The sequence below is a fragment of the Vulpes vulpes genome, unplaced genomic scaffold (genome assembly GCF_048418805.1).
Source record: "Vulpes vulpes isolate BD-2025 unplaced genomic scaffold, VulVul3 Bu000000637, whole genome shotgun sequence".
NCBI lineage: Eukaryota > Metazoa > Chordata > Mammalia > Carnivora > Canidae > Vulpes > Vulpes vulpes.
In genome coordinates, this window is record NW_027325739.1 from 153,573 (window position 1) to 297,751 (window position 144,179).

The 144,179-nt window shown below is 42.3% G+C and overlaps 2 protein-coding genes across 8 annotated transcripts; one reads left to right on the top strand and one right to left on the bottom strand.

Annotated features, from left to right (window-relative positions):
• Window positions 1-16,553: 16,553 nt before the first annotated feature.
• Window positions 16,554-24,823, bottom strand: LOC140596725 (uncharacterized). The gene is made up of 5 exons (XM_072745202.1): window positions 24,724-24,823; window positions 24,265-24,563; window positions 19,610-19,758; window positions 17,941-18,088; window positions 16,554-17,480 (listed from the first exon to the last, which is right to left on the bottom strand). The coding sequence occupies exons 1-5, from the start codon at window positions 24,821-24,823 to the stop codon at window positions 17,457-17,459; spliced, it is 720 nt and encodes a 239-aa protein (XP_072601303.1). The 3' UTR covers window positions 16,554-17,456.
• On the top strand, window positions 24,493-98,484 carry LOC140596726 (mast/stem cell growth factor receptor Kit-like). Of its 7 annotated transcripts, none has more exons than XM_072745206.1 (22): window positions 24,493-24,611; window positions 25,197-25,365; window positions 51,818-52,087; window positions 54,887-55,168; window positions 56,250-56,386; window positions 60,779-60,950; window positions 64,866-65,055; window positions 67,968-68,083; window positions 82,300-82,414; window positions 84,212-84,393; window positions 85,604-85,710; window positions 85,804-85,930; window positions 86,217-86,321; window positions 86,409-86,519; window positions 87,711-87,861; window positions 89,752-89,843; window positions 90,547-90,674; window positions 91,768-91,890; window positions 95,422-95,533; window positions 95,646-95,745; window positions 96,111-96,216; window positions 97,275-98,484. In XM_072745206.1, exons 2-22 carry the CDS (start codon window positions 25,245-25,247, stop codon window positions 97,401-97,403), a joined length of 2,976 nt encoding a protein of 991 aa, XP_072601307.1. In that variant the 5' UTR covers window positions 24,493-24,611; window positions 25,197-25,244; the 3' UTR covers window positions 97,404-98,484. The 7 variants fall into 7 exon arrangements, with proteins under 7 accessions (XP_072601307.1, XP_072601304.1, XP_072601308.1 ...); XM_072745203.1 differs by having other exon boundaries at window positions 24,538-24,611; window positions 84,212-84,405; XM_072745207.1 differs by having other exon boundaries at window positions 24,554-24,611; window positions 25,194-25,365.
• The last annotated feature ends 45,695 nt before the right edge of the window (window positions 98,485-144,179 follow it).

A 144,179-nucleotide genomic window follows, 5' to 3' on the forward strand; every position in this document is an offset into this window, starting at 1 on the left:
TGATTACTTAAGCTTTGGGCAGGGAGCTTCATTTGTTCATTTCTTCTTTTAAAGCAAAAGTGGAGCACTTGGGTGACTCAGACCGTTAAGTGTCTGCCTTTAGCTCAGGTCAGGTCATGATCCCAGGCCCCTGGGATGGAGCTTCCCAGGGCTCCCTGCTCAGTGGTGAGTCTGCTTCTCCCTCTGCCCTTCCCTCTGCTCATGCTCCCTCTCCCTTTCCTCCCTCTCAAAAAAATACAATTAAAAAAAACAAAACAGAAAAACAAAGAAGTGTTATAAAGTAAAATGGTCCAAAAGCTTCTTTCATCTTTCAGACAGATAGGATGTTAAATTAGTTGTATATGTCTATCTGTGTAATTTTGCATATGTGTATATTTCAAATGTCGGTCACTTGATAGCAAATAAATATCTATATCAGCATTTTATTTTTAATTGAATAAATTAAATTATTTTAAAATAAATAATTTTGACACCTGGGTGGCTCAGTGGTTGAGCATCTGCCTTCAGCATAGGTCGTGATCCTTGGGGTCCAGGATTGAGTTACGCATCAGGCTCCTTGCGAGAAGCCTGCTTCTCCCTCTGCCTATGTCTCTGCCTCTCTCTGTGTGTCTCTCATGAATAAATAAATAAAATCTTAAAAAAATTAAATTAAAAATAAAATAATTTATTTTAAATGAATAATTACGTTGCATTTTATGAATATATTATTTAAAGAAGAATTTATTTCTAATTTTTTATTAGAACAATAATTTTAAATAATGCTTAATTAATTCCAAGCTCCTGAATTAATAGATCAAAAGAAATTTTGATATTGATTGCCTAATTTCTTGTCAAAAATAACATCTCAATTTATCTCCCTACTGACTGGGTTTAAGAAGATTTTCTCAGCAATGTGGAATAGCATCCTGGTTTTTACCTTACCAAGAAGAAGGTGAAGAAAATGGTACCTCATTGTCGTAATGTTTACTGCTTTGATAGAAAATTATAGCACTTTTTACATGTTTATTAGCAATGGACCTTTTCTTTCTTCCTTTGAGATTTTTCTGTTAACAACCTTGGTCTGTTTTTAAAAATCTGTGTATGTGTGCCTATCTTAAAATTTTGTATACATTTGTTATTTATTATTGTTATTGAATTATATGGCATATATTTTTAAATAGTTTATAAATCTGTAGTTGTCTTTTTAAAACTTTTTAATGGTGTTTTTCAATATACAGGAAGTTTATCATCTAATTAAGTCTTTTATGTTTTATGGGTCCTGGATTTCAATCATTCAAAGCTACACCTCCTCAGTTTGCAAAGAATGTATTTATGTGTGTGTATACTTCATATTGTGTGTGCTTTATATCTTTACATTTCACTTCATATCTCATCTATATTTCATTCTGGTGTTAAGTTGTAAGTTAAAAATAGCTTTTTCCCTCAAATGTGTGATGAAAGAGCACAATACGCCAATGCCAAAATATGCCTCTTTGGCAAAAGGATTATCTTGAGCTAATTATTTTAGAGAAACAGCAGATATAGAAAAAGCTCTGAAACTAGAGGAGTAGAAGTCATTCTTTTGTTAAAGAAAAAATTATAAGAGAAATCTCCATTTGTAAGGGTGTCTCCTGCTCTGTATCAGAAAGAGGATTATGACTAATTTCTAGAAACTCTATTGGTGGAGAAGACTAACACTTAAATCTGCATGACAACTTCACCCTTGTTTACCGTCTTTTTCATGATAAACTTCAATTAATAGCCCCTTCCCCCATTCCCTAACATTTTTCTTTTGTCTTTAGCTGAAGTTGGCATTAAGGTAGTGGCCATTTCAAGTCAGTCAATGTTCCCAGGAATCTCCCTTGTATATAGGAGGTATACATGCTCTTAAATTTCTGTTTTTCTCCTATTAATCTATCTTGTATTAAGGGGAGGGGGATGTTGTTCAGCCAAGAATCTAGAAAGGCAAAGGGAAAATTAGTTTTCCTCCCTTACAATTAGCCATATTTTTTTTACATCATATCATGTATGTATCTGCACATGCAGATTATTATCTTCCATGTTTTAGGCTGTGCTCTAGGAATGGAAAAATAGCAGTGGAAACCACACAAGGGATCAACTCTAATGATGATTAGACACCAAGGAGGAATTACAGAAAATAAATAAACTATTACATTTAAAAAAAAGTAATAGAATAGCTATTTTAATTTTTCAAAAAAGACTTTAAGGGACACCTGGGTGGCTCAGAAGTTGAATGTCTGCTTTTGGCTCAGGGCATGATCCCGGGATCCTGGGATCAAGTCCTGCATCAGGATCCCTGCAGGGACCCTGCTTCCACCTCTGCCTATGTCTCTACTTCTCTCTCTCTGTCTCTCAAGAATAAATAAACACATAAATCTTAAAAAAAAAAAAAAAAGGAGAGAGAGACTTTAAAAAGAATACTGTGGAAAACAGAATTCTAGCATGACCTCAAGATTCTCACTGACACAAGAAAGGTTATGGAGATATGGAGAAAGGAGAAAGGGGGACCCTCTTGCACTGTTGGTGAGAATCCAAACTGATGCAGCCACTCTGGAAAACAGTATGGAGGCTTCTCAAAAAATTAAAAATAGAACTACCTTAGTATCTAGCAATGGCACTACTAGATATTTACCCAAGGAATACAATACAAAAATACGAATTCAAAGGGATACATTCACTATATGTTTATAGCAGCATTATCTACAATAGCCAAATTATGGAAACAGCCCAAGGGTCCATCAACAGATGAATGAATAAAGAATATGTGGTGTGTACACGCACACACACACACACACACACACACGAATATTACTCAGCCATAAAAAAGAATGAAATCCTGCCATTTGCAACAACATGGATAAAGCCATAGAGTATTATGCTGAGTGAAATAATTCAGAGAAAGAGAAATACCATATGATTCCACTTACATATGGAATGTAAGAAACAAAACAAAACAAAAAAAACCAAAGGGAAAATAAAAACAGAGGAAGGCAAACCAAGAAACAGACTCTTAACTATAGAAAATAAACTGATGGTTACCAGAAGGAAGGTAGTAGGGAGGGATGGGTAAAATAAATGTTGGGTATTAAGAAGTGCACTTGCTGTGATCAACACTGGGTGTTGTATGGAAATGCTGAATCACTTGTATGTATTGCACACTGAAACTAATATCACACTGTATGTTAACTAACTGGAATGTAAATAAAAACTAAAAAAAAAAAAAAAAGATTTCCACTCCACTGTCTGGTACACATATCCTATATATTATTCCCTTTGTTCTGAGTGTAGGTGGGACCTGTGAATATGATGGGTGCTCCCCAGATTGAATTACATTACATAGCAAAAATATGGCATAGTCACTACTTTTATTCCATTATGTTATATTAGCATCCATCTTCACCAGTTGGAGAGAGTATCCTACTGCCTTTGAGGAAATACACCAAGTTGCGAGTCACATAGGGAAGACTGGAGAGCTGGCTTTAGATACTAGGAGAATTCTAATCAACAGGCAGCAAGAAAATGTGGCCTCAGTCCTATATCTACAAGAAAACTATTGCCAACCACATGAATAATCTTGGAAGAGGACCTTGAGCTCTAGATAAGAACATATTCCAGCCAGCTAATTTACTGATTACTGTGTTGTGAGTATGAGGAGAGAACCCACACAGAAAACTAGAATAGAAGAGAATAATTTTAGAAAGCCAGTCCTGAAATCACAGAGCAGACCCTTCTCAGCAGTTTTCACATGAAGCAATGTGATCCAATGTATGCTTTTAAAGATCATGATGGCTACTCCAGGAAGAATGGATCTAAGGAAGGCAAGAAGGCAGCAGGAAACCATTGCTGTTGAAATATCACAGGCAAGAGAACAGAGTAACCTGGACCATAGTGGTTGCAGAGAAGATGTAGAAAGTTGGACAGATACAGGATGAGGTAGAGGTTTCTGATGAACTGAATGTAAGAGCTGAAAGAACAGGCATTTCTCCAAAGAAGATATACAAATGGCCAAGGGGCACATGAAAAGATGCTCCACATCACTCAGCATCAGGGAAATACAAATCAAAACCACAATGAGATATCACCTCACACCAGTCAGAACGGCTAAAATTAAGAACACAGGTATCAACAAATGTTGGTGAGGATGCAGAGAAAGGGGAACCCTCTTACACTGTTGGTGGGAATGCAAACTGGTATAGCCACTCTGGAAAATGGTATGGAGGTTCCTTAAGAAGTTAAAAATAGAGCTACCCAGGATGCCTGGGTGTCTCAGCTGTTGGGCGTCTGCCTTCTGCTCAGGGCATGATCCCAGGGTCCTGGGATCAAGCCCCTCATCAGGCTCCGCTGGGAGCCTGCTTCTTCCTCTGTGTCTTTGTTTCTCTCTTTGTATCTCTCATGAATAAGCAAATAAAATCTTAAAAAAAATGTATAAGAAAATTAAAATAGAGCTCCCCTATGACCCAGCAATTGCACTACTAGGTATTTACCCCAAAGGAAAAAATGTATTGATCCGTAGGGATACCTGCACCCCAATGTTCATAATGGCAATATCCACAATAGCCAAACTGTGGGAAGAGCCAAGATGTCCATCAACAGATGAATGGAAAAGCAGAGGTGGTATGTATATGTATTAAATACACACACACACACAATGGAATATTATTCAGCCATCAGAAAGGATAAATATTTACCATTTACATGGATGGGACTAGAGGGTATTATGCTGAGTGAAATAAGTCAATCAGAGAAAGACAATAATCACATGGTTTCATGCATATGTGGAATATAAGAAACAGCGCAGAGGATCATAGAATAACGGAGGGAAAACTGAATATGAAGTCACCGGAGAGGGAGAAAAACCATGACAGACTCTTGACTATAGGAAACGAACGGAGGATTGCTGGAGGGGAGGTGGGTGGGGGAGTGGAATAATTGGGTGCTGGGCATTAAGGGGGGCATGTGATATAATGAGCACTGGGTGTTAAATGCAACTGATAATTTACTGAACACTACTTCTGAAATTAAGTATGTACTATATGTTGGCTAATTGAATTTAAATTTTAAAAAAGCTGAGAAAAGTAGAGGAAATAGGATAATTATTTTTTTGAGAGAGAAAGAGATTGGTGAGGAGAAGTGGGGGACAAAGGGAAAGAATCTTAAGCTGGGTCCATGCCCAACATGGAGCCGAGTACAGGACTGGATCTTAGGACCCTGCGATCATGACCCGAGCCAAAATCAAGAGTCAGATGCTTAACTGACTGAGCTACCCAGGAACCCTGGAAATAAGGCAATTCTTTTGTTTTTGGCTTGAGCAACAGGTACCATTAATATTTAGTATTTTTTCCCCTAGAATTATCATTTTAAGCTACTAATTGCTTTACTTATACCACCTGAAATTTGATATGCAATATTTTCATTATCACTAATTCCTAAATAAAATTTGATATCCATTATGAGTTTTTCTTTTTTATTACATGAATTACATAAAGTTGTGTTCTGGGCAGCCCTGGTGGCACAGCGGTTTAGCGCCGTCTGCAGCCCGGGGTGTGATCCTGGAAACCCAGGATCGAGTCCCACATCAGGCTCCCTGCATGGAGCCTGCTTCTCTTTCTGCCTGTATCTCTGCCTCTCTCTATGTCTCTCATGAATAAATAAATAAAATATTAAAAAAAAAAGTTGTGTTCAACACTTATAAATATTTTGGATGTTTCTAGTGATCATTTTGCTCTTTCTAAAAGTTGCAGGTAGTCAGAGAATGTGATTTCCATGACAGAAATCCTTTGGAATTTGTTGGAACTGGCTTTGTAGCTTAGTTATCTGACAGTTGGGTGAATGCTCCATACTATTCTTTTATTGAATACACTATTATGTAAATATCCATTAAATTAAACTTGCTAATTGTCTTATTGAAATTGTGCAGATGCTTACAGATTTTTTTGCCTGTCAGACCTCTCAATTACTAAGATAGATGTGTTTCAAATCTCTTACCATGATAATGAATTTATTAATTTCTGCTTTAATTCTGTCAATATTTGCTTTATGTATTTTAAGTCTGCTTCTGGGATCATACAAATTTAGGAATATTTTATGCCAAACCAAACCTTTCTTTTTCTTATTTCTTATAAGACTTTTTACATGTAGTCTCTTATTTGATTTAGTAATATCAGCTTTCTATTAGTATTTGCCTGGTGTACATTATCATACAATTTTATTACAACCTTTTTGCCGTGTGTGTCCTTAGGTTGTAGGCATGATTCTTGTAAATTGTACATAGCTTGAATTTTGGTTTTATCATTCTGATGATCATTGTTTCCTGACTTGGAGAGCTTACTCCATTTACATTAATTGTGATTATTGATAGATTTTTTTATTATAAAAAATTTCAAAATGTACAATGGTAGATTAGTAAAACAAACCCATCTACTGGAGTTAATTCTCCATAGATCTCTTGTGTTTCTTCCTGTTTTATGAGCAGAGGAGCTGACTGCAATCGTTCTGGACTATCTTTTAAAAATTGTTTCTATAGTGAACAGCCTTGGAAGCTGGAGATAATATCTACCTCTAGACTGAAGGACAGGTTTATTTTCTGTTCAGTATAATAAAGATAATGTCTCCCTCTGGGACAAGGTTAAGGTAAGCTGATAGCCCATTATAAAAGATTCTGTTCCCCAAGCGCAAGATATCTTCTCCTATAACATGATATATTTCATCCATAAGTGTTACTTGGCCCTTTTCATATTGCCTTATGGGAACTGGGACACAGGCCACCTCTGATACTCTGGCTATTGCTATTACTGTGAGTGATAAAGTGCTTTGTCTTCGACCATGAAATTTTATATATTTTGCCAGCATTCATGATACTGTGGCAAGCTAACTTGTTAGCTTGTGAGTAGAGTGAAATCTCAGAATCTTATATTTCTTAATATCCCTTACCCCCAGTATCAGTTAATCACTGGCTGAGGGGTGGTTCCCGAGGGGCATAACCTCCTAGGCAACACAGTATTCATTTGATGATGGCCAATCTTTGGAGGAGGAAACAACTGTGAATTACTAGCAGCCAAAATTATAGCATGTGTGTGCACCCGCCATATAAATGGGATCTGGTGCACCACGAAGAGCATCCACTGCAGAAAATATATATATATATAAATAAAAAATCGACAGTTCCATTGTAGCTTTAAGTGTGGATGTTTTATAGTCAACCCATGCAGGATAGGGAGGACTCCTCACAATGGTATTGTTCAGACATCAAACTGATGACACCATGAATACTGAGAGCACATGCCAAGGTTTATTAGTCACCTCATGAAATTTTTCTGCAGAAAGCAAGGCAAGTGCAAGTTGGTCCTGATGACTTGAGTGAAGTGAGACTGAAAGAATCTGGTTTAGAGGTGGGACCCGAGTAAGGGTTCCCATTGGAGGGCTTGGGTTTGCATGGTTTTAACTTCCTACTGGCAACAATGGAAGTGACATGTTGTTGTTGTTGTTGTTTTTTTTTTTTTTTTTTAATTTTTTTTTTTTAATTTATTTATGATAGTCACACAGAGAGAGAGAGAGAGAGAGGCAGAGACACAGGCAGAGGGAGAAGCAGGCTCCATACACCGGGAGCCCGACGTGGGATTCGATCCCGGGTCTCCAGGATCGCGCCCTGGGTCAAAGGCAGGCGCCAAACCGCTACGCCACCCAGGGATCCCTTTTTTTTTTTTTTTAATCAGCTTGCCCAAATGTGGGGCAAAAGTGGAAAAGGGGGTTGTGAGGTTTGAAAGCTCTCATTAGTCAAACATCAAAACTGAAATCTTCTTTATTATGAAGAATATTACTCAACTCAGGTGACTTAAACTTAGTTTATAAACCTATTTGAAGTCTGACTTATGGTTACAAATTCTCAGGATAGAAGTTTTGGCTCTCCAAAAAAAAAAAAAAAAAAAAAAAAGGAGAAGTTTTGGCTCTTCATTCAGTATCAGAATTGAAGCAGGTAAGTTTTCTTGGCATCTCATTCTGTATGATGTTGTTTCTCATTCTGCCTTACTAGGATGGTATGACTCTTTGGGACCCTAGCTTTTTGCATAAATCTCTTACACCACTTTTTACCTTACATAAGCCAAAAACTTAACCCCTATACCTCATAATACTTTGGGAAGCAAACAAAATATAAACCGTGAGTCTATAGATGATGCAATTTATATCTGAGGACTCCTACCTTCATTTTTTTTTTTTTGTAGATTCCATGCTTCCTGTCAGCTCAGTTACAAGTTGTGTGTGTGTGTGTGTGTGTGTGTGTGTATGTATGTGTATTATATCTCTATATCTATAAATATAGAGAGAGAGGGAGAGGGAAAGGTATAGTTAGAATTTCAACACTTATAGCTGTCTTTAGCAAAAGGGATATTAAGAATGTTTAGATTGTCCTTCTCTTGGAAACAAAGTTTTTGTTATTTTTTTGTACATTATGAAGTGATTTATATGAAATGAAAATACATGTCACTAATAAAACTAGAAATTATCAGTTAAACTGATGAGGAACAGAAACAGAAAAATATTCACTTTTAGCCAGAAGGCTGGCCTATTGCCTGCATAGTTCTGATAAGGATCAAATACACGTTGGTTGCTACATTCTTAAATCTCATGACCTGATAGTTAATAACAAAGTGAATGATAAGTACTACAGAAATCTTGCAAAAGTAGTTTTATGAGTAGAAATTTGAAGAAGACATTTATAATCTAATACTTCCTGCACATCCCCTCCCCCCTGAGCACTAAAAATAAAACCACTAGTTTCATAGAGAAAAGGTGCCGCCCTTTCTGCCTATGGGTCCTGTCCCTGTGCCACTTAAATAAAATTACTAAGACACACCTTACAACATCTCAAGAATTCTTTCTTGGTCTTTGCACTCCATAATCCTATAATATTTTTGCCTCTGCACAGGGATTACAGAGTGAAGCCAAGAGTGCTGGTGCAATTTGGTGTCTCTTTATTCCCTCAGACTCTACTTCTTACTTCTTTTCAGGAGATGTCTTGAATGGTATGACACTTCTGAATGTGCCTTGATTGAGTGCTCTTGTCTGTGGTTACGCTATGGGGAGGGACAAAATCCTGCCTCCCATAGGTACATTAATACCTTGGTCATAAGAGCACTGGGCTCCAAAAATCAGGTTCTCCATGTTTTACCTATTCTTTCAATACTTGTATTCTTCTCGGGCATGAGACAGCCATACATGTCTTAGGATGGCCATGGATCTCAAGACTCCCAAGTAAGGTTTCCCCTTAAATAAGCTGCTGTGAACCTTAGATGAACATAAAAGAGAAAATATGTCTAACTGCCTGCTTCCTGAAAGGGACCAGTTGGAGTTGTTACCCAGTTGGGGCACTCACTCAACAGGAGACCACTCCCTCAGGACTGGATCATGGATAAAGCTTATACGAAAGTTGCTTGGATTAGACAGGAGTTCCAGACTGTCATTTTTTCATGTCTCTCATTTGTTCTTATCCATGGGCTGTTTGGTGTTCTAGGTTCTACTCCCATATTAAAAGTACTTCTAGCTTAGATATAGGATGCTTAATATGATATAAAATAGCTGCCCCTTGTTAACAAAGGCCAAGACCTGTACCCTAGCTATTAATGTTAGAACTAGAGGCTCACAAAGGATATTATTGGTTGCCAAATATATGGACTCCCCCAAGATGGCAAGAGGCAGCCCAATCTCTGTGGCATTTCAATCTATTCACCAGCATCCGATGTAATCTAGAACGCAATAGGGAAGTGAAGGGAGTTCGACATCCTTTCTCAGAGCAGTCAAGAAAGAGGAATGCCTCGTGCCACCCTGAATCCCAGGAACCTTCTGCAATAATCCTGATGAGACACCACTGGAAATTGAGGTTTGGTAATGGTCTCCTAGTTAGTTTAAGTACTCTCTTCATTTTGTAGCATTTGACCAAAATCCCATATGGTCAGGCTTTTATGGCCCTATGCCCAAACCCTAACTTGTCTATACTCCTCACTCTCTACCCTGCAGTCCACCATCAGGTCAGCTACCTCAAGCTCTTCTGTTTCTATTGATCTGCCACCTTCTCGTGTTCTATCATATTCTCTACGTGCCCCCTTCCATCTCTGCTGTAAACAGGTTGCTGCCAAGATCCTATACATGCTTCCCTCTGTTCTTCCCGAGTCACTCATCTTCCTTTTGTTATTCTTTTGTGTCATATCTAAAATATATCTTGAGAAGACTAGATGAATATTGCCTGACTCTATTTTTTTATTTTTTAAAAAGATTTTACTTATTTATTTGACACCAGAGAGAATGAGAGAGAGAACATGAGCAAAAGCAGGGGGAGTGGTAGGCAGAGGGAAAGGGAAAGAAGCAGGCTTCCCATTGAGCAGAGGGCCCCATGTGGGGCTCAATCCCAGACCCTGGGATCATGATCTAACCCCAAAGCATAATTGCAATTGACTGGGCCACCCAGGGGCTCTGCCTGACTCTTTTGTGAGTTTTCTGCCCCATTCATTCCTGGGTTTATGGCATGAAAACTGGAGCCACTGGTCTGTGGTTGGTCTATCTTGGGACTGGGACTTTAAGGAATATTCCCAAGAAGCTGCTGAAACTCCTTTTGTTTTGGGGAGACTCCCTATCTTCTCTGGCCTAACCTGGATTGCCTATCTTTACTTTTTTGTTGGTGGAAAGAAAAGCACATGTCTGCTCATCTGTCTGAGCTCACAAGTTTTAGGACTGAGAATCTGTTTTATCTGCCCTTTGGGCTTTATTCCATCTCCAGTTTAGCCAGGAGTACCCACATTATTTGCCACCACCCTCTCCTTCATCTATTTCTGTACCACCATGGGTGCAGCATGCATAACCCACTCATAACTATCCTCTGTACCTTCAGCACCATTGGCTCCCGCTCCTCCTACCCTCTCTATCAAGGAGCAAAGAGCACCCCTCCCTGGACTTAAAATCACCCACTTCAGATTTCTCCACAGGTGACCCAGGTAAAAGTTGACAATGAGGAAAAAATTGATTGACTTTCAGTAGACCCAGGTGCAACATAATTGGTATTTAAGCTTATTAAAATATGTTAGTTTAATTAAGATAGACGTTCCCTCCAATTTATCAGCATTAAATATAATACTTTTATCCTAATAAGGTTCACTAAAGGTCAAATAAGCTCATGTTATCTCTGTTGCAATTTGTCAGCAAAAAAATGACTTAAAATAATGGTTAATTTTGTCTGTCTCAAAGTTTTCACGGTAATTTTTAAGAAGAAGGTTTGATAAATGAAAAGGTTTATATATAAAACTTTTAAATAGCTTTCAAAATCTTTGGTAACCTGAAACTTTGAAGTTTTGCTAAATGATAAACTGAATTCATTGGATCTCTAAGTCTTTTCTAAGTAAGTATTAAAGCACTGTTTACTGAACATAGGTTTATCCACTTTGGCTTCTTGTTGCAGAGAAAGTGAGGATACTTGGGCTTGTTGGTAACCATGATTGCTTTATTAAAAGATTGTTCTATGTAAAAAATATGGTTTTTAGAAATTACGAAATGTATTTATGAACTTGCCTATCTAAAGAATTCTGGTGTAACAAACCGTTCACAATCGATTACTACTTAATTTTCACTGGTGACTAAGGTTTCTAAGAGTTAAAATTTGCCTAAGTGTATGTAATTAAGACTGCTGGAAATAAGAAAAGCCACTCTGCAAGAAAGATGTGTCTTTAGTAAGAAAGATGGAAGGATGGGAACACATTTCATTGAGGGAAAAAGCAAGTAGTTTTATCCTACAATGAGATTGGTTATTTAGAGAGAAAAGGCTTAGGACAAAATCTGAATGAAGAAGAAAGTTATAGAAGGTTTGTGAAGGGAGATTTTTGGACAAAAAAATTATCTATGGTCAGGAATAAAATTGAAATCAATGGATTTTTAAAAGTGCAGTGGTATAAAATTGAAATTTTGCTTTTTTTCTTTGTTAAAAAACAAAGTTTTCTTGAATTGTTGATCTGCTCTTGATAAGAAAATGTAAACAAAGTGTTTTCTCTTTATTTGCCCAGAAAACCAAAGCTTCTAAATTTTATCTTTATCAGGTCTCTGATTACCTAAGAGTGAAAATTTCTCAATGTTGGGGAAGCTGTTTTACTAACAACCATGTAACTTCCTGTAAAATCCCTTATCTCCACCTCAGTTAAATATGAATATTAAATTTGTAATGATCTGTAATCCTATTTAGGGATGTGCTTTAAAACTTCCTAAGGTTTTTATAATAAACTTCCCCAAGATTTAAATGGTAAAGGAAGTCTAATTAGCCTTATTGGGTATGTTAAGTCACATGGGAAACATTGTCAAACATATGATGATAAATCTTATTAGGTTATGTTCTATGGGTAAATGCTATAACTAGCCTAGAAAATATATGAAACCATTCTAAAGTTTTAATATGCTCTGTTAGGAGGTCATCATTTGACACTCTAATTATTAAAATGCTATGATTCACAACAATAAGTAGATTTCCTTGTCAGATACATTATATTGAACTCTGTGATCTAGAACCATGTCCATTTCTGAGGTCTAATTTTGTTATTTATAGTTATTGTGATGATACTTTTGCAAAGTATGGTTCATCTTCAAGGTGATTCAAAGAAAGGACTTTTGATAAATATAGTTATTTTCTATCTTTAAAAATCACAAAACTAGGGATGCCTAGGTGGCTCAGCACTTGGGCATCTGCCTTTGGCTCAGGGCATAATCCTGGAGTCCTGGGATCGAGTCCCACGTCAGACTCCCTGCATGGAGCCTGCTTATCCCTCTGCCTATAGCTCTGCCTTTCTCTATGTCTCTCATGAATAAACACATAAAATCTTTAAAAAATCATTAAACTAAACTAATGGGAAAGCTGCAAATAGAACAAAAAATTAATAACACAGGACTGAATGAATTGAGGAAGATGATAAAATATTCCTTTGTGAACAAATTGAATCATTTAACTTTTCTCCCTACCTGAACCCTCCAGATTTAAGAAAGGCTTCTCTTTCATGGCAATTTTAGTTATTTGCATAATGGATTCAAAATGAATCCATTCTCTTTGTAACAGGACACCACTAGAAACACAGGTTATATTACCAAGGCTTTGACTGGAGTATCATTTGAGAGACACGCATACAGTCAGGTATGACCAGACAGCTTTAAGGAGTTGAGGTTGACTTTATGCAGCCATTGATGCCCCCTTGGAAATGTTGGCAAGATACTTTGCTTACAAAGTTGCCAGTAGCCTGGCAGTTAAGGAGCCTCAGGATATTTTGGGGACCTTGAGAAGAGGACTTTGCCCAAGCCTACAGCTATTGTAGTCAAGTCTGATGACAACTATTTGGCTTTCTTCTGGCCTCAAAAGGATATTAAAAGTTTAATCTAGAGTTTCCTTATAAAAAGTTCCAGCAAAGCAGATTCTAAAGGATCAATATGATCAATCACTATTCTTGCTAAGTTTATGTAAATAATTAGGCCAGGTTTGTTAAAACTGAATTTGTTTTAAAAATGAATTAATCTTGATTTAGTTACCTCTGGAAATGAAAGTGAATTTAAAGAGAAAAACTATGTCTCATTTTTAAAAAAGATTTTATTTACTTATTTGAGAGACAGAGAGTACACATGAGAGAGAGTACAAACTTGGCAGGGGGGCAGGAGGCAGAAGGAGACGGAGAAGCAGACACCCCAATGAGCAGGGAGCCCTAAGTGGGGTTTGATCCCAGACCCTGGGACCATTACCTGAGACAAAGGCAGATACTCAGCCGACTGAGCCACCCAGGTGCCCCAAGGAAAATTATATTTCAGTAAGACACCTTTGTTGATGTTAGATTCTAGCTTTTTTTGATTGTTTGTTTGTTTTAGTTTATTTATTTGACAGAGAGAGCACAAGCAGGGGGAGTGTCAGGCAGAGGGAAAAGAAGCCCCACGTAGGGGCCCTATTGCAGGCCTGGGATCATGACCTGAGTTGAAGGCAGATGCTTAACTGACTGAGCCACTCAGGTGCCTGTTAGATTCTAATTCTAATTGCCTTTGAATATTGTTTACCTGAGATAGACAACTTGAGGTAAACTTCCAAGAAATTGCGATTAATTTTACATTTTACTAATAGAAAACCAGTTTGAGTTAAAATATTACCCAAGTTTCACAGGTTCTTGTCATTTAATACATTTATTTAGAGGAGATATATTTGTAGATTAAGTGATGATAGTTACCCGTCTTTCATTTAAAAATTTTCCCCACCATTCAATTTCATTTTAAAGTTATTTTCATACCACTAACTTAGAGGGTCATCATCCAATCACTACATACATGTCTGTATTGGAAAATCATTTATTTTCTTTTTGTTTCATTTTTCTCCTGAGAATTGTACAAAAGCCAAACTAAAAGAAACAATCAGTAAGAAGTGAATTGAAAGGCCTGAGACCAAACTGAATGTAAAATCTCCTTTTTATAGTTCTTGCCAAGAGAATTTTTATATGCTGCTACTGAAACTTGAGGTTGAGGTGCAGACTTTTGTTTTCAGAGAATATTGTATCCAAGCCAGGCTATGCTGGTGTTTAAAGGTTATTATACACCGCATGCCACCTTTGTCAGAGGAAATTCAGTCTGCTGGAATCAAATGACATAAGGAACCAAGATGATTAATTCCCATTGCCTCCTACTTCCCATTGGTAGAAGAATTGAAGAACTCAATTTTTACCCTCTTTACACTATCTGATTAAATGATCTGACATTTAAAAGAATCCTCTGATAACACCAGCTAACTATCACAGACACCATCATCAGGCAGTTTTCCAATCTTCTTTTGTTCACCAGCTAGAGCACATACAGATTTATTTATCTATTATGAAGAAAAAGAATTTCACCTGAAAAAAATTCATTTTTAAGTATTCAGTGGTTCGTGAAGAGGCCTGAACTACATTCTTCTAAGTTTAAGGTATTACTTGAGAAGTGAAATAACAGATTTGATTGTTCCAAGCATAACTTGATGTATGAAGAAGGAGGCAGAGGAGGGGGAGGAGAAAGGGGAAGGAAGAGGAAAAGGAGGAGGAGGATTAAAAGATCTCGGGAAAGGGAGTTCTGAGCTTACTAGATTTCTCTAGCCATCATCATAGCTGTAACAGATTGACCTGGGAAGTTTTCAGCTTATCAAATGATCTCTCTCTGAAAATGCAGCAAGGTTAAAATAAAGATCTGCCTAACAGATTCTGTGGCTTAGTTCCAGCATGTGCAATGATGCAGTTCTGAAGTGTGGAGTACTTAATCATTATGCCCTCTGGGAACAAACACAGTTCACATGATTCCCCACAGCATCCCATGATGTCCATTTAACCCTTTAAAAGCAAGGCTTCCCAAGCTAAAGGGAAATGCCTCTTCTACATTGTACTCACTGACTGGATGCTGCCATTTGTAATGGTGCTATTTGTATATTAAACTGCTTTGAGGAGTTTTGATACAGTGCTAAGCACCTACCACATTTACTAAAGAATGTACAGATGAGTAAGAGATCCCAAACATCAAGGAGGAATGGGAGAAGATTAAAATCACATTTAAAAAAAATGCACGAACAATGTCATGTGAACTATACAAAGAAAAAATAATGAAAATTTGATGGAACAATTATGTCATTCAAAATGCACCAGGAATTCCTTTATAGAGAATATGAAGTCTAAGATAATAATAGGAAATGTGTATACTTAAGACACAAAAGGTAAAAAGCCGAGTATGTTCCTTGCAGAGAACAGACTGAGCAAAAATCAGGCAGGTGGAAAGCTTCAGAGCACATCTGACAAACTGCAAGTAGTCCAATATGGTTAGATCACAGAAGAGTTGTGGGATTAAATTAAAAAATGGTTATAGGTGATTCACAGGTGGCCTTGATGTCAGAGTTGTGGTCGATATATGAAAGCTGCTGAAGAAGTTTGAAAAAAGGAGTGATGCAGCCAGAATTGTATTTAAAGATTTATGAGCAATGTATTTGGGATAGACCAAGTCGAGGAGAATAAAAAGCCAGGAGATTTATTGTGAGGTTTAGCAACAGTATTCACCCAATTAGTCTAATAGAAATGAACCAGAGTTTTTGTCTCCTGTGACAATGCAGAGACTGTTGTTGTACAAATATGGAAAAGGACAAGCAACAAAGAAATTCTACACGGGAAGGTGATAAGATTCTTGAACTTGCTGAATCTGACATGAAAGCAGGTAAGGATTTCCAGGAAGTAGGAGAGAGGAAATAATAATAGAAGAGTCGAGAGAGAAGTCAGAAGTAATGACAATTTGGGAGTCATTGACTGAGGAGTGAAAATTGAAACCAACCAAGTAAATAGAAACTGTAAGGACAATAGTACAAATAAAAGCAATTGTTCATAATGTATCCAGGCCCACCCACAACCCAAAATAAATCTATAGACTTATGAGATTATTTAGGTATTTTTTCCTTTTTCACCTGAGAACTGTATGATTATATTTATTTTTGTGTCTGTTTGTTTAACATCTGTCTCTACAATGAGCCTATGTACCAGTCAGAAAAACAGAAACCACACTTGGTGTTTCAAACAGAAGAGATTTAATACATGAAATTGTGTTTTGGGATGGAAAGAATAAAAACGAAGTGGTTGATCTAATCTCTGTATGTCTTGTTCCCTTGCACAACACAAGAGACAGGACACTGCTGCCTAGGCTTTCTTTTCTTGGGGCCATCCATGAATACTCCCTCAACTTTGTGAAAGTGTCTCACAAAAATGTACCTGCTTTTTCTTATTTCCTCAACTCTCCTTTTCACCTTTTAACTTCCTGCTGCCCTTAAACTAACCTTGCCTTTCCAGAGTCCTCAACACAAACTCTTTGTCAAGGTCAATTGCTCCTCCCTACTGAAATAATTCTCTTAGTCTCTGCCCTCTCTTTCTGACAAATTTCAAATTCAGTGTATAGGGCAGATGAAGGCATGTGTGTTGGCAACTGGAACATACTAGGCTGCTAGAGGACAATGATTAGGTAATGGACTTGGATTAAAACATTTTTTGAGCTTGGGAAACAAGTCCCATTAATTACAGTTCAGTTTTTCAAGAGAAGTGCTCCCAGGCTGGTGGGAGCAAGAAGCAAGATTGTTCTTCCTTGCACAGCCATGTCTGCTGTTCTTATATGAGACAGATGGGCTCTGGCTCCCTTTCTGCTGTCTCTGACATGGGTGGCCTCTGCCTGCCAATGGGTATGTTCTCTCTGAAGTCTAATTTATTTATGGAAAGTTCTCCCTTTGGAACTAAATGAGAAATTCCTATTTCTCCTCAAAATCATACTTGCCCACTTTCATATATATACTAATCTTTTGCCTTTATACATTAAGAATGCACTTCCCCCTACCCACCTGAATTTATGTCACAGGCCATTTTATTCCTGCAATCCAAGTTGTTGCTGCAGTCAAGAGTAGTGAAGAAATCTCAATGTCTTTATGCTTTTGTTTTTTGTTTTTCCTACAAGAGAAAATTGAACAATCTACTGAAACATCTGACATTTGGTAACCCTGAACTTCATGTTATATGCATGACTCTGTATTTCTAACCAATAATTATTTTATACAAAAACATATAATTCAGCACTCCCCGCATACTTCTGAAATTAATGCGTTATAAAGTGATATAAACTTTGGTCATTTGATGCAATAATGGAAGATGTTGTAGGTTTGGGGATGAAGGCAAAAAACCCCACAGGAAACAAATAAGACAGGTGGAGAGAAGGAAGTGTGAACTGAAGAAATACGTAAGAAAGATAAAAAAGAGAGATGATAGGAGGTATCAAAGAGAAGATAACTGAAGAAAAAAGTCCAGAGAGAAAAGGGAGAAAAAATTTGAGTAAAAGGAATTTCACCCAAAACCTACTTGGGCTCAGGTTTTTGGGCCTCATTTTTAAACCCTAACGATAGCCAAAGCTTACCTGATCATCAAACCCCTTGACACTCTGAATGTCATTTCTCAAGACTGCATCATTCATCAAAACTAAGTGGAGCAGGTAAGAAGGTAAAAATAACAAGGTGGCACCTGCCATGTCCACTGGGAGGAACAAGGTAGAGTGGGGGGCCTGGCTGAAAAGAAAATTAACAACACATGTGGAAAACAAATAAAAAGAAAATCAAAAATTACCTAGGATCCTAACACATCATCAATTTAAAAGTTTTGGTGTCTGTGTCCATCTAAGTTTATACCTCTATGTGTATTTTTGATATAAATCATATTATGCCTACTATTTGTCATTAACCTGTGTCCTTAAAAATCTATTTTAAGCAAGTTTTCTATATATGTAGGTGTAGGAGCATAATATTTCAATACATTAGCATACTGCCCAATTTAGGAGAATTTCATTAAATATTTGTTGAATGGTTTAATTTTATAGCCATTTAAAATTCCTTAAACAGCATTATTTAACAAGTTAGATACTTCAGTTTAGTTTTTGTTACCCACTCAATTCTTCCATTGTTCTATATTCTCAGGAGAAAGACTGGGGTATTGTATTCTCTGGACCATCAATGGCTCTGTGGAGGTTAGGTTGTAAATGTCTGAGAATATCGATTTGCACTATTATGCTTTTTTTTTTTTTTTTTTTGGTGTGTATACATAGTAACAGGGTCACTATTTTTTTTTTGTTGTTGTTGTTGAGATTCTTTATAATTATCCCTTTGAATGATTTTTTTTTTCACACAGCCCAAATTGGCTGGAAATATTCTCTGTCTGCAGGTTTTTATTTTTTACATTTGTATGGCTAGTTTTTATAGCTCACATATGATATATAATATCTTCTAAGACAGAATATTCCAAACTGAAGGAAATAATTACTTAGATTGCTTATTAAATATAAATACTAGCCTCCCTTTCTTCTAAAAATTATGATACTGTAACTCTGGTTGTTGTCCAAGAATGAGCATATTTAAGAAACTCTCTAGGCAGGTTTAGGTTTGTTACATGTCTTTATCATTACCCTCGCCCATGTGGTAATTGCGGATTTTGGAGGCAGCAGTTTGGTAGAGGGAGTAACATGATGTTTTGAACTTCTCAGAGCAAAGTTTAGTGTTGGCCATTTTTTTCTGACATTTTCAGGCTGAGAGTTACAATCACACTCTGTAGTTGCTTTTAAATATCAGTTTTAAGAATGAGCATAAACACAAGATGTCATAAAGGGCAACATTTGCTATTGGATGCCTTAGGAATTCTTTATTTATGAAGCAAAATTTTTAAAAATGGAAATTTTCTTTTGATTCTTCGACGGATCAATGTTTTTTGTTTTTTGTTTTTTGTTTTTTTTTTTGTCTCAGGGAAAGATAGAGATAGAAGAACATAATTAAATATATGACTTTTATATTTCTTAAGCTTAACATCCAAGGTTACACAATTGATTGGAAACTATATATATTCTATCAGATACAAGGCATCCTCATCCTTGACCCTAGACTAGATAAAAATTACATGGTCTGGAGAAAGAGAGAGAAAGTAATAACAGAACACAGTTGATTAAATACTTGTAGATGAACCTGAGAATAAACTGTGGTCTCTTCATTAATATCCTGCTGGGAAGTGGTGGGAAATAGAAAACCCAGATAAATGTAGGATACCTCAAAATTAGAGGGACTAGTTGCTCATCTTCTCTGTGGAGTTCCTGGTAGCCACTGTATGGAAAAGACGGCAATGTTGGCAGGGAGGCTTGGTATAGCTTCAAAGTTCTAGTGTTTTTCTCCTGTGGTTCAAGAGTGGCAAGAAGTAGCTAAAAAAGAGTGAGAAACATGGTGATGACTTGTCAGAGCATGCAGTGTGCTGTAATTACCTGCATAGAACAATGATGATAAGGCAGCTGAAAGTGAGGCTGTTTCAGTGTATACATCTTAGATGAATAATGACCATAAATGAAGCTAGGGACTTCCTCCCTTAACAACCCACCAAACCAATGCTGCAACCCTCTATAAGCCCCTACAATGTAGTCATATCCTTGAACAGAAGGAAGAAAGGCCTTTAAATAAATGAAATTTTCCTGAATTATCTGTAGTAAATTTTTCCCAATGGGAAGAATGGGAGATTTAAATATAAAAAATGTTCCAATATGGAGACATCAGGGAAAGTTATATTTCTCCAAACTGCCAAAACTATAGTTAGTTATCATATTAAGTTCTCCTGGGTAGATAACAGGTGTTCCTACATACTAAAGAAAATTGAAAGGAGAGTGAAGGAGAGAATTGCAGATTAGAATAAAGACTTTAATGTTTTGAACTGGCCAATTCTTTCTGTGGAGCTTGCCACCTTTTAAACTTGGAAAAGGAAGAGTTTATGTGGAATGAGACACCCAGGTAATTCTGAGTTTCTAGGATATACTCTCTCAAGCTACCATACTGCTATTTCCTAAGACTGAAGTGATATTTAAAAGTAAATAAATGGTAATGAACAAACAAGTGTGGGATATTGTGTGCATTACATTTTGCTGGATGCAAATCGGAGTTTTATTTACTCATTTACATATTTTGATTTAAGAACGTACCAAATACATTGCAGTAAACCAATACAGAATCCAACAGAAGTGTGCAGAAGGTGAGGTTACCCTCCTCTAACGCGGTCTTAGTCCTTGGCCCTGGGTGAGGGGTTAAGAATAGAAGGGATCTGCTAATATGCAAATATGGTCTGAGAAAAGTAATCCATTGTGCCATTGTTAGCTCAGTTTAACTGCCCAATTTGTTAGGTAATTCTCTTCTAAGAAATGACTTACATGCATATTTGTTTACATCAGAAAAAGGGAACATTTTAACGCACTCAGTATTTTCAGGTAGAGCAAGTCAAGGACACGTGCTATGGCCAAAAAAAAAAAAAAAAATCTGTCACATTGTTAAAGGACTCTGGGGTTTCTGGGATTTGAGGATGGGGAAAGGATGAGCACGTTTGGTGTAATGGTCCAGGTAAAAAAATGGCATAAAATGGGCAAAGACGGGGCAGTCCTCATGGCCCAGCGGTTTAGCACCGCCTTCAGCCCGGGGTGTGATCCTGGAGACCTGGGGTCGAGTCCTACGTCAGGCTTCCTGCATGGAGCCCATTTCTCCCTCTGCCTGTGTCTCTGCCCCTCTCTGTGTGTCTCTCATGAATAAATAAATAAAATCTTTTTAAAAAATGGGCAAAGACAAAGAACTAAAGGCAAGTTACTCAAGATATTCAATCTGGCTAAAAGTGCATGTAGGTGCTGTATATGTCTATCAAGAAAATAGCTGAGTGTGAGAATGTCTAAAATAGAATGCTTTAGGTCTGATGTGCTCCCTCCTGTTATCTATCTATCTATCTATCTATCTATCTATCTATCTATCATGTATCTATCTGCCATCTTCTTACTTCCCTCCTTCCCTCCCTGTCATGGTCATCTCTTCTTCTCCCCCTGCCCCTTCTTCGCCTCCTTTTCTCCCTCCCTCTCCTTTTCTCTCTCTCTCTTTCCTATATCTCTTTCCCCGACAGTTTTGGTTTGTTGGCAGTTGCTATTTTTATAGTTATTCTGTTTTCTTAAGCTTACATCTTGAATGCCTTTCTCTTTCTCTGTCTTAATTTATGGGTGCTTATTTTCATTTTATATGTTTTGACTCTCTTTTCTATGTCGGAGGATCTTTATGCAGCAAGCCATTTTGAGCTAGACTAGAAGCCTTGTACATACAACTTTGCGTACATGTGAGAGTTTGTGTACATGTGAGAGTATTCATGTAGGTTAACTTCTTAGCGGGGAGAAGGTTTCCAAGGACAGGGACAGTTTAGATTTTTACACACATAGCTGACTGCGTCCATAAACAATTTATTCTCCTACTGAAACTTTATGCCCTCGTGGAGGGACATACTTATGTGGGATTTCAGAACCCAAGCAGAATGAAAATGGTATCATATAATTTAGAACCTAGAACAGAGTGTCAGAGCTTTGATATGCAACTACATAGAAAAAGGGATTGCAGTTCAAACAGACATAGGCTACATATAGAGGATTAATCACATGTATAAATATATTAAATAAAATTGTAGATACGTTTCTCACTGCCAGCAATGGTAGTTATAAATATGGAAGGGAAGAAAATCTCAGAATAAACTCTGTGGTGTTGGATTCAGATTAGAGATGAACTCATGGTTTTTCAATAGAGGGGTCATGGATGGATGGATAGATAGATGATAAATGAATGAATATGTAAATCAAAAATAGATTCCCAAATGCAAGTCACTGTGGTCTTGAGAAACAACCGCTAACCTAAAGCAATGAATCCAGCTAGTACACAGATACTTGTTTCCGTGTATCGTTTTCTATAAAGAAAAGAAAAGGTACATTGCAGAAGCAGCTGCTATCAGAGCTGGAGAAGGGAAAATATGAGCCTAGAATATCTATAGAACTTGCAAAAAATGGTTTAAAAATGATGAAATATCTCAAAAGAATAGAAAAAAATAGGTTAGATGAGCTTCTGCTGACCAAATCTGCATCATTTGAGTATCAAATAAATAATGACAGTATAGATTATAATCCAACAAATAAATTAGAGAACCACAAAATGACAATAAATGAATGAGTTGAAATTTTTTTTGAGGAATGGGATATTCATGTAGTTTCCAAAACACCTTCTCAAAATGCCCATAATCACAAAGGGGGAAGGAGTTACCTTATAGTTGACAAGACTGGAAGACACCATGTTAAATTATTAAACACTATAAATAATGGGACAAATGGAAATACTCTGCTATTTGCTCGCATGCTATGAGAAGCACACAGCATCCCTTCCGTGATATTCCTGCCAAAGATGCAGCTCTGAATCTAGTCATAAGGCAGTGTCAGACACACCAAACTTGAGAAATATTCTAAAAAAGAAGGTCTGCAATCTATAAAAATACCAATTTTATCAAATTTAAGGAACTATTCCAGACTAAAAGGGATGAGAGAGATATTACAACTAAGTGTAACATGTAATTCTCATCAGATACTTTTGCTGTAAGAGATATTTTTGGGGACAACTGCAAAGACCTGAATGTCTGACAATTAGGTAACAGCAACATACCAGGATAAATCAGGTTCTGATGATTTTCTTGTGGTTGTAAAAAGAATGCCCACTACAGCACCTCAGGATGGTAGACCAGAAAGTACAAAAAAAAAAAAAAAATTTATACTGTGCTTCCAATTTTTCCATTAACTCATGATTCTTTTAGAGAAAAAGAGACTATTGAAAACCATACTTATTTAAAAACAAATACCAATCAAAGGAGCAGGAAAAAGGGGGCCAATATTTCATGACTTTAATAGTTGTAGGTCACTTCTATGAGTTCTTGCTATATTCAGTACACACTGCAAACCCCTCCTCGGGTCTCACCTTCATCCACAACAGGGTTAAAATCCCATGGAGCTTTCATTTTCTTATTTCCCAGGATTTGTATATTAGAGAATGTCTTCGTGTTCCAAAAAAAGCAGAATCTGAACACGAAGGCATTCTCTAACAGGAGAGGAAAAAGTCTTTGTGATCACTTCTGCAAGTTTTACGTTCATTGCCATCCCATAGCTTTCCCCAAATGCCCATAAGCCAGAGATTTCGTGTGTTATTTCTGTAATTTGGTAGTTTTCATTCAAATTACGCATTAAAAATGAATATCCTTCTTAAAACAATTGGCATGATTAATTACCTACTAAATTTTTCATTTTACAAAAGGCAGTGCTTTGTGCCGTACACTTACACGGTTAAGGGACTTTTGAGTCAGAAAGACACATTTCCGTTAAGTTGGGAATCAAGCTAAAAATTCCCTTAATATCCCCCTCGCACTTCAGATTCACTGTTCCCCCCACCGCCCAAGATTTTATGTTAAAATCTGCATTTCCACCACTACATTTTCAAGAAATCAAATCTAGAAAATGAATCAATACCACTCACAACGAAGAAATGTGTCGATAAGAATAACACAAAATAAGACATAGGACATGCTAATTCATTCTGCGGGCAGATCTTAACACACAAAGCCACCGTTTCCACAAATGTTTAAATAAACGTTGATTCTGAGGAACCGTCTAAGATGAATATATTTTGCATTTTAGTCTGTAAACTGATCCAAAATATCTGATAAAAAAAAAAAAAAACAACGCACTACATGAATACAAATACTGAAGCAGGTGTTTCTGTTGCCAAACGTGGAAATGGTGTTTTTATCTTCACAGGTCCTCGTTCAAACGTGCCTACGTGTCGATACGGTAAATAACTCGGAAAAAAACCCACGAAAATCTGCACGTTCTCACCAGAAGGCGACCTCGTCCAAAGGGCCCCCGGAACCACCGGGATGGCGGCCTGTTGGTTCCAGCGGCCTGTTGGTGCCGGCGGCCTCCGTCGCCCGCTGGGCCTCCCTCCAAGACGGCGCCTCTCAGTAGGACGGGCACGTGGAGGCGGCAGGTTGTGCAGCGACCCGCCAGGGCCCAGGGGAGGTTAGGCGGCCCACTTCCGGCACCGCCCTTCCTCCTTCCGGGGGACCCCCTCCGCACGCCGCCCCTGCTGGTGGAGACCAGGTCACAGCAGGTGGAGAGCGGGATGGGGGCGGAGCCTAAGTTCCCAGGATGCCTTGCGGCCCCTCAGCGGGATCCCGAGGGAGGTGATGGCGTCCGCCTCAGGACCGTGCTGCTGGCCTTGGGGCCGCCCCAGGGCTCCAGGGCCTGACAGCCCTGCGTGGGGGGGGGGGGGGGGGGTCGGGGCTGGCTGCTCACCCCGACTCTGGGCTGGGGTCTCCCGGTCCTGACGGAGCCCCAGGGCACAGCCCGCGGGATGGGCTCCTCCCCCCGGGGCGGCCACGCCTGGGAGCATCATGGCGGCCTCCCCGGTGCGCTCTTGCCACCGCCTGTTGGGACTGCGCTCCAGGGCTGCTGACTCGGGCGGCAGTGGCTGCCCCGCGGGTTTCCGCGGATTCGGTAGTAAGCTCGCAGTGCAAGTGCTTCCCTACTTTCCTGTCCCTGAAGTTATTTGCTTTGCTTTTCTTTCTTTTTTTTTTCGATTTTATTGATTTATTCATGAGAGACCCGGAGAGAAGCAGGCTCCCCGGCCCGAGCCTGATGCAGGACTTGATCCCAGGACCCCAGGGTCCCCACCACCTGAGCCCAAGGCCGATGCTCAACCACCGAGCCACTCCGGCGGCCTCGTCATCCCTTCTTACCTCAGGATTTCATTTTGTTTCCTAAAGGAGACGATTTGTTCGTTGCTGCTTACTGCCTCGTCCAACACCGGCGAACGAATGTGTGGGGCCAAGATGAGAAAGTACGAGGAAAGGAAGGCCAAGTCTTCCCGGTATCCCGCCTTCCTGACCAAAGAGCCTCTTTCCCTCCTTGGGTTGACTTTGATTTGCTGTGTAGTAAGTGAGTAAACTGGGTTTTTTTGTTGTTTTTTTTTTGGTGTTTGTTTAAAGCATTTTACCTTTGTAAATTATTTTTCTTAAAGAAGATATTACTGTTTTTTTTTATTTACTCTTTTTTTTTTTTGTTTTAAAGATTTTATTTATTCATGAGAGAGACAGAGAGAGAGAGAGGCAGAGACACAGGCAGAGGGAGAAGCAGGCCCCATGCAGGGAGCCCAAAACCGGTCTCGACCCCGGGACTCCAGGATCACACCCTGGGCCGAAGGCAGGTGCTAAACCACTGAGCCACCCGGGCTGCCTATCATTTACTCTTTTGGCATAGGAAGTTGATATTTCACATGAGTCAAACACGTTCGCTAAATGTTTAAGGTCACACCAACTCCTGTGGATGTAACTCAATGGCACTTACATGTTAATTTTATGGGCTAAATGGTGGAGGAGTCATTCTTGGGCATTTTTCCCCTTTTAATAGGATAATTTGATTACAAGGAGGACAAAGCCAAACAAAACAAAGTACTGCAAACTAGATGGCTTAAACAACAGAAATGTGTTGTCTCACAGTTCTGAGCCCAGAAGCCTGAAATCCAGGTGCTGGCAGGACATGCTCCCTCTGAAGGCTCCGGGGGAGGATCCTGCCTGGCCTCTTTCTACCTTCCAGAAGTTACTAGCAACCTCTGTTGTCTCTTGTCGTTTAGATTCATCACCTCCATCTGTGCCTCTACTGTCACATGATGTTCTCCTATGTGTGTGTTTTCTCTCTGTGCATGTCTCTGTTCAAATTTTCCTCCTCTTATATATGGATACCAATCAATGGATTTGGGCCCACCCTAAGTTAGTGGGACCTCTTTTTAACTGGATTACATGTTTCCACATAAGATCCAATTTCCAAATCAAGGTGACACTCTAAGGTTCCAGGTTGACATACATTTGGGGGGGGGGGTGGTTAGGGGCACCATTCAACCCAATAAAGATGGTAAATATTTTTTCCATATATCAGTTGTAATTATTATGTAATAAAAGTATATGAGCAAAGATATATAGAGACATATATATATAATGGAAATAATAAATAATGTATAATGAAAGTAAAGCATTCTCCTTAAAATTTATAGTAAAAGCCTTTCTTAAGCTATATTTATAGTTTCTGAGGATGTCTCATGAATGTATGTGGTATAATGGAATAAGCCCAGATGTGATCAGGGACAAAGTTGCAAAATTACTTTGTGAGGTTAGGAAAGTTACTAAACATCTCCCATACTGTTTCACCATCTGTTTGTACTGTTACAAAAATCACTGGACAACTTCAAGCAAAAATATAAGTAGATCATCATCTACTTTTAAATTCTTAGGTTAGCTTTCTTTTGTATCCAATTTTATGAATTAGATACACAATACATACCTCTAATGTATTTATTACTCTCCTTAAAGTAGGAATTTGTTTTTTCAGATGATTAATTTATGGCTAATTATAAAAATCTAATTTCTGTATTATGATTCTATTAATGCTGCTCCAGTAAGAGCAGCTAATTCAGGCCTTATTTAAAAACAAATTTAATACAGAGTTCAGGTATGACGTGTTCAGAAGAGTGTTAGAACTACACTATGATTTGCTAACCACATGATCTTAGACAACGTGAGGCCTCCATGTGAGCTCCATTTTCTTCTATGTAAAATGGTGGTAATAATAATAATAACCATTCTATTGGGTTGTGAGGTGGTACGGATTAGAATGCTCACGGGAAGGTAGATAGCACATATCACAGAGGATTGTTACTTGGGGACATTATGACTCCTTCAAGGGTGTCCTCAATTAGAGAACAGGTTAGAATAATAAGATCATTATATACAATATAATACATAAAACATTATCCAGACCCCCCTGCAGCTTGGGTTCCACATAGGATTTAAATTCAACCAACCAGGGGCATTTATCTGAAATCTGAAAGATAGATTTGAGGTGATATCACACTCTTATGTTTTCTCCTAGTAAACAGGGTCTTAAGTGTGTATGTGTGCATTGTTAGGATCACTAGCTTATTGAGTGACTACTTAAACTATTTGCCAGGTTCTGGTAGCTTGTAAGAGGGTGTTGGTACATCTCTCTTACGTGGTGACAAGACTGTTCAGATATCGGGTAACAAATGACAGAGAAACACAGAGTTCTTTGGGAGCACAGAGAAGAAATAGGGAATTTTTAAAATTGCTATTTAAAAAATTCAATAAGCCATGTCCTCAAAATTAAATAAACTCATTTTGGGACACCAACAAAAACAAAGTAACACATATGTGTTCAAAACTATAAAATTAACTCCAAAATCTAATGCCATTTATTAAAAAGAAGAAAAATGTTTTAGAAATAGTCAATAAGCTAATTTTGTTATTAACATTAATGATTTTCAGATTATACAAATAAGATCTCTAAATCTGGCAATAGCAGTCATTTTGAGGTAGCTATAGTTCATTTGCAAGTGGATTAATTAATGAAAATGAATTTTAACATATTATTAAACTGCCTTATACCCATTTTAAAATCTTCAGCCCAAATGATTAGCTATAGTCCACTTATACAATTACTGTATTTTTTCATTTTATAAGTGAAAAAATATATAAGCAAAAAAAAGTACATTTTTAATGGGCAAAGTGAACAGATAATGATGGAAAGACACAGTTTGAATATTTCTACTGTAATCTTATTTTCCAGATGTTTGTAGATATATAAAATAGGCCATGTTAGTATACTAGGAATAACTAGTTAATTCCCGAGAAAGAGTTCAATTTTCTCAAATGTAATACTAGATCTTCTTATGGAGATCTTTTGGGAAAAAAAAAAAAAAAAAAAAAAAGACTTGTTATCTGAGCTCACACCATGGGTAACTGATGGATGATTTGAAGACTGCCAGTACAGAGTTTGAGTTCTAAGTCAATCATTAAAACGCCAAGGTAACACAGTGTAACACAGTGATACTGATTGAAAATATTTAAGCAAACTAGACATATATTGAGTTGAAAACCATCTATTGGCAATCAGCATCCATTGCCACCTACTTTTGTAGTCTCTGTAGGTCTCACAGTTCTAAAAGCTAAAAATCTGTATTTTCCAGACTCCCTGGTCATGACAGTGGTAAATCAGATTTAGTTTCTGCCAGTAAGATGCACTCACATTAGCTTTGGAAAGCAGAGGAAGTACAGAGGACCTTCCTCTGGCAGCAGTGGAGATTTGCATACTCCAATAGATAGGAGTTTTTGTAGGGAAGGATCATAGGTACCACTACCTGGTTACATCCAGGCCTTGAGACAGCCAAAACAGTAATTTCTTGTTTCTTCCTGAGAGGGGAGGGCGGCGGTGGGGGGGGGGGGGGTGCAGCAGCCACTTCCTGGCCTCTGGACTGGATGTACCATGATATAATTTATTATCTGCATACTTCTACTTTCCCAGCCCTTCTGATGATCATCAACCCTAATTTTGTATATCTCTTACTGTTCAAAATACTTGGAGTATCTTTTTAATTTCTGTATTGAACCCTTAATGGTACATATACATTTTGACAAATATTTAAATAATTGTTAGATCTGACTAAATATTTTAGCATCATGTACTCCTATCATCATGACTCTCCCCTCTGATATATTTGTGCATATTTAAATCTTATTCAATATCAGAATTTTACTATTCAATTTATAGTCCCCCAAGTATAAGAAAAATATAGTAAAATTATAACTATGTGAGATTCAAATTGACTGTAAAAATTAATGCTCATAGCATGATTCACAAATAATACCTGTTGACAGTCATAACTTCCAAGGGTAATTCTCAGCAACCCCCAAATAATTCAAAAAGGCAGTTTTCTCTTCTCAGTTCTCAAGGGTGAATGACCTACAACATTTAATATATGATTACATATTAAGTTCTGGTAATATACTAAGTGAGTTTTAGGGTTACTAAAAATAGGTATGAAAATAGGCACACACACCAATTTGTACACATTTGATACAGAATCCAAATGATATTTCCATATTGCAGTTGGTTCATGTGGTCTTTAAGTCATTTCTTATTTATTTATTTATTTATTTATTTATTTATTTATTTATTTATAATATTTTATTTATTCAGTGTAGACATAGAGAGAGAGAAAGGTAGAGACACAGGCAGAGGGAGAAGCAGGCTCCATGCCGGGAGCCTGACACAGGATTCGATCCCGGGACTCCAGGATCGCGCCCTGGGCCAAAGGCAGGCGCTAAACTGCTGGGCCACCCATAGGTCCTATTCCCCCATTTCCGTTGAAGGAACTGAGTGCTGGTCCTGTGCAGGATTCTGCTGATTCTTCTGGTTGCATCCCCATGGTGCTGGTGAACAGGCTCTTTGTTCCCTATATTTCTTATGCATTTGTGATTTAGAGATTTGGTGATATTCAGGTTTGATTTTTTTTTTTTCCCTAACAAGATTACTTAATAATTGGAGTGTTCTTCTGTTAGTCTACTTTCTTTCTGCTCTTTTGGTATTCCTTGGGGTGCTGGCAGAGATTGGTATTTTTTCATTCTGCTGGTTGCTTTTATGCTGATACTTTTCTATATCCTTGTTTCGCTCTTTGGTGGTGGTGGTGGGGTGCTATTTTCTATTGGTTTCCTACTGTGAGTAACATTTAAATTAGCTAGAAGCCTGTTCTTTCTTCTCCCTCCCTCTTCACCCCCAGCTTGGCATTTGAAGTCATGTCCTTTCATTCCAGTTACTATCTATACAATCGGTTGATAATATACTACTTTTCAAATGCCCCTCCTTCCCTCCCCTAATTTTAATGATAGCTGTACTAAAATTGCTTTATCAGAATATATGATAATTACATGTTCTCCTCTCTTCTTTGTTACTGCTCTGTTCTCCTGGTAAATATCTATTTGATGCTGGCCCCTGGTCCTTATGTCCTGTCTTTCCTGGCTGTTTGTTTTTCTGAAGCTCATCTTCTCTGCTAGATGCTTCAGGAAGCACTCATGGGAAGTATTTCCTGAATTACATGTTCACAACAGCTTGTCTGTCACCTTTCTACTTCAAAGTCAGGTTGGCTGATGTAAAATCCTTGGCTCATCTTTTCTTTGCTCAAGTATCTTTAATATTTTACGGTACTGTCTTTTGCCATAAAGTGTTGTCCAAGTCTGCTGATACTCTGAGTTTCTTTTCCTCACATTTAACTTGGTAGGTTTGCCTAGATACCCAAAGGAATGTGTTTTGCTTTTATTCTTTGAAGTCCAGTAGTATTTTATGGTGTCGGCCACTCTGTGTTGAGTTTTCTAGTCACATAATAATGCTACTTAAATGTGTAATTACTCCGGAAAGTTTTCTTGTAGCATAGCTTTAGCTGTTTGTCCTATTCTTTTTTCTTTGGCTTCAGGAACTCCCATTATATGTGTGTTAGATCTTCTTTGCCTGTCTTCTATGATGATCACTTTTGCCCAAAACCTTTCAGTGTCTTCATCATTTATGTGAATTAAAAAATTTTGTTCCTCTCTATCTTCCAGTTCTTTTAAGGCACAATTCATTTTATGTGCTGTGTGTGTGTGTGTGTGTGTGTGTGTGTGTGTGTGTGTTTAAAAAAATTTACCCTTCATTTCTTTTACTTCTTTTCTTAGTTCTTTTCTTGGTTTCCTCACTACCTCCACTTTTCCATTCTCTCCTGTCAACTAATTTCTGGGTTTTAAAACTTCTTATGTGGTTCTTTATAGCTTCTTTGATATCATTTCTTTTAGCTTATTTTGAAATACCGGGTTGTAGTTTACATCTGTTTTCCTTCTTTCTGGCATGATTTTATTGTCTGTACTGGGGATGTCATTCTGCTCCTTATTTTTTCTTTAAATAACTTTGGAATTCAGCTGCGGTTCCTTTCTGTTGCTCACTATGGGTTTTCCTGTGCTTTTAGTGGGGCCAGTATAGCTTTCCTAGTTTCACAATTCTGGACCACTTACGTTGTTTTCACAGAGTGGTATGTGGACTCTACTTTTCAAAAGTCTAAGATCTTACATTTTTGGTTCCCATTCCCACCTGCCCACCCAACCTTTGCCCCTGTTTTGCTCATCTTAGATTCATCCTCAGCAGTTTCTCCTCCATATGGGGGCTTTCTCCTCTCTTGTTTTTTTATAAGAATCAGTCCTCCCCCCACCCAGGACATTGCAGCACTGAGACATCTGTGGGTCACAATTCCCTCTGCACTTAACTAGGGAAATTAAAAACTGTAATGTCATCTGCCAGTTTGTAGGGGGTGTTCTCAGAATGGCTCTCTGAAATTTCTTGAAGCTGTTGGTTGATATTCCTCATCTTGTCATATATAGGATGGGTGGGAATACTCTATCACCTTGGGTTTGTTGTAGATGTTGTTCTTGGGGTTTTGGTTCTGCTCTATTTGTCTTTTTTTTTCTTAGCGTTAGGGTGGGTGCAGGTAGGGGAGATTCAATAATTAGGCTACTACCACTGCTGCCACCTTGCCAGAATCTACATAGACTTTTTTTTTCTTTTTTGGGGGTGGGGAAAGTGGGAGAAGCAGGTTCCTCGCTGAGTGGGGAGCCAGATGAGGGGCTCAATCCCAGGACCCTGGGCTCGTGCCCTGAGCTAAAGGCAGACACTTAACCAACTGAGTCACCTAGGTGCCTCTACATAGACTTTTTAACATAAGATTTGGTAACTTTTTGGTCTACCAAATTGGGACCAAAGTAGAAAAGTCTTGAAACATCACTGGTAGCTGACTTTAAAAATATTTTTCTTACAAAATAAGTTATTAAAAATGTGGTGTAGAGAGAAAAGTTAGTAGTTGTAGCTATCTGAAAACCAGAACTGAACACTTTATGGTCTACCTAGCATTAACTTTCTAAGCTTATTTATGACAAAATGTAATGGTTGAAATCATCAGAGTACCAGGAAACTCATATCTGAGCTATTGTTTCTGAGAAAAACATACAGAAAGTGACACGCTTTTGCCATTGTTTGGTGTAATACTCCTTGAATTGTGAAAGAGAGAATGCTATTTTATGGTTTTAAAAGCATTAAACCACATAATATTTTTAATACCATCTAATAAAGATAAAATCATTACTTAATTAGGTGCATTTTTCACTTTCAGCTTTTTTTTTCTCCTGTGAAAAATTCACATATCTTTAATTATAGTCCTTTGAAAAAAATATGCTCTCAGGGCTTGACGTAATATTAATTTAGATTTCCAAAAATACTAAATTTCTTTCCTCCAGCTTGAGTTTCTTTCAACTGGCCATTGATTTAAATTACCTACTAGAAGGTTACAATTTTAGAATTGGCCTCTTTATCCCCCCTGCTTTTAAGGATAGCCATCATTCTAAAGTCATATAAGGAAGGAGTAAAACTTTCTCAATGGACATATTGGAAACTTTTTTTAAAAAGTTCTGGAAAACAGAATAAGATCATTTTCAGACATTTTCTCTTATTTTCTACAAAGAGATGAGAAGAAATCATTTTGAAAACAGAGCTGGTCATTAAGAATTCTTTGCAGAAGGGTAGCCAGCTTAATGTGTTGTTCTAAGTGAATGTCACCCAAGAAAAATTAAGGGAAAAGTGAGCACTCATTAAGCAAATTGACCAGCAAGTGTTCTGATGAATGTCGCAACAAATTTGAATAAGCTAATTTTGTCCATTAGTGTGCTTTTAGGACCATTGTGATTGTTTTGGTCTAATTATTTTTTATTTTGTTTATTCAAATGTAGAATGCAGAATTAACTATTGCAGCAATTTTCTGATTAGCAATTTAGAAAATTGGTGGATGGTATCTGACTCCTCACCAAGAAATGTCTGGTATTTGATAGGGCCATGTGCAAGAACACGTACGGTCTCGGGAGAAGCCTGTGCTGTTTGCTCTGTTTCTCACCCGCTGCAAATGGGAGCTCAGAGGCCCGCACTGGATTAGCAGGGGCTGTGGGCTTGGGCTCGGGGCCCTCAGATGGAGTGCACCAGATTGAGGTCTGATGTGCTGCAGAAGTTGTATTTGCCACCCAGTGTCACTATTTGGAGTCCTGTAGCTGTGACTGGTGAATTCTGCAACATTTCCCACTTCTAAAGCTTGGGGATTCGAGAAATCTGGTGCCCAAGTGGCTGCCAAAGCTTGTCAGGGGGACCCAGTGCGAGGCCGATTTCTAGGTGTAAAAGCCAGGCAGATTTGCTCACTCAAGAAAATCTGTTTTTGTAGGTTTGCTCTGACTTCCAAGATACAGATACTGGTAAAATTTTTCTTTTCTTTTCCTTTCGTTTCATTTTTTTTCCTTTTCTTTTCTTTCCTTCTCTGTCTCTCTGTCTCTCTCTCTCTCTTATTCGGCACTAATGCCATGCATGGGTTTCTTTTGGTAGCTGATGGTCTTGTGGGGTTGAGTAACTGCTTCTCCAAGTGTGGTCCTGGACCGCAGCAGGGGCATCACGTGGGACTTCTCAGAAGTGCAGACTCTTCCCTCCCCTGCACTCCCCCTCCCCTGCCCCAGACCCACTGAAATGGGAAGCTCGGGGAAGTGCCCCCCAGTCCATTTCAACAACTTTCCAGGTGATTCTGGTACAGGCTGAAGTTTGCAAACCAGGAGTCTATAGTTACTGGGCCTTGTCACAGCGTCAGGCAGTGCTAATTGAAAAGCTAAAGCGCGTGTGGCCTTGTGAGTGCCAGACCAGGGTGCAATTCTCAGTTCTCTTTCTGTTGCACTAAAAAGATAGATATGAATTTCGGTTAGTGCAGACAGGAAAACAGACAATCGCAGTGCTGGCGGACGGTGCCTGAGTAGAGGCTGCAGGGGGCCTTCAGAACAGTGCATGTGCCAGAGGGAGAGGGGACAGGAAGGCCCCTCTAAGGCCCCTCTAGAGGTGGTATTGTATTGTATTGTATTGTATTGTAATTTTTAAAGGTTTTATTTATTTATTTTAGAGTGAGCACATGTAAGTGGGGAGGGGCAGAGGGGGGAGGGAGAGAGAGGGAAAAAGAATCTGAAGCAGACTCCCCACTGAGTGTGGAGCCTCCCTGGGCTCAATCCTAGGATCCTGAGATCATGATCTGAGCCGACCCCCCAGGACTGAGGTCATGACCTGACCTGACCCATGACCTGACCGACTGTGCCATCCAGGTGCCTTGAGGTGGTATTTTGAAAGGACAAATATGACCATGCCCTTCTCTGATTAAATCCAGGTAGATCCCACTGGAGGCCTCCAGGGTCTCCTTCAGACCTCTGTTTTGCACACAACACTTGCCTCATCCCTTCCAGGTATCCTGCTCCTTGGAGCTGTGGCTTCTGCAGGAGCCTCCCCTCTGCCAGCTGCCAGGGAACCCTGTTGCCTCCCTGGTCTCTAGTACACTTCAGATTGCAACTGGCTTGTTGCCTTTGCAATCCTTTCTGACCCCCCAGTGTGGGTCAGGTCAGTTCTCACTGTACAGTGCACTTCATCATACTCATCACATTGTAATTATACAATTATATAATGATTGGTTTATTCCTCATGCTCATCCCTGGAGCTCAATATAAATTCCAAGAGGGGGAGAGACCTTGCATATTCCCTGCTGCCCAAGGGCCCAGCAAGGAGCAAGCTTTTAGTAAACATTATCAGATGGATGAATGAAGGAATGAATGGGAGGGCACAGTCCTCTTTTTATCCCTGGGTCATAGGACTGGATAATGTATGCATTTGGAGAGATGTGTCCCCTAATAAATTTTATTTATGGGATCATTGTCACCACCATCGAATCCTACCACTGGACTGGCGAGCCCCTTGCACAGTGGCAGCGGAGTCTCACAACCTGATTCTAATTTGGGGTCTGATTTTTGGGACATCCAAGAATAGAAGTTCTTGAGTATTACTATCCCAGGAGTATGGGAAAGGAGAGAGATCATATGATCTTGGAGACATTCACAGTACATGTGCTAGAAGCCAGCAGCTCTAGTGGAGGAAGTGGCACCTGAGAAGTTCTCAGGGAAGCGACTATTGTCCCCACTCCCCTCAAGAGCCTCCAAGAAGGAGGCTGCCTGCTTTGCTAATAGAGTTTGATGCTGGGGCGCTATGTGTCTTCCCACCCACTTCCAAGTCCATTTAATAGAACAGAGATGTCATCCTTTGCCTTATTTTAGTCTGTTGGTCTTGACCTGGATAAAGTAAGACTTTTTATTTCTGTTCCAGAAGGAGAGAGCATGGCATTTGCTTCCCAGAGGCAGTAGCTTCAAGGTGGGGGCATCTGTCTCGTATAAGACACCAAGTAAGCTGTGCTGATATTTAATAGGATTGCCAAGAGCCTGCACGTGTGTAGTTTATAAAAATACATACATGGAGAACAGGGGCTCAATTTTTCTTTTTTCTTTTTTTTTTAAGATAGGGTTTTCAAGACCTAGAGGGTAAAGATGCTGACATGCTTATGGGAATCTTGCTATTAATAGAACTGATCCGTTGCCTATTTGTCAAGCGTAGTTGGTTGTTATGCTGTGTATTTTTTTTATTTTTGTTTTTTTACATCTGAGGCTTAAAATACTCTTAGACCTATTGTAAACTCCTTTTAGATTAAGCGAATGTAATAAATGCAATGTGTTTTGCAACAAAAATCATAAACACAATTTCTCACTCAAACAGCTATCATCAGAATAGCTATAATCTGCTGAGCTGGCCAGGAGCGGGGATGGCACACATGGCTGTAATTTTATGTTTTGGTGCCTGTGTCCTTTGTTTATCAGATGCCATCTTCCCTCCTCAACTGTGGTTCATTCCCCATCCCTGCTGCCTCCCCCTGCTCTCAGGCCCATTCTGGTTCCAGCCTGGCTCTGCTGCTTTCTCTGGGTCTCCCTCGCCCTCCTTTGTTGCAGCCAAGTCATCTTAGCAAGTGATTTGTAACAGGACCATTTGCAACTGCCAGGTACATGCAGGATTTGGAGACGAGGTCAGAATCTTGAAATATTTTACCTCCAGTGAGAGACGTGAGAACTGAGGCTTGGAAAAGGTCAAGGAGCTTCCCCGAAGTCTCCCAGAGCTTGGATTGGAAGCCATGCTTGTCTGCCTCCAAACACCTTTTTCTCATTCCATCCCTGTTGCACCTGCTCCCAGAGGCTCAGGGGAGCACCATCACCTCCAGCCTCTGAGCTGGCTTCAAGCCTTGAAAATGGTGCTGAATCCAGTCAAAGAAGTTGCAAGATGAGGCCCAAGAACTCCGGGATACCCTTCACCTAGACTCTCTAATGGTCAACATTTCGACACATTGCCTTTGTGTATATACATACTATATCATTTGAGAATAAGTTGCTAATATGCCTCCCACCCTGAAGAGCCCTCTGAAGGCAACTCTCTCTCTGCTTTGTATTTTATGAGAGCATTGAGGGCCACCCAGAACGACCGACTGCCTTCTTCTGTCCTCAACACCAGGGCGGTTCCCTCTTTCTTTTAGCATGGGACCATGACTCCAAGGAGGGACACCTCTGAGCTTTCTTGACTTTGCCCTCAACTAGACCCTAAAACTCATGCTCCTTCCCGGACACTGGCCCTCTCTAGCACCTGAAACCCAGAACCTGTTCTTGACAGGGCACTACAAGGCCAGATAGAGAGGGGTTTTTTGCATGTTTCTACCTATTTTGTGGCAAGGGGGAGAGGGGGAGATTCCGAATCCCTCAGCTTGTTATCCAGACCTGCAGCTAAACTGTGGTCTCCGCTAGTTCAAGTCTGTTTGCAAAGACAGTTATCAATGCTGCTAACCCTTTTCTCTGGCCACTGGCTCAGATAAAATTCCCTTAAAAAAAAAAATGATTACTTTTGTTTTTACTTCCTTTGGTGTAAACCAGCCCTGTGGCTAGAAAACGACATTTTGAAAGTGGAAAAAGAAGGAAAACACGTTCTGTCCGGTTTGGGTATGGGATGGAGGGGAAGGTGCAATTTCCTTCATCCGACAGGTCCATTAAAAGCAGGATTTGGAATTTATTATCAGTAAAACTTACTGATTTACCCATTATGGGGGAAATTAGCTTAAATATCTATTTGAGCCAAGCATAATTCCTAGCACTTTTTAGAACTTAATCAGGGAGGCCTTTCAGAAACGTAGATCCACATTTGAAGACAAGGTTTAAAAGATGCCGTAGGAAAACAGCCCAGATGTCAGGATGAATGGATGAAGATCAACGGGGTAGGTACTGGGATGGAATGTTAGTTACTTCGCTTTAAAAAGGAGATTTTGCTACATGCTACAACACCGAAGTACTTTGGAGACATGATGCCGATTTAAATAAGCAGGGCACAAAAGGACAACCATTTTATGGTTCCACTTATATGAGGTTTCTAGAATAGTCCATTCGTAGAGACACAGAGTAGAATGGTGGTTGCCAGGGCCTGCAGGGAGGTGGTGGTGGACTGGGGAGTTTCTGTTCCGCGGGTACAAAGTTTCAATGATAAGAAAGCTCCCGAGGTGGATAACAGTGTTGGTGGTACAACATTGTAAGTGTATTTAATGCCACTCAGCTGCATCATTAAAAATGGTAAAAATGGTAGATTTTAGGTTCGATCTAAAGCAAAATTTTCAATGCCCCACTGGGGTTATCTTTCTGCTTGTGAGCCGAACCCCCTACTCATTGGCATTTTATTTGACATCATTAGAATTAGATGCTGTGGAATCAGAAGAGAGCTTATGGTTGGCAGGTATGTATTATGTCTTCGCATTTTCAGTGGCTGCGAGCTCAGCCTCATTCCCCCTCCTGAACCTGGGAGTTGCATTTTGAGGAGTTCTTGGCTCCTGCTGGGAGGAAATGGTATGGCCACACCTGCTCACACTGCTCCCCATTCCCAGGGCAATGCTAAGGTGAAGGCAGTTGATGTCCAACAGGTCCTCCTGCAAATTCTTACGAGGATCTGGGCCGTGCAGCCTGAAGGATCGGCCTTGAGATGAGACACCCACATGTGGGGCTTCTCCTTGGAGCTTGGTGAGTCTTGGGGTAGAGCTGGCCACTGACTTGTCTGGTCGATGACCTTCCCCATACTCTTTTTGCCCTGTTCCTTTTCATGTCGTTCCTCAGTCCTTTAAGTTAAGGAAGTTCAAGTTGAAAGAAGTCAAGAGCTCCCCTGCCCCCACCCCCACCCCAAACCCCACAGATGGCGAGGGTCTTGTGGTGGTTATTGTATTCAAACCCTTAATGCTTCTTATCTGGTTCCGATTTCAGTGAGTGCTTTCCAGAACTCAGAAACACGGAAGTCTGCGTATTTACAACAGGAGCTGTACTGGGCTATTGGGAAAACCCCCCTTGGAAATGAGAAAGTTCCTCTTTTCTGTTGCAGGGATGGATCCTAATATATCGTGCTTGTCAAATCCAGACCTTATCTGATTCCCCAAAGACCGACTTCATAATGGCTGAGAAAGGTTTCCTCTCCCTGTGTGTCTTTGAGATCAAAAGAGGAAGTCCTGCTTCCTCCAACACTCGGTTGTATTTTTCTTACAGTGAGTGAGTAGGAAATACATTAAGTCGTCCTATGAAAGCCTCTGCTGCTGGCGACGTATGCATAGCAAGAAGAAATTTTGCAAAATAATCAGCTGAGAAGGGCCTTTCTTCCAGGGTTGAATGATCTGTACCTTTCCACACTTCCTGTCTGCCTCCCCCTTTTGAAAGATTTTATTTATTCATTCATGAGAGACAGAGAGAGAGAGAGAGAGAGGCAGAGACACAGGCAGAGGGAGTAGCAGGCTCCTCGCAGGGAGCCCGATGTGGGACTCGATCCTGGGACCCTGGGATCACGCCCTGAGCTGAAGGCAGGAGCTAAACCACTGAGCCACCCAGGTGCCCCCTTCCTGTTCCTTTTATAAGAGGTGAGGGCCAGGGATCAGATTCCACGTCTAGGCCCTTATTCTGTTGTTCCCACAGTAGTTTTAAAACAAAGTAAGTGATGAGTTACATTATTTATGTCACAAGAGAATCACTGCTCTTCATTCTTGCTGCAGTGAACTGAGTACCTGGTCTGTCCAGCCACTGTCCGGGATCTTGACACTTGCCTGGCCTACGTATTTGATAACAGATCCTAGAATTCTAGAGCTTCTGATGACCTCTTCATAATTTTTTAGAAGAGGACATGGAGGCCTAGAGAAACCTCAGTGACTTGCCCAAGATTTAGAATCCAGAGCTGCATTTCTCCACCATGACATTTTTTTTTTCCTTCACACCCTTCCCTGAACTGCTTAAGAGCAAAAACAGGCTGTTACACATTTTATCTAAAGCCTACAAATATTGCATATCGTAGCAGAAACCAAACAATTAATAATTTTGCTAGTCTCCTTCAACCTGAGCAAAGCTTTCATAGATGTTGTATCTTGAAAAGGCATTTACCGGAAGTTTGAACCTTGGCCCCTAGGTCCTCTTAGTGTAAGTGTCCTAAGAGGCAGGCAGAATGTTTAACATCTCCTTGATCTTGGGGGGGTCCTTTTCAAACATCAGAGTCAGCTCAAGGGGTGGGGGTGGGGGTCTTCTCTTGCCATCAGATGGCATGCTTGTGAATCAGGACCTAGTGACAGGGAGGGATCCAGGCTCTGGCTACAGTGAAGCTCCACGCTGTGCAGTGTTGTGGGGACCTTAGTGGCAGGTGCTTTAAGGCAGAGGACCGGGTGTGCAGACTTTGACCAGGGATCCCGGTAACGGCCGGAAAAGCAGTGAATGCAAATAGTGCAACGGGAAAGGTGTGCTCCACGCAGGTGATTGAGCAGGCCTGGGGTTCTCCAGGCACGCACCCTACCGGTTCCGTGGTTAAGGCAGAAAGGAGAGGAGCCGGCCCGGCCCCCGGGAGGAAACCGCTCTCAGTTGCAGAGGCAGGAAGGGTCCAAACCACCGGTGAATCCACCCCCCGGCTGAAAAGCCCACAGAAAAGCGAGTGGGTGAGAAGGTAGGATGGGTGATGCGGCCTGGCCCTGCCCCCCCCCCCCGGAGAAGAGCACCCACCCCTGGTGATGGGGGGACATCCCTTTCTTAGCACTGGGGAGCCTGGTGAACCACTGTTTCCTTGGACATCCGTGAGAATGCAGGACCCACGTGCGGTACCCCTGGCCCCTTTGGGCCACAGGTATTTTTCTGAAATGAGTAGGCCCAGAGCAAAAGGGACCTGAAATTAGTGTTTTCACCTTGGCTTTGGTGCCTTTAAACCCCAAGTGGGCTAATGCCCCTTATAGCCACATGCCTCAGCCCCCAAGGTCAGGCAAGAACAGCGCACCAGCTTGTGGCCGGGATACTTTCTGGCCTTCTCTGCTGGTCGGTCCTCTCTGCCTGCCTTCCAATCCTCTTTGCTCTTTGTGATCCTCCCCCCCGCCCCTGAGGATGCTCATCACCCCTCCCCCCCAGGAGCCCTTGGCTCCCCTGCTCTCCAGCTCCGAGAGTCCTCCCCCTGCTCCTCCCTCTGCCCCTGGCTGGCCCCGACGTTGCCCTCCCCCAGTAGCCCGAGCCAGCCAGAGCTCCTTCTCCCACCTGCCAGGACTGTGGCACCGTGGGAGATCCTGGTGCTATGGGCGTGGGGCAATGCCAGGAGTGAACGTGGGGTGAACGACTAGGGTTGTCAGGAGGCATGCAGGACGCGCCATGGCCTGTCCCTCCTCACGTCGGTCAGGGACCAGTCCTGTGCGTGGAGGGTGGTGGGCCTGGTTCTCTGTTCACTTCTGCTCCCCGTCTCTACCCAACTCCAGTCACCTTGCACCTGTCATTCCGTTTTGGGCCATCTCTTTGTACTCCCCATGCCCACCCTCGAAGATCTTATGAACATGGCTGGTTACTACCCCTCGCCCCCTGCATCGCCTACGGTGTGCTGCGGAGGACGTTGGTGGCCCTGACACCAGCCACCACCCCTGGCTTGATCTCCAGGACGTTTCAGTGCCTCCCACTGGTCCACATATGCATTTAAACGTGTTCTTCCTCTTCTCTTCTGTTGGCACCCCGTCTCCCCATCACCTAAGCCAAAAACAGGTGTTCTCTCTTCTTCCTCTCACTCCTTCGCTGCCCAGATCCAGCCCAGACCCTTACCCATCAGTCCTAACCCTCACTGCTCCCTGAGGGGTTCCCCCCAAGCGCACATCAGTAGCTCCCCATCAGGGTGGGCTCACCCCCTTAACTGTGACACAGGGGGCCCTGAGGTGATGGTGCCCCCCAGGACCCGTGGCCTCACACCCCGATGCTGCAGCGATTCTGAACGATCCTGTGATACTAAGCACACACTTACTAGGTCTGGGATAGTTGCTCTTGCGGTTCCCACACCTAATAGACCTCTCTCCTCCTCCACCCCTGGGCTTCACCAGGTCACACACATTCTTTAATTTGAGCTTTGGGAATCCTTTTCTGACCCTCCCGCCGCCCCAGTTTCCCCTGTTGGCTGTGCTGGCTCGCTTCTACGGTGATTATCTCTGAGTCCATCTCCCCCACTGGGCCCCAAGCCCCTGCTCTGTATTCCTGGTTCCCAGCCTCTCCCAGGACCACTGGTAGGAGCTCAGTTACCAGTTCATCAATGAAGACAGTTTGAGAAGTGCCTGCTTTGTTACTGATCCGTCTCTCTGCCAGTAATGACTAATGCTCCAGCTTTTATTTCCCTGTCCTTTGGTTCCCTTCTGTCAATTAGTTCATCATCATTAGGCCAACGCTGGAATACACTTAAGGAGCTGCCTTTTTTTTTTTTTTAACTGTGTTTCAGTGAAGTCTTTCTTATTTTGGGATTTTAAACTGACTTCCAAATGGCTGATCATTGTACAAGGCTTGAAAACTGTGAACTGTCTCCAATACTGAAACACGTTTTGTATGATTTTGTAGTACCGAGCCCTGGCCCGCAAATAGCAAAGTTATTTTGTTTTTAAGGACTAAGTACAAATTTGCACCGTGCCAAGGAATTGGTTTTTGAGTCCACGGACACAGGACTAGGACAGTGAAAGACTTAAGACAGTGAGGAGATCGTGTCAATTATTATAGTATTTACCTCCTGTCTGACCCGAGTAGATTTTCACAATGAGCTCTTTCTGGGTAAGTGCTTTAATCTCTGTATTACAAGGTTAGAGATACATCTGAACTCCCCCTTACCCAGAAAATCCTTTGGAAACAGCAGAGTTGTGAATCTGGAATTCTGTGATGCAGTAGGGGACTGTTTAATCTTGTCCATGGAGGTGCTGTTAAAAGTTAGGGATTGGGGTGTTGTGTTTGGGAGGATGTGGCTGGAAGGTAGTTAAGTTTCTCGGAAAGCTCATGTTTTTCCACCAGAATTTTTCTTTTACTTTCCATGTTATGATAGATAATATAAAAGCGTTTAAAAAATGATTTGTCCCTGCAAGAAATGGACCTCCCAGAAGACGGGGTGGGGTGAAAGCACCCGAGATCCCGAGAAGCACTCCTCTGTAGGATGGTGTTCCAAATTACCTTCCCCTGTCCTGCACCTCCCCAGTTAATATATGCAGTAACTCTGTCACCATGCATTTATTGTCCCCTTCCGTATTTCTGGTGCTCTGTGAGGCTTTGGGGACACAGACTTTGCTTTGGATTCTGAGAGCTTACCGTTTGAGGGTGAGGTAGGAGCAGGAAGCAGGGGTGCTTGTAGGGAGGAGCTTTTCCTGACTACCACACACCTCTGCACTCAGAGAGCTTTGCCTTTGCCTTTCCCCTCCTTGATTACACATAAACATGGACACATGCAAATGGACCAAGTCTTACTGGCCCAGCTCTCAGGGCCCCCATCCCTCTGGACATTTTCATGGTGCTCTAGGCCGAAGAGTAGCCGCTCCCTTTGAGTCCTGGAACGTGTTCATCCCCTTTCCATGTTTTTATTTCATTTGTATTGCATTTGTCTCTGAGCTCCTCCATCAGCATCTGGTTCACTACCGTTTTAATGATTATGCAACAGATGCATGGTGAAGCCAAAGATTTCAGTGCTTATGGTAGCATGAACTCACCACAGTAGAGTGGGGGCCATTCTGGGATCCTCCATCGCATGGCTTCCTTCACTCTGTAAGGGTGATCCAGAGTGGATTTACAGTGCCGCCCCCCCACCCCCTCTCTGGGCAAGAGCATTTTTTTTTTCTCCAGATTTGTTTGGTTTTCACTGAGCTCATACTCTCTCTCCTCCCACCCCAGCTTTATTCTATTTCCAGTATCATCTACTTGTTTTTAAAGCCTCATGGGTGTTGTGGGCAATTACTAGGATCCTTCCATCTTGGTTTTTATCCAGTTTATTCCTGTGGGGATCTAAAAGTATGTCAGAAACAGTAGGATATACAAATCATGAGCTTTTTTTTTTTTCCCCTTTTCCTGAATCACAAATTGTGGTTAAATAGTGCATCAGAAAGGATGAATTCCTACCATTTACTTCGACGTGGATGGAACTGGAGGGTATTATGCTGAGTGAAGTAAGTTGGTCGGAGAAGGACAAACATGATTTCACTCATACGTGGAATATAAGAAATAGTGAAAAGGACTATAAGGGAAAGTGAGCGGGGGGGGGGGGGGGGGATTAGAGAGGGAGACAGACCATGAGAGACTTTGAACTCTGGGAAACAAACAAAGGGTTGGGGAAGGGGAGGTGGGTGGAGGGATGCGGTAACTGAGTGACGGACACTGAGGAGGGCACTTGATGGGATGAGCACTGGGCATTATATATTGGCAAACTGAATTTAAATAGAATATTTAAATAAATAGTACATGAACTAAAGAGTAGTTGGACTACAATGGAGCTTGGAGCTTTGTCTTTGCTATAGGTCCTTTTCTACTTCCTCAAAACCAGAATAGGCCTCTCTACGTGGGTTTTCCTCCCTGCCGTTATTTTACCTGGTTCCTTATATTTGTGTCCAAAGGAGAAAAGGTTTTGAAATGACTTCCTTACTTTTAACTCCGGCTATAAATCCAGTCTTTGCAGCTTAGACATTTGTGAAGTGCATAGACCCCTTAGGGCGGAGGGATCTTTGGGACAACATTTGCAATAATGGGTGGTCCAGCCACCGCGGAGCTGACCAGGGAGCGCCTTGCACTCAAGCAGGTGGCTCTTACACTGGCCATCGAGAACATTCTATAGGACCAGTGCAGCCTGGACTCTCAATTAGTCTTTTAATCGACAGATGGCAAAGATGACAGGTGTATCTTGAATAGTTTATTTTCCCTTAAGAAAGATGGACAGCTGTGTTCATTTTGATGGAGAAGCAGAACCTTTTCTTTGAGTTTTGGTTGACTTTGAGTTTGGGATGAGGGGCGGGAGTTCTCACCACACACCACACCCAGAATGCAAGCCAGGTATGCAGTTTCTAACTTCAGTTTCCTTTAGTGTAGTGCTTATGAAATAGCACTTGGGATAAAGAGCCCCCCTGCCCTTGGTGGTCACCCCCCCCCAGGTTCTCATGTTTCAATCCCATTTAATTGGACACTCCTTTTAGTTGAGTCACCCTTTGAGGGTTTCTTTGTTACCAGAGAATCAACAGCTCTTTTTCAGCGTGCACACACACACACACACACACACACTCCTATTTCATCAATTTTCATAACATGCACTTAATCTGTATATATAATACGCCACAAGTCTAGCTTCTGTAGACAGTTTGAGAATAAGACCACGTGACTCTGATGGTGCAAGCAGGAGAGCAGAGGTGCCAGAGAGAAGAACCTCACAGTCTTGAGCACTCAAAGTCCCCGGTTTAAAACTTAGAGCTTATTCAGCCCAGAAAGTTGAAAGCACTTTTATGAATGCCTGCTTTGTGTCAGGTAGCGGAGAGATGGGAACCAAGATGGTATGCTTGCCCGCAAGCACAACTGTGTGGGACAAATACAAATAATGACAACAATTAATTTTTTTAGATGGTGTGATTTAAAACAAAGGCAGGGGGCTCACTGAGGCCAATACCAGAGGTCAGAGAAGTCAGCTAAGAAAGAGCCAGGAGAGCAGAGCAGCTTTGAGGCTCACCAGCCAGGGCTTTGAAGAATTGTTTTTTGTTTAATGTTAGGGTTTTTAAATTTATTTTAAATTTTTAAGATTTTTCTTAAAGATTTTATTTATTTATTCATGGGAGACACAGAGAGACAGAGACACAGGCAGAGGGAGAAGCTGGCTCCTCGCAGGGAACCCGATGTGGGACTCGATCTCAGACCCTGGGATCACGATCTGAGCCAAAGGCAGACGCTCAACCACTGAGTCACCCAGGTGCCCCTAGGGTTTTTTTTATTGTGGTAAAATACACACAGTACAAAAAGTACCATTTCTAAATGTCCAGTTCAGTGCCATTAGGTGTATTCACAATGTTGTGAATGGAAATTCTGTACCCGTTAGCCCCATTAATTTTCCATTCTTCCCTCCCCCTGTCTCTTGGTGTCTACATTCTACTTTCTGTTTCTACAGATTTGTGTACTCGAGGTGCCTCATGTAAGTAGAATCATATGACATTTGTCCTTTTGTTTCTGGCTAATTTCACGCTGCAGGATGTTTTTGAAGTTCGTGGATGTGGTAGTCTGTGTCAGAATTTCCTTCCTTTTCATGGCCAAATAATATTCCATTGCACGATCTTGCCACTTGTCCATCCATTGACCTGTGGATGGGTACTTGGGTTGTTTCCACCTTTTGGCTATCGTAGATAATGCTGCTGTGTACATGGGCGTGCAAATATCTGTTTGCATCCCTACTTTCTCGGTTCTCTTGGATATGGTTGGATTTTACATGAGCGAAAGGGGTTATAGAGGGTATGTTGGCATTTATCGTGATATTGTTAAACTCTTGCAACCTTATTGACTGTTCATAAATGCTCCTTTTCTCCCTCATTCTTGTTCTTTGAGAGCACGGACTGCCTTCTAGGTTCAGCCCTTAGCCAGGTACCTGGGATAAATATATCAATATTTGATTAGTTCCTGGAATTCTTAGTCCAGAACCATCATATGCTCTAGTAGTTGGCCCCCAGAATGGTAGGTTTTGCCATCTATCTTGTTTTCTTTTTTTTCTGGCTCATTAATTAACATGTGTTCAGGGAATAGAAAACAACTCTTAAATTAGCCTTAGCCAAACATGATTAGGGACGTACATTTTCTAATGCAGAGACTCCTAATGTAGATAAAACCCAATTCAACAAACATTTGTTGAGAACTTGCTATGTACCAGACACCTTTTTAAAATGTGTAATTTCAGGGCAATTTCTAAGCTCAGTTGGAATACCTTATTGGTATTGAATTTTAAATATAATAAGGGTAGGTACATACTTTTTAACATGAATCTCTAGTCTTTATTGTAAGAGCTTCATAACAACATTCAAGATAGTTTGGGAAAAAGAGAATAAATAATACCTAGGGTCCCATTCTAATATAAGCTCTATTTTCATTTTGTAGGATGAGTTTGAGGGTTGAACTTATAAGTAATTTACTTTGAAAATAAAACCCTTAATCTTTTGGTGCCAATTATCTTAAAATTTATTCTCTAAAGCTCTAGAGGTAAAGCAGAAACCAATGACCTCAAGTTCGGAGGACTCTTTTTTAGAAGCATCCATAGCAGTTTAATGGATGCATAGAACCCCACTCCCTTTTCTTAGTGGAACACCAGAAATGACATCTGTCCTCTTTTGGGGATAGGTCAGTGGACTGTTGACACCCGTTACAGGGGCTAGGTACTTAGGAAACTGTCCTTCCTCCGATCTTTTCTATGTTCAGGGATTGAAATGTATGTTTTTATGGCTTTGCCAGGGGGAAAATACAATTTAAGATCCTTGGAGTAGGTGGAGGAGGTAGGACTTAGATTTAGAACATGGTGAGCGTCAGAACAAACGGATGGGTGATGGGGCTGGACATGTTGGATGGAGTTAGTGAGGGCAGGTGATCGTGGTTAGGGACCAATGCCTATGGAAAACAGGGCTTTCCACATGGCAAGAAGGTGAATTGGTGGAGTAGATGTGTTCCGGGGTTGGGAATGGGGGCGGGAAGATGGGCCCACGAAGGGATGGAGTTGTTTATAGGCTCCTTAGCCCGCCAGCCTAAGACTCTGTCTTACTGGAGAGGGAGGTAAAAGTCCAGAGGAAGCAGCTAGAAACTAAGTCCCATGCAGGTGCTTTGTGAGCTATCCATGAGGTCAGTCTTAGCTGCTGCTGCTGCCTCTGACAGAGGTTTCTGAAGCTGGGACTGGGGTTGTTGAAGGACAGTGGTTTTCTTTTTTTTTTTTTTTTTTGGCCTGATGGATCTCAGGGCTATGAGGTTTGATGAGTTGGGAGTTTGATGAGCTGGAAGCACAGAGATCTCCTAGGAGAAGATGTCATCTGTCTGGGTGGTAGTAGGTGGCTAGTCGGGGGTGGGGCAGCAGGAGAGGAACGGCAGGCAAGGATGAGAGGCAGAGGCTCCAAAGGAGAGATGGCTGGGATTTGCTGCCAAGGAGGCAGAAGTCAGGCAGGAACCCATTTGGGAAATGATGGAACCGTTTACATTCATGGGAAGTGAGTGAGTCAGGACTGACTGGAGGGGTGATAAGAGGTTCTGTTTTTAGAATAATTGTGTCTAACATTTATTATGTATTTTCTACGTAATAGAAACAGTTCTGAGTGCTTTGTATGACAGCCTTATGAAATAGGTTCTGTTGCTGTCCCTCCTTTGCAAATGAGGAAACCGAGACAGAATTGATTAGTAACTCGCCTCAGGATCACACACTTAACTCCTTGGCAGAGCCAGGATGCAAATCTAGAGTCTTAACTCCAGAGCCAGGCTCTTACTGAGTATGCTCGACCATCTCAGTGTGAAAGCCAACATCTTCAAAGTGCCCTGTCCTGTCTTAAGCTCTTTGCATGGATTTGTCACATTTGATTCCCATAAGGACTCTAGGAGATGAGGGTATTTTTATCATTTTCCAGATCTGGAAACTTGGTCACAGAGAAGTAGAGTGGCCTGCCATTGAGGTCACGCAGCGAGGCTTAGCTTCCATTGGTTACGGTACTTCTCCAGAAGTTGGCGATGGTTATTCAGCTGGATTGCCATGCACCTATGGCCCTTAAGATCCCCTCCCGAGAAAGCTAAATTGATTGAAGTGTATTGCAGTATAAATTCTTTAAGGATTTTTGGATTAAATTTTCTTTCAACGTCACTGCTATTCCCTTGCAACAACTCCCTTTTTAAAAGGGGATAAATAATTGACATAATAGCGTCTCCATTTATTGCTGTGCCCATTTTCATTATTTAACACCGCATATGACTCTGAAAACAATCCCAAGCACTTCGTTTCCTATTCTGGCCCCCTGCATTTAGATGCTGAGCCCAGCAAGGGACAGATGATCTTGCCTATAGCCCTTCATGTGTTATTGGTGCTTAATAATGTTTGATGATTGTAATCGACCTTGTTGTTACCTTCTGCGAATCGAGGTTTGCTGAGTATCTTCAATCTGGGGTGTACTTGGCATGACCTCACGCAGCTGCAATTGAAGCCATGGTTGAAAGGTGCCCAGATGAAATATTGGGTAACAAATTGGAATTGAGACCAGTCATCATCTATATGCACCTGCAGGGGATGGTTTCACTGCTGCTCTAGAGCATCTTTGGTCTGTCCCTCTCCTCTTCTGTCCTCACATGTCAACAAGTCTCGTCTGGGACTGACTTTCTTTCTTTCTTTCTTTCTTTTTTTTAATTTTTATTTTTATTTTATTTATCCATGAGGGACACACAGAGAGAGGCAGAGACACAGGCAGAAGGAGAAGCAGGCTCCATGCAGGGAGCCCGATGTGGGACTCAATCCCGGGTCTCCAGGATCACGCCCTGGGCCAAAGGCAGACCTCGACCACTGAGCCACCCAGGCGCCCCTCTTCTGGAACTTTTCACCTCATTTGACTATAAATTTTTTTTATTATTATTTATTTATGATAGTCATACAGAGAGAGAGAGAGGCAGAGACACAGGCAGAGGGAGAAGCAGGCTCCATGCACCGGGAGCCTGACGTGGGATTCGATCCCGGGTCTCCAGGATCGCGCCCTGGGCCAAAGGCAGGCGCCAAACCGCTGCGCCACCCAGGGATCCCTCATTTGACTATAGATCTGTTTCTGTGCCTTCCGGTGCCATAGCTTCTCACAGAGGTCTACACGTAGAGCCTCTGACCTTGGGAGCACATGGAAATTCCCACTCACCTGAAATTGTACTCTTGCATTTCCTGCAGTCTCTTTCTCACCAAATAGATTTGGTTTGTTCCCTTGGTCACTTTTGTTCATCCTCTTGATCTCGCTCAGCATCTGCCCTAGTCCCTACCACCTCTTTGAAACCTTCTGATGTGTTGCCTTCCCCTCCCACCCTCTTCCTTTCTGGTGGTGGTTTTGTTGTTGTAGCTTGTTCATTTTTGTTTGACTTTTAAATCTCAAATCTATACCCTCTTAGCTGGAAGAGCTCTTCAAGATTGGTATTTTGTGTGTGCCTCTTTTTTCCACAAGCCCTCACCCTTGACTATCCTGCCTTTTTTTTTTTTTAAAGATTTATTTATTTGTTTATTCCTGAGAGACACAGAGAGAGAGGCAAGACATAGGCAGAGGGAGAAGCAGGCTCTCTGCGGGGGAGCCTGATGCGGGACTAGATCCCAGGATCCCAAGATCATGACCTGAACCAAAGGAGATGCTCAACCCCTGAGCCACCCAGGCATCCCCTGATCCTGTCTTTAACTTCACACGTTATTTGCTCTTCCTCCACCATGTGAAATGCAGGTCATAAGGTGAGAAGTCCCATCCACTGGCCCGGGAGCCCCTGAGAGCAGGGCTCTTGGCCTTCCTGGCCCCACACGTTTCTGATCATGTCTCCCCACCCCCAGTCATGCCAGACTTGGGGAGAGCTTCCTGGCGTGGCTTACCTGCTGCCTTTGCCTCCCACCTGCTCCTTTCTCCACCTGGATTGGAGGATTTTTACTCCAACATCAGAACTCAGGTCGCTTCTTGTCTCCGACCTTGTATGTGTGTGGAGGGGATAGATATGCCATTTTGCCTATGACCCTGCAGAAGTGATTGAAAGCTCCCTCCCCCTCCACCCCCCGGCGGGGAGTGCTGTTACCCTGTTGCTCTAGCCTACCTCACCCGGGGACCCTTTCTTCCCACTCACTCACCCAGGTCGAATGTGAGTCAGTCTTTGTAGTTTTAATTACACTAGAACCATTAATGTGTTTTTCCTCTGATGGTATAATAATGCTCCTTTAGTCTCAGATCCTTACTGTAGGTCTTATTCCTTCTGCCAACCTTTGAGGACTGGAGCTCTTCACTGAGTTCCTTGAATCCAGAAGATCTCGGTATCTTACTGTGCATGTCACTTTTCTGCTGGAAAATATCGAGTGTCTCTGTATGGTCTGTGTGGTCTCTATGGTATACATCTACGGCCCATGTCTGTCTTCTCTTTCACCTCTTCTGATATGGTCAAGGTCCAGCCCACCTCTTCCTTCTTCTTCAGCTTGAAGCCAGAACAGCTGTGTTTCACTTATTGTGACATGTGAGTAGTGTATTCTCTAAACTCTGGTGTGCGTGTAAGAACCAGGTGTTGCACTTATGTGGATGTTTCCCGAGCACCCAGCTCGAAGCTTTTGCAGACCGTGAATAAGGAACAGGTACATTTGCATTCATGCAACAGATGGATGAATGAATGAATGAATGAATGAATGAATGAATGGACTGCCGTGAATTTTCTAAGCTTCAAGTTTCATACTCCGAGTCTAAAGTTTGCATCTTTATATTAAGAAGCCTATCTAGGCATTAGTTTGATTAGGCTGCAGCCCAACATATGTCATGAGTTATGTCATGGTCTGATTTTTTTTTTTTTAAGATTTTATTTATTCATGAGAGATACAGAGAGAGAGAGAGAGAGAGAGAGAGAGAGGCAGAGACACAGGCAGAGGGAGAAGCAGGCTCCATGCAGGGGCCTGATGTGGGATTCAATCCTGGGTCTCCAGGATCACGTCCTGGGCTGAAGGTGTGAGCCACCCGGGCTGCCCTCATGGTGTGATCTTTAAAATGGGATTTTCATGTGCTGCCTTATTATTTGAGACTCTTAAATAGTTCTCCTTTTGGGGAACATAACCATATAAGGAGAATTTCACACAAATAACTGAATTCACAGCCAACCCATGTCATGGTCATGTACATTTTGCCAGAAGAGTAACAGGCCAGTAGGTTTTTTTGTTTGTTTGTAATAGTGTGGGGTTTTGTTTTTGTTGTTTCTAAGCAGGGCGTCAGCATGTCAGTACCATTTCGATGGCCCATATTCAGAGTGGAAACTTGACCCAGCTGTGTGTTTCACCCGGAGAAGGGCCATGCGTGGCATCCCGCGAGGATGGCTTGCATACCAAGTGTGACCCTCAGGATTAATGGAGAGTTGCAGAAAATAATTTTCTCGATGAACTTAAGAAACTTTAAAACAGAACTCTTTCTAACTATAAATAGTGGGGCAGCTTTGTCCTATTTTTATTGTAGAGCGCACAGAAGATGGAAATCAATATTGGAAGAGTTGCTTTATTTCGCCAAGGAAAAGATCATACTCAACACGATTCTTATTTTTCTTGGCAGGCTCTTCTCAACCATCTGTGAGTCCAGGGGAACCGTCTCTCCCATCCATCCATCCAGCAAAATCAGAGTTAATAGTCAGTGTCGGCGACGAGCTTAGGCTGTCCTGCACCGATCCAGGATTTGTCAAGTGGACTTTTGAGACCCTGGGCCAACTGAATGAGAACACACACAACGAATGGATCACAGAGAAGGCAGAGGCTGGCCACACGGGCAATTACACGTGCACCAACAGAGATGGCTTGAGCAGGTCCATTTATGTGTTTGTCAGAGGTAAATGTGTGGCTTTCTTTCATGCTATGCTTTAGAGAACTTAATATCCTGTTCTTAATTATGGATGACATAGAGATGGCTGAGCCATAGAGAAAATATGGCTAGGTCTAGAAAGCCTAAAACAAATTTTTCTTTGTTGGTCCCCCCCCCCCCGCCCCCCCACCATCTCTTGATACATCGTGGCTGTGGGTATGACTTCAGCTGAAGGTCTGTGAGCCTGTGCTGCTCTTCCTAATGAGATTACAATATGGTTAGCCCATTTGTCCTGGCACTCTGAGTAAACCCTGAGAATAAATTAGGCCCTTTGGGAAAGCTGCATTTTAATGCCTTGAGATCCTAGATACTCCCACTTAGTAAAAACACTTCAGGGAACGAAAGGCCTCGGAAGGCCCAAACAGACCAACACTTCAAAAAGAATTGACCCACTTTTAGGGAGCAAATTCCAGAAAAATAACCCAGTCAGCTAAATCACCCCATGTCCCTCTTAGGTTCTTTAATAGTTGTCAGTTGATTCGTTTAAAAAAAAAAAAAGAAAAGAAAAAGAAACAAAGAACCAAAACAAAATAGTGACCTTTTTAGAAACAGAAGAAAAATATGAATGTTGGATTTCCGTACCTCATTTCCTATGATAAACTCGGTGATTCGCCTCTGTTTGCTTAACATCCTTGTCAAGAGGAGGTTTGCTAATGTGTGGGAGGCAGGAGGCTCTTTCTGTTGCTGTAAAAACAAGTACTTTGGGCTTTAGGAGACGCATCCTCAGGTCATAGGAGGAAGAATAGAGTCCCGGTCCTGGCTCTGAGTTTCTGTCCAGTGAAAACGGGACTACGTAGGAGGCCTCATCCACAGTATTGTGGGGGAATAATGAATACATCTGTCCTAGATTGCAGGTCTGAGGGACCTCAAGAGTTTCGGTTTCTTACCAGAACACTGAGAGTTTCCTGCCCTGTCTTCCTGGTGTAATTGTTGTCGTTCAGGAGACCAGAATCGTGCAAATTCTAGCTTTCTCAAGGGTTCATAAAGTTGACTCCCCTCGTGTTCGCTGTAGAGAAGGTTGCCTCTCCTCAGTGTATCTGTTATTCTCCTACGTGGGTAAACTGAGACCTACCCGTTGATAAGGCACAGCTTAGCCTCTGGGTATGTTTCTGTAATTGTGGAGGTATCCTGTGTGCTGGTCATTGGCATTCGAGAAGATACTCTAATTTCCAGGTGGTAATGAAATCTCATTCTGCATATGCATACAGTGGGTAGATGACTGAATAAATGGGGGGAGACTGCTCAAGTAGCCAAGTCAGTCTCGCAGAGTTCATGGATTTTTTTTTTTTTTTTAGAAGGGAAGTCTTCCTCAATAAATCAGAGCTACACTAAACTACTACTGATTTGAGATGTTTTGGATACTTGAGTGGTTTATGTTACAGCAGTGAAGGAGATTGGGGCATTGTAGGAGCTGGCTTCCAGCAACTGAGAAAGAGGAGATGGAATGATAACCAGCGATGGTTTCGGACCTCAGTTCTATCCTCATGACGTGCTTTATTCATAGAACAAAGGAGTGAGGCTGGGACATGCGTAATTATTCATTCTAGAAGTTGTTTTTTTTTTTTTTCCTAAAATCAGATGGTAAATCTATTTCACCACTGTCAAATTGATTTTTTGTGGGACACCGAATTCCAAGTGGAATGGACAATGAATAAAGAAATTTTTTAAAATTTATTTTATTTTTACTTATTTTTGTATATTTTTTATTGGAGTTCGATTTGCCAACCTATAGTATAAAACCCAGTGCTCATCCCATCCAGTGCCCCCCTCAGTGCCCTTAAAAAAAAAAAACATTTTAAACATGATCTGTTGGCCCAACCATCTATCTGTATTATCTTTACACGGTAGGGGTGGCCGCATATTGTGTGTACAGAATGAGGTTTGTCGTTGCTTATAGGAGGTCCCAGTCTGCCCGAGGCTTTTCCAGTCCACACCTGGTGTCCTGGCATAATTATTAATAGCACTCCCCTTCACTCACAAGTGTCCTGGTTCGGATGATGAAGTATTTGCCATAGCATTCCCGAAACTCATAAGACCCCCCTTGGGAATATGGCTTCATTTGATTTCCAGAAGTTTATGTTTATACATATCTTTCAAGAAATAGGAAGAGGGGGGCCCATGATGACATTTGTACAGGGTGGCCGGCTGATGGTCTCCCAGGCTCTATGCAGAAGCTGAAAGGTCCTGGCCACTGGGAGTTCTGGAAAGGCCCCGCCCCACCACCAGAAGGGGAGAGAAAGAACACCTTTCCCTGACCCTAATGGGTATCATCACACAGCCTTAGTCTTAGCCCATGCTGCTTGAGTATTCCCTGTTGTAGAAGAATAGTAACTATTGTAGTAAAATACCCTCCGAGTTTTAGGGGCTCAAATCATGGTATCAGTTGGACAGGGATTTGAGTTCCGCTCAGCCATTTCTGGGCCATGTCACTTTTTTAGGAGAGTCACTTTTGAGACTTCAGTTTCTTCACCTCTAAAGGGGCGGGGGGTAAGCATAGTGCCCATCACATCAGGGGGGTAAGCATGTACCCATCATGTCGGGGTGCTTCGAGGATGAGATGAGCTAAAGTGTAATGGTCCGAGCTTAGTGTCCGACACAGGGGAAGTGTATAACAAATGTTAACTGTTACTCAATTCGTAGTATTTGGATAAATTCTACTTATGCTTGCAAAGAACGAACAAAATGCGGAGTCATCCGTGATCTTTTAAAAATGTTCTCGGTGCCTGTGGCCTGCCATTCAGACGACTGATTTTTGATATGCTTTAGATCCTGCAAAGCTTTTCCTCGTTGACCTTCCCTTGTATGGGAAAGAAGGCAATGATACGCTGGTCCGCTGTCCTCTGACAGACCCAGAAGTGACCAATTACTCCCTCAGGGGGTGCGAGGGGAAGCCTCTTCCCAAGGACTTGACTTTCGTCGCTGATCCCAAGGCTGGCATCACCATCAGAAACGTGAAGCGCGAGTATCATCGGCTCTGCTTGCACTGCTCTGCGGACCAGAAGGGGAGGACGGTGCTGTCCAAGAAATTCACCCTGAAAGTGAGGGCAGGTAGGGGCCCTTTCTCTCTTTCTCGTGGGGAGGCAGAGCATCTGTTGATGGAGGGGTGACTTGTCTCCTCTCCCTGGTCTGTCTTACTCTCAGCGGTCAGGTGGCTGGCTCTTCATCACTTTCCCCAGCTCCCAACTACTGTCAGTGGCCGGTGAATTCTTTGTTTCGTAGCCCCAAGCCCCACACCACCAGTGCACGGCCACCATTGGCAGGTGCATCTGCCAGAAACCGGTGTGTAGACTCTCCCGGGGACAGTGTGAAACCTCACAACATCAGGACCCCCAGAGTTTCATAACCGCATGAGGTGTGCTTCCAAGGGAACCTCACTGGGGAGCTTTGATTCCACTGTTGGGAAAGATTAGCATATACATTATTCACCTCTTGATTTACTGTTGATAGAGGAATTGAGTTTCTCCTCAGCGATTTGATTTTAATGCATTCCCAGACTTATTCCCAGTCTGAGGAGGAAAGCACCAACAGAGTATGGCCCTTGTTATCATCGTGGCATTATGTTGATTAAATTCGTAGCTGGAAGATGTCTAGATTTTTGTGTCTCCGAGCTCATCAAATTCAACAGCGGGTGACATTCTGCTACGGAGGGGTTTTTATGAAGGCTTTTGAAAAAGGGCGCTCATTGGGATTAAGGAAACTTTGACTATTTAAAATGGAGATTTTTCAGAAATGAGCAAGATATTATTACTACGGCACATGGGAAAGATGCCTGTTTGGTTGAAAGAATATAATTAGTCGTAGGTCACGTCCTCATGAAACCATCAGGGTTAAAGCCACTTTCCCTGTGCCAGGGCTTCTGCCTGTTTCAAAATAGCTTTGGCCAGGAGCATTATCATCTCAAAGCAGACATTCCTATTTTTTTCACTCAATATTAATGAATTTGCTTGAAGGATGCAAGATTTAATTGCTGATGTCTTCAGATAGGCAAGTGATACAGATTGATTAGTACTTGAGATTTTATTTAAAAGACGCCCAAATAAGTTGGGTGCATTTGAGGAAAAGCAGTAGGTGACAGTGGCATATGATCATGGAACAAATAATTTGAGGGCCACGTTTCTTCTTATTCTAGCCATCAGAGCTGTACCAGTTGTGTCAGTATCCAAAACAAGCTCTCTCCTGAAGGAAGGGGAAGCCTTCTCTGTGATGTGCTTTATAAAAGATGTGTCTAGTTTCGTGGACTCGATGTGGATAAAGGAAAACAGCCAGGTAAGTGGCTTGTTTCCTTTGTTTTTCTCAATACATTGTTCTCTCTGTGGGGGACATTTTAAGGTTTTCCCCTTAAAACAGTCTATTAATTATCCTGGGGATGGCTCAGCTGGTGTGTCTGTCTGAGGTGGGGCTGTCTGGGCGTGTGTCGAGATGCACATTTCCCCCTTTCGTAACACCATATGTGGATGTGTATATTCATTATTAGCGACAAATACGTGTCATTTTGTAAATTTATTTTGAGAAGACCGAAGAGAGAACTTCAGACTCCTGTTCTATACCGTGTGCTGTTTCTTTGACTTTTGTAGGGAAAATTTTAAGAACACTTCTTGTTAGCCACGTACGTTAACCTTGATTTTTAAGACTCTTAAAATTATCCAGGCCAGATGATTTAAAATATTGGGAAAAGTTGTCAATTTTTTTCCCCCTTCCATATTTAAAAACAGTCAGTGATCTCAGATACTAACCGGAGCGCTCCCTCCTTTCCCACAAAGTGGCCTATCCATTTGAGAGCTGTGTTTCCTTTTTTATTGATCTGACTTCTCCCCTCTGAGGCTGGTTACCTGAGATCAAGTTGCTAATGGTTTTCTATTTGTTTTAGTCACTATTAATAAAATGGTTATCTTTAATTTGAAACATTTGGACATGTTTAAGTTCTCATTCATTTAACAAATGCATATTGAATGTCTCCTATATGTCAGATACTGTGAAAGGCATATCTTAAGTAAAATTTGGCCAGTTATATGAAGTTTTTTTCCCCCCCTATCTCTCTAAATAATCATTAATAGCAAGGTCTTTCAAATTCTAATTTCCCAAATATTTTGCTTTAAAATTCCCATCGACCGAATTTTCAGTAATTTTTATTTGCATAATCTTGGCCATCTAAGGTAATTTGCTATCACAGTGGTTTTTCTTCAGAACACACATATGCATTACATGGGAGAAAAGAAATGATATATTTTCCTCCTCCTCTTACTCCTCTTCTCCTTCCTTCTCATGCTCTGTATTCAACATGGGCAATTTCATGCCTCTTTAAAGAATTCTTTGCTCCATAAGTAACCATGGTGATTAGCATAATGCAAAGTACTATGATGGTATTCACATAGACTTGTGATGGATGATACCTTGCTAATGAAGCCTGCCATTGACTAGAGAATGGATTGTACTAGAGTCTTGTTCTTTCAGACCAGTGGCTCAAAGAAACAAGTTTTAGTTTCTATATCATATAATTTAATAAAAACAATAGCTTATGTATGGATTTTTGACTAACCCTACGGAATGCAATCCTATATTAATTGGCTTTCCATAATCCTTGATTTCAGATGAGAGAACGGTTTAGACCATGTGTGTATTTGAGCTTCTGTATAACTTGAAAATTAGCCTTTTTTCATGAGAAATTCAATTGCCCCAGGCAGTTTTGTTCTGAACCACTTTTCCCAGGAGTCCTGCATGCCATTCCCAATTAATCCACTGGCGCTGCTAGATAAGCCTTCAGTGTTGGGAGCTCTTTGGGGAAATCCCAGTGTGCACCTCAAGGGTTAAGGAAAACCAAATCACATGCAAACAATATGTAATGTGTGACTTGCAGATGGGGCTCGTGGCTCCATGCCAAGGTTCATCCATGAATCTTTTGTTGATATCCTTTGGCTTCATTCGGAATACTTAGCACTGTGAGCGCTATCAAATTATCTTAAAAATTCCTGGTATTTGATTCTGACCGTTTAGAATAAGTTTAAAACTCACAGAGAAATTTAGGATAAAATGACTATTCTAGAGTTTTTGCAGTTGTTTGTTTTAAACCCTAAGAGAGTCTTGGAGTTTATTCAACACTTGTGAATCTTGGTTAGCTTTCCTAGTGCCTCTAAACCCTTGTATTTTTACTTTTAATTATGTTATTTGACATCATCCTGAATTAAGGTCTTTGGGTTTAGGTGTTGATATTGTGTCACATAGGACCAAGCTATTCCTTCCTGCGCTGACATGTGTTCATTGTTCCTGTTTAGCTCCTTGTTATAGACCCTTGGGCTACATATATCTATAGGACAAATCTAGAATGTGGTATGTTAGCTGTCTGTTGTCACTCTGTCTTTGCAGAGAAGTCTGTAACCTGGTGGACTGGGAGAGGACAAAACAGTGTCCCCTCACCTTGCTACTGCATCTTCTTGATTGCTCTTCTGCAGTGAAATGGCAGATTTCTGCCAATTATTAGAAGAATCTCTTGGAAGAGAGTGTCTTCATATCTGCATTGTGCTTCAAAATGAAAAGGCCTTTAAAGACCTCTGCTTTCTTATTTCCTTTTATTTATTTGAGAGAGAGAGAGAACAAGCAAGGGAGGGAGAAACAGAGAAAGAGAGAGACAGAGGGAAGAGCAGACTCCTGCTGAGCAGGGAGCCCAACGCAGGGCTCCATCTCAAGACCCCGAGTTCATGACTTGAGCCAAAGGCAGATGCTTAACCTACTGAGCCACCCAGGCACCCCCCCCTCTCATTTCCTTATAGAAACAAAAGCTGAGACTAGTAGTATCCTTCACTTGCTCAAGATCTCACAGTTAGTTAAGAAAGCAGGTTTCTCTTCTTTTTATTTCAAAACATTCCGCTTTGGCAGTCTGCTCTTATGTATGCTCATTTTAATGTAAAAAAAATTTCCAAAAATATAATAACATGAGGAAAAGAGAAACAGATATAATTCCACCATTGCATGTTGTAGTACTATGCAATGGGAAATAAAATGTGAGCCTCCTATGTAATTTAACATTTTCTAGTAGGCACATGACAGATCAGAGTAAAATCGATACATTTTATTTAACCTAGTATAGCCAGAATATTATCTTATCAATGTAATTAACATAAAAAATATCAATGGGTTATTTTGCACTACTATTTTTCATAACAAGGCTTCAAAATCTGGGGCATACTTTATATTTATAACACAAGTTGGACCTCAAGCATTCCAAGAGCTCAGTATTCTTTGTGTGTCTGGTCTTTATAAATACTATATTGCCCACTTTTTTTTTTCATATTTCTTTTCCCTCTGCTCCCATGCATATGTATCACCACATGTTTGCAGTTTTAAGGTACACTCGGTTTATGCTTATTAAGTAATATGAACCTTTTTCTTATTTTCACATTTATAATTTTGATACTTGGTATACATTTAGGTCATCTCTGAGATTTCACTGTAGTAAATATTTTGCAGCTTTTTTAAAAAATTGAGTTATTTCCTTGAGATAAGTTTGCTGGAATTGATCAGGGGTATGAACAAACAGCCAAATTGCTTTCCACAGGGATTGTTCTGATTTACAGTAGTGTCAGAATGGTCTCATGCTAATAGGTTGACCATAGCCTGGCCAGCGCATTACCCTTGGTCTCCTTTTATGTCAACATCAGCTCCTGTTTCCTTTTTTTTTTTTTCCAGTTGTTATTTTTTTCTGTAGGAATGTGTTCATTTTACTGAAAATTTGGAAGATGCAGAAAGTTCTATAGTACTCCCTCTAATATTTTCAGAGTGACTATAGTTTATGTTATGTTTTATTCCCGTGATGTTTTCCATACAAGAAATCTCTCTGTGTCTTGTCTGCAGACAAATAATATGAGTAGAATGGTGATATCACAAGAGTAAATTTGCAACTTTTTCTCTTCCACTCATGCTTAAATAATTTGGGGTTTGGTCTTAGACGTCTCACATACTTTGGAACTCTTTTTAATAGTTGCCAAAATTCTACTGGATAAGAACTGTAGGATGAGTTTCCAAGTTAGTTTTAGACATTGTGGTTCAATTTTTATTCGTGAAAATAATATAAATGTTAATAAAATAGAATATTATTATTAGTGATGTGTTTTCTTTCAATCACTGGGATATAGAGATAATGATATGACCTAACTATGAACAATTGGTGTCGCTTTTTTCCCCTACTCTGGAAATCTCACTATTTATTTTCTAAGATCTGCTTAATGAGAGCAGAATGTAGTGAATGTACTGGATGTTTTTGATTAACTGGAAGATTTGAGTTCTTGATACGACCTAACTATGCTGACTAAATGTAAAGTATCAGTATTCAGTAATATTTCTTATATAGTAACTTCTAAAATTTGGCACTGTTAAAATATTTAGTGCTGCAGAGAATTTGGAATTATGTATGCCATGGTTATTATGAAATGAATTTTCATGTTTTTTCCAATCATTAATAATGACTATCTTTCAATATAATCCTGTAATATGAAGTGTTCCAATGACAGACTTGTCATGATGCTTTATTATTCTTACTTAAGTAGTGTATAATGAATGTTAATATGGAGAAGTTAATTGCTGCTATTTTTAATTTATCTAGGAAAGATCCTGAATATAAATTTTATGGTAATCTTTGATTTTTTTTTTCTCTCTTTCCAAAACCAGCAGACTAATGCACAGACACAGAGTAATAGCTGGCATCACGGTGACTTCAATTTTGAACGTCAGGAAAAGTTGATTATCAGCTCAGCAAGAGTTAATGATTCTGGAGTGTTCATGTGTTACGCCAATAATACTTTTGGATCAGCAAATGTCACAACAACCTTGGAAGTAGTAGGTAAATATCTCTATCAGAATGTATAAATTACTGGCAGTAGTGAAAGAAGAAATTGCTAGATAGCTTCCCTTTTATGTTAATAGAATGTTGAAGAGATTACTAGAAATTTAATTGTCACCACATGAATGAATGAATGAATGAATGAATGAATGAAAATGATCACTGTCGCCTTTTCCAACCAGAGCACAAAAGCAAATTCCACCAGTTTAATAAAGAGGAAGTAGAAACTTGTAACTGAAGTTGTTTAAATGGGTCATTTTCTCCCATCCCTCCCTCCCCTCCCTACTAAACAAATAAGATGTTAAGTAGAACTTTTTCAAAAATTCTAGTCTTTACTGAATGACTTGAGTTTAGAAATGGGTGTGGACTTTCTCAGTGGAGGAGTGCAGATGCTGAGAACCTGAAGTAGTTCTCTGAACCTTTTAGGGGGGCACCTGAGCCTTTGGTTTATCTTTTTACCACTCATGGGTCTAGTTCATTTGTCACAGGAAGGGCTGAGTTGGGTTGCTTCTTCCTAGGACACTGCTCACTTTACCCCATCCTCCAGCCTTGTAGGCCATAGTGTGAACCTTCAGGAAGGAGGTCCCCTGGGGCCTGAATCATTGGTTCTGCGCAGCATAAACTGGGTCATGGTACCCTATAATCCTAACCCCATCATAGCTGGTATGCACAAGTGGTTTAGTTTCCTTCCCTACTCTGGAAATCTCACTAAATATTTATTTTCCAAGATTTACTTAATGGGAGCAGAAGATAGTGAATGTCCTGGATGTTTTTTTGATTTACTGGAAATAATAGTAATTTTTAAATCGCTTTATTTACACATTTCTTTGTTTTGTTTTGTATTGTTTGAATTTAATCTCTTGTGCTTTTTTTTTTTTTTAATGCAAGTACAGTCTCTGTGCTTGACTTTGATTAAGTACTGGTAGGGTGGCAGATTTCTTCATCATGAGCAATAATAAAATGATGTGATATTTGTTTTCATTTCTCCTCTTTCCCCCATGTTTCCTCAATAATTTATGAAGCAGTGTTAGAGGTCTGTGATTTATCCCACAATAATCTCATATAATTTTGGCATTTCTGCCCATGTTGTAATGGAAAGCATCTCACCAGACTAAACGTGGGAAACACGCTTTACTTGCAATGATAGAACCAGCATGCAGAAAGAGTATTACTTTTTCCCTAAACGTGATTGTGAACCATTTATTAATTTGAATGGAAAGCTATGCTTTTAAAATATTAAACTCCATAAGTGCTAATTTGCTAAGTTGATTAGGGAGCATGTTGATATATCAGCTTCAGCTCCAGAAAGCAATTAGTAAGGATGTTTTGAACATATTATTGTATGTAATCAGATTTTTAAAATCCATTCATCAATTTCCAAGAATATAACTGTGTAACTGGAAAGGCTTGTGGCTCTGAAACCTGAATCTGGTTTTTTATTGTTTTGGGATGGGTTGGGATGGGACATGGAACAGGAGGAGACAAAGAGAAAAGTAATTTCTTTCGGGGCTGGGGGTAGGAGGATTTGGATACCATGTGGAGTGGCTTTGGGATGGTCCCCACCTGGTTTTAAGTTGGGGCCGTGCCACCCAACTTTCGAATGCACCCTACTTTAACTCTGCCTGCATTTTCTCTTCTGAGTAACTCTACCTCTAACTCCAGAGGTTATAGAGAGGAGAAAAGGCAATAGATTTCATAGAAGTACCTCGCATAGCGTTTGTACTGATTAAATATTAATGCATCACCAATTTCTTAATGCAGAAGTACCTGAAAAAAATCATACTTTATGTTAAAACAACCCTGATGGAATTCTTTGAATTGAATAATTCTGATACTTCATGAATTTGAAGGACATAAAGGTATATTGAGCCAAAGGGCTCTGGAAAACTCAGGAGGAACTTAAGTATTTTATGTATGGTGATGATGAGGGAACTCATTTCAGTGCAAATATTGTGGTCCGTAATATTTGAGTATTTTGCATTGTGTGGGATCAATTTATGACCTTAAGAACCTGAAACTGTAACATAGCGCTCTGATGAAAGATTTATTCCTTCAAAATTAACTGAAGATCTAAATTTGCTTTAAAAATGGCAGAGGGAGCTTCATTTATGATTCAGGCATTAGAATAGAACAGGGTGGTGGTTTCCATCTCCAGCTTTCACCTGGGTGATTTTTTATTCTCATCTGTGACACATCCTTTTCATTGGTGCAGTTGGACTCTTTTTCTTATTCTGAATCTCTAGAAAACTAAAGGGCAGTAAATACTAGAATGACAACTCATGTAGGACCTTAACATATTCAACCGAGTAGTGCCAAAAATAATGAGTAATTTTAAATTTTACAATTCTTAAATTTGGGGAAAGAAATGGAAGAATAAAATGTGAAAACCCTTCTACTAATGTGATATAACTGTTTTTAAGATTTGGTGAATTGCTTATATTTTTAAACGCGGCAGGGTTTCAGTTACACATAGGATGTCACTCTCTCTCTCTAACTGAAATTAGAGAATCTAGGGAATTTGCTACTGTAAGAAGAGGCCAGCCTTGGCTTCTCATGAACCTGTACTCCCATCTGGGCTCTGCCTTTGGGTAGCTAACCATTTAGTTTTCCAGGACTGGATATTTTTCATGTATAAATTAGGAGTTCTAAGTGTTCTCTTTCAGTATTGTTATACAATTATATATTTGCCATAATTATTAATTAGAGTGTATGCTAAACTGCATAGGGCAGTTCTTGGCACATAGTAAACATTCCATAAATGGTGGCCATAAAACTAATATGGGCAATAATTTTTTCCAAACTCTTTCTTATATTATTATCATTTAACCATTTCTAAGGGCTGCTTGAGAAACCAGTTCTCTGATTTTGAAAATTATTATGTCCAGGGTAGATAGCTGTTCCTTTGGTCTGTAGTTATCCACTAAAAAGGGATCTCAAATGGGAATTACAGGGTTAAATGGGAGAATAGATAATTATAGAAAATCTATATTGCTAAATGCTTTCTGAAAGAGTTGTGCCAATTTACAGCGTGTAATTCGGCGTGCTACTTTTACCACACTTGCAAAATTATTGAGTTTCTTTCAAATTAGTTTTCCTATTTTTCCACAGGATGGATATACTTTATTTTTTAGCAGCTTTATTGAAGTTTTGCTATTTTTAATAAGTGAAGAGTGACGCCTTATTTTAAGTACTAGTTTAAATATTTTCCATCTATATTTTCATGTTCTTTTTCTTATTACCTTACTTTTACTATATAGACATTTAAAAAAGCTTATATATTCAGATTCTTGGGATTTTTATGATTTTATGATTCTTTTTCTTCCGTGGTTCCTAAAAAGCCTAGAAAACTGCCCTTCCCCCTCTCCACCTAGAAGTTTGATAGGAGTTAATTCTGTTTAGTTAAAAATACGGTAGGGTTATTAAGGTGCTGTCCTTCATTTCATCTGTGATACATGATGTGATGAGAAGATGGATGTTTATTTTTCTTCAAATACTAAACGGTGTTCTTTCAACATCTTCATTGACCATTAGGATCTCTTCTTCATCTTGATTTTGGACACCTTCATATCATCACATTTATATTGAGTCTGGGTATGACTATTTAGTCCAAAGGTTTTTTGACCTAAGAAGCATCAGGACCAGTCATTCTAGAAGACTTTTAACAAGATGGTGCTAGATCTTTAAGAGAGTTGCTTGAGAGACAGGTGGGAGAATGAACATTTCAGGGCTGTCCTTTCTCACTTTATGATGGTGATTCTACAAGAGCAAAAAGACCCAAAAAAGGTACAATGGCAAGTCAAAATATTCTTAATACCTGACCCCAGTCCGCTGTCCTTATAACCAAAGGTGAAGCTGTGTTTTCTGTTGTGTGGTTGTGGATCATAGTTTCTCCCTGTTTTATTCTGTTATAACTAGATAAAGGATTCATTAATATCTTCCCCATGATGAGTACTACAATATTTGTAAATGATGGAGAGAATGTGGATCTGATTGTTGAATATGAGGCATATCCCAAACCGGAGCACCAGCAGTGGATCTATATGAACAGAACCTTCACTGATAAATGGGAAGATTATCCCAAGTCTGACAATGAAAGTAATATCAGGTAAGAGAAGAGCCTTGCACTGGGGATTAGACATTTCCCCCCACTTCCCTTGGCGTACCAGATCCTATTTTTGTGGCCCATAAGTGTGTGAGAGGACACCTGGCATAGGAGGAAGTGTGGGGCTCCTTCCTGAATCCTCAGGCCAGTGTTTCCTTTTGTGTCGTGTTTAAAACCCGTGCAAAAAGTCTGTGCATCAGTTTTCACATTTCTGATATGGAGGATGATTGAAAGCAGGGAATGGCACGTTCTCGGGACACATTAAATTATTTTTCAGAGGAAAAGAGGAAAGTGAGTGCTTTGAAACCTTTTTAAAAATACTGTCAGGGGCACCTGGGTGGCTCAGTGGGTTAAGCATCTGCCTTTGGCTCAGGTCGTGAGATCCAGCCTTGCGTTGGGCTCCCTGCTCAATGGGGAATCTGCTTCTCCCTCTCCTTCTCCTCCTCCCCCGGCTTGTGCACGCGCGCTCTCTCTCTCTCTCAAATGAATAAATAAAAATCTTTAAATAAATACAATCTTTAAAAATAAAAAATGAGAACTGTCAGAAAAAGAGAGGTGCCTGTGTCATTAAGCCTCTGACTCTTGATTTCTGCACAGCTCATTATCTCAGGGTCGTGGGATCAAGCCTGGAGTTGGGCTCCCGGCTCAGTGAGGAGTCTGCTTCTCTCCTCCTCTTTCCCTCTGCTCCTTCCCACTCTGGTCCCACAGCTTGCATGTCCTCTCTCTGTCTCAAATAAATAAATAGATATGTCCTCTCTCTCTGTCTCAAATAAATACATAAATACATAAATAAGTAAATAAATAAAACAACCAACTAAATGAAAACTAAGCCTCATTCATTCAGTAGCTTTGGTCCAGGCAGTGAACTCCACTCCAAGTTCTATGACATCACACCTCTCTCTCTCTCTCTTTTTTTTTTAAGGATTTAATTTATTTGAGAGAGAAAGAGCAAGCGCACACAGCGAGGAGCCTAGGGAAACTTTAGCAGTCTCCTCCCTGAGCTCAGAGCCCATGCGGGGTTCAGTTCCACGACCCTGAGATCATGACCTGAGCCAAAACTAAGAGTTGGATGCTTAACTGACTGAGCCACCCACGTGCCCCCACATCTCTTATTTGATCCTCAAGACATTTCTAACAAAAAACAGTAGCAATCATAAAATAGTAAAAAATAAAATGAAAATAGTAAGTAAAAATAAAATTAATAAAAATAATAAAAATTACAAAGCAAAAGCATAAAAGTAGCTTACTTTATGTAGGCTGCAGGTGCTCTTGCCTGCGCTGCACTGTTCTCAGTACCTTCCATATATTAAGTCAATAATTTCAGTCCTCACAAACCCCATGGACAGGCACTTTTATTCTTGTCATTTCTGAGAAGAGGAAACTGAGACACAAATGAGTCTTGATGTAACTTGACCAAGGTCAAATGGCTAACAGAAGTGGATGCCTTCATAGACTTTTTTTTTTTTTTTTTTTTCCCCCAGTGAAGAGCTATGGGCTGTTGTAGGAATATGGGTGAGAGATGAGGCTGTCCTGGGTCAAGGTGCAGGGGCTGGAGGGAGGAGGATGGATTCGGGAGATATCCAGGCTACCTCTTTAGTAAGACTCAGCGATTGAGGGGATAGGAGAGAGAGGTAGGAGCTGAAGATACCCCTTCAGATTCTGTATTTATCAGCTACGTTGGATGGTGAGAGGTGATGTCTTTCAAGGAGGAGTGGGAAGGGTTGGGAGGGCAAAGACCATGAGTTTTTGGGGTTGGTTGAATTTGAGAATGTCCATGGGCTCTTGAGTGTGGACATTCAGGTAGGAAGTATCAAGGGCAGGTTCCCTAGAAGCAGAGCCTGAGACAGGGATTCTGGGTCAAGAGCTTCATTAAGGGAGAGGGAGAGCAGGACAGGAAGGGTAAAGGAGGAAAGAAAGGATGGATGGGTGATTGGCAGGCTGATCTCAGGGGCACTCTCCAGAGCTTTTGTCCCTCTCCACGGGCAGTCACTCATCAGCCCTAGACCTAGAGAGGCAGTCAGTGTCCAAAAGGGGCCAACTGTCCAAGGGCAAGACTTGGGAGGATGTCGCAGGTGTGAATCATTATAAGCTTGTACCCACGAGGCAGGGAGATGCAGGCATGCAAATAGCTCTGTAGAGGAGGCGAAGGACCAAGAACTCTGAACCAGAGGTAAAGATTTGAAAGCTGTGAGCAAACAGCAAGGAGTTGATTGTGAGAGTGGATCGCTCGGGGGCGTGTGCATTGTGAGAGGAGATGAAAGTCTGAAGAGGCCACTGTGTATGTCTGGGCGGTTGTGTATGTTGCTCACACGGGTCAAGGGCTGCCCAGGGCGCTCCACCCACACCAGTGCCCATGTGGGGAACTCCCTTGGCAGGCCTGTGGGCTCAGTCTACACAGCGGTATCTAGTATCATCCCGGTAGGAAAACAGAAGCTTGAATAGCACATACTGGAAAGGATGCCAGGAAGAAGTAGCGGGGGTGAAAGGAGAAATGGGAGATTACGATTTTTGCAAGAAGGAAGGTGAGGGTCCTCCATGTGGGCACCTGCTCGTCTGGGGGCCCTGCCAGGGGCACAGCGTTATAGGGCAGCAGGGCGGGTGAGTTCAGGACACCGGGGAAGGATTATGGGCAGATGGGGACCTGGGCATGAGGACAGCCAGGAGGCCAAAGAGGCTGCGGCCTCCACGAGGCCATGAAAGCCTCTCCCCACTCAGCCATTGGGCCCAAATTCAATACATGCCTATAGGTTTGTATCTGTTAACATGGATCCTGTTAATACTGAGTGAAGTGCTTAGTCTGGTTCTTCCTCCCACAGGCGTGTGTTTCCAGAGAGAAACTGTGGACAAGATGCTCACCCGAGGCAGGCCATTCACGAGTGCTTGATTTCTTTTCTTTTCTATTTTATCTTTTGTAGATATGTGAGTGAACTTCATCTAACCAGATTAAAAGGGAACGAAGGAGGCACTTACACATTTCAAGTGTCCAATTCCGATGTCAATTCTTCGGTGACATTTAATGTTTATGTGAACAGTGAGTAAAACGAACGGTCCCTTATCTTTTTATTTTTTATTATTTTAAGTTGTGGCTCGTGCTTGGAACAGCTGCAGCACTGAGCTCGTTGTGTACTATGTAAATAATGTTTCATGATAATTTTGACCTTAACAAAGACCCTGTGGTTTGGTGGTTGGAAGAATGTGTACGAAAACCAATTCCTTGCCCTACATTTCACTGACCACGTGACCTTGCAGAGGTCACTCGGATTCCGGGTGCTGCCGTTGAAGCAAACAGAGGAGCCAGAGAAGTTAAAAATAACCGTCATGTGAGGGGGGGAAAATGTATTATTATTGATTGTTGAAATGGGGAGCCAGAGGTTGAATAGGACCTGGATTATGGTGTTAGTTGGGCAAGAGATGCTATCAGGCTCCGTCATGATTTCTCTGTTAGAGCGCTTTCTCTTTCAGGGTTGTGTTATTATTTGTGTTGAGATTGTTCTCTCACTAAGACGAATGCAATATCGATCCAGCTCAACGAGACCCTCCTGCAAAGCACGTGGGGACTGTGGGAGAGGGAGCAGGTGGTTTGGGCGGGAGGATGGCTTTGGGCGTGGGAACCTGAACACCTGAGTCCTGCCCTGCTGTGGCCCCTGCAGCATCTCAGAGAAATGGCTTTGGACAGAGGTTGAGGCCAAGGGAGCATGCTCGCCAGCTGGGGGGCTTCTGCTCCGTGCAGGGCACCCTCCTGGCTCTCCTCTAGGGCCCATCTGCACATCCAGGGAAGGACAGCAGGTGTCTGATGCACCACACCAGCCAGGGGACCAGGGGACCAGGGGACCAGGGGATGGGAGGCCTCCACAGACACAGAATTCCAGGGGAGTGGTCAACAACAGGACCACCATTGGGATTAGCCATCCGGGGTGTGTGTTGGGAGGTGGGGGATTAGGAGACAATCTGGAACATTCCCTAGGGGATAGCTTAGTAACTGTGCTGAGTGCTTCGTGTGTGTGTTTGTGTGTGTGTTGGGGTGCAGGAGGGGCTGTGGGAACAAAGGAGGGGTGCCAGTTTCTTGTCCTCAAAGAGCTGACCTTCTGTGAAGTCATTTTACAAGTTACTTCGTTGGTGCTGCAGCTCAGCCGTACGGGGTAGGGGTAGCATGATCCAGCTGCAAATGAAGACAGAAAAGTGATACTCAAGGCTTTGGATTCCTAATCTGGAGTCTTTTAACTCGGTCCTCATTTCCAAGAACAAGAGGCTCTTATCTGTGGAGCTAAATAAATTTCTTAACTATAGACCTTGTCAGGATCCTTAAAATCACATCTGTGGAGCTAGACAAATTCCTTTTTTTTTTTTAAGATTTATTTATTTATTTATTTATTTATTTATTTATTTATTTATTTATGATAGACATAGAGAGAGAGGGGCAGAGATACAGGCAGAGGGAGAAGCAGGTTCCATGCAGGGAGCCCAACGTGGGACTCGATCCTGGGATTCCAGGATCGCACCCTAGGCCTAAGGCAGGTGCTAAACCGCTGAGCCACCCAGGGATCCCCCGCCAGACGAATTTCTTAACTACAGACTTTGTCAGGATTCTTAATGTGCCAGGAGGAGGCTGTGGGATGGGGTATACAGCTCAAACTTGTTTGACCACAGAATTTACCTTTTTTTTTTTTTTTTTTTTTTGAGGGAATCATACTCATTAACGTCTCCCTTCCTCAGAACAGTGTTGATTATATGGTATCTCATTGGCCTGCATTTCAAATAGCTCTAGATTAATTCAGATGTTAATCAGAGAGCTTAGCATATCGCACATGGGCAAAATTACCTGCTTCTGAAAAATCTCAATATTCAAGTAACTTAAGAGACGATTACAGGTAAATCAGTATTCTTATGAGTCGAATATGCATATTATCCACCCAAAACTGGATTTTTGGGTGCTCTAGTGCAGTGCTTCTCAAACTGTCTATGGGAAAGGACCTTTTTTTTTTTTTAATTTTCCAAATTATTCGGGATCAATCCTTGCTACAAAATATGGTAAGAACCTATCACTAGGAAAGTGAATTGAATAAGAATAGAGATGTATGCAAAACCCAAGTTTAAATTTTTTTTTTTTTAAGGAGATTCCATAGATAGAAAACCGACTGTCAGGATGCTCCTGCTAAGTGCTTCTTGTCAGCTGCACCTCACCTCTTTGCGGACCAGTAACAGCAGATCATGGCCATGGCCTACTCCACAGGCCTCACTTCAGCCCTACTTGGGAGTGGGGAATTTTATAAAACTCTGTGCCATTTGCATCTGTCTTTCCCTGGCTTCAAGGTCAAGGAGGCTGTGGGTCACTGACCTTACAAAGATGTCTCTGAAGTCCCATTTTTCTGGTGACAAAATTGCTGCCATTTTACTTACCAGGCTCATTTGCCATCCGCACAATTGGTGTTAGTCACCTCTGCTGGTGAACTCCTGCCTCTTTGAAACTAGATAGGGAACCACATTAAGCTTCCCAAATGATTTTTTTTTTTGGAGGGGGCGGATTCCCTGTTGGGGCAGGACTTTGTTTATTCGGGGGCCCAGGTCTCAGATGCCCACCCAGCATCAACTGATGAACAGCTGCTCCATGGCACTGGGCACACAGATAAGGGTGGTTTAGTGTCTCCCCACTTAGGTGAAGTTTTTCAGGAAGTCTTTCGTTGCTGTCAGTTTGTTCTAAACCCTTAACCGACAAAAGGCATTTCTTTCATTTACCTAACACATTGGATTTCTTGAGCTCCACATGCTTTGACAGAGGTGGTATTTTTGTGTGAAACTTAAAAAACATCTACCTCTTGTGAAGTGTGTCCAATCGCTCTTTACAGATAATGTTAGCTAATCACTTTGTCGATTTTTTTTAATTGGATAAGGTTTCTAATGTTACACTTTAAAATCAAAAGCTAAAAATAGTTTTGAAATTTAAAATCGGAGCGGTTGTGTCCGTTTTGACATAACATTTCAGCTGAGCCAAGTAGATCCACTGTGTGATTTGTTCTGTAAATAAGCTTAGCCCCAAGGAGGGAAGGAATTCTGCTGTGCAAAAATTAGAATTGATAAAAATCAGAATAATAAATGCATAATATTAGTGCAGAAATTCAGTGACTTTTCCTCAGTGACATTGCTGCATAATTGCTTAATAGATTCAACTGGGAGAAATGCTTATGAAAATCCCCGATTTTGAATGGTTAAATGTTTGATCGTTGAAAAATTCATTTGTTTTAAAAACTCCACATGTAGATTTGAGTACATTGAGCATGTGCGTGTACGTGTGTATGCGTGTGTGTGTGTGTGTGTGTGTGTGTTTTAATTGCTTATGTGGGAGGCTTTAAAAAATACCATGTTCTATCAGTTTGTGTTAGAGAAAAATGTGTAGCATATTAAACTTGATAATGTTTTAGGTCTGTTTTTAACTCCTCTAACCAAGCTATGATTTACATGGGTCTGTTAGTTGGCTCCATGGCATTAAAGGTGGTGTATAAAGGGCAAGAGCTATATGACATGTTTGCTATTTTTGAGCAGAACTCCCAGTGGAAACTGATGGGAGTTTTTTGGTTTTTTGTTTTGTTTTGGTTTAGTTTGGTTTGGTTTAGAGAGAATGAGAGAGAGAGAGTGTGTGGGGTTGAGGTCGGGACCAGAGAGGGAGAAAGAGAACCTTAAGCAGACTCCACACCCAGCACAGAGCCTGAAGGGGGGCTCCAATCTCATGACCCTGGGACCGTGATCTGAGCCAAAATCAAGAGTAGGACTCTTAGCCACTGAGCCACCCAGGTGTCCCCCCACCCCATTTTTTTTTGGCTGGGGGGGAAGGTGGGGCGGAGTTTTTATTAAAAAAGCAAACAACAAAAACATTGAATTTGCATTACTATAATCACCCTTGCCCTACTTATTGAAGATGTATATAGAAATCAGGTTCTGGGACTCCTGGGTGGCTCAGTGGTTGAGCGTCTGCCTTTGGCTCAGGGTGTGATCCCGGAGTCCTGGGATCGAGTCCTACATTGGGCTCCCCACAGGGAGCCTGCTTCTCCCTCTGCTTGTGTCTCTACCTCTCTCTCTGTGTGTCTCTCATGAATAAATAAAATCTTTTAAGAAATTGAATTAAAAAAAAAAAGAACTCAGGTTCTTAGTTCCAAAAAGAAGTGTGAGGGGCACCTGGATGGCTCAGTTGGTTAAGCATCTGCTTTTGGCTCAGATCATCATCTTGGGGCCCTGGGATCCAGCTCCGCGTCGGGCTCTCCGCTCAGTGACCAATCTGCTCCTCCCTCTCCCTCTTCATCTCCCTCTGTGGTCTCTCTCGCTCTCTCTCAAATAAATACATAAAATCTTTTTTTATTTTTAAGTTTGAGATCTTTGGTAAAATTGGCCATTTGTTTCCTTTGCAGATCAAAATTGGGAGGAAACAGTTCTAAAATCTATAGAGCTACCCGAACATGCTTTCTTGTTTTAAAAAATATATTTAGCAGGATCCCTGGGTGGCGCAGTGGTTTAGCGCCTGCCTTTGGCCTAGGGCGTGATCCTGGAGACCTGGGATTGAGTCCCACGTCAGGCTCCCGGTGCATGGAGCCTGCTTCTCCCTCTGCCTGTGTCTCTGTCTCTCTCTCTCTCACTGTGTGCCTATCATAAATAAATAAAAATTAAAAAAATAAATATATTTAGCTACAATGACATAATATACATAATAAAAGTGCTTTCCTAATAGGACCTACTCTTTCTAAAATTCTTAGAGGTATTAGAAAAACCGACACCACCAAGGTTCTATATGTAGCCTATGATACTTGGTTAGAAACTTATGGTCTCTTTGTTTGCAATAAATGTCACACAATTGAGGTTTTTACCAGATCTAGGACAAATAAAAAGCCAAATGCACATTTAACTCTAAGTGATCCACTGTCTCTTTTCCCTCCCCACCCAATATTTCTTGATTAAATCTCAAACGTTGCAGTGGACTTAAATGTTAGTAATGTACATATTCAATGAGTTTATTTTGACATATAATTTCAAATGCCCCATGTGAATCCTGAAGTAACCTACATGATGGTGGAAAGTATGATTAATATGATAAAACAATTGTTTTTTCACAACTGTGGAATGATTTTTTTTCCCCTGTGGAATGATTTTAAGAAGATCTAATAAACTTATAATTTTATCAATTGTACCCCAATAAAGCTGGGAAAAATAAGATTTTAAAGTGTATACATGATTTTGATATATGTAAACATTTTGAAAAAAACTGCCCCCCCCCCCCCCACACACATCAAGTGAATTAACACATCAGCTTACGTGTTAATGTTTACCCTTCTTGTTTTTGATTTTCTGGGGTTTTGGGGGGGCAGGGTGCTTGTTTTGTTTTTTGGTGAGAACATTTAAGTTCTACTTTCTTACCAAATTTCGATTATGTAATACAGAGTTATCAACTATAGTCACCATGTAATTCATTAGATGCCTAGACCTTACTTGTCTTACACCTGTTTGTATTCCTTTAATGCCTCTCCCCATTCCTCCCATCCCTTAGGCCTTGACAACCACTTTTCTACTCTTTTTCAATGAACTTGATTTTTTTTTAAAGACTCCATCTAAGTGATACCATGCAGTATTTGTCTTTCTCTACATGGAACATAATACCCTCTAGGTTTATCCAACCTAATTTGTTGTCGCAAATGGTAGGATTTCCTTCTTTTTCAGGCTGAACAATAATCCAGTGTCTGTGTGTATCACATTTTCTTATATCCGCTCATCCATCGAAGGAAATTTAGGTTGTTTCCATACCTTGGCTGGTGTAAGTAATACCGCAGTGACCATGGGAGTACAGATCTCTCTTCAAGGTAGTAGTTTTGTTTCATTAGGATATGTATGAAGAAGTGGGACTTGCTGGATCCTTTGGTAGTTGTGTTTTTAATTTCTCGGGGGGAACCTCCATGCTCTTTTCTGCAGTGGCACCAGTCTGCATTCCCACCAACAGTGCACGAGGGTTCCCTTTTCTCTGTGCCCTTGTCAACGTTTGTTATTTCTTATCTTTTTGGTAATACACGTGCTAACGGTGTGGGTGATCACCTCATTTTGGTTTTTTTGATTCACCCATAGTCTTAAAATGCCTCTTGAACACATTATCGGGTAACCTTTCCAAGATCAGCTTTGTGAATCTAAAATTTGGGGTAAATGGTATTGAGGGGCCATAAGTAGATCTCTGGCCAGTCTTAAAGGTCTGCCCTTTAATCACAAACCTCGCCAGGTGAGTCAGAGTATTGTGGTACTGGGGGGGTGGCTCAGGGGGTGGTCACAGAAAGGGAGGGAGGACAAGCATATAGAGAGAACTCAGGGGCTTGCCCTTCACCATCGGGCTTATGTGGAACACATGTCCTGTTAAGCTAGATCGGCTATCCAAAATGACTGCAGAAGTACACCAAATTAACTTTCAAAGTCACCGACTCTACTTCATTTACGGCAGTGTTAACAGTGGGTTGAAACGATTTAAGGAAATGCTAAATAATGCATTATTTCTAAATCACCGTATCATGTAATTAACATCCTGTCTGGTATGAGCAATTATTTATAGATCATACAGCGTGCCCGTATCAGTGAAAGTAATAAATCATCCAGAGTGAGGTCTCTTGATGAGAAAGTTTCTCTTTGACCACGTTTGCAAAATCTGGGCTGCCTTTTATGTAGTTTTGGTCATAGTTCAATCTGTCCTCCTAGGGAGAAGCCACTCTGAAGGGGAGCACCCCGCAGACAAAGTGGCACATTTGCCAAAGGTGAGGGCAGGTGTGTCAAGTCAGCCACGTAAGTAGATGGCTTAGACCCCCTGGCCAGCCAGCCCTCTGAGTCACCCACCTGGCTGGAAGTCCTCAGGGACCTTCACCCAGGGTTAAATGGTAATGTGGGCTGGCCTTCAAGGATTGCTCAGTTTAGGGGCTTTGGGTCTGTGTCTTTCATGATCCCTGTGAGATGAGAACAGAGTTACTAGAACTTTCCCTCTTTGGGAGGAAGAAATGTTTTCTACCATCTGTCTCCCTTTTTTTCAGGGCTGATAGGACCTTTCAAACATTTGGGTGTCCAAACCATTCTTGCATTAGAGGCTAAGCATTTTAATAAGGCCTATGACTAACACACTTGACCATTGAGTTTTGCTTAAGAGGTTTTGCTTTTTAGTGTTTTTTCCCCCTAGGGAAATCCCCCTAGGTGGATTCTATTAAATCTACTCTAATATTAAATTATTGGAATTCTTTTTTTTTTTTTTTTTTTTTTTGAGAGAGAGAGAGAGAGCACATGAGCAGTGGGGAGAGGCAGAGGGAGAGAGAGAGAGAGAGAAAGAGAATGCCCCAAACAGGCTCCACACCCAGCCCAGTGTGGAGCCCCACCCGGGGCCTGATCCCACGACCCCAAGATCATGACCAGAGACGAAATCAAGAGTCAGACACTCAACCGACTGAGCCGCCCAAGTGCCCCCAAATGACTGGAATTCTTAAACATTAAATAAAACCAGTGCTGAATAGAACTCCTTTCTGATTGATTTACTTGCTTTTGAAAATTTGCTGTAAGGCTATCACAGTAACCAGAAATGTAGCTTGGTTAGTGCAAACATATGTATACATAAAACAGTTTTAAATTAAAACAGTTTTTTCTTATTGTAAAAATGTCACACAAAGGATAGGAAAAGCTGGAAAATCAAATAAGCAAAAACAAGAAGCACATTTTAATTGTGCCTCTTAAAGTTGGTTTACATTTTATATTGTTGCTTAATATATCCCTTATTGTATATGTTCTTTGTGAACATTTTTTGTTAACTTTTTTTTTTTTTTTTTTTTTTACAAAACTGAGGTCCTAATGCTTCATGAGCTTGTGTTTTGGTACTGAATAATGAATGCATTGCGTACACCTTTCCATGACATGAGATACCTGTCTGCAACCTCATTTTGGTATCCTGTTGCATGGATAGTGCATCATTTTTTTTTAAACCCACATCTGGTGCAGTTTTGAGACATTGTATAGTATGGGATGGGTCACAAATGATTGACTGGGGTTTTAAAGAAACCCATCAAATGCTTATTTAAGGTTTATAATTATCTTGTTTAATCTCAAATGAGTGACCTAGCTTAAGTGCCTGGCAGTAAATAAGGTTATCATCTGTCATTATCTTTCATGCTTGCCCATGTCTTAAACATATGTCACAGAAGATTTCACTCTCCTGGCTTTTGGGGCAGTTCTAAATTAAGGAATAATTTTCAGGTCTTCTTAGTATGGTTGCTAGTCTATGTAAAAGTAGTCTCTTGTCTTTTTATATTAATCTTTTTATAGGTAGCGCATGTTCATTTGTGATACCTGACAGCGTCTGAGCTCTGTTTTTCAGATTCTGTTACTGAATTTGAAATGAGTTTTTGTTGTTAAATGCTTTGGAGTTATGAGTGTTGTTTTGATGTGACACTTTAATATCTCCTTCTCATAATGAAGATCTCTCTGTCTTCAAGAATTGCTGTAGACATTTGAGTTGAAAGAAAAAAGGGATATCACTGCAACCTACTTTTAAAGTCTACTTTGATTCTCTTATGTGCTGAAAAAATTTAGGAAATGTATTAGTATTCTTTTTCCTTTGTGTATCATGAGAAGGTTGGTCGGGTGAGGTGTATTGCTAATTTGGAGGATCTAGTTAAAGGCCGAAACTGAGAACAGGAAACCCGTCTAGATCGTTGGGCCCTTTGTTGGTGTGGTCTGGCCATCATTTCGTGCTTATGGTAGAAAAGCAGGAGAAACAGGTTTAAGTTATATGACTGTGTCAGCGTCTGCTAGGAATGGACCCTGAATTGGGGCATAATTTTCTAAAGACGGTGTGAGTACTCTTCCCTCGTGTTAGTGGAACTTCGACTCTGTGGAAGTTCCCTTGCTATCTGAGCCCATATGTTTTTACATCAGATTAGCTCCCTTCATTTATACGTGGATCCAGGCTCACCTATAATTTAGTGTAAATTTAAATTAACCCGAGAATAGGTGCATGATTTTTCCATGGGTTTTATGGCAATAACCCTTGCCTTCCACTTTTGAATTATGTTGGAAATGAATTCACTGCTTTTACTGAATAGAGAAATAGCACTTATATCACATGCCAGTCCTCCACGTGTGTGTCTACACATGCCCTCTGCGTGTCTGGGTCACATGGCGGTGGTGCCCTGTAAATCTAGCATCGTGATTCTGGCTGGGCAAGGCTTTGTGCAGTTAGTTGTATCACTTTTTAAATTTTTTTTAACTTAATCTCAGGACTAGGAGATCTTTACTGGCTGTTTAGAACAGATGTTGGCAAACTGTAGTCCTAGGGCCGGAGTCAGCCTGCAGCCTCTTTTCAAAGGGCCCATAAACTAAGATTTTTGGTCAAATGGTTGAAAAAAATCAGAAGATTTTGTGAGACGTGAAGATAAAATTCAAATGTCAGTGTCCATAAGTAAAGTTTATTGGAACACAGCTGTGCACATGGCTTTGCATGTCTGGCTACATTTGTGGTACAGTGGCACAGTTGAGTATTTGCAAGAGAGACCCTAAGGCCCACACAGCCGAAATTGTTTACCACCTCAGTCTTTACCATAAAAGTTAGCTTACTCCTAGTTTAGAATGTCATTGCGTTAGGAGGGTGATTTTTTTTTTTTTTAATAGTAAAAACTCTGTTAAAGACAGCTGGATACAGGCAACTACAATTGAAGTTTTGTTTCATTTGTTAAACAAACTTCTATCAAAGTGCCCATATGCCAGTTTCTAACAATCTTTTTTTTTTTAATTTTTATTTTTTAAGAGAAAGGGGAGAGAGGGATGGGGAAGGGCAGAGGGAGGGAGAGAGAGAGAGAGAGAATCTTAAGTAGGCTCTTTGCCGAGCATGGAGCCTGAATCCATTCAGCGGGGCTAAATCTCAGGATATCTATTCCAGTTTTATTTTGTTTTTGTTTTTTAAGTATAGCCTTATATAAGTGAAAGTTAATCTGAAATTTTTTGTAGTCCTGTTTTAGCTGATTTAAGTTCCTTTTTCATAGCAGTGTTATGGCAGGAATGTAGATTTGACCCAGGCCCAAATAGGGCCAAATTGCTGGAAAGCATTGCTGTGTGGCCATTAAAACTACAGCAGACCCACAATCGTAAAAACAAAATGCATCCTTATGATCCCTCTTCATTTAGTCTTTTATTGCTTGTGGAGGCTTCAGTCTATGTTCTTTGCTGGTTATAGAGTGTGGGCAAATGTGGTTTATTAGCAGGAACTGGTCGAGGTGCTCAGGGGCAAGAGGGGAGCTCAACTCAGAAATGCTTCCCCATCAATGACTCGTGCATCTCCTCCCACCCCACCCCAGCTCTTATTATCTGTGCTGTGTCTTAAAAATTTGTTTTGTTCTTGCCTCCCGTCTGGACCTGATGGTGGTGAGAAGGAGTATTTTTTCAAGATCACATATCTTTGGGGTAAATCAGCAAATGGTTAGGGTTTTTAATTGCACGAGCCATAAATTCTCAGTAGAGTCGTAAGCACTCTGAAATCAGCCTACAAGTTGATCAGTGTTGTTGCAGACGCTGGAATGACCCAGGCCCACAACGCTTTGAAAGGAGAAAAGGCTATTTTCTTAATCTCCGCAGGAAATACATAACTCATGCACCTCTTAGGCTTATCCAAACCTCCAACCTGGGAGGAATTAGGGAATGTGTCATTTGGTATACTGCTGATTGCCGAATATCTCAGAAACCACAGCTCAGATTTAACCTGGAGAATTGCAGTTATGTGTCTTTAAAAGCAAAATGCATATTTAATGCCTTACACAGTGCATTGAGGCACTTACAAAATGCAGATGAGCCCAGATTTTCATTTTTAGGAATCAGATTTATACCTAGCTCATTCTTTATGCATTAAACATTTTCGTAGTGCAACTTGCCATGTAGATCTGAAACTGTACTCGTGTAATTTAGCCTTTTCAAAATGAGGTCTGTCATCACCAATGTTAGGGACACGACTAGGATTAGGGCGAGGCGCCTGGGGTGTAGAATTTAAGGAAGAGCTCACTCGAGGTGCCAGCCCTGTATTTGCAAGACCTTGAGGAGGGTGAGTGCCTTCTTAAATTCCACACCTGATGTGCTTCTCTTGCCTCACCCTCATCCTACCCCCAGTCAGGATCTTTTTTGTAGGTCCACTAAAAAGGTGCATTGCTAGGTCAGATCCTTGGCTTACTGAATCTCTGGGATGGGGGTAGGGGTAGGGGGCAGAAATGTTTATTTTTTTAGTTTTTATTTTCCTAATACTTCGAACACACATTAATGTTTAGAGACCTTCTGGGCTTGGTTGGCCAGGCTAAAGACCAACAGGACAAAGCTGCTCTGCTAGCCTCGGGTTACAACCGGCCTGAGACGGTAGCTTAAAAGTCTGCCCAATTAACCAGCACACGGGAACAAGTAGGCCAACCGGACTACACCACTTGCCAGCCTTGGCCGTTGTGTAACTGCCACCAGGTGTCACGCTGGAAGGCTTGGATCTTGAGCACTTGTAGCCAGAGCTGAATGTAATTGATTATGTAATTTTGAGCTGTTCCAATTTTTTTAATTAAAAAATGTTTTATTGGTTCATTATTAGCTACATGTTCACCGTAAAAAAAAAAAAAAAAAAGAGAGAGAAAATAAGTCAAAAGAATAAAGTAGAAACTATCCATAATCCTTTTACCCAGAGGTAACCATCGTTAACATCTTAAGGTACCCTTTCAGCCTTTTTTTTCCCTATTGAATTAATATTTAATTCCACTCTAAGAAATCTAATCATTTGGATTAGGAAGGATGGGTGACAAAAGGAATGTCGATGGGAGGGAATCCATCTTAGGACCTCGATTCCAGTCTAAGTCCTATCCTGTTACCTTTGCCATCTCTGTGTAGACCTCCCCTCTCACCTACAATCTCTGTGTTAAAGAAGAATTCACCTGGCCAGGTAGATGTGTGGATAGCTTCTTGTAAGAGTGGGAAGAGAGCCCCTAACACAGCAAAGTCAACATCAGGCTCTTGTCCCAGGTCCCTTCTTATGATTCTAATCGAATTCCTTGGACTCCGAGGAACTTGGTTTTTTAGAGGGGACTTAGTGGTTCAAACAGCTCTTCCTTTGTGTGTCTGCAACAGGTCAGACTCTGCTCCGAGTCAGAGGTACAATCAGGGAGATGTGGTTCTGCCCTTGAGAGCATAGAGTCTGATGGAGGAGGCAGCCCAGAAGGTTGTGTAAGAGTGTCAGGTGCTCTCGCATGCTGCGGGAAGAGGGAGGAGAGACCAACCAACTTGGCTTTGGAGAGTTGAGGATGGCTTGGAACAGGAGATGACACTTGAATGGAGTCCAGAGAGACCTGCCTTATGGCGCCTGCCGTCTTCAGCAAATAGCATTCTCCTAAAGTTCCACTGTTTTTTTGTGTTCTGTCCTACTTTTCAGCGCAATCACACAGTTGCCCATGATAATTAAATGAGACTTGCCAGATGGATACTTTCGCAAGACGATGGCTCGTCTTCTTGCTCTATTTGTGAAAGCTGGCATTGGATCCAAACTCTCAAGGATGCCCCTACCTTGAGATCGCTTTGGAGTGCCACTCTTTTGTGTGTATTTGCCAAATGGCCTGCCCATGCGTCGGGCCAGGTTGAGTGACAGGTGGGTGTGCCATGCATGTGGACACTGATCCCCGTCAAGCCGTTTTGCCTGCAAGGAGGTGAGGTGCTGAGAGGTGGTTCTACACTGGTACCTTCCCTTGAAGAAATACGCTCCTGAGCTTCCGATCTGTCGGTCCCTATCTTCTCACCATGTACAATTTTCCTATCAGTTGCAACCTAATCAAGGTCAGATTCCCAACGCGTCGGGTTAAGACACTCATTATCACACTATCTGAAGATTTTTAGATCACTGAAGAGAATATTCCTGGTGGCAAACACAGTTGAGGGGTAACCAGAGAGGGTAGGTATTCCAAAATAGGAAATGATAGCTGAATCGTTAATAAATTAATGGTTAATAAAACTGTCTCGGGTCTGCGAAACATTCTTCCTCCTTTGGGTGCTCCATCTCATTTAATTGTCCCAGCATCGTTATGAAATGGGGACTGTTGTTATTCCCACATGACACACGAGGAGGCTTGATGGAGGGACAGATTATTGGTAAACGTGGGAGCCGGCGGCAGGACACCCTTCACCCCCCCACACACACACAGTGGGGTGCATCCCATTCTGTGTCTGATGTCATACTGAGGATCCAGGGTGAGCGCATCCCCGCCCCTGCCATCAGATCCTTACAGGTCGGCTTACTCGTTCTCCAAGGCTTAGACCCCTTCACTTATATTTCCTGTAGAACAACTGAATGTAATAAGTTCATTTTCCTTTCACTTTAGAAAATAATCTCAAGAATTTGCAGTGCTTTTAGGCACCCTTGATTGAATGAATATCAGTTGATTATTGTCGTTCCCCAGAAATTAGAGCATGCCTGCTGATACAACCTACTTTTTCAGTGATTATATACAGGTTTAGATAGACATGTGAATAAAACTCTTGGGCTGGTTTCCTCTTAAAATTTTCTGTCCATATTTTGCATTTGAAATACAAATTTGGAGTTTAAAAGCCCATATTGTATTTTACTCTTATGTTTTGGCTTCTCCGTAAATAGGGTGATTCAGTTCTTTTATTTCCACCCACTCCCTTCTGCCCCCACCCCTAAAAAAGAGGACATTCTTGGAGGGGGGGAAGTGGGTGGGGGGCTTCTCATTTCCTAGAACTCCTCTTAATTTTATCCATCCCAGTCTGTGCCATAACTTGAAATTCTCTATGACAGGTTCAGTAATTTGAAAGTCTGATGGCAAGAATCTTAAACACGATTTCCACCTTCACAACAGTTTGGAATCCTAAAGTTTGGATTAGAAGCAGTCTTGCAAATTCTGCCCCCCACCCCCCAACTGGAAGCAGAAACCCGGCCAGGGGTCCTGCGAACCCCACCTCCGTTCACTCGACCCCAAACAGGGAGTTCTCACCTGCAGTGTGGACAGTCCACAATGGGGCCAGGCAGCTCTAAACGGGGGAAACCCTTTCCTGGTCTGACCCTCGCTTCTGCCTCCCTGTGCCTTCCACTCACTGGTTCCGATGCTCCCCTTTGAATATGTTCCCTCAGGGTCCTCTTCAAACTCAAGAAGGTTCTAAGGATTTGGAAACTGTGGAGGGGAGCCTTGGTGAGGTGTTCCAGCAGTCTGACCTATGGCCATTTCTCTTTTCCTACAGCAAAACCAGAAATCCTGACCCATGAAAGTCTCACGAATGGCATGCTCCAGTGTGTGGTTGCAGGATTCCCAGAGCCCGCAGTAGATTGGTATTTCTGTCCAGGAGCTGAGCAGAGGTGAGAGGATTATTCTGGCTACTACTTAACGTGCACGAGGGAAGGACAGCAGGGTAGTTGAACTTCAGATAGGTTTTCAGATTCTTTTTTTTAAAGCTTTGTTTGATTATCCTTTTTTTTCCCCTATCCATGTGCTTTTTTAAGGGGGACATAATTGCTATATTTTTCGTGGTAGACATTAATTTTGTTTGCTGAGAAATGATTACTGAGTGACTTACTTCTCTGTTTTGGTGGTTATCTTTTGGATTTATCATGCAATTTCTAGCCTGCAGGTAGATAAAGCAATTTTCCAGGACAGAGTAATTAGATTTCCATTCTGTACACAGGAGGCAATGTGTGTGGGAGATGTGGCTGTAGTTTTCATGAAAAAAAATTGCCTCAGAAGTTAATTGCCAAGTTACCAAAAAGTAATGATCGTGCAGTTACAACATACATACAGCATTTGTAAGCTGCGTGTTTTTAAAAGGTTTTTTTTTTCTCCTTGATTAGGTGCCCGGCCCCTGAGCAGAGCACATCTGGCAGGGTGCTTCCTCTCCCTTCCAATCTGCACTTAAGCCTTAAATTGTCCTTTCACATTACCTGAAGATGAAAATGGGGTCACCATGGCTGTTTTTATCCATCAAATGCTATTTTGCGCTCGGGCTTTAAAAGCCCAGTGTAACATCACAATTGAATAGTCAGGATAATAATAGAAATTTTATTTCTCACAGAATAGTCCTTTTTATCACAACACGTTGGAAGAGGTTACGTAGGATTGTTGTTTTCAGCGGCGTTTTAGTGGAATGTTTTCTTCGGGGAACAGTAAGAAGGACCCGAGGCCCCTGGAAAAGCCCCTACAGTGGAAGTAACCCCAGCAGTTACTGTTCTCCATACAGCAAATATTTATGGGGTGCCACTTGTATGCCATACCCTGGTCTAGTGAGCCAAACACACCTCGGAGTCCCAGCTTTGTGAGTTTATATCTAATGGGTAGAGAGAGGTGAGCAAAAGATGAAATAAACAGTTAAGTGCTAATGAGAAAAATAAAGCAAGGTATAAGGGAATAGAAAAATATTAGGTATATGGGGGACATAATTTAAAATGGGGGTCCAGCCCCTGATGGATGGGCTTTGCTACCTGGAGTACAAGCCAGTGGTCCGGCCTCTGTCTCCCTCTAAAACCTGGATCAGGATCTCAGCTGCTGGGATTTGGGGGGCCGCTCCCCAAAGTGATTGACCCACTCCCTTAGTTTTAAATGTATGCCAATTCCAATGTGATTGATTGATTGATTGATTGATTTTCCTAGAGTAAATCCGGGCTGTTATTTTCTTTTCCCTCTAGATGTTCTGTCTTCATCCTTGTAGACTTGAACTCTCTCCTCCTCTAAGCTCTTTTTTCAACCCTCACGCATGTACCCTTTCACAGTTACTTTATAAAGGTCTACTGTGTGCCAGCTCCCTTTCTTCCATTCATTTCCAGCCCTTTCCGTAACTCTCCAAAGTGGGTATTACCATCCCGACCTTCTAGCTGTAGAAACGGAGTCCTGGAGGGTTTTAAGTAGCTTGTCAATAAAACAGGTATTTGAATCCAGATTCAAACTCCTGTCTCACTCCCCATTTCTTCCTTTCGGCCCTGCTTCTCTTGCTCACGGCGCCAGGGGAGTGCTCATGCATCCTCACACCCTTGGTTGAAAAAGGACATTTCTGATTATGACCCACTCCCTTAGTTTTAAATGTATGCCAATTCCAATGTGATTGATTGATTGATTGATTGATTTTCCTAGAGTAAATCCGGGCTGTTATTTTCTTTTCCCTCTAGATGTTCTGTCCCTATTGGGCCAATGGATGTGCAGATGCAAAACTCGTCTCTGTCACCGTCTGGAAAACTAGTGGTTCAGAGTTCCATCGATTATAGTGCCTTCAAGCACAATGGCACAGTCGAGTGTAGGGCTTACAACAATGTAGGCAGGAGTTCTGCCTTTTTTAACTTTGCATTTAAAGGTAACAGCAAAGGTATATTTCTTTTTAATCCAATTTAAGGGGATGTTTAGGCTCTGCCTGCCATATCAATCATGATTAAGTCCATTCCATCAATGGCCATGTCATTTCTGGTAATTTCCACATTGTACCATGCTGTCATCAAACTCACTACGTTTCATCCTGTACTAGTTTGTTAATAACATGTACGCAGCGATTTTAACCACATACATATATATTTACATGTGTATATGCACGTATGTATGTACGCTTGCGTGTGTGTGTGTGTGTGTGTGTGTATGTAGTGAATTGCGTATTTCCAGTCATTCCTACTGAAAAGGGGCGGGGAAAGAAAATAGGGAATTATATTTGCTTCACAGCCAGATATAACCAGAATTAGGGCAGTTAAAATTTTTAAATTGAGTTTAAAATTTTAGTCCTTGAAAATCGTGTATTTGAACACATTGCTGGATGCTATACAAGAAAGTTAACATTGCCTTTTATGAAGTTACGTCAGTGAGCCATTTCTTTCGTGTCTGTCAGATTTGATTCATGAGGGACTACCTCTGAACATTAAGTTAAATGATCCTTGTGGATACATTGATGAATTGGTATGAAGCTGGAAGACAAAGAAGCTGGGCATCTACATTCCCAGGGCTTAGTTTTGTTTTCTTGAGTTGGCAAAGATGTGTGCCAATAAGTGGTATACTTCCGGTTTTTGAGTAATGAGGGCAAGAATCTTACATTGTTCTTCATCACAGGTTTTTTTTCCCCCCCTCAGGCAATGAAAAGAACACTTTAAAGATATTTTCTTGGTTGTAAAAGAAATTCTTATCAGTGTAGAAAATTTGGAAAATACAGGAAAGCGTAAGGAAGAAAATATAACTATCCGTAAAGGAAACTTCTTAAAGTTGTCCAAGGCAGGAATTTAGTTGAAATACAAAGCTCATTTATAATGTTGCTTTTTATTGACAAAACAGCCATAAAATTATTTGTGGGCTACAGAAATCTCAACTTCCACAGTAGTCTGGTTTGAAGTTGTTCCTTCAAGAGATCCCTTTGAATAACCAGAGGAAGGTAGTATTAGCAAGGCAAGGAGTTTATGAGATGCCCTTGGCTTTGAATCCTGCCATGGTCTGTAAGGTGGGGGATGGGTGAGTTTGGGGTCAGGTGGTTGTCATGAAGCTCCACCCCTGCTAATACGTTGTGATTCCACATTCCCCTTTCATTTTAGAACAAATCCATCCCCACACCCTGTTCACACCTTTGCTGATTGGCTTTGTGATCGCAGCTGGAATGATGTGCATTATCGTGATGATTCTTACCTACAAATATCTACAGGTAATCATTCATTTGTTCTCTACCCTAAGTGCTATAATGATCGAGATGTTATTCATTAAAAGATGATTTGTCTCTCTTTTCTCCCCCGACCAGAAACCCATGTATGAAGTACAGTGGAAGGTTGTTGAGGAGATCAATGGAAACAATTATGTTTACATAGACCCAACACAGCTTCCTTACGATCACAAATGGGAGTTTCCCAGAAACAGGCTGAGCTTTGGTCAGTATGAAACAGGGGCTTTCCATGTAACCTTTTTTGTGTACATGTAACAATGACTTTAGGGAACCCCATTAGCTTCCTTTGTTCTGTTCCAACTGAGACAATAAGTATTTTCTGTGAAGTTTCATCACTTTTGATAGATTCCACATAAAGCACCTTATAGAGAAATGTCTCTAGCTGGATTTGTCCTTAATTCCTTCACAATTCCTTGATTGTTGACTTTGAAATTACCCAGATGCTCCTTTGGTCCTACCACCACCCCTTACTCTTTTCTTCCTTTCTGCAGGGAAAACTTTGGGTGCTGGTGCCTTCGGGAAAGTGGTTGAAGCCACTGCATATGGCCTGATTAAGTCGGATGCGGCCATGACCGTTGCCGTTAAGATGCTCAAACGTAAGTTTCTGCAGGTGGCTGCATGCCCTCAACATTGGCTTGCCAAATTTGCTTCTTGCTAAAATGAAATTTTTTTTCTGATTTTAGCAAGTGCCCATTTAACCGAACGAGAAGCACTAATGTCTGAGCTTAAAGTCTTGAGTTACCTCGGTAATCATATGAATATTGTGAATCTTCTTGGAGCATGCACCGTTGGAGGTAGGGCCATGACCAAATTAACTTTCATTATCTTTCAAATTATCTAAAGAGGGGAGATTTTAATATGATTTCGACAGTGCTTGGTTATATCTTATTGCAAGATTTTTACCCGGGTTGTTACCTCTTGTAGATGTTTCACACCCCTGCCCCAAAAGCCATTCTTAAGAATGTATATTTGAGTTTTATCATCATGGGGACATACCCTTGTTACTGTCATGGGCGTTGCATCAGTATCAACCTCTTGAGGATCTTGAGAACCTCTCATCTCCTCCAGAAAACTTTTCTTTTATCTTTCAAGCTATTTTACTGGAGCATATCTAGTCACTAAAGGGTTACTATCCATAATTAAAGATAGACTTTGAAGCCTGCAAGTTCTCCAGTACACACCAAATGAGACAAACACTTCACCTGGGCAAAAAAAAAAAGTAAATTTCCAGTTGGAAGCAATTCTGAGGTAGAGCCTTCCATCAAGGATTTCTGTGATGTTTCCAGAAAACCTTTTGGTCTAAAGGAACAGAGATGTGTAAAATGAGCCATTCCTCAAGATGTATTGAGGTTCACGGTCAAGTTGACAGCTTAACTTACTTCTTAAAACAGCCCCATAAATGTTGCTTCCACATCATGACCTGTTGGTAAAAATTCCTGCCCAAGTTAATCGGGTGCCTGTTGACTTCAGAGCTGCAGCGTGAGGTTTAATTACAGCCCTGGAAACACTGGTGGCCGGTAGTGCTCAGAAGGCAGGTGGTGTCCTGGCGTGCCAGGTGCTCACCCTCTCCAGGGTCATCTCAGCTGGCCATCCCGTGCCATTGGTTTTCCTCTGAGGCTGCACTTTCTGCCCTTCATCATTTCCATAATAACATGAGGAGAGGGCGTGAAGCCCTGTTGCAGACCGAAGTGGATGGAAGGATTCGTGCAGGAAATTATGATGATCGTAGGATATTGTTGAAAGTTGGTAACTTGGATGTAAGTCAGGCCAGGCCCCGAGCACTGACCTCACTTAGGAAGGGGTAAAAGGAGGCTTACTTGTTGAGTTGTCCTCCTCAGAATGCTGGTTTTTGCTAAGCCTGCTAAGTATTTGCCTTATCAATGAACCTGAATGAAAACGGTCATGATGGCCCCTGAGTCTATTTAAAGGGGGCAGGATCGTCTAGAGAGCTCACCTCTCTTTAACCTTCTCTTACATATCTGCAGGGCCCACCTTGGTCATTACTGAATATTGTTGCTATGGTGATCTTTTGAATTTTTTGCGAAGGAAACGTGATTCATTTATTTGCTCAAAGCAGGAAGATCACGGAGAAGTGGCACTTTATAAGAACCTTCTGCATTCAAAGGAGTCTTCCTGGTAAGACTGATTTACATAAATAGCTGTCAACAGGCAGTTCAGGGGGTCGAAAGGGTTTGCAATCAAGGCTGATTCTTTAAACAAATGAACAGAGGTACTTTGAGGCGCCAAATCAGAATTATTAAATCATTTAGGTGTCGTCAACAATTTAGGAAGTTTGAATAGCGTTTGTAAAGATTTAAATAGTGTTGAACTTAGATTTTTATTGATTTTTTTTTTAATGCATCTTTAGTTTTTTTTTTTTCAAAGTGTTCTGTTCACTTGAATAATTCTTTCACTTATCAGGGCTCTATTCTCGTGTGTCCTTTCATTTATTCTGTTGGGCTTGGTACTGTATGGATCTCTGCAGTGAGACACTGTTTGTAGGGAAAATGCTAAAGTCTGTCAAGTTGTCTCGGTAAATTTCTCGAAAACCTTTAACGGAGTGGCAAAAGAGCTCTGAACATATCTCTGCACGTAGGTTTCTCACCATCTACCGCTGAATTATTTCCGTATACCTTGCCCTTCTTTTTAAAAAAAAAAAAAAAAAAAAAACTCAGTCATGCTATAAAAAGGCACGATTCTAGCACGTGTTTAAAAATTCTGTACCTTATTTTCATCTCTTTTCCTCTTTAATATCCTTCTGAATTTGAATGACGTACAAAGAGCTTCAGATTCCTTTAAGAACAATTAGTGTGGCTTAACAACCAGAATAGGATTCCTCTCTGCCTGGCCTTGCCTGTTCTTTCCAAAGGTTGAGAAAGATTTCCTAGATGCACCCAGCCCAACAGAAATCCTATTCATCATGCCCAATCCCTTATACTTTATATTTCTGAAGTTGTGTGGTGGATTTTTTCCTCTCCTTTCTATTCGTTCTGTCCCCTACGTTTTGAGATGGCAAGACTGTGTTTCTTAAACTTAGCTCCAGGCCCTCAAGAAGGCCTCAGCAACTATTATTGATGGGTGGTTACTTCTTAAAGACCTTTTCTGTACCCCTTGACTAAAGGGTTTCTTCACCCCAGGTGAAGCCTTTTCATTTTCCTTTTTTTTTTTAGTCCTATAGACTTGGGTAGTGTCAAGTGGTAGTAAAAACACATTACAAACCACCTTTTGTTAGTTTCTCCAGAGCATATGCTCCTTATGTGAATAAATGAGCCACTTTGCCTTATTTCTAAAACCTTGGCCCCATACATGTTTTTCAACTTGCTGAAATAATGGCTCAAATTGTTCCATCCGATGTCGTGTTCTTTGTGCTTTGGGATCCCATATGGGACTGGAACCACCAGCACACTCTGAAGGAGATTGTTGTCATAGTGTTTCTATGCTAATCAGAAGCAGGAAGTACTAGAAATCTTGAAGACTTTCCAGCCAAATGTTGCAGATTCAAGAGGTCCAGATGGTTCAGAAAATCATCCAAATTATTGGTGTTTATCTGAACTAAACTTGGTTTTTTTAAACCTTCTTCCATCAGTCGCTCTATGTTAGCGATCCCTGCCTTCCTCCCCATCACACATCTCAGAGCTCTTGCTCTTCTCGTCTTTCTTGTGTCTTTCATCTTGTCTCTTGGGGCTAATTTAGAGACTTTGAGGGAACAGGGGATACTGTTTATGGTTCTCTGTTTCCCATTACACCTCTGGTGTCAAGAGATGGGACATTTCTAACCTGAGTCCCATCTATGAACACAAAAGAGACCGTCTCATTCCTGGGCATCGGGCCCTGATGTTGAATATTAAAAACTCCTGTATAATGAACAAGCTTTTCTTCATTCAAACCTAGTAATACTTTCTCTGAATAAAATCAGCCTCTTACGTAAAAAGGCAGTGGGGAGATAGAGCTTGCCCCATGGGAACTCCCCCATTTTCCCATTTTATTCAGTCATAATTTGATGGATGGATATTTCATCTCTCACAGCAGCGACAGTACTAATGAATACATGGACATGAAACCCGGCGTTTCTTACGTTGTGCCAACCAAGGCAGACAAAAGGAGATCTGCAAGAATAGGTGGGTACCTATCAAATAATAAAAACAGCTTCATTTACAAAGGCTTACTCATACTGCTGGGAAATACATTACCATGCCCCATAGTGACTGGTTCTCCTTTCTTTTTTTTTTTTTTTTTTTTATTTAAATTTTTATTTTATTTTATTTATTTATGATAGTCATAGAGAGAGAGAGAGGCAGAGACACAGGAGGAGGGAGAAGCAGGCCCCACGCCGGGAGCCTGACGCGGGACTCGATCCCGGGACTCCAGAATCGCGCCCTGGGCCAAAGGCAGGCGCCAAACCGCTGAGCCACCCAGGGATTCCCCTGGTTCTCCTTTCTAGGAGGGCCCGATGGCAAAGCCACTGGTCAGTGGCAGGTCAGGGTTCCAAGTGAGCATTGGGGTGAGAGAGTGTTCGTTATCGTATAGGAGCATCTCACTGCACGAATGAAGATATATGTGTATCAACTATGTATTTTACACATCAAAAAGAAAATAATAGGAGATTTGTGTATTTATCCACCATCCTTCTCCCCTGAAGCCCCAGCCTGTGAATATTAACTTGGTGCTTGGGCACTTAACTTTCCTCAACGCTAGGTGGGTGACTTGCCTGCGCGGTCACATCAGTTCCTTATTACCAACCTTTGGTATTGTTGTTGTGCTGTCTTCTGTTTTCCAAGTTTTGAGGCTTAATTGCTAAGAAAGTCCTTCTTCTCCTAACAGGCTCATACATAGAAAGAGATGTGACTCCCGCCATCATGGAAGATGATGAGTTGGCTCTAGATCTAGAGGACTTGCTGAGCTTTTCTTACCAGGTGGCCAAGGGCATGGCATTCCTGGCCTCGAAGAATGTGAGTGGAAGTGGTTCTCGAGGAGTATTGCCACCACCCCCCCGCGCCGTGCCAACCCCCAAAACCCCCTAACCCCAGCGGCGCATTTTAGAGTTCATAGTTAGAATGCACAGTGTCGTTTTGAAGTGTGGTAACCTAAAACAGGGGAAATTTCATTTCTTCATGTTCCAACCGCTATCTTTTTGGAATTCCTATTCTCATTTATAAGCTTTAAAGTGTAAGCCTGTCTAAATGAACTTTCTATGAATTTTTTTTTTAATGCAGCAGATTCATTTAAAAATCCTGGCTCTTAGAATACAGGAGCTGCTCTTAGAAAATAGAGAATGGTTTCATCAGCAAAGGGAGGAGGTACCTCATGCAATTGCAGTGCTTGGTGAAGCACGTGCTTGGGTCTTGTTGAAGAGGGGCCTCAGATATCGTGTGGCTTCATGAAGTGTGGGGGAATAAGGAATCGGAGAGAATAATAAGCATTTGGGACAAAGGTAGAAATGGGAAGAGAACGAAGGAACCAAAGCAAGGAACATGGTCTCTGGAAGGGTGAGAGGAATTCAGTAGCAAATGAGACTAGCAGACCAGGAGGAGGGAACAGATCCTACCCTTAAGTGTCATTGGTGACATTTCCAAACAATTACGAAACTAAAAGAGGGATATAGGATGGCTGAAATAAAGAGCCTCTTCCCTGTGTCCTCGGGAGACATCAAATTGGAGTTGCAAAGACATTTTAAAAACTCTATAAAAGGACAAAGAGAAGCATGAAAAATGAGGTTTTGGTTTAAAAAATATGATACGACTATTTATAATGTATTTTCCTATGAATGAAAGCAAGTCATAAGAAGAAAAAAAATTTATTCGAGTTGGTTTGGAAAGTGATTATCGTAATTAAGGTCCTAAACGATGTGAAACACAAATTTTGAACATCATTCAGAGCATAATTTAGATCTTTATTTTTGGTGCACCGAAGAGTTTCAAGGCAAAGCCAAGGTACTGGATTTGTGTGACATAGCAGCATTCTCGTGTTGAACAGAGTTTTCATTCTTGAAGAGTTTAAAATAAATGTAAATGGTTTTCTTTTTCTCTCCCACTCTCCTAATAGTGTATTCACAGAGACTTGGCTGCTAGAAATATCCTCCTTACTCATGGTCGAATCACAAAGATTTGTGATTTTGGTCTAGCCAGAGCCATCAAGAATGATTCTAATTATGTGGTCAAAGGAAACGTGAGTACCCACTCTGCTTGACAGTCCAGTGAAGGATTTTAGTTTCAAGTTTTTCTAAGAATTGCTTTTTATGAGTTTCCTAATGCAAATCCTACCTTTGAGATACCATGTATTTTAGCAGTCAAATTAAGTGTACTTCAGCAAAATTTGCATGGTAGGCTGAACATTACTACAACTAACATTCCGATAATAGAATTCCTAATTCTAATTGTGTAATTATGGGGCATGTGAAGGAAACAGAAATAGCCTTAATTTTCATTATAGCCTGAGAATAGCAATGAACTCTATTTTGTTCAAGTGAAACAAATGTGGGCCTGAAGGTCACAGCAGGGGAATTTTAACTTGGAGATTGACATGCTATGCGCAAAAGATTAAAATCTAAGATAATGTTCAGAATTAGGTATGTAGAATGTTGGATCTTCTAATCAATAGAGAGCATATTAAATAGGTTCGTAAGTAATAATTGGGTTAGAGAACATAGTGATTTTATTTCAAAGTGCTTTATGTCCCTGCCAATTCTCCATGTAGCATCAGAACAAGCCCCTGGCATTGGAGTGCAGTGTCTTCACATTTTCAGCGTTGGAGAAACTAAAACTCAGTCTATTTTATATATTTTAGTAATAAGCATCAGCTAAGTCTGAGATGACACAGGTCGGTAAAGGCTGAAACCAGAGCCCACGATCTCCAGAGCAACGTCCCATTAGTATGGGAAGCCATATAGTCCTGTATCTATGTATTCTTCTACATCTATTTGCCCAGGCCCATTTCCCCAGTCCAGATTTATTTCTGGAGGTAACTATTTATGTGCCTTATGATAATGTAATATTTTCTCCTCCATCACCATGGCATCTCTGTACTTGACTTGGTTTTGTAGAAATGCTGCTGGCTTTACTTCCTGATCAAATCATGTATTTCTTTCCTTGTTTGATTAATTAATTAATTAATTTATTTATTTATTTGAGAGAGAGCACCAGCAAGGGGGAGGGGCTGAGGGAGAAATAGCCCGAGCAGGGAGCCTGATGCAGGGGTTCGACCCCAGGACCCCGGGATCATGACCTGAGCTGAAGGCAGATGCTTCATCCACTGAGCCACCCAGGTGCCCCTCAATGCATGCATTTCGAATAAACCTCTTCTAAAACTAGGTTCCATCATTATGAGGGTTAATGGAAGCAAGTTCTCTCCATTCTGGTCCATGCAGTATTGGAAGAAAGAATGAAGGGCACGAGGAGGAAGGCAGCAGGTTCAGGACCCAGTCTACCCCAGTTTGAATCTGGTTCCATCGTTAAGTGGCTGTGTGTTATTATTTGGCAAGAATTACCCAGTGCCTCTCAACTTTGCTTGTTTTCCTCCTCTTGGGAATAATAACTGTCACCTGACTCATCACGTTGTGAGGATTAAATGAGTTAATCTATGTGAAGTGCTTAAAACAGTGCCAGCCACGTTGCAGCTAATACATGGCACTTGTTCTTCCGAACTGTTCTTTATAGATGGCTGATTTGGAATATAAATAATCATGACAGTGGTTGTTAGGCTGCAGCTTCTTACTAGCTTGTTACTGGTTAGTGACCATAGTTGGAATGAAAAAGGATGGGTTAGGTCCCACCTGGCTTCAAGATCGGGGGCTCCAGCTCAGGGCCATTGAACTAACCAATTACAAATCTCTCCTCACCAAGCTCACACAGCTTGTTACCACCCCAAATTCACTATATCCAGTCACTGAGATGTCCCTGTGTCGGTTTCTCAGAAAGGTCTTTCACAGGCCCCTGAACCCAAGACACCGGTAGTAGGTCTCAGGTTAAGAGCCCCCATGGGACTACTAGCATAAAATCTGGGAAGGGGATACTAGAAGGCTTTTTTCCTATCTTTTAAAAATATTTTATTTATTTATTCATGAGAGACACAGAGAGAGGCGAGACACAGGCAGAGGGAGAAGCAGGCTCCTTATGGGGAGCCCGATGCGGGACTTGATCGTGACCCTGGGGTCACGACCTGAGCTGAAGGCAGATGCTCAACCACTGAGCCACCAAGGCACCCACTTGCTCTCTTTCTTACTTTATTTTTTCCTGCTGGCTAAAATAACTTTAACGCTATAAAAAAGATGGTCTTCCCAGTTTTCAACCCTAAATGGATTAAGAGAAGGATTGATGTAGCTTTTTATGGTAGATTAAGATCCAAGAACCCACAGTGTCTATAAGAGGAATAGTCACAGCAAGTTTGGCTCAATTTTAGCAGAAAGGGTTTGGGATGTGAGGTTCAGCTGTTGAATTTAAAACCCGAACTGCCGCTCGCCACCTTGGAATAGTCATGGTCACCATAAGCCCCTACTGTTCATTGTGTGTCTGCTTATGCGAGGCAATTGCTTAGAGATTAGTGAGTCAGCAGTACTGTGCTAAGCACCTTTGGCCACCCACACGATCTCATTTAACCCGCAAAATGACTCATGAAATTTGAAACGTTATTTCTTCTTGACACAAGAACATATTGAGGCTTACTTACAGATACTTAAGTGACGTTTGCAATGTATTTGTAAAGGATAGTTTGGGTTTCATGTGAGAGAAAACCCAAAAGAAGAGTCAAAGAAGTGTCGTAGCCATAGGCCAGGGCAGGTGTAGAGCTTCTGTGAAGCACTAGGGACCAAGTCCATCTACTCTTCTATTTTCTTACCATCGCTGGTGTGGCCCTCCTTGGGCCACGATGGCCACCAGATAGCCAGCCACCAGAGTCAGAGGTAGGATGGAGGAGGGACAAGAAGGAAAAGAGCAAAGGGCACACGCCAGCCATGTCTTAAGAAGGCTTCCCTGCACCTGCCATATCATACTTCCCACTTAGTGGTCTCTTATCACGTCTTATTAGAAGTCTCTTATCTTCCAACAGATGACCTGACCCTGAGTCACATGGCTCTGCTAAGCCGCAAAGGAGCTGGGAATGTATAGTTTTTATTGTAGGAGGACCATGTTTCTCTTATTAAGGAAAAAAGGGAAAACATATTCAGTGGCAACTAACAAATCTGTGTTAATCAAGGCCAGTGGTGGAGCCAAGAATAGAACCCGTGTGTCTGTCTCTGACATCTGTGCTCTTAACCACCATGCTGTATGGACTCAGGGTGCCCCCCCCCCCCGCCTTTTTTACAGATTTTGTAAGAGAGAAATTGAGAGGGAGAGACAGCATGAGCAGAGTGGGGGTTGCAGAGGGAGAAACTGACTCCCCACTGAGCCGGGAAGTGCCATGTGGGACTTGATCCTAGGACCCCGAGATCATGACCTGAGCCGAAGGCAGACACTTAACAAACTGAGCCACCCAGGTGTCCTTCAATGTCCCCATCTTGAAGATGAGGGTAGTACCATGTGAGCCACCTATTTCAGAAGTGGGGAGGAGTCCTCTGAGGTCATAGGGTAAAAGGCCTTTGTGAGATGGCCGTCACCTTCTCACCCTCACCCCCTCAGCTGGAGCGATGTCTGTAGGAATACTTTCTATTCTTTTTTTTTGAGCTTCTTAATTAACATTGCCGGATCTGTTGTGCTTCCATTACAGGCTCGGCTACCTGTGAAGTGGATGGCCCCTGAGAGCATTTTCAACTGTGTGTACGCATTTGAAAGTGATGTCTGGTCCTATGGGATTTTTCTGTGGGAGCTCTTCTCTTTAGGTAAAACGCCTGGGCAAAGGCACCTTGGTTGGGCGAGAGCTCTTCTTTAAGGGGTTAGCAGGGTCCTGCTTGCTTATTATTAATGCTGATTTGCAAACCGTTTGTGCCTCAGGAAGCAGCCCCTACCCTGGGATGCCAGTCGATTCAAAGTTCTACAAGATGATCAAGGAAGGGTTCCGGATGCTCAGCCCTGAGCATGCACCTGCTGAAATGTAAGGGCCGAGATATTTCCTTCAGATCATGCTTCCCCTTTTATTTTCCTTTTCAAAGACCGAAACCTGAGTGTTGAGGGTTTTCACTAGGGTTTCATGGTTTGAAACAGCAGTGTCTCCTGGTTCCTTCCTATGACGTGTCGTGATCAAATGTCATTTTTGTAGCTTCTTTTCATAATCTCTTGTCACCAAATATGCAGAAAGTTTCAGCAGCCTTTCACATGCACGGTGTTTTAGTTCATGCATGATACGTCCAGTTTGCATGGCCCTGGAATTATTTTTGAGACTGTCGCATGACACCGTGCACCATGAGAAGCCAGGCTAAGGGCGTTGAGGAGTGACAGGAAATGGTCCTCGCTCTGCAGGTATGACATCATGAAGACGTGCTGGGTTGCTGATCCCCTGAAAAGGCCGACGTTCAAGCAGATCGTGCAGCTAATTGAGAAGCAGATTTCAGATAGCACCAATCATGTGAGTTCATTCCCGCCAGCCATAGAACCTCCCTGCTTTCTCCTGGGGTTCTCAGGCTCGGGGGGTTCTGTTATCCACCCCTTCTCTCCTTGGCTTAAGCAGTGTACTGGGCTTCGGGGAGTCTAGGAAGGCAATGAAACAGGTTCTTCCGGGCCAACCCCTGTCCTGAGCCTGCCATACAGATTTGCCATGGTTCCTCCCCACCCCAAATGCTGATCATGGGGTCGGCGTGGTCTCTGCCTCACGTGTCCGGGCCATTCAGCCTTGGGACGGTTGGGGTAACATGAACTAGAATAAAAGCACAGAAAAGACAGCTTGTTACGGCAGTGAAATAAGCCTTCTGCTCAAACAAGCATAGCCAGAAATGGCAGCTAGCTGTCATGCCCACAAGCCATATAGCATGAAGAGCTTTTTGAGTTTGGGAGATCCCTGCCAGTGATTTGGGGGGGCAGGGGTGGAATTCAAAAACTCAAATCCATTATTTCTCCTCCCCCTCTTACGGAAGAATTAGTGATCCTTACTTTAACTCAGATTTTTTTAAAGCTGCTTTTTGGATGGATTGGCCTGGAGCTATCCTTTCTAAAAGCATACCACTGGTATTTTGGGGTTAAAGCTTGCTCTTTTTGGGTGTCAGAGCATGTTTCAAATTAAACAGCATTCCCCACCTATATGTTTAATTCTCAGCAGAGGGCCCCTGGGAAGGCCACCCATTCCCCAGTAAATGACATCAGCCATTGGGTTATAGTTGGCTACAGAGGTTTAGAAACCCATTTAATAGGTTAGATAGTACTTGTTTCCATATGTGTCCCAGCAAAAAAGTAAATTTTTTTTTTTGGCCATCACTTCTTATGCATCAGACCTTGGGGGAAACGAAGAATAAGACAAAGCTTATATTTTCTTTCATCAATATGGGGTTTTGGCTGTGAAAGTCTTGTAAATCTCTTCTCCTTAAGAAGCTTTGTGAGTTATTTGTGATCTGAGAATGCAGATGTGCCCCCCCCTGGTTGCTGTGTCCGTTGTGGGGACTGGCATATTAACTGTGGACTTGTTTTCCTCAGATTTATTCCAACCTCGCGAACTGCAGCCCCAACCCAGAGCGCCCCGTGGTGGACCATTCCGTGCGGATCAATTCCGTGGGCAGCAGCGCGTCTTCCACCCAGCCTCTGCTGGTACACGAAGATGTGTGAAGCAGGAGGAGTGCCGGGGGTCTCCCCAACAAGAGCGATCCCTGTTCTTTTGGTTCCTATACTGGTTATTCTGTCCTCCTTCGGCTTGCATCCTATTCCAGGGTAGCGGACACCCCTCTGTCCCTCCCTCTTTACAAGCACACTCTAACTAGTGGCCAGTGACTTTTGTCATCAGCCACCATCCTGTTGTAAGAGTTCAGACTGCATATTGTATTCCCAATAGCAAGGCAGCCCCCATTAATGAAAAAAAAATAATACAGACTTGGAGCAAGGGAGGATGGAATGGGCTAGACACCCCGAGTCCTTTCCAAGGCTTCTCCAGTTTCTGTTTGAAAAGCACAGTTGATAGTTTATTTGAATAAATGGCAGTGGTCGCCTTTGGGCCTCCTAACCATCCATAATGATATGATGATGCAGCAAGATTAGAAGCTGAAACCTGATCTCTTGATGTGGAAAATGGAATGTTATTAGAACAAAGGGCAGAAGCTTATGAATGTCTGGGCTTAAGAAATCTAGTATTTCATGCTGGGAATGAGACATAGGCCATGGAAAAATGCTCCCTGAGCATGAATAAAGACTCGCTGCTGTGCATGAGCCTTTGTACTACTGACCTGGTTTGTAAATAGAGTTTGCTATTAGGACGCTGAGAATTGGAGAGAAGGCCTCCCCAGCCAGCATCTGTATATACTCATCTATAAATTGTACATGTTCCTATATTTGAAGGGGGGCGGAGACCCACAAGATGTAGTTTCTGGATACGACCCTGGCTCAAGTCTGCTGTGTTGTAGAAATAGATGAAGAGCCAGACAGGATTGAAGGAAACCGTGCTTTTTCTTTTCTTTTTTCTTTTTTTCTTTTTTAATATTGAATGTAGCAATAATGTCTTTTGAATATTCCTAAGCCCATGAGTCCTTGAAAATATTTTTTATATATACAGTAACTTTATGTGTAAATAAGTAAGCGGTGCAAGTTTAAAGGATGTTGGTATTCCATGTGTTTTTTTTTTTTTTTCTTCCTGGTATGTTGTCCAATTGTTGACAGTTCTGAAGAATTCTAATAAAAATGTACATATATAAATCAAGTGGAATTGTTTGGTTATTTCTTCAAGCTTAGTGAAACCCAACCTCAGAGTGTTAAAGTGCATTCACTCTGACATTAGAAAGTTTGTTCCTGGCGGGCCTAGGATCTGAGCAAGGCCGTCGCATCACTAGGATTTATATACTTGAAGATTCAACAGATATATTAAGAATTTAGTATGTGCTGTATTTTCTCCTTTTATTTTTGCAACCCAGTGTCCCCGTGTAAATTGAAAAATAAATATAGGAAACATTTTGAGAATACTACGCATTGCTATGATTATAATTAGGTTGATTTGTGTGAAATGACCGTTTTTGTGGGCAAAATGATAGCTAAATAGCAATTTCATGTGGTTCAGTCTGATATAACTGGCATGTTTCCTCCTGAAAGAGATTGCCTAAAAATGAACGTGAACTGTAAAGTAATCCACAGGGTTGACATGAGGACTCCCAAGACACTGGTGTGTGTTCTTGTTGGCTTGGATTTTGAAAAGAGTTTTGGTCCATCATGAGATGTTCATGCTCTACCCTTCAACCATTATTCTCACTTGCTTCTGGAACAGTTAAGCTCTGTCTCTTGCTTGGAGGAAGGTGATTTGTGCCAATTAGTTGGGTCCTGTCCTGTGGCCGGAGCATCCTTTGTGATTAGGAAATACTGTCCAGACCAGGGAAACCTGTCCAGGGCCTGCGAGTCCTCCCATCTTGAAACAAACAACAACCCTGAACCACAGAATCCTCCTAAAAATGAGTTAGGCACATAAAACACCATCAGTTTTGATTTTCTTTATTGACGTGGCGTCCAAACCTACAGAAGTTCTCTCCAGAAAGGAAAAGGAAGAAAGGTGAAAGGTGCGACCTACAATGAAGAAGAATCCTTTTACGGAGGGAATGGTGTGGCCAGGAACACTTCAATTTTCTGTGAAAGCACCCACATTTCTGCCAAGCTTTTTCCATTATTATATTACAGACAGGAATGAATGCTAATTGACCACAAAACAAAGAAGTCCTTTCTTTCTGAATGTTTTCAGTGTTATTTAGACTTTTTCGTTGTGTGAAATCTTGAGTTAAAAGCCCGTCGACAGCCCCTGTGTTATTAGGCTCTAGTTAGTTCCCTGACTGGCCCCAGCTTTTCTCCTTTCTTTTTAATTCTTTTCAATTTTCTTTAAATTCAATTAACATATAATGTATTATTGGTTTCAGAGGGAGAGCAATGATTCATCAGTCTTATATAATACCCGTACTCATTACATCCTGTGCCCTCCTTAATGCCCATCCCCCAGTTACCCCATTCCCCCACACCCCTCTCCTCTCCAGTGACCCTGTTTGTTTCCTGTACTTAAGAGTGAGTCTCTTATGGTTTGTCTCCCTCTCTGATTTCATCCTGTTTTATTTTTTCCTTTCTTTCCCTCTGATCCTGTTTTGTTTCTTAAATTCCACATGCAAATGAGATCATATAATTGTTTTCTCTGAGCCTTCTAGTTCCATCCACATCATTGCAAATAGCAAGGTTTCATTTTTTGATGGTTGAGTAGTAGTCCATTGTATATATCCCACCTCTTCTTTATCTATTCATCTTCAATAGACATCTGGGCTCTTTTCATAGTTTGGCTATTGTGGACATTGCTGCTATAAACATTGGGATGTGGGTGCCCCTTTGGATCACTACGTTTGTGTCTTCGGGGTAAATACCCAGTAGTGCAATTTCTGGGTCATAGGGTAGCTCTATCGTCAACATTTTGAGGAACCTCCTCCATACTACTCTCCAGAGTGGCTGCACCAGCTTGCATTCCCACCAACAGTGCAAGAGGGCTCACCTTCCTCTGCGTCCTCGCCAGCATCGGTCCTCTCCTGACTTGGCGAATTTTAGCCATTCTGTCTGGTGTGAAGTAGTACCTCATTGTGATTTTGATTTGTATTTCCCTGATGCCGAGTGATGTGGAGCATTTTTCATGTGTCTGTCAACCGGCTCAGCTTCTAATCACACAGTAGCATCAAGGTGCTTGATGTCCTGGCTAAACCTGGGCTCAAGTCCTGGTTCCAGCCTTGTCTTGACCACTTACTAAAATGCGTGATATTGGGCAGATCGGCTCTTGAAATCTTAGTTTCCATAATAGTATGATCTGCCTCAATGTACTAATGTGAAGCTGTCGACACCACATTCATATGCCTAATACATAAATAGTGCTCACAAATGCTAACTTTTGTCAAGACTAGTTAGGCTTACTAGGAACAAAGAAGATGCTCCTGTACCAGCATAACCCAGCTGGTATCCCATGTGGAACGGTACTGTCAACATTTGCTTCTAGTTGTTTTTTTTCCCCCAAATGCAAACAATATCGCACTAGTTTGCTGTGAAATTTGACTTTGCTATGGAGATTTCTGTGTTTTATTAAAATTCCAACTTTTTAGCCAGGAATGCAGGGCTCCCTGTCCTTGATCAAGCCTTCCTTCCTGGCTTCTCTTACATTACCATATACCCATGAATATGCCCCACTCTTTCTGCCTCCACCCATTCAGACTTCATATTGTCTGTTCCTTTCCTTTCAGCTGCCACCTTTCAAGACCAGGGAAATGATCTCAGTTGGAAGATGGCTTTCGATTCCCATGGCGTTACTCATACTTACTGCTCTTAAAATCTCTTCTGTCTTGTACGGTCATTATTTTGGTTCGTATGTCTCCTCCTCATCCCCCACTCTGTCCTGTCTTAAAATCAGTGAACATAAAATACCTCTATGTGCTAGGATTGCTAGGTTTAGCGATCATCACTTCCTTGTTAAAATATTTATCTAACACTCCAAAGGTTAAACTGCTCAGGAGGTTGTGAGAGAGCTTAAGACTTCCCTAAATTCACTTAGGAGGAGTGACAAGGAGCCAGAATTTGGATCCAGATTGGAGACTGTCCTTTGGGGGTGGCGAGTATTCCCATTCTGACGTCCCTCACTGCATGTGCGTGCAGACATCGCTCATCTATCACTCTTTCTCAAAGAGCCAAGGTGCCTTAGAAGTCCCAGTCTTCTCCAGGGAGCCCATACAGATCTATTGGAGTTAGCCTAAGCCTTGTCACCCTTAGATGATTACCACATTTCAACTTTCTTGAGACACAGGTGGTCTCTGTCTCAGACACTCAGGAAGATTCTAGGACAGTGCTTCATGAGTGATTAATATTTTTGAATGAATAATTAAACATCCCATCAGCATGGAGTAAGGGAGAGCCATCTGGGAAGACATGGGTCCAGGAAAGATAGGAACTCTACAAAAACACAACTTTTACCCAGAGTGGGACTTTATTTTACACTCACTAAGGGTGTGGGAGGTGTGTCAGAGGGTTTTTAAGTCTTTCTTTCGGGAGAAAGGGAAAGGGGAACGAGGAAACTTCTTTTGGGCAGGCTTGGTGAGGGGTGCACAGCTGCTTTGTGGGAGCGAGGAGCTAAGAAGTAGACAAAAGGGGGACTTGGGTGGATGGGGAAGTGTAGGCAGGAAGGAGCAGGGGCAGAAATTCTCTTTCCATAGCTGGAATGGGGGAAAGGCACTGGAGCTACCAACAAGTCCCTGGACTGGGAGTACAGAAACTGCTGATGGGAGACCTCCACCATTCTAGGCTTGATCTTAGGAGAGGGCTGATGTGGGGCAGCATCTGCATGGGGAAACACCCCCCATGAGGGAACTTGGGACCAGCTAAGCTGTAGCAGGAAGTACCATCTGGTCAGCATCCAAGGAGATTTTTGTGGAAGTATTAGTCTTCTGGGGCTTCTGTAATGAAGTACTGCATGTTGCGGGGGAAAATGGGTGGAAACAACAGAGAAGTATTGTCTCACAGTTCTGGAGGTGAACACGGTGTTGGCAGTGTTGGCGCCTTCTGAGTGCTGCGAGAGAATCTGTCCCATGCCTCGCTCCTAGCTTCTGGTGATTTGCTGGCAATCTTAGGCATTCCCTGACTTGCAGAGCTCTGCGTCTTCATATGGTGTTCTCCCTCTGTGTGTATGTCTGCATCCAAATTTCTTCTTTTTATAAGGATAGTGGTCCTGTTGGACCTACTCCTGTATGAACTCAACTAACTGCATCTGCAATGACTTGATTTCCAAATAAGGTCACCTTCTGAGGTCCTGGGAGTTAGTTACCATTATGACTTCAACATATGAATTTGATGGGACACAATTCAATCCATAACAGGAAGGCCTCAAAATCCCTCCATATTGTAGCCGGTGACCTGGTCCTCACTAGAGTAGTAAAATTGGCTCTCGAGGAACTTTAAGAATACAATCTCCAAAGTGCAAATTTCAGGGCACCCTTTTCAATTTTTCTTATTATTTAGAACAATGTCCACCATGCTCTCTGGTCTGTAGCAGACACTGAATACGTGTCGAATGAATGCAGCTTCATGTGATGGGAAAGTCCTCCTCGTTGGAACTTGCCTTCTGGCCTGCCCTCCCTGTCCTCCTCTTCTCTGTTTTTCTTCTTTTCACTCTTCGAAGGTTGGAATGCTGGGCCTGGTCCTTTACTGTCTTCTTTCACCTGACATGCCCTCACCAAGCTCAGATCTGTCTCATCCAGTCCCCACCCTGGGATGTGGGCGTCACCTATGAGCTGACAATTTCCAGTGCTATCTTGACATCTCTCCCCTCAAATAGACTGTGGTTGCCAGTAAAACAGAGGCTACCTAGTTAAATGTCCTGTGCGCTAGTTGGCACACACAGATACTAATATCATTTATCTGAAATGCAAACTAAACTGGGTTGCATTTTTGTTAAATCCACTAAACTGGGTTTATTTTGTTTGCTAAATCTAATAACTCTTATCTAGATTTGGGGATTCTTGAAGTTAGGCATTGCATCTAATTATTGATTATCAAGGCCCAACTCATGGAGAAATGTAGAGTTTCAGTGATAGCAAAACAAAAAAACAAAAACCCAACATCAGGAGGAATTGGATTGTCGTAAAGGTCTGTAGGTGGCAAATCTCCTTGTTTTTGGAGTCTAAAGGTGTTATCTCACCTTTGTTCTTTTTTGTTTTTTAAGATTTATTTATTTATTTATTTATTTATTTATTTATTTATTTAAAGATTTTATTTATTCATTCATGATACACACACACATAGAGAGAGAGCGAGAGAGAGAGAGGCAGAGACACAGGCAGAGGGAGAAGCAGGCTCCATGCCAGGAGCCCACCGCGGGACTCTATCCTGGGACTCCAGGATTGTGTCCTGGGCCAAAGGCAGGTGCCAAGCCACTGAGCCACCCAGGGATTCCCCCAAGATTTTATTTATTTTAGAGAGAGTGTGTATGAGCAGGGGGATGGGCAAAGGGAGGGGAGAGAGGGCGACTCCCTGCTGATTGCGGAGCCCAGTTTGGGGCTTGATCTCAGGACCCTGAGATCATGACTTGAGCCAAAACCAAGAGTCAGATGGTCAACTGACTGAGCCACCCGGGGGGTCCCTCACCTTTAATCTTGAACAGTATTTTCACTGGAAATAGAATTTAAGAATGCCAATTATATTCAGCACATTCATCTCAGCACATTTATTTTCCTCTTTTCTGGTTTCCATCATTGCTGTTGAGAAGTCAGATCAATTTGCTCTTTTAAGGATACTTATTAAAAAAAAAAATTAAGGATAGTTATTTTGCTTTGTTTGTTGATTTTAACACTGTCCCTTTGCCTTTGGTCTTTGTAGTGTCACTATCGTCTATCTAAACTCGGATCTCTTTTTATTTATCTTCTGAGGGATTCTTTGGTTTCTAGAATCTGTGGACTGGTGTCTTGCATCAATGTTGTGACATTGTCAGCCCTTTTAAAATTGCCTCTGCCCATCATGTTTCTCTTCTGGGATTCCCGTTCAGTGCACCACAGAGTCTCTTACTCTGTTCTCAGTGTCTTCTAACCCAACTTTCACATTTTCCTTCTTTTTGTCTTTTTATGCTTCATGCAAGGCAGTTTCTGTTTTCCTGTTATCTGAATTCCCCTTCAGCTCCTGTCCATGGAGAATCTTTTTGGCATTTTTATTGAGGTATAATTAACATATCATAAAACTCACTCATTGTAAGTATATAATTCAGTGATTTTATTAAATTTATAAAGTTGTTCATCCATCCCTGTGATTCAGTTTAGAACATTGCCCTCATCCTCCCCTCAATTTCTCTCATACCTGTTTGTAGTTAATAGATATTAAAATAATTTCCATGGATTAATTTTCAATATTCTTGCCTTGTAAGATGACATCACACGTCTGACTGTCTCTTACAGAATGCACACACTCATCCAGTCTCACTTATTGTCTCTGGGATCTTTCTAGATGTTTTGGTCATAAAATTAACAGTGATAACTGATAGGTTTACCTTGTTTGGATCATCATCAATGATGATGATGATGATGGTGATAATGATAATGATAGTTATTGAGTGTCTACCGTGTACCTGGATCTACATCGGCTGTTTTATACATATTTCCTTATTTATACCTCACATTACCACCCGGAGGTAGCTATGATTTATCTCCATTTAAGATGAAGAAACAGGCACCTCGGTGACTCAGTTGGTTAAGCATCTACCTTCAGCTCAGGCCATGACCCTGTGGTCCTAGGATGGAGGCTCGAATCAGGCTTCCTGCTTTTTGGGGAGTCTGCTTGTCTGCCTCTCCCTGCCATCCTGCTTGTTCTCCCTCTCACTCTCTTGCTCAAATAAATAAATAAATAATAAATACATCATTAAAAAAATAAAGATGAAAAACTTTGCCTCTCAGAGGCTCACTATCTTGCTTAAACCTCATGTTTAAGAGCAGTGGAGCTGAGAGGCAAGTGCTAGTTTGCTTGACCTTTGAATCCTAGGATTCTAAACAATAATGTCACCAATCCAATTGGTATATGGGCAAGTCCCTTATTATTCATTTTTTGGGCTTTGGGTGATCTTTTAACCATTTCATTCACCTTCAAAAATATAAGAAAAGATAAATCAACCACTTTGATACTCATTACCAGCTCTTCTAAATGTTGGTGAGAATGGCAGTTGAAGTAAAAACTAAATGTGAGGTTCCAGAATCATCTATTGATCTAGCAGGTTCCTCATCTGTCCACTCCCTTTTGTACCACGCAAAGATCCCCATACTCTCCAGGAACATTTTTCCCTTTATGTTTCAAACAACAGTTGTTCATTTGAGCCTCACAAGAAAAAATGTTGGGTTGGCAGAGGGGGTGGGGTCTGAAGTGCAGAGAAGAGCAGGAGAGAGAGGGCAAATCAAGAATTTCGGTTCAGTGAGAGTAGGGGGTGAAAACACAACTTTGCCTTCGCTTCAACAGTTGTTATTGTTGGTTATAAATTAACAAGCTGTTAGCCATATGTCTCCTTCACTGTTGATTCCACTTTTGTTGGTTAAATGCAGCTTTTATGATGTGGGTTCTTCTATGAGGGGTTTAACCTCACAAGGGCTGGGTCCTCAGGGTAAATGTTCCTAGTTGAAATAAATGTTCTCAAGTGGTTCACCCATGTGTCTCCGTCCGTAGCTGGCTTTGAAGTGTGCGTGCTTTTTCAAGCACATCAGCAGGACTGTGGCGTATTTTATGAGACTGACCTTTTTCTTTGTGGTCTGTGGCTTAGCAGCCACTCGTATTCTATAGCAAATGAAGAATGAGGACAGGCAAAAGGACGTTTTCATGGCTGCTTGTCTCAGGATGTGAATAAGCATTCTAGGGCTGCTAAAAACCCTTGTGTCCACACAGCAAGCTGCCTGGTCTGAGTGCCCAATCTCCCTTGCATGGCATCATTTGCCTCTAATAAAAATATGTTTTTACTTTTGCAGAGTGTTTGACATAGAGAACTGGTATGAGGGAACTGACTTTCTCTACTGCTTACCTCTAAACATTCCAGTTGGCATTATAATATGATATGAAAATAGTTTTCATTTGGGGAACCAATCAATTAACAATACATAGAGTGGCTTTGATCAGAAGGCTACAGAGACCTCAAAGAGATTCAGTAAAAAAGAATGCTGTCATCGATTTATGTCGGTGAGAAATGTAGCATGTGTATTCACTTATAGTGCACACTTACATAGCTCTTACTATGTTTTAAGTGCTTTGCGTACATTAACTAATTTGACCCTCTCAACAAGCATATGCAATAGTTTTTATTTTATGGATGAGAAAACTAAGGCACAGAGAGGGCAGGTAACTTGACCAAGGCCACATAGTCAATAAGGGCTGGGGCAGGATTTGAATCCAGGGAGTCTAGTTTCAGAGTTGGGGTTCTGAACATCATGTCAAACTTCCTGTCTGTGTATTTATTATCCTGTTTCGATCAAGACAGACTGCTTGGGTCAGTAAAGGCCTTGCATTTTGTCCTGGCCTACAATCCAAGAAGGGGGTCTTCACCATCACGATCACTAGACATGAGCTTTGTGTCCTACTGGCCTTCTTTCCTCCCAGGCTGATGAGCATTTAGGAAGGAGCCTGGCAAAATGCGATGACTTTCTCAGGGAAAGAGGAAGTTCCCAGGATGAACAGGTGCTCAGAACACATGTTGGTGACCACTTAACCCAGGTCTCTGAAATGGATAATGTCTCAAGGTGACAGAGAAAGTTGAAGACAGTGGTATAGTGGAAGGTATTCCAAGCCTGTCACTTGCCCGACTTGTGCCTCTATTTACCATGTAGGTGACCCTTTTTTTCTTTTAAGTGACCATATATTAAATGCTAAGTACCTAGCTGCATTATTTCTTGTTATGCTCCTAACAGCCCTAAAAGGTCTGAATTTATCTATGTTACATAGATGAGGAAGCTGTGTGAGAGGGAGATGAAGTACATTCTGTTTGACTCCAAAGTCCCTCTGAGTGGAATTGGAAATTTTCAACTTCTTTTGTTGCTGCCTCTGCTGCAGCCCAAGTTACATGAAAATTCCAAAACAGTGGCAATGGGGTCCCTGAAGTCTACTTACCAGGCTTCTACACCCCCGTCCCACAGCTACCCCCAGACTCTCTCATCTTACAAAGACCACTGAAAGTCCTCTGCAGTTCAGAAGCTTAAAATGCCATCCCACCTGCTGTGGTTGGCTGTGGCTCATGCCTCTTCTTGCTGGAAGACACCCAGGCCTGCAGCACTTCAGGGGTAGTCCCCAGCCACTTAACCGCAGACTCCCCTTTTGACTTAGTAAGGAGACAGAGAAGAAAGTACACCTTCCTTGTCTGCAATATTTCCAGACTTCTCCAGCACCAATTTGTTTCCAAATTTCTTTTTAACTTGTATGTCATATACTATTATTTTGAAAAGATTTGTTGAGCTGTTACTGTCCCTTAGGTAATCAATGATCATTTTGGTATGGTTCCTTCCATACCTTTCGATATATATATATATATATATATATATATATATATATATATTCCTATTATTTAAGAAATAGGGATAGAGGCGCCTGGGTGGCTCTGTCAGTTGAGCATCTGACTCTTGGTTTCAGCTCAAGTCATGATTTCAGAGTCATGAGATTGAGCCCTGAGCAGGGCTCCATGCTCAGTGACGAGTGATGCTTAAGATTCTCTCTCTCCCCCTCCTTCTGCCCCTCCCTCCACTCTCTCTCTCTTTATAAAATAAATAAATAAATCTTAAAAAATTTTTTAAAGAAATGGGGATATTATTAATACTACAACTTACATTTTTAACTTCCAATATACGGTGATTATCACGACAGATCATCCCATATAAATTAAACATATGATTTCCCATAGGATGGACATGCCAAAAACCTGATGTTTTTAGATAAGAGCTTGCCACATTGGCTACTGGAAGTCTAAGACCTAATATTTTTGGTCCACTTCTAACAAATGTAGAGGATATCATGCATTGTTTTGTTTGGGTAAGAAGCTAAATCAACAGGAAGTATGTGATAATACATTTTATTCAGTTTATTAAATAAAGATGATCCATAGGAGAGGGTACAGAGCGGTGCTAGGCGGGTACATGCATTCATTATTGAAGACCGGAAGTATAATATCCTTTAGTTGGTAAAAAAAAAAAAAAAGGACAAAAAAAGTAGAAGGAATATTAGTTTGCCTGGATTGGTTTTTATTCAATGCATTTAAAAAGTAAGATTATTAGCTTTTCTTAGATGTCTAAGGGAAATTGGAAGAAAGGAGTTATTTCTCAATCACACCCATGCTTTAGAGCTCAGTTGTCTCTGAGTAAAATAAAGCCAAACCACACCATGGTTACATTAGATGTGAACTGTTCAGACTACAATAGGCTATCACCTTTTCTTCGAACTGCTGCCCAATGATCGCAACTCCCCTGCTCCCATGAATGTCAATCCTTGCCCCTCTTTGGGCTGATTAGTAAAGCATTAGTCTGCTTTTATCCTGACAGTGAAAATAGCTGCATTCCAGGTACTTGTCAGGCAGGGTAACCTCCAACTCCCTGACATTCAGAATCCATTGAAAACCACATAGATAGAAACCATGCTTATGCACAATTGTCTAAAGAATAATTAGTTCATCTCCCCTCTCATTTGAACGTCAAGTTCTATCCATGAACAGAAGAAAGCTGTGCGCACAGACTAGGTTTATATTGTCCCATAATCCCCAGAAATTCTTTTGCTGAATTAGACATTGGGATATTCCATTGGCTTCCACCTTAGATTAAGAATATTATAAAAAAGAACATTATTGTGGTTAATGTTTGGTTGAAAAGACATGAGTTTGGTTTTTTTTTTTTTTTTTTTTTGAAGATTTACTTATTTCAGAGAGGGAGTGGTGAGGGGAAGAGCAGGAGGAGAGGTAGAGAGAACCTCATGCAGACTCCCCACTGGGTGCCGAGCTGTTTCAGAGCTCAATCTCACAATCCTGATCACAAACTGAGCTGAAACCAAGAGGTGAACACTTAACTGCACCACTCAGGTGCCCTGAGAAGACCTGAGTTTTGATCCCAGCCCTGCCATCTATTAAGTATAAGACTTTAGGCCAGTCCTGTAATTTCTCTGAGCCTCAGCTGTCTCATCTGTTAAATAGAAATAACAACAGCTCCTAGCTCATAGGCTGTTTGTTGAATTACATGAGATAACCTGTGTTAAGTTCTAGCAGTACGGTACTCAGCTCATGGTCTTACTTGAGCATGACTTTCACCAGAGTCCTCTAGACCCTCTGTGAATCATAAAGACTGATGTCCAGACCTTCTGGACACTCTGGGCCAATAGGGTTCTTCTCCAGTCTGCCCTCCCACTTGTGCTCATACCAGCCAAGTTGTTTTATTCCAAACATATTTATGTCAGTTGAATTTATCACAGTAATATATTTTGATATTTACATTAAAATGCTCCAATATGTATGACTGCAATTTATTTTAATAAAAATAAAGGAAAATATTTGGAAAAACTTCATAAAGATCAGTAGCCAAGAAAAATTGCTCTCAGTGTAGGTATGAATATAACAACAATTTTTAAAATGGGGGAAAAAACTATAAAAACCCCAGAAGAAATACACACTCAAAATACTTCACAATTTGTTTAATTTCATGCTCCAGTTTAACTTCAAGTCATGATGTATTGTGGATGTGATTTACAGAAGAAAGATGACACCATAACTCAAAGCAGAAGATTCAGAATCAAAGAAAGGGCCTTACCCTACCAAAAGATTGGGAAACAAACATATATTCATAGGATTAATTTAAATAAAAGGTATAAGGTGTGCCTGTATCATGATGTTTTGGTAAATAATTGCCCCCCACTTTAACCAGTATTGGGGTTCTGTTTGTTTTGTTTTTAAATCAATTAGTGAAATACTGTGCCCAGATCACTCCTACTACATTATTGTCATTAACAGCATTTTTAAGACCCGTGAGAGAACTCTCTTTCCGGTCCTGAAACAAATGGTGCTTTTCCCTGAAATGGAATGTTTTGGCTTAATGAATTTTGCAAATCAAATGCTTCTTTCTCCTCTCAGGAGTCACTCCTAGAAAGGTTAGAACCAAATGAGCGATCCACCACTTGCAGATGGAGACAGTGTGATGATACGCACTTTGTACTAATCACATGCCTCGTTTGCCCCCCTTTCATTTTCCAGTATAGTTTTCTAAGGCTTATGTTATCTTATGGAACTTTGTGTATCATTCAAGGTACCGATACAAAACCCATAACTGTTCTGTTTCAAGTAGAGAGAGATTTAATACAGGAGATGTATTGTGTTTATGCAGGGTTTAAAGCGTTAAAAGGTGGGCTCTAGACCAGTCCTGTAAGTACGCCCTCTGAAAAACACTGCTGAACTGACTCACCAAAGGAGCTGCTGTCTCTGGTGCATATATTATATTATATAATATAATATTTATATTTGCTTATATAAATATAAATATTATAGAAATATTTTATATAATATGTATAATGAATATTTTTGTATATTTAAAATTATGGGTTTATATATAAATATATACATATTTTTAAAATGTTTATATTAAGATATTAAAAATATGTTTTAAAAATATATAAAATGGTGTCTCCCCATCCTTCCACTGTCTCAGAATTTTTTTTAATTGCAGGAGTTAAATCTAGCTACCTCTATTGTAAAAACTGTCTTAGTAGAGTCAGCTAACTAATGTCTCTGAGCAGGAAATGAAAATCAGGAGGCCGCCACTGGAATTGTTGACTTCCAAAGCTCCCCTCGGAGCTGCAGTGCAGGGATGAAGACATGGCTGTTGGTGAGTTGCTGCTACTGCCTTTCACACCCATGAAGCTAAGGGCCAGGCAAGGATATCCCTGTCCCTGTGCCCATGTGGGCCAATGCAGCAGCTGAGGCGGGAGGGGAAAGATGGCCCTGTGTCGCTTTCACCTGCTCCATCTCACATAAAGACTTGAAACGCGTGGAATCTAATTCATAGCCAGAACCCTAGCTTCAAGGGAGCTTAGGACATCCTGTTAGCTGCAAATGACAGAAGAAGGTTGCAATGGATGCAGGGGGCCCATTCCCTACACTACAAGTTTTTTTTTTTTTTTTTAAGATTGTATTTACTTATTCATGAGAGACACAGAGAGAGAGAGGCAGAGACACAGGCAGAGGGAGAAGCAGGCTCCCTGCAAGGTGCCCAGCACAGGACTCAATCCCAGGGCCCCAGGATCAAGACCTGAGCTGAAGGCAGACGCTCAACCTCTGAGGTACCCAGGCATCCTCACTTTAAGGATTTTTCTGAGTCACTGTGCATCCTTTTGAGTCCAAGCTTGGGGGAATCTAATTACAAAAATACTCCCATCCCTTTACTTTCTTTTTTTCCCTAAGATTTTATTTATTTATTTGAGAGAGAGCATGAACAGTGGGAGGGGCAGAGGGAAAGGGAGGAGCAGACTTCCCAATGAGTGGGGAGCCTGATGTGGGGATCCAGCTCAGGACCCCGAGATTATGACCTGAGCTGAAGTCAGACGCCCAGCTGACTGAACCACCCAGGCACCCATCCCCTTACTTTCTTAAGAGTAGCAAGCTCTCCCATGACATCATATCCAATATATTCTTTTTCTTTCTTTTTTTTTTAAGATTTTTATTTATTTATTTATTCTTTAGAGACACACAGAGAGAGAGAGACACAGGCAGAGGGAGAAGCAGGCCCCATGCAGAGAGCCCGACGTGGGACTCGATCCCGGGTCTCCAGATGATGCCCTGGGCCGAAGGCAGGCGCTAAACTGCTGAGCCACCCAGGGATCCCCCACCACCCTTTCTTTTTTTTAAAGATATTTATTTATTTATTTATTTATTTATTTATTTATTTATTGTTCATTCATTCATTCATTCGAGACACACACAGAGAGAGACAGAGACACAGGCAGAGGGAGAAGCAATTATATCCTTTTTTCTGAGACAAATCTTGGAAGTGATATTTGGAGGAAAAAGGAGAAGACCCTCTTAGTAGCCGTGGGACACTAAACCACTCGAAGACCCAGTTTGCTCATTGAGAAAATGAGAATATAGCAGTAGCACGTGCCCTACCTACCTCACGTCATAGTGCGGAGCCCAGAGAAGATAAGGCGCCAAGTGTATTTGGCTTATTTGGCTCCCTCAATCTTGTCTATGATGGGGATCTCAGCATTTTTGTCTCCAAAAGACAAGTCACATTTCTTTTTCTAAATCAAATTCTAGCTTCTCCACACCCCCATCCTACCAAGCTGGCGAGAGATTAATCATACGTGTTCTCACTAAAAAAAGAAAACAAACAAAAAGTAACGATGTGAGATGATGGATGTGTGCATTAACTCAGTAGTGAGAATCCTTCCACAATGCACTTATATACCAAATCATGTCATCGCACACTTTAAATATAATATACTTACAGTTTAATTTGTAGATTATACCCCAAAAAAGCTGGGGAAAGAAAAGTCATGCACGGTCCCCTGGAAGCCAGGCACGCCTGTTGCTTTGGTGACTGCTGGGGGGGCCCTGACCTTTGCCTTGGGCCTGGCTCTGTCCACTGAGGACTTGCCCCCCTACTGGTGTGGAGCCCGAATCCTAGCTGCCTGCCTTCCAGGGCAGCTCCTAGACCCTGTGAAGAGCTTCTCCAAGTCCTCCCCCATCCCAGTGCCTCCCACAGGATTGCAGTTGCCACCTCACTCCCTCTGGGCAAACCTGCCTAAGGCCTTGCCGGGAACCCAGCCTCTAGAAAGCGAAGGCGACAGAAGGGAGAAGGTGTCTGTCTTCTAGCAGCATCTGCCTGTCAGGCAAACTCATCTTTCAACAGAGGACACCACCACATCCAAAAAAGAGCTTCTCCGCCCGTCGGGTGTTAACACCAGCGCACGGAACACAAGCCAGGGCTTTGCCACTCGTCCAGGGGCCTGTCGGTGGGTTCCAGCAGGCAGCGAGCGCCCTGACAGCCACCCACTGGAGCGTTCAGAGCACCCTTTTCATCACTGCTCGTAGTGGATTTGTATTTATTCTAAAAAGAAGCAGAGGGACATAGTGGAGGGCACATCTTCGGGTCTGGTTCATCCCACCTACATGCCCCTTGGCCCCGAGGTCACCTCCTCTGGGTCATTCAGGTTCTCTGGGGGTCGCCCTCTTTGAAATGAGCCAGTCGTGCTGCCTCTGTGGTTTTCAAAACACTCCGCGAGTGTGGAGGTGGGAGTGGTGGGACGTCTGAGTCCCCCACCCCCACCCCCGGTGTTAACCAGAGCCCCCTGACATTTCTCCGCCGTGGGTTCTGGTCGGAAGACAGGGTCCTGCTGCTCAGGCAAGAGAAAGGTTCTGCAAACCACCAGTGGGTTGAGCTCTGGGGCCTGGGATTCTGTGAAGGCGGTGGCATCTGCTGAGAAGGGGGGTGACCTTTCCCCGGTCTGCTGTCCTACCGAGGCCCCCTCGGTGCTGTCCCACTGGGCCCCCCCCCAAGGGCTTGCATCCCAGAGATGCTGCGCCAGCCCCGAGCCCCCTGGGCTGGGCAAGGCCCCTTGGGGATTGGAGTTGTGGATGCAATGCCCCCTGCCTCCCCCTCCCCGCTTTGGTGATTGCACCCCTTGCTTGCCCCACCCGGCCTCCCAGCTCGTCTTGGGCTGCACGAGTTGGTGGTACGTGCATCGGGACAGGGACAGGCGATTGCACACTGCCTTGGGGCCCTCACTGCGGCCTCGGCACCTGCAGCACCGGGCTCTGAGGGGGTAACGTTGGCAGAGCAGTGGCGCACTCCCTGTGAGCCAACACACCCCCTCTGCGTGGGGACCTGCTGTGTGCGAGGTGCACGACTGGGTGCCAGGTGCACGTGGGAAAGGAGGCATAGCCAGCAGCCCTCGAGCAACGTCAGGGCTCCCGGGGCAAGCAGATCGTCCAGGGACAATCTATCATGATGACACCTGGGGCACACACACACCTTGGGAGTGCAGAAGGGGGTGGCCAGCTTCGCCTGAGCGGGTCAGGGAAGAGACGTCAGGGAGCCCCGAGTGCACTGGCAGCTCCACTCTCTGTGGCAGGGAGGGATGTTTGCAACAGTCGGACTCCGGAGCTCGACGGCTTGCAGTTGAACCCCAGCTCCGCTTCATTAGACGTGTGACCCCCAGCAGGCTTAACTCACTTCTGTGCGTCTCGGTTTTCCCATCTGAAAAATGGGCCACTGGCACCGGTCTTCCCGCCTAGGGCCTTTGCAAGGCTTAAGGGGTAACGTGAGCAGTGTGGGGCCCCCTGCAAGTGTGCTGGGTTTGCTCATCGCTGTGGATGTCCGATGGGCCGGAGTCTGGAGGATGGAGGAAGGAGGGGAGGGTGGTGCACCGGATCCAGATGAACCACATAGGAGCCCCTTCTACTACCTCACTGAGGGAAATTGCTGTTTTGGGGACAAAAAGAAAAAAAAAAGTGGCCTGGGATCCACACTTCTCCATACCTGTCCCACTCCTTGGCCTCAGGTTCTCTTCCTCCTCCTTCCCTTCCTTCCCTTTCCCTTCTGCTCTTCTCCTTCCTTCCCCTTTTCCTGCCTCCATCCTTCATCCCTCTGCTGCATTTCCTCCTTCCCCCAGCTCGCTGCTGCCCTCTGAGATTGGCTCTCTCCCTCCCTTCTCCCTCCCCTTGGATTTCCCCCTATCTGCATCCTCCTCCTCATGCCCACCCCAAACAGCCTGGTTCTATAAATAGTCCTCCCAAAGCCTGAAAAACCAGGTCCTCTTCTTCCCTGTGCCCTCCCTTCTCCAGCAAGAAACATGCTAATAGGATTAGGACAGACCAGAACAAAGAAAGAATTTTTTCTTTTTTTGTAACTATTGCTACTTAGTGAAAAGTACCAGTGGATGCCCTTTGTCGCCAGCACAGCCAGGGCTCTCTTGATGACATTTGTAGCTGGGGGTGGTCAGGGCCTTTGGCCTTCTAACTTTTCCCTGTCAAACACTCTAGCAGTTTTCAGAGTTTAAATGGCAGTAATCGACATGGACAGAACCACCCCTGCTGGCACCCTGAGGGGGATAAAGCCCAGATCCTCAGAAAGAAAAAAATTCATGAGTTTACTACACTCAGAAATGAATGCTCGGGCATGAAGCGTGAGGCCTGGAGCAGGGCAGAGGGCCCCCGAGAAGTCTAGCCCCAGGTGCTTCCCATGAGGGGCCTTCATTTATTTTTATTTTTATTTTTTCTATTCTGCAAATGATTCCTGCACATTGACCATGTGCCAGATGTCATTCGAGGTCCTGGGGATGCAGCATTGACGGGGAAGAAAAAGTCTCTGCTCTCCTGGACTCCCCTCTACCTCTAGACCATAAACATGTAAACACATGAACAAGACACTTTAAGGTAGTTACAAGTGTTATCAAGAAAATTTAAAAAAATAATGAAGGTATCTTGGTGGGGAAGGATTTGCTTGAAGTCACACAGTCCCCGAGAGGAGCTCTTTGGGCTGAATCCTCAGTAATAAGAAGGAGCCACCATGTAAAGACCCCTGGGGAAGGCTGAGCACCAAAGACCCAGGGGGCAAGGGTTTGGAGAAAAAGATCCAGAAAGATGGAGTGTAGGGACCCAGTGGGAAGGGTGGGGTATGATGAAATTGGACAAGGAGGTAGCATTTGTAAGGCTTACAGGCCACATTTACCGTAAACCGGTCCCTTTGTAAGTCACAGAGGCTGACTGGTTGATTATATCAGAGAAGGAATGTATTGAAAAGAGTTTAGGTAGGTTTGCCAGGGACAGATATGGAAGCGTGACAAGGGAAGGGATGGCAGCTGGACTCAGACAATGCTACCTCCCCTGCCAGCACTGGTCGCCGGACACTTCCCTGGATGGCAACCAAGCTGCTTCAAGCCACCACCATCAGGACGATTCCCTGAAGTCACCAGAGCTTGCAAGCGGTGGGTATATCGGGGTCCTTCAGAGAAACAGAACCAGTAGGATGTAGGACATGTGTGCTATGTGTGTACGGATAGATAAAGAGGTTTATTATAAGGAATTGGCTTAGATGATTATGGAGATTGAGAAGTGCCAAGATCTGCAGTTGGCATGCTGGAGACCCAGGAGAGCCAACGGTGTGAGTTCCAGTCCCTGAGTCCCAGTCTGAAGGCAGGGAGCAAAAAAAACCCCACATCCCAGCTCGAAGACGTTCAAGCAGAGAGAGCTAACTCCGCGTCTCTGCCTTTTGTTCTAGTCAGGCCTTCAGTGATGAGGCTTGCGCACTCTGGGGAGACCTACCTGCTTCGCGGAGTCTACTGACTCAGACGCTTATCTCATCCATGAACACCCAGAATCATGTTTAACCCCACGTTTGGCCACTCCCTGGCCAGGTCGACTTGACACATAAACTTAACCACTGTGGTGGGTAAGCGCAGCCCACTGGCTGAGTGGTCACTTGCCCACATTTTAGGGGACACAACAGCCTGGAAAATTAGTATCTGGAGTGTTCTGGAGTGGGAAGTAGACTCTGGCACCCATCAAAACTCACAAATCAGGGAGTTCCCCAAATGTAGAAAGCAGGTTTGGATTCTGAATCACCAAAGAAATGACAGATGTCTGTTCTGTCATGACAAAGGTTAGCTTTTTATTTGAGTGCAAATAGGAAGTCATTGGAGGACCTTCACCAGGAAGCGGTAGGACCTGATCTATATCTGTCAAAGGTCACCCCGGCTGCCAGGTGGAGATGGGTTAACGTTGCCCTGACCAGTATGGCTGCACTGAGGGCCACAACACATGGCCAGCTTGAGGATTCAGTTTGGAGATGAACTGAGCAGCACTCGCTAATGGATTAGACACAAGAATTGGGGAATGGGGGATAATAAGCAGGGGTGACTCTGGTTTTTCAATGAAAAAGTTGAGTGGATGGCGATATAAGTTATTGGGATGGGAAGTCTGGGGGGGAGGTGGAGAAGGGAGACTCAAGGGTTCATTTCTGACCCGTTAATTTTGACATGGAAGAGACGCCTATGTGTCATCCAGTCACACTACAAGGTAGACGTCTTGATATGGCAGGTGTGATGCAGGAGAGAGAGAGAGGTCAGGGTTGGAGAGAGGGAGAGAAAGTGCCAGGATGGGCTTTTGGTTCTGCTAATAACCAGCTGTGTGAACTTGAGCAAGCAGCAACGTCTCTGAACTCCAGCATCCTCAGTGATAAACCAGGGCTGCATTAGTTTCCTAGGGTCATCCCAGACTGGGTGGTTGGAAAGTTCTGGAGTCCAGAGGCTGAGAATCAAGCTATGGGCAGGGATGACCAGCCTCCCTCTGAAGACTCTAGGGAAGAACTCCTTCTTGCCTTCCCAGTGGCTGGTGGCTGCAGGCGATCCTGGGGCATTCTCCAGGCTCTGCCTCTGACGTCAAGGGCATGTCTTGCCCACCTTCCATGTGCTTCATCTTCCTGTCCTTTCTCTTACAAAGTCACCAGTCGCTGGGTTAGAGGCCACCCTCATTTACTATGACTGCATCTTAATTTGATTACATCTGCCAAGATCCTATTTTCTTTTTTCCCCCCTTTTTAAAGATTTTATTTATTTATTTGTGACAGACACACAGAGAGAAGTAGGCTCCTCGAAGGGAAACCGATGCGGTACTCGATCCCAGGACCCCGGGATCACGACCTGAGCCAAAGGCAGATGCTCAACCACTGAGCCACCCAGGTGCCCAGAGAGTCTATTCTCTAAATAAGGCCACATTCACAGGTAAAGGGGGGCTAGTCGTTCCACGTATCTCTTGGGGGGGGGGGGCACGATTCAACTCTCCACCAAGCCGTCCAGTAGACAATAATCTCTCCACAGATGATTGCTTCCATTCTTTTTGCTCTCTTTGGTGTGCACCCCATGGGAGGTTGGTGGGCGGCTCTGAATATATGGGGGGAAGGCCATGGCCACACACATGCCACCCTAGCAGGGTAATTCTGGATCCTTACCCAGTAAGTAGACCGAATTTTTATAGCTCTATTGTTTGTGTATTTAATCATCATTTGAAAAACTTTCCCATTGTATCGAAATCCAGTCAATAAGCATTTATGAAATCAGTATTGCCTCGATTAAATTGTTCTTATGTCGCTCCCTTCTAATGTTCCCTTCTGGAGTTTGGGTAGTATGTGGGTTCTCTACTTTTCAGCTCTATGCTCAGAGCCTCAAGCAGGGCCTGGCACATAGTAGGTGCTCCATGGGCGAATTGATCAATGAGAAGGAAAGACATGCGAGTGTCACAGGCATTCTATATTCCCAAGTTTGAGGGACACTAAACATGACTTGTAAGTCATTGCCAATGCCACTTACAGAATCTGATTGCTGAGTCCACCTGTAGGGTTATGGGGGGACACCCTTTTCATTACACCTAGCTGGGTGGCTGGGCCCAGAGAACCACGCAGAACAGGCTGTGGCGGGCGATTCAACCATTTATTCAGTTATTTGTAACACGTATAAACTCAGAAACCATGTCAACTAGGGTCTGTGCAGTGGAGGTATCCAATAAGCCAGTGCAAATTTTGAAATCTTTTTATTTTGAAATAACTGCGGACTTAGAGAAAATATGCCAGAATCAGAATTGTACATAAAACACAGCGACTACCCTTCACCCAGATTCACCTGCTATGTGTACTTTTATTTGTGTATATATGTGAAATGTTTTTTTTCTGAGCCATCTGAGACTAATCTTAATTCACTATCGCCCTTTTTGCTTAAATATTGGGTTTCATGAAAGTAGTGCCGTCGTCCAGTTAGATCTCTTGATCTAGTCCACTCCTTTTGCACAGCATCAGGTATTATGTTTCACTGTTGTGTCTCCTTTGATCTGGACTATTTCCACGGCCCTTCTCTGTCCTGCGTGACGCTGACACTTTTAAAGTAGATCATTCCTCACTTGGGGTTTGAGTGATGCTCATCATGGTTAGACGCAGATTTTGCATTCCAGGCTGGACTCTTAAACCAGCAATGTGCTCTTCTCAAGACTCGCCTCTGAAGGCCAAGGAGGGCCTCCCGTCCCACGTTGGCAAAGTAATTGTTTAATAGGTATTTTTATTGAAGTGGAATATACGTTCAGGAAAGTGTACAAGTAAATGGCTCCATTTCCTGAAAAGAGCGTATCTTCCTCTCTGCTTTACTTTGCCACTTTAAAAGTCAATAAAAGTGTCCATCTGGGCAGAAATCTATCCTGTGCTCTCTGTTTATTTGTAGATCTTTGTGCAAACATCACACGGTCTTTGTTACCAGGGCTTTATAATTAAGACTGGATGTCTAGTAATCTAAATTCTCTAAATTAGAACTTCTTCACGATGTAGGGAGTAGATAGGCTATTCTTAACCCTTTGTACTTCCATATAAAATTTAGAATTCTCTTGTCAATTTTTGACAAAATTACCTGTTGGAATTTTTATTAGCATTGCATTAAATCTGTAGATTAGTTTGAGGAGATGGGTATCTTATGCTATTAATCTCTGGGTCATGAAAATTGGCCTAGCTTTCAGTTTATTTGGGATTTCCTTTGTCTTTTCTCTATTGTCTTTCCTTTCCCTCTTTTCTCCCTTCCTTCCTTCCTTCCTTCCTTCCTTCCTTCCTTCCTTCCTTCCTTCCTTCTTCCTTCGTTCCTTCTTTCCTTCCTCCTCCTCCTCCGCCTCCTCTCCCTTCTCCTCCTCCTCCTCCCCCCCCCCCTCCTCCTATCTAATTGGCTCGATTAAGGGATTTTTGATTCAGGCAGCACCCAATTTAGCAAGTAGGTCCTACCTAGGATTTCTTCAATTTCTCTCAGTAACATTTTATAACTTTCAGCGCATAAATCTTAACAGCTCTTGTTATATTTAGTCCTAAATATTTAATTGTTTTGAAGCATAAATGATATTTGAAGCAATATTATTGTGAGTGGTATATAAAAATACAATAATCTTTTGCATTGATGCCTAAGAAATCATCACACATATTAGAGGATTAAAGCAACAATTTATGATCTCGTGTGATTCTGTGGACTAACTTGGCAGTTAGTTTTTTGCTTCACATACAGTGTCAGCTGTGCCTATAGTCACGGTGGGGGCCAAGGGACTAAAGTCTCCAGACCTGATTTGCTCATATTTCTGGGACCTTGGTGGGGATGGCAGGGAGATTTGGCTCCACCGCTCACTGGGCTATGCTCTCACGCTCCCAGTGACCCTGGTGTAATCCCAGGACCTCTCCCCTCTGCACATGGTCTTTCCAGCAGGTAGCTGGGCTTCTTACATTTGGCTCAAGTGCGAAGGGCACTTTTTTTCCCATGGCCCACCGATGCCCTGTGATGGCTTTATTGGGTCCCAAGTCTTTTGGCCATCAATGAAGAAGGCAACAGGAGAGAAAAATACTCAGCTTTTCTAACCTCTGGGGATTAACTCCGTAGTTATTAGAAGATTACCAGGGACGTTCCTGGTCCCTCTCAAACTGAAACATTTTCTTTAAATATTGCCACTTTCTAAAAGTGGGTGAGCAAAGGATGAGAAGGGAGGAAAAACACAAATCTGTTCAAATGAATTTGTTTACCACTCTAAGAAAAGGTTTGATAAAGTAGACTGCTAACTAAATGATATTTAGTATGGATTTAGTACAGATATTTTCTCTGTGTCTAGAAATACCCTTATATACTTATACAGGTCTTATCTTTAAACTTGCAAAGCTTTTTGCACTTTTTTTGCACTTTATCTTTAGCCTTTTAACATCCCCAGAAGGATAAAGAAAATGTTTTCACTTTCATTTTATACATCTAGCAGAAGATGAAGGAAAGCTAAATAACTTCCTTGACATCATTCAGGCAACACAACTATCCATCTAGTCATCAATTTTTTTTTTAAAGATTTTATTTATTTATTCATGAGAGACACAGGCAGAGACACAGGCAGAGGGAGGAGCAGGCTCCATGCAGGGAGCCTGGTGTGGGACTCCAACCCCGGGCCTCCAGGATCACGCTCTGGGCCGAAGTTGGTGCTAAACTGCTGAGCCACCCGGGCCGCCCTAATTTTTAGAATTCAATAAGAAAATCATAACGTTTTAAAAATGTATTCATTCTTTCAACATATAGTGACATGTATTTATCGATTGCCACTATTTATGAATTGCCAGTTTCAATGTCTATTTCCTGATTACCAGGTCCTGGATTTGTGGTAGTAAGAGATCATTGATGAAGCTTATGTTCTAGGGGAGGAGCAGAAGTTAATCAAATAATCACACCTATTTAAATTTGATTACGGCTCGTAGTAACACATAAAAGGAACTGCGAATACGGATTGCAGAGATATACACGATCTACTTCAGGGGGTCAGAAAAGCTTTTCTGAGAAATGACTTTGGGCTGGACTGAAAACTAGAAGAATGTCTGGGCTGAAACTAGAAGAATGTCTGGACCTTTGAGGAGCAGAGTGAAAGTCAGTGTGGCTGGAGATTCAACAGGCAAGGGGGCCGTGAATGCTGCTGAGGGGTAGAAGGAGGCCCTCATGGGGGTCTGGGAGGTTATGTTCATGAGTTGTAGGACCTCAATCATATACGACCCCTCTGCCCAAGTCTCCATTTTCCTGACATGGGGATACTTTTCAATATGTAAAAGCTCCAATCCTGACCTCTCCTCTGAGCTCTAAGTCATTCGGTGCCAATTTGACCTCTTCGCTTCGATACCCAACAGGCAGACGCAACTCATTTTCAAAGTAGACCTACCGATTCCTGCAGCTCCAGCTCCTGAAACTTCCTCCTCATCTGCCTTCCCCTATTTCAGCGACCACTTCCGTCATCCACCCAATAGCCCAGGTCCAAATCCCAGGAATTAGCCTCCATTTATCACTTCCCGTCATCCTCCATATGAAGTAGGCCTTGTTGGCTCTGAGCCAGGATAGATGCCAAGCCCAACCACTTCTCACCATCTCCATTGTTATCACTGTAATCCAAGCCTATGTTTTTTTTTTCTTTTTTCCTCTTGTGTGGATTATTCCAATAGCCTCTGAGCTGTCTCCTTGTCTACTCATGCTTTCCTGTGATCTATTATCAGCTCAGTAGTCAGAATGCTCTTTATTTTTAAATGTATATTTTCAAGTCATCCCTCTACTTGAACACTCCTACAGTTTTCCTACTGCACTTAAAATGAAACACAGAATGACAACTTCCCAAATGAGCTGGTCCCCTGCCTGCCTCTCTGATATTGTTTTGTAACCACTTTGCTCACTGTGCTCCAGCCGCGTTGGCCTTCTGTTTGGTTCTCACACACGGCAAGCTCACTGTTGATCTTTATGTTCCTGGATCCTTCTCATCAATCTTCTGCTAAAGAATCCCATTCCCCAAGAGGCCTTCTATTCAATCTAGATCAGTCCCTCTCCAGCCTCCTACTGGATCATCACTATCCCCTCATCCCTCTTTAGTGTCTCAATAGCGACCCAGTCTCTGAAATTATCTTATCCATTTACTTATTTCTTGCCAACATCCAAATACAAGCTCACTGGGAGCAGGGCCTTGTCAATCTAATCCTCCTGTGTAGCGAAGTGTCTGGCATAGAGTAGGAGTACAGTATGAATATTTGTTGGCTGAATGAACATATACGTGGGTGAAACCACCTACGAGGGTCTCGTTCAGCCCAAGAGCCAGGATGCTCTAGTTTCATGGCTGAGACACACCAAAAGCTGTTAGTTCTTGAATTAAGACCAGCATTTTATTCCTGTAGACCCAATTTCAAGTTCGTACATTGCCTTTAGTACAACTTAGGAACTGTTCTCAACATCGTCGTCTGCATCTGTAAACCCATCAGCGTCCAGATATTCCGTCTTGATGTGGGATTCCCTTAACAGTGGGTAGCTCATACCAATGATCCAATTTTTATGTATATTTCAGTTTAAAAATAAACATAAAAGGCTTCAGGAAAACCACCTCCCACAGAAATACATAAACTTTCAAGTAATGGCTAAAACATCTATTGATTGCCCAATGGATGATTTGTAATTACAGATTACACATTTGGTTAATAGGTCTTTGTGGGCCCTTTGAAATTTGTTTTATTGGGTTAACAGATAATTAGGGGCTTTTATGTAGACACACTATAACCGTTCCTTTGGAGCAATTAAAGTTTGCTGAACGGGATCCCCAGCTCTGCTGTTTCTTTGATGCGTCCCTCCAGCTCTTATTACAGCTAGTCAGAGTAACAGGAGGGGGCCTACCTGGTGTTTAAGGAGGGAAGTGTTTTGCTTTCACAGCAGATCCCAGCAGCAGCAGCCTGGTTGGAGGGAGTGCGAGGGAGTCCGAGCTCCCCTCCCTGGAGCTCCCGCTGCCAGCCCAGGGTGCTACGTGAACTGCGGCTGCTTGCTCACCAGGTGTGCACCAACCACAGCTGGGCCCGCTCAGCACATTCTCCTCCAGGCAGGACACACCAGTTTTCAAGTTTCTGTTCCAATATCGATTCCCAGGCTGGTGCCATGTCAACCCCACCCTCTCTTTTTTCTTTATGACTCTTACTTTGAGAAGTACTTTCAAATACTCATCCCAGAGTTCTACTCATTATTCAAGGTCAAGAGAAACATCCTAGATTGGAATCTGGGCTCCGGACTTTGACAATTCTGGGTTTGAATGTGGGCAAACCACTGACCCCCTTATCACCATTCTGTACCTATACAATTATTTTGGTTTTCGTTTTCAGTATTTAAGAAATCGTGTGAAATGTTCAGCACTTTATTATAAAGTAGTTTTTACATTAGATGATGTTGCCCAGCTGTATGTAGGCTGATGTGAGTGTTCTGAGCATGTTGAAAGCAGGCTCGGCTAAGTTAACGATGCTCAGGAGGTGAAGTGTATTAAATGCCTTTCTACTTATGATATTTCAATGGATTTATCAAGATGTAAGTCATTGTAAGGCAAGGAAGCTCTGTAGTCTGCTCTGAGGTACTCTGTTTACCTCGAGGTGCTAGAGAGGATTAGAGAACTTCCAAGGATGGTTCCACAGATGCTTCGCCCACTGATGTGAAGAAAAAAGTCAAAGGAAAGCATATATCTTAGACCTTGGTGTCCACAGGTGACCTCTTGCCCTAGCAAATGGCCTCAAATCATCCTGACCTTTCCCCTAATACAGTTACTGATGCTACTGCTTTTTTAGGTCCAGATCAATAAGAAGCAAGAGGGTTTTCATCAAAACCCCTGGGGAAAGTCCTAGTCTGCGTCAGACATAGCCTTTCCTTCCAAACATCTATAAGCAGTCAAGAGGGTGATGTCTACTTTGAGTATAGATAAGAGCCCCGTGTTTGAGGTGACTGCAGAGCCTTTCCATCTTTTTATTACCTAAAATAACCACAGATCACCCTGCCCCTCCAAGGACATGTGCTCTGTTGATACACATGCCCTTGTGGGTTTCCCTTTGGCTTTGTGCTTTGGGGGAGAAGTCAGTTAGGAAAGAGGATGAAAGGCCAACAGGAGGTGGCTGAGTCTCTGAAGCCTAAATAAGCAATCTGAGCATCTAGCTCCGTTGAGGGGCCAGTGCACTTCTCAGGGGACAAGCTGGGCCCGTTTCACTCCTTTCTGAGCCCCTGAGCGCCCTGGAGTCCAGTTACAAGCCTTGCGAAAACTGCCCACATATTGCTCTTTCTGCAAGCTTAGCCTAGCACACAGGAGGAGGTGCCCTTTGCTTCCGAGGGGTGAAGCTGAATCTGAAATTTAAAATTTAAAATTCTATAATACAAGGTTTAATAATTTATGAAGCGTGGTATACACAATATCGTACATCTTCTTTGCATAGATTCTGTGACATAGTTATTGTGAGCTCCACTTACCAGAGAAAAAGACAGAGACTTAGAGAAACTGAATATATTTCCAAAGTAACTAGCAATCAGGTGGTTGATAAGGAATCAAATTTTGAGTCGCTCGACTTACCAATATTTCATTGGTACCTAGCATGCCAGGCAATGTCTCCTGTGCTGGGAGTCCAATGTGACGAAAAAGATAAGGAGTTTTTCCTCATGGCACTCATTAGACAAGTACTCAAAAAAAAAAAAAAAAAAAAAAAAGGAAACACATATGGATGAGAGCTATGAAGGAAAAACACAAGGCATTAGGAGAAAATGTGGCAAGGAGAGAATTTAGGAGCGTGTGTGTGTGTGTGTGTGTGTGTCACTAAAAGCTAAGTGTGACATTTGAGACCTGAGACTAGAGGAAAGGATTTGGGAGGAGACCAGGGGTAAGAGGTTTCAGCAGGAAGTGACAATATTCATGAAGACCCATGGGCAGGATGAACTCGGTGTGTTTGGAGATCTGAAAAAGGCTGAGTGAGTCAGGCTAGGATGGAATGGACCAGAAGAGTGGTATAAGATGGGAGCAGGTTGTTGGTAAACTTGGTTAGATCCTGTAGAGCGTTCCACTGTGGGCTTGATTCTGAATATGATGAGAAAGCCCTGGGAGATGATAGGCAGGGCATTAACTTGGTTTTACATGTTAGGATGATTTTTTCTAAATGTGCAATCAATATGAGATTGTGGGGGACAAGTGTAGAAGCAGGAGGACCAATTAAGAGGAGGATATTGCAACAATCCAGGGGAAAGATGGTGGCCCTATATCTCCAAGTACTAGAATTTTTGGCTGTGGTACGTGGTGCAGCTGTAATTCTAGAGAACTGGCTGACAGTTGAGAAGGGGTGTCATTTGCTGTATTTTCAAAATCACCCTTGAGTTTTCTCTACTTACTGAGGTGTCAAGGGACAATGGAGCCACCCCTTAGCACATTGAAGAATTGGCAGAGATTTCAGCCACACAGTTCCAGGATTAAGAAGTGCATCGCCTCATGATCTAAGAGGTTGCATAAACTGCCATGCAGATGACATCTGGAAAAGTAGCTGACCACCAGAACTTTTACTGACTGATCCCCACCCAATAAGGGACACGATCACTCTCAGTAGATGTGTGACAGGGGAGCAAGTTACTTAACCTCTCTGAGTCTAATCTACATCATCTGTGAAGGAAGGATAAACAGTACTTTTCTCAAAGAATCGTAGTAGGGTGACTCGAGGTTTAGAATTAGATTCATGGGAAGATTAAATGAGCTAATACATGTAAAGCACTTAATACAGTGAAGCCTAACAGAAGAAGCATTCTGCTTTCAACAAATAATAGCTATTGTAATGATTAACAGTGATACTTTCACAGCGTAAGTGGAATAAAATTAGATACCCACATCACTGCCACAGCATAAGTAATTTCTGGCCCCAGGCGAAGTATTGACATATGTAACATAACTTACGAAACATTACATTTCCCATCTACCCCCAAACTATTTTAAAATGCTGTGAAATTCTTGGATGAAAGAAATTATAAAAATGTAAGATATTATTAATCCAAAGGGAAAGTTTATCCTACAGAGCCAGACTTCCCTAATGACTAAAAGTCATCTTCGGAGTCGCCTATTTTATTATCAGACTGAACAGTTGGCGGTATTGAGCACAATTACAGGTTCTGCTTTAAAAACCAAACATTAATTGGATTTCTGAATGCCATTTGAACTATGGAGAGAGAACTCTTCTAGCTTTAAAACCTACTGACTCTCAGCCTAGCACAGGAGTTTTAAATCTTTGGTAGTCTCCTAATGGCTTCAGGTAAGCCTGCAACGAAGGCATTAGCTTCTCAGCGGAGGACGGATGCATCAAATACCAGCCGCATAGGGATGCCATTTATCTCTTTATCCAATTGTGCTAAAATGACTCCCCTTTGGGGGAAAAAAAATCTGTCTGATGAGAGAGTGCTGTAGGGGAAATTCCAGCGATTGTCACCCTTCCTAAACCTCAGTGGTCAGAGCTTAATCTGAAGACAACCCAGAAGTTCCTGTATTTACCTAAACTCCAGTGAGTAACCATCTGCCTCCTTGACTCACATGGCTCCGTTTCTAGAGAGACGTATGTTCAAAGACTGATAGATCAAACAGCCAAAAGTAATCAAGAAGGAATCCAGCCTCCAAGATGTATCTCTTTTTTAAAAAACGGCTGTGAGGATCCAACTTATAACCCAGAGACACGTTTCCTACCTCCTGTTTGTCGCCCCAGTTCTCTTGGACCCCGTGTTACTCTGCTGTTCCCATTCACTAACACTGCCCCCCCCCTTCCCACAAAATGCTTCTCCATCTCATTCAGCTCTATGTCTCTCACTCGGTATTTATCACATTACTTTGATTTGTCTCTCTGACTTCTTTTCCCATAACCTCCAAACTGTGATCTTTTTTTTTTTTTCTTTGCCCATTATCCAGTTCTGTATGATGGACGTCAAGGGATTCGACTGACAGAGGCGAAGTCTCCACAGGGATCAAAAATATCCCATCCTAATAAGGGCTTGATGTTTGGTCCTCTGACCTGCTGAACATGATACTGGGGTTTAGGGTACTGTGGGTGTGGGGCGTTATTAAAGTCCCTGTTGATTGCATTTGGTCCCAGTTTGGACACAGCCCCCTAGTCCTCCGTGGGGAGGAATCATAATGGCACAGGCAAGGAGGGGTGGAAGGGAAATGTAAGTGAAGTTGGCTGTGTGGATTCTGATAGAAGCTTAGAAATATGGAAAACAGCATCTGCCGTCAGCGGAGGTGCTGAGGAAGGAGAAAATGAAGGGGAGAGAAAGGATCAGGAGAGAAAAGGGATGATAGTGAAGAAGGTAGAGCGTCCCAGTGGGTGGGGCAAGAAGGGGAGAAGAAATAAAGTGCAGCGAGAGGTGAGCGACCCTTCTAGAAAATCCAGAGTCAGCCACCTGACTGCTTCTGGCAGTGGTCTCTTGATTCATGGTCTGGGGGAATGGCAAAGCTCACCAGGGACAGGTGATGCACCTGAAGCAGGTTTCCCACAGGAGAGTTGGGACCGTGACCAGGAATGGTTCTTGGCTATGAATAGCTGCATGGGCCTCCTAGGAGTGTGGTCCCTGATAACGCGCAGTTTTGACACACTTCTCTGGTACCCACGCCCACTTCAACACGCCTTCAAACATGCCAAGGTCTCTGCCTCCGCTCCGGAGCCGTCCAAGCCCAGAACATCTGCTTCTGTGGCTGAGCTAATAGAGATTGAGCTGAGGTTTACTGGAATGAGAAGTCACTTCTCATTCCAAAGTTGGTCAAGACCCTATGAGTGACATTTCCAAAGACTGTCCACCTCCCTCCTCCTCCTCCTCCTCCTCCTCCTCCTCCTTCTTCTTCTTCTTCTACTTCTTCTTCTTCTTTTCTTCTTCTCTTTCTCTTTCTCCTTCTCCTCCCCCTCCTCCTCCCTTTCCCCTCCACCCCTTCTTCTTCTTCTTCTTCCTCTTCTTCTTCTTCTTCTCCTTTAAGGTTGAAAGAAACCTTGGAGATTTTATAGGAAAACTTCCTCCCTTTGCAAATGAGAAAATCAGGGACTGAAGTGACCACTTAAAAAGAAAAAAACAAAATAAACTCTTAAAAAAAATTTCATAAAAAAAAGAAAAAACAACAACAACAAATTATTTCTGAGGTTTGATCCATAGTTTCCCATCTTGGAAGAGGTAGAAATTGAACCCTGGTGCCCCCAGGTTGGTTAACAGGATGGCACTAGTGATGAATGACAGAGAGTGACTTCCATTCCCACGATGCTTTCCAGTCCTCAGGATGACATAGTGATGGTGGGGGGGGGGGTGCATTTCACAGATGAGGAAACTGAGGCCAGACCATTAAAAATGTACAGGTGACAGGGTTCGGGCATCATATTCCAGATGAAATGCTGCGCCATGCCAACAGGTTTTTGCCTCTGACTTGTGTGGATGGTTTTCTTTACCTTCCTTCCAATCTGTGCTGCTATTGAAGTTGAACCCTTCAAAGTGGGGCCACTTTGCCTCATGGATGCTTAGTTTCACATTGACCACAAAGAGGCCTTCCCGGTGCCCACCCTCCGTAGAGCCACTCGAAGAGGCAAACGGCCCAGTAGAGGGACCATTCCAGAGTCAGGGAGGCGATGAGGGTAGAATGGGGAGTTGGAAAAGAAACCTTCTTCCCCCTGGGCATCCCCCTTGTTGCTTCCTTTGCTTGCTTCTCCCTGGGGTCGGGGGCGGGGGGGTCCTTTGGTGCCCACCTTGATGGGAGCATCAGAAGGAAGCTGATGTGGCCTGGTGGCACCCACACATCGACACGCTGCTGGCCGATGGGCTATGCTCCCTACGCAGGGAGGCCCAGAGGGCTTCCTCCTCCGGCTCCACCTTCCACTAAAACCCCTTCCTGAGCAGGCACTGCCTACATACCCCCAAGCACTAGCCCATGGAAACCTCGAGGGGCGTCTGGTTTCTAGCTCCTCTGCTAACACTTTCTGCACCTGTGATAGGGTAAAAGCCTTGACAACGAATACATCAAGATGCCCAGCATCCCCCTCAGCAGCACCTTCTCCTGATCCAGAGGATCTTTGGTCTTTGGTGGCTCCTGGTACCCCCCTCTGGGAACCACCCAGGGCCTACACTTCACCAGGGACTGTTCCAAAGTTCCCCAGGTGACCCAACCCGACATTGAGATACATCCTTCCTCGACCCTCCCTCCATGGCCTGCGTCTCCCAAACTCTCTCCTTTCTCATCATCCACTCCCCCCACCCTCCACCCCTGCTATTTTTAAATCAGCAGAGCACAGAGCACTTTCCTTCCCGGACAGGCACAAACGAGGGAACGTAATATAGCTTTTTTTATTTTTCATCCTCCTCGCAGCCCAGCATAGTTTCAAGACAGCTCAGCGCTGGTGGCGGGAAGCGCCTCGGAGCACGGGAATCTCATCCAATAAAACCGGCCTGTTGTTTTTGGATCCCACGCTGTGAATTGATTTATTGTTCCAAGTGATGAAAAAAGGTGTTCGGAGACTTGGAGGGGAGTTTCGCTCGCCCAGGTGCCCCCGCAGTCAGCCAGCAGCCTCCCCAGCCACTGGGGCCCAGGCAGTGCGCGGTTATTTTGGTAGCTGTCAGCGGGAATTGGCTGGAGCCTGTATGTTAAATAAATACAAACTGCCTATTTAATTATTTAACAACAAGAACAAACGTCCTACTGTTGGCGAGTGGGAAACAGCCAACACTCAAACTATGTAAAATCCCATCTTGTTCCCATGATGCGATTTGACCCCGTTTGCCCCTCAGGCCTGCCTTCAACCCTCCAGGGCATCTTATCGCTGTTTTATTGGAGCTGGAACCAGAGAGGAATTGGAGTACAAACCTCCTTGAGCAAGGAAATGTTGGAGAAACAAGAGCAAGTTAACCGCCAAATGGGCTCCAAGGGCAACCACTGTGTGGAAACTTCACTGGGGGCCACTGGCTAGCTCCCCCCCGCCCTTCCACCCCGGCTTCTGCCCAAGTACTGATGTTCTTGCCTCTTGGAAACTGCTGAATAGGAGCAAGGAAGGCAGGAAGTCTCTCCTTTACTTAGGAAAGGCAACAGCAAGCATCCAGCTCTTTGTTTTTGAGAACGTTGCTGTAATGCTGTGTTGGTTTTACTACCTGCTTGCAGAGGCCCTCCAGGCTAAGTCAGCCATCCAGGAGCAGGTTGAGCTCTCCTGAGCGTGTATGAACCTCCAGTGTTGGACGCCAGAAAACTATTTGATGCCAGCCTGCACCAACAACCCTTGGTATTGATCGTGTGTGTGTGTGTGTGTGTGTGTGTGTGTGTGTGTGTAAATACAAAATAAAAGCTTGATTCTGTGATACGGTAAAAGTCTTTGCCATGTCATATATAGTTTTAAATTTTGGGCCCTAGAAGACAACTGGTCAGCACTTAACATGAAGAGGATGGGTATTTATAATCAAGATTAATAGAGTCGCTGAGAGTAATCCAGAAGTAGAGGAAAGAGAAGTAGAGGCAGAGAAGAAAGAAATGACGGGGAGCGGAGAGAAAAACATCAAAACCAGGAAGCTCTGAGAGCCAGAAGCAAGTCTTGTGCTTCTTGCTATTTTTTTTTTTTCAAGCTTAAAGGGCAGAAAACCCTATTGGAGAGCTCATCTGTGTTCAGATTTCCATTTCTACAGCATGCTGCGTTCTAAGTGGTCACTAAGTGATTGGACTTTAACCTCAGCTAACCATGAAGCCCTCCTACCTTTTGATCTGGGCTGAGACTTATGATCTAGCTTTGTGAAATTGGTCTCTTTTCAGGAAACTCCTGCCTCATCCACAGCGTGATGAACCCCCATACCCGTGGTTTCATTTCTAGATTCTCAGCAGATGCTGTGTACAGGCTGTGGTCTACACCTGCTCATCTCGATACCTCAGCTCCAAGGCCTTTCCTCCGGGCTGGCCAGGCCCTTCCTGTACGTTCTCGTGACCCCTTGTGCTTTTCCTTGGTAGCACATTCTCCAGACTAAGTATATATTCATGTGTGATTATTTATTTAACCTTTTCTTCCTACCGAGATTATAAATTGGATGAGTGGTGAGGCCATGTCCGCCCCTTATTGATGCAGCGCCTATAGACTAATCTAGGACTTAGTGATTGCTCTGTAAATATCTGTGGGATGAACGATTCTACTACTATGTGGAGAGAGAGATATACATCCATATGTGCATATGATCTTAAAATACAGGATGTATAAAAGTATGTGGTGTCGGGAATATGCTTACGGAGGATACACATAAATAGTGTGTGCGCACGCACACGTGCAATGTTTACTTGATTTCTATGAGGCTCATCTACTCATCTGTGAAGTGAAAGTTAACGTAAGGCTCTTTGCACACCCAAAATGCCAGACCACTAGAAGAGGACAGAATAATCTTTCCTTTAAGACACTGGGATGAGCACTGGGTATTATGCTATATGTTGGCAAATCGAACTTCAATAAAAACAAATGAAAAAAAAAGACACTGAGATAGAGACCCCAACAAATGCCTTACATGCTTACAGAATGCATTTATGCAAACTCTCAGCCAAGCTCTCTCTCTCTCTCTGCCTGAGCCAGCCCCATCCTTCAAATAGCTCTAAATTTAGGGTCATTTCCAAATATAGTACATATCCTGTGCAGTCCCATCCCTGAAAGGCAGCCATGTCCAGCCAGAAGTGGGGCTAATGCTTCTTATTAGCCCAGTTACATATCTGTCTCCCTCTTGGCTGCAGTGTGCGAGCTGATTGGGGGCCCATGTGACCGTGTTCACGTCCAAGCTCAGTAGAATGAATTTTTCAAGCATGATTTGCAAGTCACGCTGTCACATGCCTCCTGAGTCCAGCTGTGCTGCAGCTGCTGCCTCCCCTGCATCCGTTCATCTTGCTCTTGGATCAAAAGCATGAGCACGTTGGCCTGAACTGATTTGGCCTCAGCCCAGCTGTTTGTCCCCCCATTGTCATCAGGATGTTTACAGACCTGCTGTTCTCGACGTTCTTGTTTCATGATCGCACTTGGGTCTGAAGAGTATTTGGCCACATGGCCCTGGCCGATGCAGGCCATTCGGCTGGCTCTTCTCTGTGATTGAAACTTGTCGGAGGCATTTGTTTCAAATGTTCCTTTCCGGATAGGCACCTGCATATTTCTACAGTGATAACAAGAAGAGGGACTAGGGCTGTATATTTTGTTAAAGACAGGTCACGAGGGTCATTTTTGGCCTACTAATTTTATGCCATGATTAGTTTGTAATTGGCCAAGAGAGCAATTTCAACAAAAATTAGAGAAAGAAATTCATCCTTCCTCCTCTTATTTGTGTTAATGGTTAAATATATGTTACCTTTCCAGAAAGTTATTTTGACTGTTCCGAAACCTGTCACTCGCCAACTGGTTATTTTATTGGCAGGAACTGTGCTGGAAGACGAGTTGGCAGTGAGTGTGATGGTGTGGAAATGAACTTATGGGTCAAACCAGGGTCCTTTGCTGGCTGACCCCTGACTACGAGAACATGAGTAAGTCATTTACTCTGTATGGAATTCCGTTTCCTCCTGTTGATAACAAGCACCATGTCTTATGGCATTAAAACCTGTAATGAAAAATATGTTTTAGAAGTACAGATTTCTGGACTCCCCTTGCCCCAAAGATCTTATTTCAGTGTGTCTGAGTGGGGCCTGAGAATCTATGTATTTTGATAGACGGCAGCACATGGCCCGATTTCCCTGTGTCTCCTCTACAAGGGCAGGGAGCCATAGAACCCATGATATTTTATATTTTTAATAAAATGTTCTTTTCTGATAAAGAAGATGGTTTTGATTTCCCAGTAGCTCAACGCATGAAGAGGTAAATTCTATCCACCTTTGATGGGCTGAGACCATAGAACTACACTGTCCAGTAGAGAGGCCGGGACCCATGCGGCTGAACGAGGGTTTAAAATGTGGCCAGTTGGAAAAAAAAAAAAAAAATGTGGCCAGTTGGAGTTGCGATGTGCTATGAGTGTAAAATAGGCACCAGATTTCAAAGATTTAGTATGAACAAAAGAATGTAAAATATCTAATTACTAATTTTTGTATTGATTAACATGACCTGCTCAAAAATGATAGTATTATGGGTATGATGGGTTAAAGAAAATATAAAGTATAAAGGTTAATTTCACCCGTTTCTTTTTTTTTTAAGATTTTTTTTATTTATTCATGAGATACAGAGAGAGAGGTAGAGACATAGGCAGAGGGAGAACCAGGCTCCCTGCTGGGACCTAGATGTGAGAATCGATCATGACCTGAGCCAAAGGCAGAAGCTCAACCACTGAGCCACTCTGGGTGTCCCTCTTTTTTCTTTTTCATGTGGCTACTAGAATATTGAAAATTACATGTATGGCTTGTATCATGCTTCTATTGAATGACATTGCTATCTGGCACGAGGCAGTTGCTTGAGGGATCAGTGTGCCCAAGACCAATAACATGGATTATTAAATAGTAGCCTTATAAAGTGACTGAGGGTAACCCTACTGGTTCTGACTGAACCCCAGCTTCCAGTTTCCATTTTGACTGGTGGAATTTAGAAGTGAAGGCTTAAGAAGGGATTGAACAGACGATTAGGAGGTACTATTTCTTAAACCAAATGGTCTGTTCTTTAATGCACATCTCCTGTTTGGCCCTACTTAAAAGTAGAAGAGAGTTACCCATTCCCATTATAGACTCAGACTCTCCCACTCTCCCAACACACTTCTCATTCTCCACTTCACCACCACCCCCCAACCCCCCGGCAACCCAACATCGGGCTGTCCCCTTGATGCTCTGAAAACTATTAAATTAGGAAAAAAATTTTTACAGTGATTCTATCCCATTACAGGGAAAGGCGTAGTGAAGTTGAGCTACTTCTATGTTGTTGGCAATAGCAAAAACCATAACCCCTTTGGAAACCGATATGACATCATGCCACAAGAGCCATTAAAAATATTCTTACTCTTTGATTCAGTAAAACCGCTCCTGGGAATAGGTCTGAAAGAAACATTAAACAGAAGCAAGATAAATGTATAAAGATATTCAATGCAGCATTATCTATACTACAAAATTAGATGCCATTTAAGCACTAATCATTGAGGAACAGTTAGGAAAATTACACTGCAACGATTCAATATAATATTATGCATTCATTCAAATTTATAATTATGAAGACTATATAGCAACATGGAAAAATGTTTACAAGATAATGTCAGATTTTATAAAGTAGAACACATAAATTGTATGTAGATTATGATTGCACGGTAACAATTTTGCATGCATATGGAAGACGTAGAAATAATGCACAAAACCAAAATCTGTGTTAGGTTATTAAAAAATAAATCAGAGCATTTACACCAGGAGGCCATGCTTCTTATGGGATCTGAAGATGGGCTCCCACAGTGTCCATAAATCAAATGAAAATATATTTTGTGTGGCTGTGCATAAAATGCATTTTTTTGAGAAGGAGAAGCACAGTTTTTATCAGATTCTCAGAGGATTTTCATTATCACCTCTCTCCCAAGTTAAGAACCAATGCTTAATGATTATTTTTTTGTTTTAATAATTAAAAGGAATCGAGATGTCTCCTCTCCAGATGCTTACTCCAGGGTGAATTGCCCAGTGGGCTTGAGGAAGAGGAAGAGCCCTTAGGTGAGAACAGATTTGACCCTGGTGGAACTTGTCAGGGAGAAAGAGTAAACCATCAGGAGGCCCCACACCTTCCCATTCACGACTCTGGTCCCATCCCCACCCAGCCACCCCCATCCTGAGTACCCATCCTGAGTACCCATCCCAGCCACCACCATCCCTTCCTCTCTCCTCCTCCTCTTTCCCCCACTTCTCTCTAAAGTTCAGTGAGTCCTAGTCAGCCAACCCTGGGTCTCTCTGGATTTTGAATCTAAGAAACACTTGTGTGAAGGCCCTGCAGGGCGAATGGGTTATGCTTTGGGTCTTTGCCTTTCAGCCTCTGCTTTGGATGAACAACACCTTAACCCAGTGGAAGGCTAGAACAAATAAGTATTCAAATACTCTAAAATGAGGAGAGGGTCAAGGCCAGATCTGTGGTGGGACACCAACTGCCCTACATCCCTCAGACCCCGTCACGGCTGCCCACCACACGTCCCACACACGTCCCGCACACGTGGAGGATTGATGTGTTTGAGGACCATTGGATGAGTCCTAGCACTCTTTTCTCTCTTCCGGGCCAATAAAAGAAAATTTTGGTCAAGGTCATTTTAAAAGAACCCTTAAAACAAAAGTCTGGCAAAGATCTTAGCTGTCAGGTAGGATTTAGGTCGTTCTTTGTCGTCCATCTGCCTTGATGATGTCTGAATTCAGTCATCCATCCCCACATCCTCCCTAGTCCAACCCAGCCAGGGCTTCAACTAAGCAGTGCTTGGGAAGACTTTTATTTCCTGAGACTCTTGCTCCCAGCACCCCATGCAGTCTCCTGGGCTTCCTCGAGCTGCAGACTTGGCCTAATTCATTGGATTGAGACTACTTCAATGTTCTATTTAGTCTATTTGCCTGTAAGAGATTAGATGTTCTGTAACGGACACCTATAAATGAGCTGAATAAAAAGAAAAAAAATGAACATTTTTAAAAAAGTAGCCCAGTAGCTCCCCCCTTTTCAGAACTGCCACCAGCATTATCCAGTGCTCACTTATTAATGGTCTCACTTCCCAGCACTTCTTTTTCCCCTGACATTTTGGTGAAAGCTTTTTTTTTTTTTTTTTCTATTCCAGTCTAACATTTGCTCCTTCAACTTTTCTGTCAGATTTCTTTCTTCTCTGGAGACCTTTAACCTAACCAGATACAGCCATCATAACTTTTTCTTCATGTATATTAGCCCCTTTCGTTCTAATCATAGATTCACCATTGGTCAACTTGTGGAGGGAGGAGCCACCAAAGCATCCCAGGCAGTGCTCTCTTGCTTGTCCCTAAGCACCTCCTAGCAGTGGCAAGATGATGTCACAATTTTCTTCCAGACCCATTGCCACACATCATTGTGGTAAGATGTAAAACATTCTTCTTCATGACTCAAGTGACTGCAGTCCAACTTACAGTTTTCCATCTGATGACAGTGGGCATTTGGGAAGCTTGTCCCCATCACCTCAAGGTCCTTGATTATGTACAGTCGATCTTATTTGTTAAGAGGTAGATCATAACACCAGAGACAGGGACTGGGCATCGGATCACACCCTGGCCACTTTCTAGCTGTATGGCCCTTGAAGAAGAAACCAAGGCTCAGTTTCCCTTTCTGAAAAAAATAACACAATAATGGTGCCTGTTTCACAAGGACACACATTGTACATTGTGACAATTGTTGTTACCAGATATCTCTTCTCCCCTTTTATTTATCCTTGATAATAAAATCCTGGAGTTTTAGCTGGGTTCTTGACTGTCTGGAATGAAGACTATATTTCCCAGACTCCCTGACACTTAGGTGTGGTGATAGGAACAAGTTCTGGACAAAGAAATGCGAGTGGAAGGGGTATGCATAACTTCCTGGAAGTGTCTTTAAAATGAAGGTTTGCACTTCTTTTGTCCTTCACCCTGGAGAGAACTGGGGTACGATGGCAGGAGCTCCTGCAGCCATCTTGGACAACATGGAGCCTTAGGGAATGAAATCCACACCTGACGATTTAACAAACTAGAAAGAGCCTAGGTCTCTAACATAACGGAGTACCGTAACTACCCTGGACTGTTGGCTTCTAGATATTGGCAGGGGAGAGAGAAATACACTTTATCTTATTTAAATACTGTATTTCTTCTCTGTTCCTTTCAGGAATTCTAATTCTTTTTTTTTTTAATTTTTATTTATTTATGATAGTCACAGAGAGAGAGAGAGAGAGAGAGAGAGGCAGAGACACAGGCAGAGGGAGAAGCAGGCCCCATGCACCGGGAGCCCGACGTGGGATTCGATCCCGGGTCTCCAGGATCGCGCCCTGGGCCAAAGGCAGGCGCCAAACCACTGTGCCACCCAGGGATCCCCAGGAATTCTAATTCTAAAGAGGATCCACACACTTAATACATGACAGCTGTCACTTAAGTCATGACCTATGCATTTTAGAGAACCTGTCCCCTCTCCACTCAACACCCACAACACAGCAGAACTTATAGGTGCACTTTTTATAATCTAACATTTATGGAGTGTTAACTACGGCCCAGGGAAGACAAGTGCCTTACAAGGAATATCTCATTTAAACTTCTTAACAACTCCACGAGGCACATACTATTTTTAATCTTCATGTTATAGACAAGCATATTAATTTGCTAGGACCACCATGACAAAAGATCACAGACTGGGTGGCTTACGCAACAGAAATTAATTTCCTCACAATTCTGGAGGCTAGAAGTCTAAGATTGAGGTGTCAGGGTTGGTTTCTTGTGAGGCCTCCGTCCTTGGCTTGCAGATGGCTGTCCTTCACACATTCTTTCCTCTATGCTGGTGCATCCCTGGTGTCCTTTTTTTGTGTCAAAATTTCCTGTTCTTATAAGGTCACCAGTCAGATTGGATTAGGGCCAATTCTAATGACCTCATTCTAACTGAATCATCTCTTTAAAGGCCCTACCTCTAGAGACCGTCCTATTCTGAGGTGCCAGGTGTGAGAGATTCAACAGACGAGTTTTGGGGGAACACAGTTCATAATGATGAGGTAATTCAGTCGAAGAGAAGTTAAGTGATTTTCCCTAAACTCTAACTGTTCGGGTTGTTGAGGTGTGTTTCCTACCCAGGAAGTCTGGTTCCCGAGTCCTTGCAATGAGACATGACCGTGTATGGCTCCCCTTTGCACATTATCATCTATAACATATTTAGCTTGACAATAAGGCCCCAGTTCCCAGAACTCAGGGTATTTAGTGGCCTGAGTGACATTAAAGCTGTAAGCACAGATTATGTAATTACGCTTCTTTTCTGTCTTAACTGTAGTTGTCACCTGCTAACCGTACAGGAGGCCTTCACCCCACATCACCATGCAGGGCAGTGATTGTGTCTTTCTCTGGCTCCTGGGAAGACATGCCCCCTTGAACCCTCTGCTCTCCCCACCAGCCAGCACCCTCAACATGGCGCTACAAGATGGGGCCTGACCACTTCAGCAGATGCCAAGCAGGAGCTACAGGCTTCCTCCACACTGCTTAACCTGCATCTCCACATGCAGTGACCCCCAAAGCCTGCAATATTCCCAAACCCCAAGTTGCAAATCCTACTTTCAACTTTAGTCATCAATAGGAGGAAGAGTATCCCTGTGTCCCTAGCTCCCTGGGGCCTGGGTTCTGCTTTATACCATTAATGACTCCCTTCTACCCATCTTGTTGGACCCTTCTAGGCTCTTGGCTTCTATCCCATCATGGATCATTGACCTGGCATCTTCTTGAGCACCAGCCTCCCTAGAATCTCTGTCACCTTCACTGCCACAGCTTTCTCCTCTGTCATGTCCTGCTGCTCCTAGAAATGGAGAACACAGCTATTGACTTGGGGTCTAAAAGTCAGAGAGAGGGATACCTGGGTGGCTCAGTGGTTGAACGTCTGCCTTCGGCTCAGGGCATGATCCTTGGGTCCTGGGATTGAGTCCTGCATCAGGCTCCCCACACAGAACCTGCTTCTCCCTCTGCCTGTGTCTCTGCCTCTCTCTGTGTCTCTCATGAGTAAATAAATAAAATCTTTAAAAAAAAAGCCAGACAGAGCTCTGTTTCCAGCTCCATCACAAAACAGGGTTAAATAAAAACAGCTGATATTAAGAGTGTATATACACATATATATGATAAATTTTCACATCAAGCGTAAGCTATTACCCCCATCCCCACCTTCTACGGATGAAGAGATTGTGTCACAGAGAGGTTAGGGAATTACCCAAAGCCACACGGTCAATAAGAGACAGAACAAGAAGTTAAATCAATATAGTGTTGTCTACAGAACTCACGTTCTTAATCATTATCTAGGTGGTCTCTGCATATCACAACTTAATTTCTTTTTTCCCAGAGAGCACACAAATGCAGACACACGTAGAGATACATACAACCCAAAGACTGGGCTTGGGTGAATCCAAAAGATGAATGAATCTGCACCTAATTTGTCAAAAATTTTGAAATACAAGGTTGAGTTATCCATATGCCATTATTTTCTATCCTGTAACTGGCAAAGCAAGAGGCACCCCTATGGCCTCAGAACTATCCCAGGCTCTTTCATATCTACTATTTCAGTTTTCCTCGAAAAAATGTTCTGGAGTAGGCACTATTATCTCCACTTTACAGTTAAGAAAACTGAGGCTTGGAGGGCTTAAGAAACCTGTTCTAGGTCACCCAGCTAATAAGGGCTGGAGCCAAGATTTGGACACACACTTTCCATACAAAGAGGTGTGCCCAAGTCATAGACTAGGTGACCCCGGCTCTCGCCATGCTGCCTTGCCATGCTGATGCTGCAAGACTTCTGAACAAGGGGTGCCAAGGAGAAATGACAGGAAAGGGCAGAGTTGGCTTAAAGATTATGTGACATTTATATTAGATTTAAAGTCCACATGATTGTATTAACACAAGCATTCAAAAAAAAAAAATTCTGAATCCCAAAATAAACTAAAGCAAATCTCAAGTCCCCCCCTGCAATTTCCCCTCCTACTTGCCAAAACATATCCAATGAAGAAACTCTACCTAGAACATCTCTAAAGTATCTGTGCTTGAAGTGAGATCCATAAAACTTGCATTTACTAAAACCCTGTCTCTGAAAATGCATTAATAATATATGGCCAGAACTTGCAGACAATGTGATCATTGTTATGGGGATTTGTAGCCAAAATATTTCGGTTTGTGGAGACTTGATTTTTACTCAGTGATGACATTTTTCTGTACAATTTTTAAGGAAAGCAGCTGTTCATCTATTTGCTGATATGCCCTGGACCACAAAGCCAACAATGATTTAAACCCAAATTGCTTTCAATCTTCCCAAGTACTTCATTTTTATTATAAAGGGACTAGCTACACAAACGATCTGTCATTCAAGTAGGAATACCCATATGTCAGACCTAGTCAGTATAATTCTCATGCTAAACCCCTGCCAGCAGTTAAAGGAGCTGAATTGTGGAGATAGAGAGCCGCATAAGGAATTGTGGGGACCCTCTCTTCAAGAAAGCCCAACACCCAAGAATTCTAACCAAAAAATCAGGTTAAGTAGAGGTTCCCTGCTGTGTTCTAGTGGTGTTGTTCACGATACACAGAATTTACATATAGGAGTAAATCCAGATTCTGCTACATACTAGCTGTGAGACCTTGGACAAGCTACTTAACTCACCTTGAACCTCAAGCTTGTCCTCTGGACATACAAAATACTTCAGTTTTAGGCTGTTGTGAAATAATGCCTAGTATAGTGTCTGGCACAAGATTGATATCGAAAATATTTTTCAATCTTTTAATCTTTCATAGTTCATCTTGAATTTGAATTTTAAATAATTTTCTATCTAAAAGGGCAAAATCTTGATTTATATGCATTTCTCTGGGAACATATCTGTTAACCAAAATAAAGAGAAGTCCTAAAATTCAATAACAGATACCAACAACATCTAAAATTCTATTATAAGCTTCCAGGTAGTGGTTACTGGAATGCCTCAGGGTTAACTGCCCATTTGCTACTCCTTGCCAAAGACTTACGGGGTTGTGAAGTTTGCTCACTATGAGGTGGGCAGATCATCCCTTCCACCACTTCACTGCACATCAAGAAGAAAATGTGGGTTGCCCAAGGCCAATATTTAATCCAAATGAGTTGAATGACTATGGGCAAGGCAATATTCAAGGCACTGAGGACACAAACATAAATGAGACAAGATCCCTGCTCTTGAGGGGCTCCTAGGCTGGTGGAGTGACAAATGGATAAGCAGAATTTTTGATGAGCTGGTCAACTCTGTGATTGACAAGTGAACAGGGAGCATTATGGGCCTGGAGAAGCTAGCAACAGCTTTCTGGAGGAGATAATGCCTGAACCAAACCTAGAAGAACTCATCCATCTATCTATCTACCCATCCATCCATCCACCCACCCACCCATGCATCCATCCACCCACCCATCCATCTGTCCCTGCATCCATCCATCCATGCAACCATCCATCCACCCGTCCGTCCACTCACCCACCCATCCATCCATCCCTTTATTTAGAGAATATATGTGAAGTGTTTACTATGCCCAAACATTGTTCTAAGTGTTGTGGTTAAAGTGTTGAACAAGCAGATAAAGCCTCTGCTCTCATGGGAATTGCATTCTGCTGAAGGAAGAAAGAAAATAAATAAGCAAACAAACATGTAAAGAGTGGAGGCAGCAATGCAAAATGCTAAGAAGAAAATCGGGAGTGATGGAGGATGGGGGCATGGAGCTGGAGGAGACTATTTTGGGTCAGTGTCCCAGAGAAGGAAATATTGAGTCAAGACAAACCACACAGAGATCCAGAGTTAGCACATAAGGCAGAGGAAACAGTAGAGGCTCTTAGGTAAGAACCAGATGGATCTAACCATAAACAAAATAAAACAAAGCTTAAAGAACGTGCTAAAAGCCAGCGTGGCTGGAGAACAGGGAGAGAGGGAGAGGATGGTTTGAGATGAGGTCAGAGAGAACCATCTCTTTGTCCGTGAGTCACGGCAAACAGTATCCTCAATGTAATGGGAAGCCACTGGGGGCCGTAGCCAGGAGAGGACTGTGATCTGATTTCTGGCTTTAAAAGGTGATTGCAGCAGGAGTTTGGCAGCAGAAGTCCAGAAGAAGGCAACTCTGGGCAAGGGTAGAGAACGCTCCTTCCACATATGTGCCTCCTTGGTCGGTGTTGCCCTCTTTCGCCTCCCCCTCCTCTCCTTCCCATCCCAGCATTGCTCTTGAAATGGCATGAGGTCAGGGTCAGCGTACAGAGTCGGAGCCCTAACAGACGCCACTCCTTGGCAGGGCTCTGCTCAGGGATAATAGCTCCTACTTTCAGAAATGTTGGCCCAATTGCTCTGCTTCTCATGGAACAGCAATGAGACCTTAAGCATATGGCCCTCCTGCATTATTTGCAGGGTGATCACCATGATTCTTTGTTTTACCCCAGATTACTTGATCTTAAAAACATCAGGCAAATATCTTTATCTCCATGAGGAAATTGATGCACAGAGGGGTGAATCAGGATGCTCATGGTCACACAGTTAGTTGGTGGTAGACTAGAATCCCCAGTCCTCCGACTCACAACCCGTGTTCAGCCCACAGTGGTTCTCCATGGGGCACTATTGACATTTCGTGGGGATAGTGCTGGTGGTGAGCAATTCTTCACTGTGCTAGACTGCCCTACATATTGCAGAGCACATTGAGTCTCTGGCCTCCACCAGTAGCATCCAGCTGAAAAAACTTGTGACAGCCAAAGAGGCCCCCACATATTTCGATTACCCCCCCCCCCCCCGCCCCAGGAAGGCTTGGTACTGCCCCTGGTGGCAAACAGTGGAGCTCAACGCTCTCTGGTATAGGTGAGAAAACAGAGGCTCCAGAAGCAGAAGGCACGTAGCAACTGCTCACACAGTTGCTGTGCAGGATTTAAATAGCTGTCATTAATCTTCTCCTCCAGCCTTATCTGCTGAGCACAAGGATGCTGACTTGTGCATGCTATTCATTTCTTAAGTCATTCAACAGAAAGTCCCTGACTGCCTAGTAAGTGTGCTGTGCTATAGGCTGAGGACGCGATGTCGAAGAGCAACATGACTTCGGGGAGTCTACAGCGTGGAGAGGAGGGGATGGAGCCCAGGAAGCTAATGTGCAAACTATAAGGCAAGGGTGGTAATGTCAGGATGGGGTCAGACAGGTGACATAAGTACCTAGACGAGGGGTCCTAACCCAGATGTGGAGACGTGGGGAGGAAGGGATTTTCAAGCACCCACACCTGCCCCAGAACTGGATCATATAGGACTTATAACAAGCTTGCTGTTAATGAAGATGTTTAAATAGAAGCTGGATCATCAGATGGTTGGGAAAATGTTCAAGGGGGTTGGCTAAGCCACGTAGGGGAGGTCAAACCAGCTAACGTTCAGCTAACGTCCTTTCCAGGTCTGCGGCCTGGGATTTCGGTCGAAGACCATAAACAGAACATACTCCCAATTTATTTCTATGTTGATATGGGGCAATGAGGTAACCCCACATTAGACCAGGTTGTGAAAGCAAATATAATAGGAATAGGAATAATGTGGTTTTCCCCCAAAATGCATTCTACAAAGTACTGACTTTAAAAAAAAAATCTCCTTTTTCCATCTGTCTGTTTCTACAGGGAGTTGTTTAGGACGGGACTGGGCATTGAGAGGGAGCTAGTAGCCCACAGCACTGAGTTAAAGGGTGGGCTTCGGGGAGACAGGGCAGGGGAAGGGTCTCCGATGGAGGAATTTTTAATTGGGCACTAAGCAATTTTTTTTTTCTCTGAGATAGCCAGAAGAGCCAAGGAGAGCTCCTTACCTCCAATTTACTCTGGTCTCTGCTGATCCAGAGGTTGGCAGCTCAAACGTCACCAGGGGACAGTTCCTGACAACTCTGTGACAAGGGAGACAGTCTCAAGGGACAAGGGTGCCCAAGAGCCACAAACGTTGTTC

What these genes read in the sequence shown, in the direction of transcription:
- LOC140596725 (XM_072745202.1), bottom strand. Translation starts at nt 24,823, where the DNA reads ATGATGCTCCCAGGCGTGGCCGCCCCGGGGGGAGGAGCCCATCCCGCG. An exon ending in TTGGACGAGGTCGCCTTCTG is followed by an intron (nt 19,759 to 24,264) that starts GTGAGAACGTGC and finishes ACTCTTTTTTAG; the next exon opens with CTACTTCTTGCCACTCTTGA. An exon ending in TCAAGGGGTTTGATGATCAG is followed by an intron (nt 17,481 to 17,940) that starts GTAAGCTTTGGC and finishes TTTCTCTTGTAG; the next exon opens with GAAAAACAAAAAACAAAAGC.
- LOC140596726 (XM_072745203.1), top strand. Translation starts at nt 25,245, where the DNA reads ATGTGTGGGGCCAAGATGAGAAAGTACGAGGAAAGGAAGGCCAAGTCT. An exon ending in GACAATGAAAGTAATATCAG is followed by an intron (nt 65,056 to 67,967) that starts GTAAGAGAAGAG and finishes TATCTTTTGTAG; the next exon opens with ATATGTGAGTGAACTTCATC. An exon ending in TTACCTACAAATATCTACAG is followed by an intron (nt 85,711 to 85,803) that starts GTAATCATTCAT and finishes TCCCCCGACCAG; the next exon opens with AAACCCATGTATGAAGTACA.